The sequence below is a fragment of the Melospiza georgiana genome, chromosome 5 (genome assembly GCF_028018845.1).
Source record: "Melospiza georgiana isolate bMelGeo1 chromosome 5, bMelGeo1.pri, whole genome shotgun sequence".
NCBI classification, from domain to species: domain Eukaryota; kingdom Metazoa; phylum Chordata; class Aves; order Passeriformes; family Passerellidae; genus Melospiza; species Melospiza georgiana.
In genome coordinates, this window is record NC_080434.1 from 14,605,318 (window position 1) to 14,748,440 (window position 143,123).

The window sequence follows — 143,123 nt, forward strand, 5'->3', positions numbered from 1 at the left end:
TAAAACTGAGGGCACAAAAAGAACATGATAACCGTGGTCTAGCGCCACACGTATTGTACTGAACAAAAGGCCTGTCACAGGAGCCACGGGATGTGGAAAAATAAACCCTCGCTGCCCGTGGAAAGGAAGGGCCCGGCCACATCTGTTGTTGCTTGAAGCAGTTGTTCCTTGCGATGACTGTTGTAGCAACTTTAATTACTGACGGCTTGCTTTAATTATTATTCGTGTTGTAAATCACTTTGCTTCAGCTGCAGCAAGTTGTGAGAAATTGCTTTGCAACAGCAGTGGCTTCATATCTGCCATACTAAGTCAAGAGTTTAAATGCAAGCAAATGAAAATGTGCAAGGTGAGATGTTAAGGCAGTTCCTGTGAATATTTTCAATGCCTTTTGCAAGGTGACCCCTTCCCTGAAACCTGACGTTCTCTTCCAATGATCCCATTCCTCATTGTATGCACCAGTGTGTTACTAAAAATGAAAAGCAAATTAAAAGAGACATTTTTAATACAAAGCTTTTTGTTCTTTCTCATGTGCATCACATTTTCAGCTTGCTAACTCAGGATGAAATCTATTGGTACACCCCCTCATCTGCTGTTGAAGGCTCCTATTCTGTCTCCCTGCCTTTCATTTCCTTTGGCCAGCCCTTAAAGTGACTATATCCCCACGCTCCCTGTGACAGTTCTTTTCCTCCTGTCACCCTCACCACTGCAGTCCAAGGGTCTGGGCCCTTTCCTGCTCCTTCACAGCCTGAAACAAAATTGAGCTCTGCTGTTTTTTCTGCTGCTGCTACCAAGCAAATGATTGCTGCAACATTTGCAAAGCCCCCATTGCAGTGTAGGTTTTCTCTGACAACACATATGAGTGTCAGGGTGGGTGTCAGAGCTGAGCACGCTGTCTGCAGTAGAGCAAGAGGAGAGGAAGGAAGGGTTTTCAGAGGGGCATTCAGTCTTGATGTGGGCCTGAAGCAAGTACCTCGTGTCTTCTGTTCAATACTCATAAGGCAGCAGTGCTCCCTTCTCCCCATTACTTGTGAAAGTAGACTGCCAGCAAACACCCAGGTGTCACCCCTAGACCAAGCCTGCACCCGGCTGGAGCACACACCTGGAACCACAGCTGGAATGCATTCCCTGTTTCAGAGGTTGAATGTGATCACAGCAACCCATCCACCTCCAAAACATGCTCTTGAGGAATATTGGGGCAAGTGGCTCTGCAGGTTTTCTCTGCCCATGGTCCCTGGGTGATGCCTTAAGACTTAGCTTTCACATTTTCCAGATTCTGTACTGCATTAGTAGATAATTCTGAACTTCATATCAAGTGTTAGAAAGTTCTCTTCACGTTAGTTGGACAAAACAATCCTTTTCCAGCCTGAGAACCAAGGACACCACTGCAGCTTCAGGCCCAAAAGGTATAAACAGCGGCAAATTGAGGAGAGCAGCCTGGGAGGATGGGACTTCATAACCTGAAGCTGTAATTGGACAATTGACCCCAATATGTGAATGGACCAAAACTTATAAAAGTGTGAGAACTCGTGACTTGGTGTCCATCTTGGGAGGAGCCATGGCCGGGCTCTTGTAGTGCCCAAGGTGTATCCTTTGAAGGCCTTTTAATAAATACCTACTTTATTCCTTTAACACTGTCTAGCCTCTGCTCTAGGTATCCTCTCTAGGCATCAGGGGGACAGCCAGGCTCAGCTGCCCCAAGTGCCCTGGCAGCCCTGAAGCCTTTAAAAGTGTCAGGAAAATCCACAAACACCAGAGGTTTATGTCCAAAAAGGAGATAGAGAAATCCTGCAACGTCATTCAAATAAAGGGAGAGAGTCCACTGGGGCACACACCTGCAGAGGTTTCTCTCTGGAGGTTTCAGAGGGCACAGCCTCCTTTTATCCCAAACTCCCGGCCTCATGTTGCCTCTTCCTTTCCCCACTGGCTGATGTACTTGGAAGGTACAGCCTTCCTGAACTGCCTATCACATATTCCCCCTGGTACCTACTATTTTACACCAAAGTTCAGAAACTCTGGCTTGGGCAGACCCACTTGTTTGTTTCAGGAGCCAAGCTGTCTGGGCTCTGCAACAAACCTGCTGCCCAAAGTTAGTACAGACATTAAGACCCATTTCAAACACGTTAACCCCATACCTTCACCCAGCAAATTTGTTGTAAAGACATGAGCTTTCCTCTCAATGGCCACATCACCAGGTTCAATTGGCTCTGTAATAGGAGGTTCCCTAAAACCTCCCACATTTTGTAGCACCTGGTCAAAACTAGTTGAAAGACCACTGGGTGAAAGAGGTCCCAAACAAAAGCGTGTATCTCAATGCTTTGTCATTTGAGGGGGGTTTTCCTTTACTGCAAGAAGTGGAATGAATGACTCCTAAAATACATATAGGCCTGGCATTTTTAATGGGCTTCAGAATGTCTAAAGGTGGTATTTCACAAAACTGCTAGTCTTATGATTCTAGAAAGAAGACAATGGATGGAAATACAGTGTAATGGAGACTTATAACTGTGTCTTTCTGTTAGAATATTGTTCTCATGTTCCTGTGATTTTCTTAAGCTTTAACAATTTGGGCTACATTTTCTATTCTAGGAGTCTGACTGAGATCTTTAAGTACTGGTCAAAATAGTTTTCCACTGTTCCCGAGTTAGAGAAAATACAGTGCTTTGTCACTGTAATTATGCTTGGATGAGACAAAATTTCTACTCTCCTTAATTTTGCTCTTACAATTGACTGTAGCTGAATTACAATCAGAAATTCTGTTTTGAAGGGACAATAAAGCGACGATGGCAGAAAGCTTAGCCAATAGAGAATGAAAATTGTCCTGGTTTAATTTTGTTCCTTTCATACATATATGCCATAGCACAGTCTTAATTACATGAGCTATTTTTTCAGAAGGGAAGAGGTCAAGTTGAATATGTCAGGAAATGTAATCCACCAACACCAGAGGTTTATGACCAAAAAGGAGACAGAGGAGTCCTGCAACTTAATTCAAATAAAGGGAGAAGCCATGGGACATTTCTCATGGGTTCTCTCAAATTCTTAGGGGATGCAGCCTTCTTTTTATCCTAATTTCCCAGACATGTTTCCCTCTCTCTTTCCCCACTGGCTGAGGAACTTGAGAGGTACAGACTCCCTGAAACACCTAATACCTAATACCCCTTCTAATGTATAACCCCCCTCCCATTTTTCTTTTTCTTTGTGTCTCTGGTTTTTTTTCTCTAAATCCAGAGATTTAGCGGAGTCTTGAGTGAGTAACAGTTTGTGTCAATTAGTGGAATTCCTATGGAATTTATGGTTTTTCCCATTGCTTCTTTCACCTTGCTGTATCTGGCCTTACTTATGTATCAGGCCCACAGTTTGTTTGTCAGGACACCTTCTTCTCATTCCTTTCCAATAGCAGATCACTTTATTTCTAGAAGGGTAAGAGCAAGCCTTTTGAGTCCTGTGGCTGCCTCCCACAGCACCTGTGTGGCTGAGAGCAGTAGAGCTTGCAGGACAAGGAGATGCTCACCCCTGGGGGGTGATACCAACCTCTCTGGGGTCCAAGCAGTCTGTCATGGGCTATGGCCACACATCCAGAAGCAATATGATCCATGAGTATCCCATACCGGCCAGTCTGCAGCATCTGCTGCCTCATTTCATCCTTGAATGAGCTTTTGGACTGTAAGCAGATGTTCTCCCTACAAACATTTAACCCTTGAGTGAAAAACCCTTGGTGAGAAATGCTAGCTGGCCCTCCCCCAAAAGTTGCTGCTCCCACAACTTTGCCAGGCAGAAGTGAGCGTTACGGTTATCCTCGAGGCGAGTAGCTCAAACAATAGGATTTTGGTCACGAGGCATGTCTCTGAAGGAACAAGGCATTCATGTGCCTAGCTCAGAACAAAACTGAGGGCAGCAGCCTTCAACTGCATGTAGCAATGAGCAGCAAGTGCTGGGTATCTCCTCTACCAGCACATCCTCCCTAGGGTCTGCCTAGGGAGAACATCTGTCCACAGAAATGACATTGACTGTTCCACTCCACTGAGATAGTTCAGTCTGGTCCAAATTAGGGAGCATTCACATGAACTATCAGTAAAACTGTGGGGAGAGTTAAATGCAGAGCAGCACAGCTGGAGGTGAGAGAATGTCAGGCTAAGGAACAAGGAAACGTTTTTGAATGTGCAGTGGTATGTTAAGGGGTACCACTCTAAAGAGAGAAAGCCTGACTAAGGGTGGCTGCCCAAAGTACCTGCTCCTTTAGCTACTTTGGCCCTGTTCTCCCTGACATTGTTACTCGTTGGTGAGACTGGATTCTCTAGTCCTATTTACAGAACTCCTGAAAGATTCTTCTGCCTCATGTAGGTATTTTAATAAGTACCACAAGAGGGTCAAAGAGGAAGTTGGTCATTTACTGCAGATATTTTCTGGTAAACAAAAGTGTTCTCTGGTATTAGTGTTCAGCCTGTCTGTCTGATTTTGCTCAGTGATGAATAGCCTCTGCTGCAGTAATCCAGGGAACAGAAAACATTTCTAGCCTATCAATAAGAAAAGATTTGGAATGTAACAAGCATCTTACCTACTAAGCCCACTGGTTTCAGGAAATCCTGTGCTATTGCTTCTCTTCTTCATAATCTTTTTTTACATGGGAAGGAACAGTGCTCTGCAACTCTGAATGTCAATCCAACACTGCTTGGCTTCAAGATGTGATGTTCTTTTAGCTGGCAGACAAATAAAGCCTTTGGTAATCATCTGAATTTCAGGGCAGATAACAAGTACATTCAGCACCAAGAGTCTATGAGCCTGTGTTCATCTGGAGACTGACAGAAAACCAAAACTGATCCATTACATTGTACTAAGTTTGTCTTTAGGAGAAAAATGAGGCCTCAAAACATGGCTGCTGACACTCCCTGTGACTTGCAAGAAAGAATAAAACACATATTCCTCTAGAGGGTTTGGGGGAAAGACCCACAGAAATGGACAGCTGCTCAGTATTTCAGCTGTCTCATTTCTGACTGTCCTGCCACTGAGCAAACACTCATCACCGGGGCTTTCACCGACCCTGCTAGTCCCCTCCATTGAGGCTGCATCCAAGCCAAATGATGCATCTGAAGATTCTGTCTTACTTCGTGAGCAAGTTCCCAGTCACACTGAGTTCTCAAATTATTCCAGTTTGGAGAGTTCACCAGTGACCAAGAAGACATAGGTACTATGTGAAATTGAAGTTAATACAAGCTGGAAATTTGTTCTTACAGGAACAGAGTAAGACTGAACTCCTAAGGCAAATTTTCTGTTCTCCACAATAATTTATTTTGGTTTTCTGCAACAGACTGTTGAAAGATTATGTCACACCTCAGCTAAAAGATACTGTGTACTTCTGTGATGCAAGCAGAAAAGCTCTTAATCTTACTGCCACCAATGAAAATCTTAATTTTGATTTCTGTACTGAAGAAGGAAGAGAGGAACAAGGAAGTTCCAACTCTGCACCTTCTTCTCAAGAACAACTCAAGTCCGTCTTTCCTCTGCGTCAATATAAAAAATTTAACACCCATGAAAAAATCAGTTTCCTTAGCTTGTGACCTGTGGTGTCAGGGAAGAAAACTGGAAAAAATTACCTGTCTTCCTGCATTATGGGGTTACTTTTAGAGACAAGTGAGCATGAGACATATGAAAAATAAATCATCAACCATGAAAATAACAGAGGAAACAAGCTTTATTTTTATTATTTGAAATTTTTGTGCGTGGTAAAGGTACACATTTGACTCTGGTTTTCCTACATTTTCAAGACAGAGTAATTTTTTTTGTCAGCTAAAGCATTATGAATACCATGGCACACAGGAAGCTAAAACTACACACACACACACGCAGGCACGCACGCACGCACAAACACTTTGATGTGCATCTTTCATCCTTGACCTTAAGGAGAAAAAGTCTGTATTTAGCGTCATAGGGATTAAAAAAAAAAACACAAACAAAAACATCATCATCGACAACAAAAAAACATGTGAGAAGAATATTTCATTATGAGTGTCAAGAGAGTACAAGGCTGACATATACACAAAACATATATTACAAAGATGGAATGTACAAAAACGTTTTAAAAAAACATGGAAAAAAGAACTGGAAAAACTCCTAGAACTGGAAAGCTGCAGCATATCAGCTGGTAGAGATTTCTATCAGGGGCTGCTGCCACACACCACACAACTTAGGGAACATTCCCGTGTCATAAAGCCAAAGAAAAAGTGTCAGGGTTAAGGCTGTGTTGCTCACAAACATTGACTGAAGTGCTGTACATTCGTCAGAAATACAATGACCTGTTAGGAACCTTGCCACTCCCTAGTACAAATGCCTTTTGTACACTTTCTACAAACAGGTCAGACAATCGCTGCTTGAATTCTTGAAGAAAAGTTTGACTTTACATCATGATTTCATAACAAGCTGTCTCCCACAACTGAAGGTCATTTCTTTATAACAAACACAACTTATTGGGCACTTATAGTTCTCATTATGGCAACACTAGATCCTTATTATAAAAAATATTGACATAAAATCAAAAACCCTCTAGCTTTTACAGAACAGATGAGCATTTACTAATAAGTAGCACTCCATCTTCATGAGGCAATTGCTTGCCTACACCATTTTCCTTTTATTTTTCAGTACATTGGTGCTGGTTTAGCCTATGCAAAACTCTCCTATTGTTTATGTTGGATTTATCTGAACAGATCTTTTTATTCTGTTCACTGAACAATGAAAATACAGTTGGCTAGTTTGTCCTAAAATGCTCTATATGACACAAGATCTAATAACCTTTTGAGATTACTTTTGAGTTGAAGATTTGTTAAATGAAGCACATACTTTCACCATTCATGCTGTGCTGCTACTTAATTAGCATTCCAGGGAAGTCAAGGGGACATTTGGTTATACCTCAAATCTGGCAGCAGCATGCCTGTAAAGCCTTTAATAAATGCTAACAACTCAGCAAATCACGTAGTGCAATTCTGACCTTCCCTTAATTGGATGAGAAAAAAAGTCTGCCAGCTTTTAAGTGCAGAATTTCTGCATTGGTTGGTCTTTGTAAGGTTTGTAAGTCAAGCATTTTAGCGAAATTGGCTTAGAAGCACCGTAAAAGCAATGTGTTTCTCAGTTTCCCAGTGCCAGGCAGATAAGGTCAGACCTTAGAAGGGAATGTCCTATGCCACTAAATTTGAAGTTGACAGCATTTGCTATCAGAAATAACTTCAAATTCATGACATTCTTTAGGTGCTGCTCTGCTAAAAATGTCTGAAAATCCAAAAAACTACTCAATTTTAAGAAAAAATCCACAAAACTCCTAATAGCTTTGAGCTGGGTTGTGAGAAGGGTTATGTGCAGAATTCACTTATTTCATCAGGATGCACTGGGTTCACAAGGGTTATCTAAAATCCTGCTTAGCAATGCTGGACCAAAGGACTGAAAAGCTTTTGAAGGAAAGTGTATACATGAAATAGCACAGTCTTAAGTATCTATTTTGCTATATGGGTTAGGATCTGATTGTCATGCTTCTCAAAGTACCTGACAACAGAGGATTTGGCAATGTTTTCTGAGGGGTAAACATGTAAGCTTAGTAAAATTGTATTCTAAAAATCCATATGCGGAACTAAGTGTGATAACTGACAGCCACAGCACATTTTTAAAAGTTTTTACCTCAATCCCTTTATCGCAAACCCTTCTCTTTATTACTAAATACAGTTCAAATGCCTTTTCTTCACTGATGTGCTATTTAAGGGTCTTCCAATGTCAGAAAGTGTTATAAGGACACTTAGAATAAAATTTTGATCTACAGCTTTTTTAAATTTTGATAGGACAGTTTATTTGTAATGACCGAGATACCATCTTCAGAATTTTAGGACAAACTCAGTTCAAGCAGAGGATATTTTGTTCTCTTAGTAAAAACAAATGTGAGTTTTAATATTAATAAATGTTACCACCAGTTTCTTAGCTTCGTTATACAGTCCTTAAGCTTCATGCACAAAATATTTATTCCAATGAAATAAAGAAACTTGTATTTGCACGAGAAATTTTAAATTGATTCTATGTGCAAAAAATAAGCAAAGGAAAGAAGAGGAAATATCTTCAGGAAACAGTAATTAAAAACCAGACAAACCCCCATTTAAGAACCTTGGGGTCTGCATTTTTACAAGTCAAATGCAAGTTTATAAAAAAAACCATTCGTTTTTCTCAAATTTATCGAAACAACCACCTTACGTTTTAGAAATAAGACAAATATTTATAACAAGAAATTTTATCAAAGATTTCTTTCCATTTTGCAAACATGCTTAAAATACTCCCTTGTTTCTGACCCAATGCCCTTTAGTTTCAAGGCCCTAAAAATGAGAAAGGAAAGACAGCACTTCCCAGGCTATTGTAGGCATTGGCAGCAAGCTCACAGCTCCTCAGGCAACACCTGAAAGGGAGCACCACTCTATCTATATCAGGCTACAGTAGCAATTCAACCTTTGACCACTGGATATAGAAATAAGAATAAAGCCAATGCTACTTTAGAAAGGACAAGGTCATACTTTAAAAACCCCCAACAAACCAAACATTAAAAACAGAACCATGCCTGTAAGCATTTCCAGTTAAATTAATACTTCAACAAAGAACACAGTAGAGAGATCTGGCAGAGGAAGAAAGGTCATTTTTCGGAGTACTGCCATTGTCAAATATCATACATACGTTCCAGTTTGCTGAAATAACCCACATTTACTTTTTTTTAATTTTTACGTCAATCAGTCATACATACATACACACATACAAACAAATTGGAACAAATCTCACAGTCCTTGTTTTGTCCTCTAACAAAATTCCCTTTGATGAAGGACTTCAGGAATTGATTCAAATTCATTTTTATTTGTAACGTATTTTTTCTCACATAAAAACAAATAGCTTTGGTAACCCTTGGCTTTCCTATACAACCTCTGTTTACCACAGTTCCTTTGGTTGTATAACGTAGGTCCTCCACAGGGTACTTCTCTGGCTTTCTGTCCTGTGTGAAGCTGCATCTTATTTTAGAGGTTAATACAATGACTTGCCGTAAGGAAACATGGCAATGAACGCGTACGAAAGAGTGGCACACATTAGGTTAATTGACTTGACATTGTAATAACCCTGATCCTAATGAACTAGTTTGGTGTCAGAAGGTCTGTGGCTATACAGAAAATTCCTCTCCCACTAATGTATCGCTACAATTAAGTTTTTCCAGAGCTTTAGAAATGTCAGGTCTCTGCAAAGTCCTTCCTGCACATTGAGCAAGAGGAAGAGTGAACAACGGCCGCACGAAACAATCCTTCATTAATTCCACATGAGTAGGGAATTTGCATTGATTCTCATAGTGCTAAACACTGAGCTGTGTTGACGGTTAGAGCTAGACGGATTTTGTGAGACTTAACCTTATACTAAAAGGACCTACTTGTTCTACACAGTAAGACTGAAGAATGTTAGAAGTGTAATACCTACCATGATAATGAGATCTAGAAGATTCCCAGAGTCACTCCCGGGTTAAATAACGTGTAAGAATGATACTTCTTTAAATTTGGAAGCTCTGAGCAGGAGCTATCCTTTGCAGTCATCAAAAAGCTTTGGGGACTTTTCCCAAACTTCTCATTTTTGCCTTATTAGTTAATTCCAGTTTCATAGGATGCAGTTTGTGTTTAATTTCACATTGTCTTTATGAATTCAGTTACAGAGGATTTTTTTTATTAACACAAGAAAAAGTTCAGTGAGAAACATAAGAGGTGCAAGTCCTATGTAAACAAGGTAAGATTGGAAATAATCACAAGAAGTCCGTAAGAGACTCCTTTGTTATTAAAAATAAACACAAAATAGGAGATATCCGGCACTGGATCTCTAGGACAAGTCTTTTCTTAAGGGTGGGTGATTATCCAGCTCCAGAGCTCGTTGCTACTGTAAGTATCGGTAGACCTTGAAGCAGTGATTTCCAGAGTCTGCAACTACAACGTGACCATCCGAAGTAAGAGCCAGACCTTGGGGACCATAAAGGGGGTCAGCAGAGGTGTTAATGTAGGATAAAAATGATCCACTTCCATCAAAAACCTTTGAGGGTGAGAAAGCACAGAATAAATGTTATGAATAGAAAAGGAAAGTAGAGGACACAAAGTAGTCTGCTCTCTTTTAAGTCTCTCTTATACTGTTATACTTCTAATTTCTGAAACAGTGGACATACAATAGAATAAACAAGGGCAAAATCTGTTCTGTTATCTCATAATATGCAAGTTTATATACAAATGTATGTTCTTATTAAAAAGAACTAATTATAGCCACCAGGATCTTTGGCAAGATTTAACACACAATAAAAGAATAGTAATAAAAAATAAGAACCTCAGCTGTTCCTGTTCTAAAAATAGTCAACTATAATAAATCAAACTTAATTGGGTACTCAACCAACACCTTGTTTTCCTAACATATATCACTGTTGCGGCTAGCCTGATTCTTAGGTTCCCACACAGAGAAAACCAGGAATTTGTTTACCCTGTTGAGAGTGCTTCCTGAGAACAACTCATAAGCAGCTCCCTCAGTTTTATATTCAGTGGAAATAATACATACACTGATTTATTAGGTATTCTTTGGCAAACAGGAAGACCTTATGATTAGCACTTAAAAGATAAAAAGACTGCAACTCTCATAACTTGAAAGCAGAATAATTTCTCAACATTTAAAAAAGATGATAAAGATCTGCTGCATTCAGCTCATTTGCTTTTTCATATTTTCCACTATGTCTCTGATCTTCTGTTATGGTGATTATAAATTACTATAATCTCAGCAATGCTTGCAAGTCTCCTAAGTCATCAAGAAACTTTTGGGGAACTACTTGGCACCAAAATCCTTGGTCACCATGGCCATCAGAGCTGCCAGCAACCACACTGAAAAGCTCACAATGTAACACCACCAGGTCTGAAAGTGGAGAATGAGGCATATAAAGGATGGTGTGAGAAACCACATCACTTCTAATGCTGATGGTGTTTCTTGGGCAGTCTGAAGGCCAGAGTTAGCAACCCATTAGTTTTTTTAATCAAGCACCTTTGAAGTACAGAAATTTTACCTGTATTCGGCTGTTTCCCCAATCTGCTACGATGATATTTCCATTAGAATCTACTGCTACTCCAGTTGGTGCATTAAATTGCCCATTTCCTTCTCCATTTGATCCAAACTTCAGCATGAACTCTCCCTCCTGGTTAAAGACCTGTATGGGTTAAAACAACAACCTAAATATGGCATGGCATCAAGAATTATAAGATCTGATTCATCTCAGACATGGAGGCAAAGGGCCCCAGAATTCTTCTGCAGCTTGTGCATCTTGAACTGAAAAGAGCTGAATGCAGATGCAGCACTGGGTGCTTTGTTTCTTTGGAACTAAAACACAATGGAGCAGATGCTCTCTTCTCTGCTTCCATAATCTAACACACATTGCAAATGATGGCATGCTGCTCTCTGCAGACAGGTCAGCAACTGAATTCTCTGTGATGGTAACAGGTTTAGACAGCAGAAAGATGGAGCTGATCAATGACTATTCTGTCAGTGACCTGGATGCACCAATGGGACCAAACAAGATACAAAATGTGTCATTTATACCATCCACAGCCATCTCTAAAATATTTTCATCCATTTTGGATCCAGGCCCAGCTATAGCACAAGGCCCAGCTGAGTTCTTAGACACTGACTGCGGCTTGCACAAGAAAATGCAAAGACCTGACAAGTGCCAAGCGCACACTGAAGTGCTGATAAGGTGGAAGATGTCAGGGAATTATTGTGTTCTCAAACACCCACAGTGAACAGAGAAAAAAACATTTTGGGGGAGGAAATTAATGAAGTACCAAGTTAGTGCCTCAGAGGATTAAAGAAAATAATAATAAAAAAAAGCCAACTAATGAAAAAATAGACAAAGATATATTGCTCTCTCCCTGGGCTAAAGTGACCAAATGAGAGAGAAGCCTACATTGCACAGGATTTTCCATAAAAGATGCCTGAGGGAAGGAACATCCTTGAAGGTTAATGGGGACAAGAGAAAAATGTTGCTGAGTGAGCTTGTTTAATTCAATACACTGGTGGCAGAAAGCAGCTTTTGGGACTCATAAGAGTGAAATTAATTTATTTAGTTATTTATAATTTATTATTTAAAAGAAGATGTACTCTCTGCTCTCAGCTTATAAACTCTCCAGAGTGTCAACAGTTATATGTACCAATCTAGAGAACACTACAGAAACAAGAATCTTTTCTGGTTAGTACCAAATTGTAACAAGTAACATTTGTATCCCATTGAGTCACACCAGAGACAGATGGGACACTCTGTTCTCATTAGAAATGTAATAATTATAAATCCTCTAGGATGCCACGCTTCTTACATTTCTTCACTTTCTTTTTTTCATTTCAGTTTGCCCCTTGCTGTTAAGCCTCTCCAGGCATTCTTGTTACCAGGCAAACCTTGCTTGTGGAGAGGTAATTTATGAAGTCACAGGCCTCCTGCTGCTTTAGGGCTCCTGCAGCAGTCTTGGTTTTTGTGTTGTAATCCAAACCACGAGCTGCTGCTTCCTCACCAATTGCAAAAGGATGCGCAAGCAAGGCTGCTATTCCAGACCTCGGTGATTCCGCACTGCTCAGGACACAAAGGTGTCTATGCTCAGGCAGCAACCTCCAGTTTCAGGTGAATACATAACATTTATTTTTTCAATTAGAAATAGTGAAGAACTAGACTGAGGGTTCAACTTTATGTTCAGTCAAAATAGGCATTAGATGAAATGCCAGGGACTTAATTTTGTTGGTGTGTGGGACTGACACACATGTCCTGAGAGCCCAGGTAGAACAGCATCCTGCCTCTGTCCTCCTGCTGCTCTCTCCTGTAGAGGGAGGGCACAAGAGCACACGCAGGAAGTGAGGGAAAGGGAATGCCTGAGAACAATCACACACAGGTGAGGCATTTCTGAAGTGGCCTGTGTCTCCTTCATAGACATTTGCCAACACAACTCAGCATGTTTCCTTGGTCTGGTTTACTACTGGGACAAACAAATAAACTTCCTATCATACCATGACTTCAACAGGCTGAGAGTCAGGAATTGCCATGGGTGTACAGACTAGTGGCCAGTTTTGCCCAGTGCAGGAGGCACTGAATGAAGATCAATAGGAACATGGGTTTTAAGAGAATCAGGTTGTAAAATGGGTCCAGTAATCTTAAAGCTGATAGGTATGGAATTTAAAGACTGTAATGTATCTTTACTTTGCTATAATTTTACAACTAGAACTGTGGAAAGCTTTCACTGGGAAATTCAAAAGCCAGACTTTCAAAAGACAGAACACAGGGTCATTAACACGTTTGGCAGAGGGCTACTAAAATTAAGTAAAGTTGAAATTATTCATTTCAGATACAACCTATGTTTAAGCAATTGTGTTAGACACCATTATAGTGACCCCTAAGGCAATGGACTATATCTTCACTAAGTGATGCACTGCATGCAGAGTTCTCTGAAAATGCTGTCCCTATAGCAGAGCTATATCACACTCCTTATATGGAATGTGATCTCTTTGGTTTTAACAATACGTTCTTTCCCCCAAAAATATCATAATAAAATTAAAGTGGCAACTTTCCAAGTTGCCATTGACAGTACCTTGACAGAATGGTTATGAAAATCTGTAATGATAATTTCATTGTTGCTGTTAACAGCTGCAAAATGAGGACCTGCAATGCAGAAAAAGAAGAAAAAAATAGTAATACCATTAAAATTAAAAGTATGGGTAAAAAATTTTTAAAAAAATCAGCCTGCCAGCATATTATGTTTGGCCTCTGAGCAACAGTAGTACAAGTGGGAATACCAATTTCAAATTAAGAGTAATTTTACTTCATGGTTTCTTTAAAAGCTCAGCATGCTTTTTGTAAACAGAAATAATTTCTTTTTCAACCAGTTGTCAGTTGTTATTGTTCCCAATAAGCATTGTTGATTTCTCCCTCTCTTGTATACATATGACTATGCAGAGATTTATGGGCTTATTAACAAGACAAAACATGAAGTGCTTAAGCGTAAAGTTGTGCATACACTAAAAATTGTTATCAGAAATGTTCCTTTAAATTATTAATTGAAGTATTTTATGCTCTGTGTGCTCACATCTTGCAAGCATTTGAGCTAACAAGTTTTAGGATAAATAAAAAAGTTACTTAGAAGACCACTGTCAGGGAAAAAAGGGCATTTTTTGCTTTAGATTGTGTATTGAAATATATGTGCAAATTTGAATAAAAAACAAATGGTAGTTTGAAAACAGGCAAGTACCCAAATTACCCAAACTTGGTGCTATTTTGAGTTATTAAGGAGAACAAAACTCAGTTTCAGTTTTCACAGTATATCAGGGTAAACTATAACAGAAGTGAAAAATTTTGCAATGAAAACATTAAATTATTGACAACTTACCTGTTTTCTGTAGCCTATCAGCAAGAAGAGGTGATATATTTCTCAAATGCACTGTTAGAAAGTATTTGCCTACTTATTTTCAGGACATGTTTTTGCAAATTTTCGAATGAAAAGAAATTGAGATACACAAAAAATTTAGCTGTGTTAGAGCACAAGCTCTCATAAATTATATATATTATGCCATAACACATTGCAAGAGATCTTAGGATAAAAACACATTGATGTTATTCCTGCCTTTCACTGTGAACCAGTCAAAACATCAGACCAATGAACCTACATACTAAAAATGACCCAACATCCGTAAAACGACCTGCATACTTAATTTGGCACCTTCATTTCAAATTTTGAAAGAATGCCTATTCACTTAAAATATATCAATGGGGTTGTTCTGTTTTTTAAACTTAAATGCATGTTCTACTTGAAAGACAGCATGTGCAAGCAGTCAGTTGAGTATAAATGGCAATTTCCCCAAACTTACACTGGCTGTTCCATAACTCTGCCTTCCTGATCTCAATCTTAACACTACCCCATTACACTCATTTTCTAAGAGACACCACTTAGGGCATTGGGGTTTGTGTGTCTGAAGATTGGAAACACAAAGCACAGCATCTGAGTTGATTGTGCTGAACAGCTTAGTGTGGCAATTACAAAGCACTTAAAAATGCTAGTTAAGATCAGTCTTTCTTGGGTCACTGATCTGAAATGTTTCCAGGCATAGGGAGGTAGATGAAACAATCTGGTTACAGTTGCATTAGCAGAACAGATGTTGCAGTCTGCCTGAGCAATCAAGCAAATAGGAGCTGTATGTCTAGCAGAACCTCTCCCCTGGAGGATAAAGGGGTAGGATACAGCATCTTCAACATGCTCAAACATCATGCAAATGTGAGCAGAAGAGGCAAGAAAAGGGGATTTACATATTACCATCAAGTGTACCTGCAAACTGCTTGTCACCATTTCCTCGACTTCCAAACCTGGTGACTATTTTGCCATTTGGCTGGAAGATGAAGACACAGCATGCTTTATTGTCCACTACAATGATGTGTCCATTACGATCCACCGAAACACCTTTGGGGCCCATGAGCTTTCCAGACCCAATTTTGGCCTAAATGGGAAAACAAAAAACAGGAAAATATGTTGGCACAATAGAAATTAGTTAGTACTGTTTAAAGCTTGTATTACAGGCACAGAGTAGAACAGAGAGGCTTTTCTTCATCAGAAGTTGGAAGCAATAGCTATTATCAGCTCTTACCATGTACTTCATGATTTTTTTCTTCAGTTGAAGATAGTGTGCTTTCTGTATGTCTTTTCTATTCTGAAAAATCTGCCACCTCAGCAACTGAGTCCAAATATATAACTCATAAGAAACACAGTCATCAGATTTGTGTGACTTGATAAACCTGTCAGAAATGTCTGTATATCCAGCATTAGGGTAGCAGCAGGATAGGCAGACAAGCAGAAAGGACTTCTGTCTCCCATTGTGTGCTGTTTCTGAGTCCAACAACTGTCTTGATGGACAGGAGACGTCTTTATCACTGCCTGCATCAAAGAAGTCAGAGTTCTTGGAGCATCAGGGCTGGGTTGGATGTAGGCTATGATGTCCTCTGTTGCCTTTCTTGGGTTAGTAAGACAACAGCACCTTCTGAGTGCTCTCAGAAAGAATCTGAGCAGAGCTAAAGCTCAGGCTAACCTCTCTATCTTCCACCAGATTCCACATGAGGTTGCTTCACTTGCTGCTTAGACTCATGAAGTGTCGGCTGAAAACTGCAAAGGGGAGAGGATCATGTTGCCAAACAGCAAATGAAGCAATCTTTGAAACACTAAACAAATCAAAGCTTATTCCTGTCCTGTCTTAGGTAAATAAAATGATTTCCATAATTTTAAATAGGCCTCGTGACTACCAAAACCATCTGCCGGCATAATCAGCAACAGGAGGGGAATTGTATATGCTATTTCACTGGAAAAACGTTCAGTGGAGATGAGATGGATCTCATAACAGTAAATTACTTGGAAAGGCTAGAGAGCTGTCAAATCCAAAAATGCCAGAAGCATGCTTTGGTAGGTTTAAAATGAAGGGATTCTTAAAAGAGGATCTAAGCAACAGAGCAAGCAGAAATCTAAGCAACAGAGCAAGCAGAGCAAGCAGAGACCAAGCCTTCAAAGAATCCATGAGCTACCTGGGCATATACAAGAAGACTCAGGATTACCTCACAATCCATTCTGCATTCTTCACCATTCAGCTTTTTCTTAGGCTGGGATTTTAGAAACTGTTTTAATCTACATAAAATCAGTTGGGTTTTGACCTTTCAGTTTAAAAAGGTTGTAAATACTCAATTGTTTGCGTTGGAATGGAGCAACTTGCATCCTGCTTACAAACTTTTTTTTAATTGATGGACAGATTTGAAAGCACTTATTCAGGCTGGTTTCAAAAGTCTGTACTGGACAGAGAGTCCACCAGAGAGGCTTTGTTGAAATGATGAGTTCCAGAACTTTCAGATTCTATAGTAATTTGTGACAGACACATCCTGCAAACTGAAATTCATATCTTGGTGAAGAACATACTTTTCTGTTTGCATTGGAATTTAAATGAAATATATACTAAGATGTTCATCTTATTTATGAAACAAGGCCATCTTTCACCTCACTGCCTTTGCAGAGTAAGACAGATCATCCCCTAGACCCAGCAATGCTGGGAGTCATAGAATCATTTCGGTTGGAAAAGACTTCTAGGCTTGAGTCCCAGCATTAACCTAACACTGTCATATTTACCATTAAACCATGTTCACAACTACCACATCTACTTCTGACTTCTCTGCCGCTCTCCCCTCCCTCCTGCAATTGGTGAGTAGCTGTGGGACAGATTACAAGGCATTGAGAAAATCCATTGCCTAACTAATTTTTCTCATGTCCCTGATGTTTTCAAAGCAAACAGAAGGAGCTCTCCTATCCTTAGTAAGTCCCATGCTCCTATTGCATGGTACATTCTTAGGTAGGATTGGGGTTGCAGGTAAAAAATAGGAATGATCTTAAAATAAAGCCACCTAGGGACCCTGAGGATGGCTGCTACTAAGCCACTACACAATTTTTTTCAGTCTCCAGTGAAGAAAATTCCAGGGAGCAAATCTTGCAGCTGCAAGACTATGCTTAGCCAACATGCAATAATCTTGTGTCAGTTTTATGTTCATGTACATATACTGTTAGAAACTGCAAAATATTTAGGCAAAATCTATCTAATTGAATCATGCTAAAATATCCCCAGGAAAAACTATTAAAATTTATTTTGTGTTCACCAGGGGAAAGATATCAGCAGACCTACAAATTGTATTCAGTTTGCATAACAACAAAGCAGCAAAATCATAAATCAAATGCAAATCTGTAGAAGTATTTCCTTGGGGGTGACTAAATCATATTCCCCTCCTTCCTTTGGGATGGCCATGCGGTTGTCCGCTTGAGCATTGCACCACTCCTTACCATCTTTCCAGGATTCCTAGGAAAATGACTCAGACTCATAAGTACAGTGTCCTAATGCCCATATAAACACATATGGAAAAAATATAACAAATAAATCACATACTACATTAATGGGCACTCAGTGCTGAGAAGAGTAATAAAAATCACTACTCTTGGGCCCGGTTTAAAATATAATTTGCAAGCAGCAATAAAGTATGCCCAGCTAGAGTTTGCAATGCTTTTTACTAAAAATCTGTTCCCAGTTTAGATCAAAATATGCTGATGACACATTATTGGATCTGGTTGAACATATTCTTTGTATATTTTTATTTCAGAAAATTTCTTAGAATTATAGGTTTGATTATTTAGAGCAGAACATTATGAAACTCAGTCACTCTCATTAAGTGTATGAATGGAAATACTTTCAGGCTTTTTTTCCATTAGAAATGAATACAGTATAATGAATCATGTAAACCCTTAATACAAATAATGTGTTTAATTTAATTCAGTCAGGGACATTATGTCCCTTATTTTATAGGCTCTAAGGAATTAAGGAATTTAGACTGGTTTTCAAACATGTGTTTATAAAGTCACCCTACCAGGTTGGAAAATATTCTACTGGGGGATATTCCTAGAGGTAAAAAAAAAAAAAAAACAACAACAACAAAAAAAACCAAACCCAAAAAACCCCGATTAGCCTACATAAAAATTTATGAATACTTTTCCACTGTAGAAGTAAGCGTGTTAGGGCTAAGTTTAACTTTAACATGCTTGTTGCTGTCTGAAAGGTTCAAGATTGTCAGAGATTAATTAAAAACTTTCAACAAACCATCTTTTGCTGTTTGAGAACTTCTCTATTAAGGAGATACAACTTTGTCACACTTTGCAATATCACACAATAAGTGGATTTATCATTCATCTGACTGTCAAAATTCAACTGTGACCATTTAACCATACTACCCATTCCCATTGGTACATAGAACCAGCTTCAGACAGCTCTTTCCTTAATTTTACTGGTGAGACAAGGAAGAAGTCTAACATATAAAATACTTCCTATAATATTTTCCCATTTATCTAAACTTGATCTTAACTTGACTTGAAGAGCCCTGTTTGGTTGATAACAACAAGCTTGTCATCATATATACAGCTCTTCAAGACTAGAAAGAAAACAATCCTCAGAGGAACAGGAATCATTGTCTTGACTCTGTTGTCCAGTTCCTTCATTAGGTTTGAACACCACTTGGTGAGGAGCTGGTACAGCTGCTTCACCATGCTTTCTCTCCTTAGCCTAGTGCTGTATCTGCTGCAACAGCTTTCTTAGCAATTTCAGAGTACTTGACAGAGGAAGCCAGCACTGTTATCCACCTCTTACAGTAGAAGAAAATAAAGCACTGGGAAGTGAAATGGAAGATCACTAGTCACCCATGAGATCTGTGGCATAGCCAGAAATAGAAACCCCAAATCCTAAGACCCGATCTGAGTCTTTATCACATCCAGGACAGTACAGTTCTTCATGTGAAGAAGCTCATATTTTGGTGCAACCTTAGATTAGAGTTTGCCCACCTCTGCATTTATGTAAGTTACAGCCTTGAGAAAACAGAACTCTGTCTTTGTTGCTGCCAGAACTAAGGAAGGTGACACTTTTCTGCCTGGCAGTGGAGGTTGCCAAGGGGAGTCAGTCCAGTGCTGTAATCAGGGACATGCCTGGGCCTGGCTCCAGGGAAATTTGCCTTATGGCTCACATGACTATTAAAATTCTGCTAAGGGAGAGGGAGGGTAAGTAAACACAGAAGGAAGGGGACAACATAAAAAATAGTTATATTAAGCTCAAAACAGCCCCCTGAGAGCGCTGAGTTAACAGCTAGCAGGCCACCTGCATCAGAGGAATTGCACAATGACTTGCAGGCACAGTCCTTTGAAGGCAAACGCCGTTATCCCTTTCTCTCTCTCTGTTATTTTAGCAAGTGCTGCCCAATTTAATCTGACAAGGCCCCTGTAAGAATTACCACTGCCAACACACAAAAAATTACAAGGCTTTGCCCAGATTCCCACAGGCTAGATCTGTTACATCTATGTTCTGTGCTTCCATTATATTTTATTTAACCCCATCACAGAATAATATCCTGAGTTGGAAGGATCATCAAGTCCAACTCCCAGTCCTACACCATCATGCCCAATACAAGTCCCACCCCTTCATGGCACTGACCGTCCCCATATCACAGCCTCACCCTCGGTGGGCATGACCTCCCAACCCCATGTGTGTCCCCCCACAGTTCCCCCAGGCCCTGTGCTCACCCCACCTGCACTCCTCCTCCCAGCCCAGCTCTCCAGCTACACTGTGCAGTACAGGATCCCCTGAAGCAGTGCTGCACCAATACAGGACCCCCTACTCCCATTAGAGCTCCTCAGTGTGGCCCTGTGCCCAGTGCCCATCCATGTCTCCATCCCAGTGTTCCCACTGCCTCACTCCTGCTGTCCCCATGCACGTGCTCTGCCACCTGCCCTCCACCCAGCTCCTGCACTTATGTGCTTATGCCTACCCTCTGTATAAAAAAAATACTTCTACAAACATTTATTTTTCCTCTCATAAATATGGCTTATTGCATTCAATCTAAAAATAGTATTTTATACAATTGATGTTGCATCTCTCATTTAATCATTCTAGCCCCAAGAGCTATGAAGTCTGATGCATTAATTTGTATTAACCACGCAAACACTGCCAACATCACACAGCTTTTGCATTTTTTGCAATCCAATGAAAACATTGACAGAAAACAAATCTAGGCTTTGCATCAGAGGAACTACATTAATAATTATTTTTTTCCAATACCTGCCTCCCTGCTGGTAGTATATCACATAGAGCATTCTGGCTTCTCCAGAGCTTTTTCCTCCAGAGCTGGCACCATCCAAAATGCTGGACTTACAGCATATCATAAGAAGGCAGGAAAACAAGCCCTCCATGTTCTTTGTCCAGTTCACATTAAGGATATTAACAATTATTTAAAACATACCTAGGATGATCAGAATATTTGGATTCTTAACTAAATTACATTTTTCTTTGGGTTTGTTTTGGTGCTTTCATTTAATTTAAGAACTTCAGCCAAAAGTAAGGTTTTCCTGTGTAGCTATACATTTTCAAAATTATTTGACAACTAAAATCACATCCTCTCTGCAAATGCAAACAATTTGTATTTTTTTTTAACACTTGCATTATATTTTAGTATTGTTTTACTTTAGCTTGAAGTCTATACATGATCTGGATACTTCTAGAAGCATACACACTGGTTTCTCAGATGGAGGTCACTGAGGACTATGCAAGTACAATTACCTATTTGCATTTGACACTTTGCAAAGACTATTTGGAGGAAGGCCATTTCTTGCTGCACACATGAGCGGCTCAGAACCTGAGCTTTTTGGCCACTAGGCTGCCAGAAGATTAGCCAAACAGGCCATATCTACCCAGTGCAGGACTCCAGAACTAAGTAAGTATGGTAGAAATTTCCCTCCAGGTCTATTATCCCTATGACCAGTGAGTACAGCTAACCTCTGCCAGAGGTGGCTCTCTCTAATGCATCACCAGACTTGGTATCATGCATTCAGAGAACAGCACCAAATCAAGGAAATCTTTAATTCTCTCTAGAACTGCACCTGAACCCAAGTGAAATAAATGTTGCAGGTTGGAAATCATCAATGTAATGTAGTAGCTGCTGTCTTATTTTATTCCCATTAAAGGGATCAGAGTTGCTATGAAAATATGAAGTTGTTTCCTTAGAATTTCTGATTTCTGAAACCTACAACATCATTACTATCTTTCAGTTTTTTCAGTACACAACACACCAGGTAGAACACTCCTGTTTATGCGGTAGCACTGAAACAACACCCTGGGTTACTCTTCCTTGCTTATATTGCCAACAAGATCATATATAAATTATACACTATATTTGCTGATAAGTATGGAATAAAAGAGAAAGTCATCATCAGTCTGCTACCTTCTTTTTCTCCTCCTTATGTCACTGAAGAGCTTCATGTACTCCTTGTAAGATTTTGTGTTTGTCTGTGTGCACACATGTATCTGCACACACCCTTCTGTACAATCAGAGTACTAATGATATGAAGGTTGTTGAGCTAGTCCAACTAGCCGTGCTGGCACTTGCTGTGCTCGACCATAAGTTACAGAAAGACATCTATGCACGCAGTATGGAACATGCTGTCTCTGCTTGGTGTAACATTAGCATTGCTGCTGTGATCTCCTCCTATTAATTATACCATGTGGCTGGGTCAGGTCACATCACAACAATGGAATTTAGACTAAGCTACAGCCAAACTATGTAGTTTCTTGAAAAATAATGTTACTTTGCATTCCTTTGAAAGACAGAGAAAGCTCAGGAGAGTTCACATAGTAACTCGTACCTTAAATTTTCCATCTGATGAGAATATGCTAACCCATTTGTTATCATAGTCTGCAATAATGATGTCACCACTGGGATGCACAGCCACTCCTGTTGGCCGCTGCAGCTGGCCAGGAGACCTTCCTCGTATGCCAAAACGGCTTTTGAACTGACCATCATTGGAAAATATCTGTAATAGAAAACAGGGATTTTAAAATTATGTCCACATATGACCATCACCTATTTCTTGGAGCTTAGATTTTAGCAAGTCACTAATCAACACTATAATCAGGAAGAGAGCTGGGAACGTGAACCACTTTTACACAGTCCATATTTGAAAGTAATATATCTAATTTTAGAAGACCCTAATTTCAAAAAAAAGAAATTCTCATTGCATTGTTTTTTCAGTGAACTCAAAGTACTTCACAAACATTAATTAGCTTCACAATATCTCTCTCAGAAGGGAGGGAATGGTATTATTTCCTTAATAGAAATGAGGAAACTGAGGCACCGAGTGCTAAGTCTGTAGAAAACATAGGAATATGTCCTTGTGTCCCCAAGCCAGGTAACTAAACACTGAAGTTCCTCTGAAGAGGCTGCATATTACAAAGCATGAGGGTGCTGATGAATATTTGATTCTGTCTCTTTGAAAAAGCCTGGAAATGAGTTCTTATGGCATGTGGCTTGCTGGTGCTCCCACACAAGAACAAGCGACACACTGCTGCTGCTGCTGCTGCCGTGTTCATTGCTACCACATGGGCAGCCTGGAGAGTGATGACAAATTTGGTAATGGTAAAAAGGACACATGGCAAGCAAAAGAAAAAATATAGCTTGATTTTCACAATTCTTTACAGAAGAATGGGTGCCAGGGTGCTACCACAGAAAAGATTTGATTATATCAGAAAGAGAAATCAGTTAAATAGACAAAAAGCCACTTGAAAATGATATCTATATGCTTTTTTTCTATTTGTACTTCCTAAAAATTATATTTGTGGCACCATGCTCTAGATTTACATTTGAAAACATGAGAGTGATAAAATTTACAATGTAAAGTTATATTTACAGAAGGCCATTTTTCCAGATTATTGCACAACTTTTTTTTTTCATTCATTGCCAAACATCATAAGGAAGGGAAATAAACCCTGATGATATACTAGATATAGTATAGATCTGAAAAAGATAGCTGCAGGTCAAGAAGATGGAAAGTAAATGGATAATAAATTACATTTCCCTTGTATTTTCTACATCAACTGAATTGTACAAAATGTGTCTTTCTGAGGCTACAAAAAAGGGAGAGGTGTGGGGGTAAGGAGAAAAACACTGAAATATTCTCATACCTGCACACACTGGTTGTTACTGTCTGCTATTAATATTTTTCCATTTGTAGATGCAGCTACACCTTGAAGATTTGTAAATTCCCCTTTGTTTCTTCCTTTGGTGCCTAAAATTGAACACAAAGCACATAAGAAATCAGGTTAGACAGGACTAATCAGTTAGGACCCAAATGCCAACACATGCAATTATTACATTTCTGATCAAAGGATTTCTATTTTGAAGAGTTCTTCTCACTTCTACAACTTCAAAGAACCCTCTCAGTAACAGACAGACAATTCTACTGACAAGACAGGATTGTTTAAGGGACTGTTCTCACTCTTCATCATGTGTCACCCAAGCCCCCATCAACATTAATTGCCTCTTCAGCCTTCCTAAATCAGTGCTCACAAATTGCCTCTTGCATGAGGGAAGCAGTAAAAGGTTTTTATATAAGTAATGGACTTTTTTAAACTGCAGATTTTTATTCTGCTGAAAGGTTGAGTACGTGGGAACACACAGAGAGGGGCTAAGAAAAGAACCTGGACAGATGACACGGTTTTAGCTAAGTCTCCTCAGTGATATCACGAAGGTGGGATAGAACATATCACTTTGGATGGAGCTGTTTCAAGACAGGGAAGTTTCCTATTCCCTTATATATAGTTTGTAGTCATAGGCTTCAAAGATTCCTTTAGCAGGGAGATTCAGATGAAGAACTAGCTTTGAATGAATTGGACTTGTGAGCCAATGAAGACCAACACCTGGAGACTGAATGCTTCTGGAAAGACCTTGGATTGTTCTAATAAAGCAGTGTCCCCACACACACAAGTCTCATTTTAACCCATAAATGCAGTTGTGTGTTACACAGAACTGTAAGTCTTTTGCCCAGTGGCTTAAGGAGATAAGGAGTTGTAAAATGTCAATTTTTCCACTAAAGTTCATTAAGTTTAGGTGGTTCATTAGATGTTTGTTCTGAGACATTCCAAGGGGAATCATAGAGCAAATTGTGATTTCTGAAACCTACAACATCATTACTATCTTTCAGTAAAGATCAGCTCCAAAGTGGCTGGTCCAAATTACACCTGGAACACAGGAACAGGAAGCAAATTCCTGATTTGTTTGTCCTGGAGGCTCAGGGGTCCTTAGAAAATACTTCAGCTATGATCTTGGACTCCAAGGTTATTAATAATAAATGAAGCAAAAAAAAAAAAAAAAGCCCAGCAAACAACTACCAACTCTATAAGCTGTCCTTTCCAAGACACGGATGCAGTGCTCTTTTTCCTGGTGAAATACTTTTACAAGCATTCACTGGCTGTGTATCTGGCATTAATTGGTTCCAATATATGGTTTTAACTGAAAAACTTGTATTTAATTTTAGTCAGTCGAAAATATTCTGGAGCACAGTGATTAAACTGTTCTGACTGTGACGCTTAATTTAAGACATATATATCAGCTCTAATTTGTATTTAGCTTTCATCAGGGATGTGAATGCTTGTAACAACCCTTCTTCTGATGGCTGTGGGATGCATATTTCCTGTCACTAGCTAACAAGTAACATTTAATTTCTCTGCACTCAGTGCTGCAGGAATGTTCCTTTGTTTCAAGACTTATTTTCTTCAACTCCACCCGCTTCATCCTCTAAACAAGGCAAATGCTTCTCAGTTTTTGTACTGCAAGGGAAAAGTACATATTCAGGGAATAGTGAGTTACATACCAATTACATTATTCATACTTGAGCCATTTCTGTTTATTCTTTTAATAAGCAGTGCCTGAGGGATGCATGCAGCAATTTTTTTCCACCATATGCTAATGATAAGTTTCCTTCTTGCTTTTTAGCCAAAGAGAATGGATGAAAAGAGAGAAACATTCCCTTTACTACTGAGAGTAAAGGGAAAACATTTGTTAGAAAAGAGGAGGCATAAGCTAGAACATCTGGAACTAACTAACACGAACTTTATGGAATGTATGCTCTTTAGCCATAGAAAAATGTTCTTGAAAGTCGAGGAATTTTGTTGTTAAAGACAAGAGACACCTATATAAAAAGTTATTCAGAGCATTCTTCAGTGGAACTTTGTAAATATACATCAAAGGAAAAACTGAAAAAATTACCCAGGAATGTCATAGTCACGTTTCACAGTAAGTATAAGAAATAGCAATGTATTAGCACAGTGTGTAGATGAAATTCAGCTCCATGCAATGTCCTTGTAACTAGCACTTTGCAGCTATTAAACCTATTACCTAGCTCCTAATCTGCATACAGGCCCTTAGACAGTCCCCTCTGCAATGGCAGAAATTCCCCTGCAGAAGAAAGCTTACTTCCTCATATATGTTCAAGAGGAAATCAGATAGCTTTGAACTTTCCATTTTGAATAATTCACTATGCCAGCAGAGATCTGAAGCCAAGCACAAACATTTCAGATGATGAGAGGAAAGCCTGTAGGAAAGCATGTCAGCCTCTGGAAAAGCAGGCTTTTGCTACTGACTCTGCAATACCAAAGGATGATAGCTCCCCTCTGTAAGCAGAAATTCCTTCCTTATGAACAGACCTGCCTAAGAGAGAGTCTTCAGCAAATCTCTTCCTGCAAGATACCACCCTTCTGTATCAAGGCATTTCATATTTTGTCTCCTCTCCATCATGGGCAGTCACTCATCTCTCCTTAGCTTAGGGAGGCATCAACATTTCCATTGCACAAGGCTGGAACCAGTAGGAGCCTCATTCCAGACTTTCCCAAGCAGCCTGGTTAATAGATGAGAGGCAGCACCTTTTGTGCCCATCATTTCCCAGCTTTATCTCCCTGCTGTTCTGAGCTATTGCAGGGCACAAAGGAGGAAAAGACAGAGATTTTACTGCAAGCTGCTGGGGACTGGAAAAAACAGGAGACATTTCAAAAGGAGACTGAACCCAGTTATTGGGAAGGAGATCTGTGGCCTGTGCAATATCTCCTGTTATACCATTTTTGTATACAGGTAATGATCAGATTTGTTTTAACCCTATCTAATTCCTTCTGGAATTACTGAGCATAGACTGCACAAACCAATTAATTTAGCTTTCAACAAAGAAAGTGTGCATTTTCTGCTCAAGATGATTCTAGTACACATAAAATGCTTAATAACTCCAATCTTTTACTCTTGAGCAATAGATGTTATACTGAGTCTCACCAAAAAGAAGAAAAAAATAATCTAAAAGCCCATCAACACTGACAGGAGATGTTAAAATAACATCATGTAACTGTAATAAGAATCTGCTCTTTAAGTCCTGGGAATCTGAACAAACTTGTATAATGTATATTTTTGATGCTCATAGTAAGAGAAGGAGTGTTTTTTGCTTTCCAAGTTTTACTAATATGAACAACAACCTCCCTGCTTGCTAACCTAGATTCCCCAGCTTCCTAAAACACAAAGAAAAACATGTCAGTGCCTCCAGCAGGAAGGGAACAGATTCAGAGAGACAAAATCAAACTGCAGAAATATTACAGATTATTGGGAAGACTTAACAGGTTGTGAGTGGCCATAACCTGTTGTGTAGGTACCATTTCTTTCCTGCCTACAGCACTTCAAGTAATTCTTCTGGTACTCCTTCCTATGTGGTACAGAAAAAAAAAAGGGCAAAACTAAACAGCATGGAAAGGTCTACATACATACTGCATAGACAAGTATCAAGGAGCTTTCTTTTTTCCCATCTGCCTTTCTTTTTTTCCTCAGAGTGCCAAAAGAAATTTAGTCAAATCTTACACATTATGAGCTGTGATGTCTCCTCTCATAATAGATGCAGCTGAAGCACAGAAGTCTCTGTAGTAAAACTGCACTGAATTGTTAACCCTATGTGTTTGCTGTACAATGAATGTCAGTCTTTCTAATTGAAGTTCCCAAATAACCTTAAGGTTTAAAATCAGTCAGTCTGTTGTTGAAGGCACATTGTTTATAACCTTTAAAGAGGAACGAGTAATTCAGTAGGAACTCTGGCAGATACGCCCACACGCTGTTGGTAGTGAAGATGGACTGGTTTGTGTTAATTTGCTTTACACAGCATCTGCTCTAAAAGCTTGGCCAAGACCCCCTCCAAGCCCTGCTCAGGCAGCAGAGACTCTGTCACCACAGACAGGTGTGCACAAACCTAGGGGTAAGCACAAATCAGAAATTCTTTGCTGCCACAGCAGCCAAACCTCAAATAACAAGAGCCAAATCCAGGCCAGGTGTCTGTTGTCAGCACATCAGAACTACACTGGGGGCTTTGCCAGCAATGTGGCACCGAGAGCTCTGCCCACCCTGTCCAGTACAGGTACGACTGCAGTGCAATGCAATGGAGGCCTGGCAAAATTCCACACTGACCATCACACCCCCATAGAGCTCACAATGAGCATCAGAGGGATTGAAGCTAATAAATGGGAAAAGGAAAGTCTACTTTCCCATTACTAGGTATTCCTATTTCTACAGCAGGAAGGCTGGACCAGGTGACCCAATGTGGGCCCTTCCAACCTTATTTCTTTGGTGATCCTGTGAAACGCCCGATCAAGAATCCCTTTGCTACCTCTAAGCCTGCTTTTAAACTGCACTAAAGCTATGATTACACAGAGCTTGTTTGTGATTTTTTTTATGTGGAATAAATTCACAGTAAGGCTTCTATTTGCTTTCAGCATTTATAACAGACCAGAAGATGACATTCACACCTAGTAAGGATGCTGACAGAAGTTCTGTTAAAGGCAATTTTTTTACACGCTAATGTACCAGCTAAACTTAGATGCTCAGTTACATGACTGAACAGACAACTAAACAGTCTAAGGATAAGGAAAATTGGAAAATTGAACTTTCTAGCAGAGGGCCAACTCTCCATCTGGCTGTATCTGATGCCAATTCCAAATATAAGTAAATGAAGAGGAAAAAGCAGTTAAAGTGGGAAATAGCACCACTACTGCTAAATGGTGTCAAAGAACCCAATAATGAAAAGTGTCAGAAGGCAAAAAATACTAAGGCACACAGCACAGCATGGCAGAGCTAGAACACAAGATGGGGTCCTGGACAGAGCAGCTGATGACAACCATGCCTCTCAACCCTTCTTTGAAGGACGGAAGAGATTTACCAGGGAAGGTGGAAGTGGCACTGGTGGAATGACACTGTGAACATCCCTCACCTCTGCTCAGTATGAGTGTAAGGCACAAAAGCAGGGTAATGAAAGAAAGACTTCCCTCTCACTTTAGTGCTTCCTACCAGTTGTAGTTGTAGAGGTAGCAAAACCATTGGGCAGCAATTATTTTCTAGATTATCATAAGAACGTCATTCTTGTTTGCATTTGTATAGACTAAGGACATTCTATGCAGATCTGCATGGACACACTCTTAGAGATTACACCTGTTTAAAAAGAATAGTAAGTTCAGGATATAAATTATTGAGAGAGAAAAAGAGAATGCAGAAAATACTCTGCTCTTGTAAATAATAAATTACATGAATGTATGAATGTGTAGTCAGTAATTTGACCTTGGAATGTCTGACATGCCATTTTAAAAGCCACACGCTTTTAAATTGCATTGGCAGATGCAATTGGCAGCATTGGCAGATGATACTGTGCACACATCCCCACGAACAAAATGCACTAATGTTGCATTAATGCTGTCTCTTGTTAGTACTAGCAGGAGAACAATCCCCTGCTAGAAGCTGATCAATTTACTTGTGCATAAAAGCCCATACATCAGCATACATACAACAGCACACTGCACAGACTTGGATGCCCAGAGGAATATTACAGTATGATTCTCCAACACAGCTGTATGAGCTTCTGGCAGGCCAAACAGAAGATTTATCTTAGCCAGCTAGAAATTCAGATCCAGATTCGGCAAGAGCCATTGGAGGAATTCAACAATGGGTTCAAAACAGAGATACACAGTAGTGTTGGAGAACAGTGATAAGCTCTTTACATTGCCTCATCAACAAATGAACCAAACCTTAACTTTTTAAAGTGAGCTGAAACTGGAAGTAAATTAACTCCATGAAAGCAATCCTTGTGAAAACATCAGAAGTTTTACCTGTCTCAATAATTTTGCATAACTTGGAAGAATGTAAAACCCTAGAGCATTACACCTGTGACCTTTTGACAAAGCATACAGGAGCCTAGAGGAATATATCTATGTAGGGTCATTCTGTGAAATGAGTGGCTGAAAACTGAACACAAAATATTACTCTCAGCTCTGTTTTTTTCTATAAAATAGTGATCCATTTATCCCAAATGTGGACATTCCAAGAGATTTCATGGAAAAAAAGCCATGCATAGCTGAGCCATGCATAGCTCTTGTTCTAATGAAATACATCTTCCTGTTTTGAGTGGAGAAGAAGGGGAGAAGGTAGAACTCAAAAATAAAGCACATGGTCATGGTTGCATCACAACAGAACTAAAAGGCTCTGCACTTCTGGGAAAACATTTAAGACTTCTAGAGTTTATGGTGTGTTAGAGAGAGTAGTTTAAAAAAAAGCAAAAAGCACCTAACAAACAGCACCACTACCAACAAAACTATGCCACTATTTGGTAGTCAAGCCAGAAATGCTCACTAGAAGCAAGGGATACAGAAGCTGAAATTAAAAGCTGAAATTACTTTAGTCCATACCAAAAGCTTTGCAATATGAATATTAACAATTTTTAAAATATCCCAAATCAAATGTATGCATTTCTCAACTGATAACCCAATTAAATATTTGCTGCAAACTATTTTTGGAAGTGTGTACTTCCAAAATGTACATATAAACAAAAGTCAGGAGGTCTAATGGTATTATCAGGTTGCTCTACTCACAGCTTTAGTTTTACAATAACTAAACTTTTTCATTCAGTTTCCCTGAACTATTTTTAAGTATGTCAACAGGCAGCCGAGTCACCTACCTATTCTGAAGATCAAATCATCTTCAATGGGATTCTCTTTTCTTTTGCCAGTGCTGTACATGCTCGCAGGTCTTTTCACAGCTTTCTGCTTCACATGACCACTGCCTGGAGATTTAACACGTCTCTTAACCCCTTCAGTGGTAGGAGACACATCTGCTGACCTGACCACTTTAAGTTTGAACGGGCTGCCCTTGATATGTTGATCGTAAAGTCTCAGTGACAAAGTGAAGTCCCCTTCCTTCTGAACAGTATACAAAAATTCATAAGTGCCGTTTTTGTTGTCAAGTATTTCTCCATCTGCTACGCTCCCATCAGGCGTGCTCAGTTCAGCAGTGAGGTAAGCATTCCCAGATTTACAGAGCTCCCCATCCTTGTCCTTGGTTGTGATGGTGACGGACATGGGCTGTCCGATCACCGTCTGCCTCAGTCCCTCACCGGTGGCAACTGTTTCAGAGGCAACAGCGTTGGTGGTTAAAATAGTGCCCAGGTTGTGAATGGACTTCTTCAGGCCTTCTGTTTCCACTATGAAGTCCAACTGATCGTTTTCTCGGGGCTGCAGCGGGAAGTCCCTCTCGGCCAGTTCGTTCAGCTTGTCACTCATCTGCTTCTTCACCAACAGCACTTCGGTTTCAGTGCCATGGTTGAGGGCTTGGGCTGTAAAGTTGCTGCAGCTTTTAATGCTTTCCTGTCCTTCTAGTAAGGTATCCAGCTGTGCCTGGAGGACCTGTGTGCATTACCAAACACCAGATTAGCATCATGTTACTAGCTATCCCAGGAAGATGTAGCATCTAAAGGTCATTGTAGACACCAAATTTATAATGTCTTATTTTACAGTTTAATTTAAACATTCATTTTAGAAGAAGTAGCACACTGACCGCCAACCTGTATTTGGAATACAATGCTGCAACACAAAACAATACCCTGGTTTGGAGATTCAAGACTTTACAGACCCACTGTCACTAGATTGAATTATTGCCCCACATATCTTGTCTTGTTTGGTTTTGGGTTTTTTGGTTTTGTTCAGATTTTTTTTTTTTCTGTCTTGTTTTGGGTTTTTTGTTGTTGTTGTTCAGTTTTGGTATTTTTTGAGCAAAAACCCAGCAACAAATGTAGAAGTCTGAACCCTACCCCATCTAACTCTCAGCAGTCACAGTTAATGAGATAATTACTGGAACTGAGTTATGTTCACAGAAGCAGAGATATTTTGGAATCATGAGGTCCATTAACAAGAGAGGCTGCAAGAAACTTCTTGATACTGTTTCTTCAGAGACAAGGGAATTTGGGGGTTAATTCTCTATGGAGATGGACAAGAAGGCCTCAAGACCTAGATGCTCATCCATCCTGAGGAAAAGTGGGATTCCTGAACTAAATGAGTGAGGAAAGGGAAAATCTCCCCAGCAGAAGGTAAATTGATTCCTCACTTTCAGCAGGCAGGAAAGCAAAATCAACAGAATGGGTTGTGGATAGTGGAAAGAGTTGGATTGAGTAGCCAGAAATATTGGTGGGCAGCAAGTGGCCACTCAGTATTTAAGACTATGAAAGAGCTTCTATTATAGGGTCAGTTCTGGCCCTCAGCCTAAAATCCTTAGAACAGTATTGGCCTCAAAATTGCTAGGTGTGGGCTGGGAACAGGGCTAACAATTAAAAAAAAAAAACAAAACAATTTTGCAATTAATTGGAAATAGATCCCTGAATTACGACAACCTAGCAGAGACATTCATGATAGTTAAGATAACATTGCAGCTGCCCATCACAATCTACACTGATAAAATCCCTAAATGAAGGTATCTAGTCACACAGTTGCTATGTTTTTCCTACATAGAAGAACTATGGCACAGACATGACTGTGAATTAGAGAAGTTATTTTGTTGACCATCATTGTAAAGTAAATATTTTTGAAACGTTTCAATTGATGTAAAGTAAACTTTAAGACTGGATGCTACGAAATAGTCTTCCCTTGCTGAGACATTCTATGTAATGACACTGAATTCTAAAGGTATTTTTTTCTGAATTTTCCAAAGCTTTGAACTTTGGAAAGTTCACTGGAGAAAATCCAGGCTCATGTGTTACTGATATAGGAAAGTAATAGCAACACAAAATCTTTTAGAATGAACAAATTTCAAGACAACTCTGAAATTTCAAGTCATCTGCTTTTCTAGGCACATAGAAACTTCTCAGGATGCAATACAAGGCATTTCTAATCTGTTTGGTCTTCATTCAAAGACATAAGAAGTTAAAAGAGAGCATAGCCAACAAGGTCCCAGGATGACAAACCCCATGTGCTTCAGCTAACAGATCACAAACTTAAAAGAAAGACCATTTCCAGCTATTTTTTAAAATACTTTCTCAAGACAGTTTTCTTTCATTACAAAAATGAAAGATATTAAATCCTAACATAAATACCATTTTAAACACACATAGAGTATTTTACATTTTACACTCTTTCAGTCCATTGGACAACAAACTGAACTGCCAACTTTTTCTTTGTAAAATGTAGCCACTGCATTTTTTTCATTTTTTAAAAGTATATGATCAGAATGGTTGTATTTTGCAGGACTACTAGTCATTCAAAAGTAAAATCCAATTTCAGTTGGGTTTTTTTTATACAAACAGGGTAGATGCCTCTTTTACTGCTTATGTACAATTTCATAAAAATTTGATTATCTAATGCTCACAGTTATTAAATTATTTTAAATCTCTTTGAACAATAATAAGATAATTTAACATCATATTCTGTTTTGTGTAGACTCTGTACACATACAGAATATATTTGCTTGCCATGGAAGTAAGTGTGACATCTTGAATACATTTAGATGAACCTGGGATCTAAGTTAACATTATTGATGCTCAAACTTCTGTGAGCTGCTGCTTAGCTCTGGAGATGACTACAGTCTGTGCCCCAATGGTTTTGGGCTCCCCATGTTCCTAAAAGTATGTATCTTGTGCATATGTTAGCAGTCCTCCATTTCTACAGACTCAGCAGTTTGGCACCTTTCTAATGATGTTTTCAAGCCAATTCTACATCCAAAAACACAGCATTCCTCCACTTCAGACATCTGGAGATGCTCAAGCTGCTCATTAATGGCACTCTTGAAACTCCAGTTATCAATGATATTTTCTCTTAACGGTAATTTTCAGGGAGAAATCTTTCTTTATACAGCTGAGAACTGATGCACAGGAAAATAAGGACTAAATTCTTTAATTATCCTGATTCAGACCTAATAATCCTCAACAAAATCTCTACCCACCATGTTACAGGCTTTGCTTTGTAAAAGTACAGGTTTTTTTCTTCCTCTGAAGCTTGGTCTACAATATAGGGGGAAAACCCCCAGAATCAATCATCCAGATAGGAAGTAAAAGAATGAATGCAGCTCTGCAACCTGTTACTCTCCTCATTCCCCTAAGAAAGTGAGATGTTCCTCTAATCTTTTTGTATTCCAACAGGTGGCATCTGACATGAAATAGGTTACCAAGCACTGGAAAGGAAAACAGTGCTTTGAGGCAATACAGGCAGCCTTAATCAGTTCTTCAGAATAAATTGTTTGGCCTGTATCTTCATGGTCATCTTATAAGGCTGAGCACCCACAAGCAAGGCTCTGCAGCATCTGATTTTGGGAAAACAAAGTTCTCTGGATCTCAGACACAATTTGTCAGACTGGCGTCCTGCATCATTTGTAAAAACTGGCTGATAAAAGTAACAGCTTTTCACTGAAACAAAAAATACCTCTTACTTTGTGTTTAAGGCCATAATTCACTTCCAGCTCCATGAGCAGCACACTCTTTCGCACATTTAAAGTCTTCTGGAGTTCATCAAAAGTGGAATGAATGTCATCTACGATGCTAGCCTTTTGGTTGGTTAACTGGTGTATGATTTCAGATATAAAATGAAGTGCTGAGTCAATCTCCGGAAGCCTGAGGGAAAAATTAAATTACAAAGATTGCTGTTTCAAAAGTCATTAAACATTGGCCCTTGCCCTGGTATCTTTTGATTAAACCCTCTCATCAGCAGGCTGTCTTTAAATTTGGTCATTTCCCAGAATTAAGTTCATTCCTTTTATAACCACACAGTAGGTCTGGTCTGATAAAATAAGGCTAAGCCACAGTCCTCCCCAGTGCAAATCCATTAGACTTTAAGCATTGCCAACAATGAGGCCTTGGATCCTGTCCTTTATGCTGTATATCTACTCGAGAAGATATAACTAGATTTATCCCACTTTTTTTTTTTTTAAGCCATTTTGCCACCGTGGTGTTTGTACCTGTCTTTTTAACAACCAGCATTATTTAGTTAGCTATCATTAAATTCATGACTGGACAGCAGTTTCCTCCTTAGCATTTTATGCCCCTTCTTTGCACGACACTTGCATTTCTAATGGCCTCTGTTATGTAAAAGACAAACAGGAATCTTTTGCTCTTTTTGCTAACCCCTCAGTACATTCCACTCAATGGATTTTTTGTCCTTATGCTACCCTCATTATCCCCATTTCCTAGGTAAATACCCATGGAACCAGCACATTAAAACATCTACCTCAGCACAGGAAGCCAGTGATAAAACTGAAAATGGAAAACAGTCAGTGGAGTCTCCATACCTTTTGTTGACAGCATCCAACTGGACTTGGAGGGAAGCCTTGTGTTGCTCCACCACATCCTTGAGTGGTACCGTGGGATGCTCTGCATGCTCTCCCTCGGTGCACTCCCGGCACATGGCTGTCTCACAGGACTGGCAGTAAAACTCCATCACCTGGAAAAGTGCACAACTCTGCACTCAAACATGGCAGCAGGAACATAACTCAAAGCACATCTTACTGAGTCTTGAACTCGTTTATTAGCCAAGCTCTGAGACAAAGTTTCTGTTTTCTTATGCACAAATAATTTACTGCCTAAAAGATGGCTGTTATTCTTACATATTTTATATTAAAATGCTAATTTAAAAGCACTTAATTCTATCATAAAGTGTCAGAATAGCAGCCTGTGAACAACACTGAACATCATTGCTTTGTACTATGTAATAGTAAGTTTTGGGGTTTCTCTTACGGACTCCATGAAACAACTCAAAAAAAAACCAGGCATTCAACTGCCCTCATTAACTCAATCCTTAGTCTTCTCATAGGGTTTGCTAAAGAAAGTGCAAACTTAGGCTGTTTTTCATAACAGGGTCACTCTTGAAACACAAACTCAGTGGAAATCACCAAACAACAAGTTTATTTGCTGGAGGAAAGCACCCTAAATGAATCTACATGCTGCAAGGAAAAATCTCCATATCCCATTACTAATCCCTTAAAACCATTAAAACCTCATATCTGAGATTGTAATTGGAATGCTGATCTACACTTGAAAGAGGAGGAGATTGTTTCAACCTCTTAAGTACCCAGCAAGATGCTCTTTAGAGATAAAAATAGATCTTTACATGTAATAGATAACCCAAATTCTGAATACATTCATGAAGGGAAAGAAACAGAGAAGTCCTGTGCCCAAAATCACATGTTAGTCAAAATAATGCACATATATGCAAATTTGGCATGAGACTTTCTTTCACAGCTAGTAAGTCCTTGGGCACAAAGCCTTTTAGGCTTATTAAAAAGGATATGAGGAAGTTTGTAGTACATGCTTCAAAGCAAGACATTGGCAGCTCCTTTGCATTCAGAGCATATCATCAGAATCTTGAATAATTCAGCTGATGCTTCTGGCACTCACACATCTTGCACAAAAATGGTTGTGCTGGATTTGTTGGTTGATGAGATGGTTGTGTAGAACCAGCTGTTTTCAGGTGAGCAGAGGGATTTGTAACAGCACCGTGCAAAATACCAGGCTGCTCCAAGGCATCTTGAGAATTAAGGAGGGGGATGCAATGACCATGTTTTGCATGTGGCTGTTAGCATTAACAGGATTTTCCTCTGATAAGCTCCTTTCTGTCCTATTCCCATTCTTCCCTCTTATCTCAATTCACAAGATATGGGATTCACGTGCAGTGAGGGTTTAGTCATTTGTCAGCCACTCATGTAAGCTCAGAAAATTTAAAAGTTGATCCAAATAACCTGTGTAACATCAAATAGATCAGCAACAGGAAAAAAAAGTAGACCTTCAAAACAATGTCAACTCCCATGAACACTACTCCAGTCACTGTGAATTTAGCAGTCTCATTGTAGTAGATCTCCGAGGCCTGATAGTTACTTTGGTAGGCACTGTGATGTGATGCATTCTTACAGTGCATAGAGGAAATCAGTTAAACAGAGTTTAGGATTTAAGTTCTTTTCAAAGGCTTCAAAAGTCTGCAATCAGAAGCAGTCAAAAGGAATAATATTTTACTAGGAAACTCTGAAATCTTCTTATATGGCCAAAAAAATGAATTCATTTCTTTTGCATGAGTGTCCTAAATTCAACTTTCTGCCTCTCAAAAATTTAATGCTTAGGTTCAAGATATTTCAACACGCCCTTTATTTATTCAGTATTTTAATCTTTGGATACAGTGATTAGAATAATTTAGTATTTCTGTTTTCTACTAACCACCCCATAATAAACATCATTATATTTGCAGCCACATATAGAAGAAAGGAAGCATCTCATTGGCATTAAGGTTGTTCAGCCTAAACAACTTTCCTCCTCTTTATTTAAGCATCAGGGAAACACAGAAGTTCAAATAACAAACAAATAACAAAGACCTAATGTGTATCTCTATATAGAAGAAGGTGTCTTTGACTCAAATTCAAAATGTCTCGAGAGAAGCAGCTTTCATTTCCCACTATAATTTTTGTATTGTACATAGATGAAGGAGAAGGAAAACCTCATAATACAATTCAACCTTCAACTGTCTAGATAAGCTAATTTCCTAATTTTTTCTTAGCATCTCTTAATCAGGCAAGACTGAATTCTAACTACAGACAGACAAGTATCACTGACTTTTCATTTCTCCCCTCCATGCCCAATGTGAGCATCACATTTTGTGAATCTCCAAAAAAAAATTTTCATTATGACAGGTTTGCCCTACAAAATATCTCAGAAAAGGATATTTGCCTCTACTTTCCAAATTCTAGAGAACTCTAGGACAGGATATACTATAGCATGCAGCACTGGCTTCAGCTGTATTTCCACAAATTCAACGAGAACATTCTCATTAGCTGTAATGAAATGTGAATTAATATCCACCAGTTCTGAAATCCCATCCAGTAATTCCTACCTTAAACCAGACCAGCATATTTCAGCACAATGATGTAACTAGAGACCCATGCACATCTTCACTACTATACTTCAACTGAATTTACAGAAACTTTTAAAATTGCATAATCAAGGATCCAAGTACTGAACTAGATTTCACAAAGCCAAGACACACTAATTCCAGCCCTTCAAAGTTCAGGTCTTGAGGAAAAAGCTCTCACCAATCACAAGCCCCTCTTCTCTAAAATCACATTTGTAAAATCACATTGCTCAGCCTCTGCTTTCTATATGTTTGAATTAAAAGAGCAGTCTACAGCAAAAGTATGAGTCAGCTCTTTGCCACCCACCTTCCTCATGTCACACACACATGCTTAATTCCTCTGTCCCAGGGCTAAAGTGTACCTTAGCTTTGTGTGCTTTGGCTTTCTAAAGAATGTAAGTTTGAATTACCTGAGGGCACCTCTGAGCTACCTGATAAAATTTAGAATGTGTGTTTCTCTCCCTCTCTAGTCACAGCTTTTGCCCTACCCACAGATTACACTTTAATGGGATACATGAGTAAGTGACATGGTGGGAAGTACAGAGGTGAGGAGAAAAAGCAAGGGTTTAAAAGGTAAGATATGAAGTCACTTCATCAGAATATCAAGGATAGGTGATTTTTTATTTTTCTAAGAGAAGCATACAGGAAGTAAGCAACAGCTCCACAAGTTCAGGAAGTGTTTTTGAAGGAAAGATCTTATGCCTGTCAAGTTGCCAAGCTATGCTATGATCTTTTGAGAAAAAGCTAGTCAGAGATAAGGCATTCTCTCTTGTTAAAAGTGTTTAATTTAATACTGTGTATCCTCTCTTGTTACACTCCAGAGGCAGAAAATACATTGCCCCACCTTCTACATTGTAAAAACATGGATCCTTCACTCTGAGCTGGTTTTCAGTTCAAATTCAAACAAAACCCAAGTATAGACATTTCAGAGGCTACATAACTCATTACATACAATGGAGTTAGAATTTCACAGCTTGCCCGGCCCTGGCTTTTGTACTGCCCCTAAATGATTGTAGATCAAGGTTTCAAATCCAGAATGCTTTCATACACTAGAGCTGCAGGTGTTTCACACCTGAGAATAAAGTCAATCTTATTTCAATGTGTAGGCAGAAGATAAGAATCTTCTACTGGTTCAAAAGTTCCATATGTGCCCTATAACCTTGATTTAACAGGAACATACACTTGTGCTCCATGGTGGGTCAAAATGAGGAAGCGTTTTTTTATAGTTCAGTCACAGGTAATACAAAAGATCTTAATACAAAAGTTGGTTAAGATACTACAAACTAAGTTTCATTCTTCATAAGAAGACAAAGAACAAAGCTGCCACAAGAGAGGATGGGAGAATGTGCACAGAAGGTATAAAGTAAACATACGCATATGGAAAATATGAGTGATGGGAATAGGGGACCAACTGGGAAGGGAAAGTATCTAATCTGCATGGCCTGAGGAAGGCTAAGTTCCAAGCAGACAGGCAAGCAAATGAGAAAGTATCTCTGCATCAGTTTCTATCTTAATCAGAGAGGTTTAAGTCCAGGATGGCTGAAATTATAGAAAAAAAAAACAAACTTGTTTAATCAGAAACTTATTTCCAAGCTAATATGACGAAAAACTGGTAATATTTAAAAGAAATATATTTGATGCAAATAGTAAAAATACAATGGGTCTGACCCTACCCGAAACAATATGTAAAAATTAATGGTAACTGGATTTAGTGCAGAATAACTGCTGGTTCTGTAAAGGCATTCTCCTCCAGCTGCCAGCTCAATCTTTTTTCACTTCCTGAAGCCCCCAGTAAAGTTACTAGCAGCCAGGCACTTAGAATCATAGAATACCCTGAGCTGGAAGGGACCTACAAGGGTCACTGAAATCAAACTCCTGGCCCTGCCAAGGACCACCCCAAGAGTCACACCATGGGCCTGAGAGCATTGTCCAAATGCTTCTTGAACTCTGGCAGGCTTGGTGCTGTGACCACTGCCCAGGAATCACATTCCAGGGAAGACATTCTGGATGAAGATGTTTTAGATATTTCCTAGTATCTAACCTATTTGCCACACAGTGCTCTTGTGTCCTGAACCTATAAAGCCAGCAGAATCCCATTTCCTCAGTGAGGCTTAAGGTGCCCAGCACCTTGCCCTGTGCACCCTTGCAGCCCAACCCACATGGCCAGCCTCAAGCAGCTCTCCCCAAATCTTACCTCAGCTCCTCCCATCTCAAGGACTAATGTGTGCACTTAGCTTTTCATTTCTTAGCTTCACAAAGCTTTAAATTGGAGTCACCCTCAGGCTATCCCCAACCCTCCCAGATGCCTACTGAAGCGAGAGGATGTTCCCATCACACACTACTCAGCATCCTAAATGGCATGCTGTGTTTCAAGGCAAGCCAAGTTGGTTTAGAGGACTTACAAATGCACCTTTCCTTAGAAAGGAGTTCTCAGAGAGGTATAAGGTGGCATGTTTTTGATTGTAGACAAGCCAGGTTTTTTTAAACATACCCAAAGAATAATCAGCTGATAATTTAAAACACAAAACAAATAATACCTTAATTTTGACCTTTTTCTGCAATTCTCAATCAAATGGCTCCTATCAAAATGGCTATGTCAGAAAACAGCTATGATTCATTCTAAAGAGGGCAAATAAAATGCAAACAAAAACTAGGAATATATTAATCAGTAACCACTACACACACATTAGTATAGTACACATTTTTAAAAGTTTCACCAGTTATTCATTAATCAGAGAGTCCAACATCAGTTCTACAAGTCCACCTAATTCCAAGAGAGAAGGAACTGAGCTATTCCTCTATTACAGTAATCATTACCTATCAGCTGAATTACTCCTACACAACCAATGTACCTACACTGAGTATCAAATAAAACAGCCCCCAGAAAGTTGTCTTAAACTACTGGCATGTTTCTTAGCTTGCATAGAAGCACAACATTCAGTTTACAATACAGCATTGCTGAGTTTTGCAGTCTCTATTTACAAATTTGCATAAGTTAACCTATGAGTCAGGAGCTCATATGCCTATCATGAAGTTACACAGGTTAACAGTGAAAATTGTGAAGTAAGCAGAGTTAACTCAGTTGGAGGCACTTGCCAATGAATATACTGATATGATTTGAGGATGTGGGTGAGGACATGCTAGGTAAAAAGAGTAGGCAAAGGGAAAAAACAAAGCAGCGTCCAAGAACTGATATGAGAGATCCACAAAACACTGCAGATAAACAGAAGTGCTCTGTTTCTAGCCTGTGCTGATGCAAAGCATCCTAAGCTAGGAATCGCTTTTATTTGAGCTAGGAATCACTTTTATTTGGTTCTATGTTAATATGTTCACATATCTTTTGGTACTGCCCTAGCGTGCAGATCAGTAAAACTCATAAGGTCCTTGTCACATATTGCCAGACAAACACACAGCTACCCACAGCAACAGCTGATGCTACAAGGGCTAAGGAAAGCCAGCCCAAAGAAGTAAAGGCACAAGGTTCAGTACTTGCAGGACAATAATTTTGACCAAATGTGCCAAAAGACATCATCATCCCAGATGACTGGCAAGATAAAATAACATCCTGACTACTTCAAGATGCTCCACTGAAAACATTTGAGTTAATTTGAAGAATCAATTGTGTTTTGCTGATATATTATAAAATCAAAGAAATAGTATGATTCCACTTCCCCTGCTTTCTCTTTAGAAAAAGACACCCATGAAACCCAGACAAGTCAGCACATATCAATACCTGCACACAGCACAGGGGGCTGTCTCACTTACATTTCCATCGTGATTGGGGCAGGAGAGTGGTTTGCCTGCAGCAACAGCAGTGACAGTCTCCAGGATGGAGGACTCCTCAATGCTGTTGTCCGGCGTTCGCTGCAGGACATCCATCAGGTTGGTGATAAAGAAGTTGTTCTGGAGTGCAGAAACCCCTTTCTCTGGCAGAATGGACGTCTGGCGGCACACGGGGCAGGAAAGGGTTAAGCTATGGGCTGGAATGTAATTCTGTAAACACCTATGGGGAAGGAAGGTGGAAGGAGAAAGAAAGGGAAAGTATCATCAAAGAAGGAAAAAAGCCCTTTCATCAGTTAAAGAGCTGGTTTGAAATAGTGCTACCCCTACTTATAAAAGTACATCAAACAGGCTTCTGAAGCAAAAGTGATTATGGGGAATAATTTTTCATTTAAACCTTTTTTTACTCTGCCACATGAAAAAGAAGGTTCAATAAGCAGACATCATTAAAAGAGCTACATGCCTTTTTTGGGATATTCATGCAGTTGATCATGCTTTCAGATGCCTACTGCATGCTGCTCACAGGATGTTTTATGCAGTAAAAATTTTGAATTTATCTGATAAAGTCTGACAGACATGAAGTTGCATCAAGTATTTGAGCCTGTGCCTTTAACTGACTAATTGGTGCTTGACCCTCGTCTTTCCAACAGAATCTCCTTTAATAACATGTGTTTGTGGGTTTAGTGTTTCAGAGGTAAAACATGGTCCCAGTAAAATCAAAGGAAATTTTTTCATGTATTTCAATTTGGAAAGTTATTTGGCAGCTACCCAAAATCAACAGAGCTTTCTTTATGACATGGGGAACTACCTGCTATGATATCACAGTTTATGTAAAGGGGAGTTTTGGAGGAAATTTTTGTTTGTGTTTGATTGGGAGGGCAATGTTGGTGTTTTTCAGAAAAAATAAATTTCACAGAGTATAAACCTGACACAAAAGTTCAGCAATCAACAATATGACAATATGCACCAGGCTGGCCCAGGTGAGACTTAAAGCCACTTTTGGCCTTGGAAATGAAGTTAACACCTGCCTGGGCATGCAATATACAGTTGCATGCAATATCCTATATTCAGTATGGTCCTGTAAGCACAAGAAGCTTTGCAGAATGCAGTTCTTAAGGGGAGCAGTGCTACACCAAATTCCTCATGGGATGCCAACTGAGAAAGTGTGACCTCACACAGCTCCACAAGCCTTTTACAAGGGTTTTGGTTGCACCACTCTTCATCTTCCCCTGGCAGCCCTCCTCCTGACCCCCCAGTAAGGGCTCCATGAAAGGAGAGCTTAGACTTTGCACATCAGCACTTCACTGGAAGAGTTCTTCCAGCATCTCTCCATAACCAGATCAGCCTAAGAGGATTACAGTGAAAACCAGAAGCTAACCTTGGGTTTTACACATGAACAGAAGTCAGGAAACTTAACACATCATGGTGAAAATCTTGTCTCACTGACTTCAGCAAGAGTTTCAGTGCAGCCTTTTTTAATGCTGGGATTTCCTTTTGTTCTACAAAACATTGGTTCATCTGACACAGGCAGAGATCCACAATTTTTCTTTCACCCTGTGCAAAATTAGGGATTCACACCACAATTCTTCCTAAAAGGTGGAAATCTCCTGAATTAAATGTGTTCACACCGCTATATACCGTTTATAAACATTCTACTGCCATTCAATATACAATCCAGAGTTGCATCTCATCATCAGATTAAGAACTAACCATTAATTCTTCACCTAACTTTTCTGCAGGCCTGTATTTTTCACAATTTGATGGATAATGCAACATTAAAGTATCATTATGCATATGCAGTTCATTCAGCCAAAGACAGTAAAAGGCAGGTTGGTTTATCACATCTCTTTCCAGAGAGTTTTCCCACTTCAGTCAACCAAACTGCAGAATAATGAAGACATTTAATCTCGGGTTATTAATAATGTATATATCATGTAAAACTCTTGGACATTAAAAGGATGGGATAATTACTTATTGACTTAGTAAATCAACAGATATTTTTTCTTGCTTCTAATTACACGATAATCAGAATAAATTTGAGACCATTAACTTGAGGTCCAAATTCTGGCTATCATCACCATTCACACTGTAGTAACCATATTCATTAGTTTAATTGGATTTACTTTTTGTTTACTCTTGCATAAAGGGAATGTATTCCAAATATGCCACTGCTGTCTCTTCTTCCTGCATGACACAAATATGTTTTCCTACATCTCTGCCTCTCCAGCCTTCCCAGACTTTATCATGCCTTAACAGGACATTTACAAGTAAAGGGGAAAGTCCTGTTCCACTAAAGGATGCCTTGTCCTGTGCTTGCAGCATGACACAAATCCTGAGTTACCAGCATGAGGAAAGGACTTACCTCTCACAGAAAGTGTGCAGGCAGGGAAGTACTTTGGGGTTCTTGTAACGGTCCAGGCATATGCTGCAAATCAGAAACTGCTTGTCAATCTGACGGACCACAGGACTTGGGATGTTGGAGCCTTCACTGGCCATCCTAGACCACTGACATATGGGTCCTGTTCCCTTCTACCCTGCACACTGCTGGAGCAGGGTGGGAAAAAGAAGAAAAGAAAAAAAAGAAGAAAAATGGCTTATAAACTAAATGAAATAACAAAATCATTGACGATTCCACTCATGTTTTATCCTTATGCAGGAATTCATACTTCCAAAACCAAAACAAGAAAGAATTAAACTTCTAAAATGGTTTATCACTGATGACAGCCAGGGAAACAGTCAGCAACATCTACAACACCTCTGCCTCAGCATTCTGGAAAGGCATGCTGCCTCTGGACTGAAAGAGTTACAGGACTGTCTGGTTTTAAAGAAAACCCATGATGAAAACATTCTTGTGCCAATAGGTTCAGCCAGTGCTAACAAACATCGGATTTCTTACATCTACAGTACTGCTGGCAAAATGCTCAAACTGGAACTGCACCAGCCAGTCAAATGGCTGCATCACAGACAGAGTTTGAAAATTGTTCACCTAACATTTTTTTCCCCTTGTCGGTGCTGGTATTGCCAAAAATATCGTAGATTCTGACTTCAGGAAGCCCCCGAACCAGACAGCCCCTGGGAAGGAATGCTCAAATTCTGCATCACCAGTAGGGATGAGGTAGACACAATGAAAATCCTCATGATAAAAGAAACAGAGCAAAGAAGAGGCAACTGATAGCCACTGAGAATCAGCAATGGCAGGGTGAAGGATATGTGAAGCACATCCAAATAATAAATGCAATAAAAATGTCATTCTAGGCAGAACTAGTAGTAAGAATCATGTTTCTAGGACTGAGGATTCTTCATAATCTGGCACACAAAGCATGAAATAAAAGGCTAAGAAAAAAGTCTACTAACTGTTAGAATTAAAATCGCAGGTTAAAGAGATGGCAGCAGGCTTGGAACGCCTCCTGTCCTGGAACAAGGCACAGGGAGAGAAAAACGTAGGTTCTTTTCAGCTGGAGATACAGATTATAGCCAATAATAGAATAAATTGTGAAAACAGAAAACAGGACGAAAAGGATGGAAGCAACCACAGAAAAAAGTAAACTGCCTGCTAAAATAGTTTAGGGAAACCTGGCAAGCAGCATCCCTGGCAGGGTGGCCCAGCAGGAACTACTGTCCATCAGCATTTCCAGCAGGCTGAAGTGCCAGGAGGTGCAGGCGCGAGTGCCGCAGCACCGAGCTCTGCCAGACCTCCCGCACCCACAGCAGAACTGGCTCCTCTTCTCTCTGAGCTGCAGCCCGGCCGGCCTTCTTCTCTGCAGGTACACTCCTGAGGGGTCTAACTGCTTCCTGAACAGTTTCTACCCCTTTTTACTCACCCATTTCAGACAATTTGAGATCTAGCTTGAGGGCAGTTCAGGCTTTCCAAGACAGAAACAACAAGCCCTCTGCTGATCATGCTCAAAGGTCATGCAAAGCAGAATGCTTTGCATGACCTGTGTAGCATTTTATTGTTAGTGTTACATTAGGTCTTCTTCCTGTGCTTGAACGAACAGCACACTAGACTGTCAGTTGAACCCATGCTGCTCTTCCTGAGCTGTGTACTTAGCCATACTGCTATGTTTTACTTACTACACTGAGCAAGGGGCTATTTCTAGGATAATGACAGTGATTATGGATCATAAGTCAGCTCTGCTGGCTTCCCTGATAACAGGTTCCTGGGGCATCGCCTCGGTGTTAGCAAATTCAGCAGCATAAAGTTATTCACAGTTCAAATACCCAACAGCAGTAACTGACATTTCATTCAATGGAAAACACTTATGGCAGGTCCTTTTGTTTCCTTTTATACCGGGGAAGGGGAAACTGCAATTATAAAAATTGCTCTAGTACTCATAAAATATCATGTTTGCTCATGACCCAAAAATGCATGATTTCAGGATTGATAATATTTGCATGTCTTTTTCGTATTTTTTAATATTAAAAAAAATTCTTTCCCCACAGTAAGATAAAATGTATTATGTAAACACAAATTATTTTTTCCTATTTAAATGCCAAAAATCACAGAGAATTAACCTTAGGAGATCAATTAGCAAACCACATTACTTTTAAAAAGCTTGAGTTAAAGGTGGCTTTACAAGAAATGGAACCAAAATATCTGGCTTTTACAAAACAGAGTAGAAAGACCAGACAATCAAATTCCCATTAATGTATTCATACATTTGGCAGCTTAACATGCAGAACATCAGCAACATGTTTCAAAAGGAAAATTCATTCTACCACTCACACAGCTGTGTTTGCCTCCCACCCTCCCTCCCCAAATGTTAGAGGCAGGGACTCAAATAAAACAGGCAAGATAATCAGAAGCAGGAGGATTTCTTATCAAAAGCATGGTTTCCAAATTGGACACACCAACAGTATAATTTTTTTGTTATAGACTGAACATAAACTACTGGAAAAAGCTGTACTTAAGATATGAAAGAATAGGTCTCCAGTGAATGCTGCCTGTCATTTAACAGAAGAAAGTTCTCAAGCAGCCAGGTATTTTCTGTACTTCATCTTTCCCTTATCAAGTAAAGCTACAACAGCACATAGTGGTTACACAAGAAAATCTGCTGCTGGCTGAAAAAAAATAATATTGATTTAACCTGTTTTTCATCTTAGTTTTTCACATTCCTCCAATGTCACCACAAAATCAAGTAATTCTTAGCATTTCGTAGACAAATCTCATGCCAGCTACTTTATTTTTCAAATGCTCATCCTTTAAGCTTTGTCAACGAAAGAAACAGAAATAAGTGCTTTTAATACTCTGTATTTTATCTGAAATTCAGCAGGCTATGACTGTCATTTATCCCCTGTGTTCACATAAATCAGATTTAAAATATGCACCTGGAAATAGAATTTCACCTGTACATTTCAAGCTTCAGCCACTACCTGGTACAACTTCTCACACTAACAGTCCCTTTAAAAATGAGAATGGGATTTGAGTATGGCATTTGCAGGATTCTGCAGCCTCTCTAAGGCAATTCCACCTTTGATGTAATCTTGATGAATGCGATGTAGCTATGAGAAGGATGATTTTGCTCATTCACTCAATGAAAGCAACTGTACAATCAAAGAGTCTTTGAAGAAAATCTGAAGATTTTAGACAATGTTTTTGAATTTCACCCAACAGTATTTTTTCTGATTTACTGCTATGCTTGCAGCAATGTAAGCTTTCAATGTATTAGCAGTGTGAGATTTTGCAAAGTAACACTACTTTTACATGAAAAATGTTTTTTTTTTTTAAAGTAGCATCTTCTGAGCTCAAAAAATGCCAGAGTGCTTTTCAGAGGTTCATTATGTCTTACAATCAAAATAGAGCAGCTAAAGCATGAGCTTCGAAAACGGGGCTCTTACTTCTCCATGTAGTTACACTTCGTAATTTAAATATGCAAAGCTAAAGCACTAGGAAACATTGCACCAAACAAGACATAAGCCCCCACCCAATTATCTGTCACACACACACACACACACTCAAAACCAAATTCAGGTTCGCTAAACCAAGTGCAGTAAAGGGTTCTGAAATTTACTCCCTTTGTCGCCCTTTTGAGGCTCAAGGATCGCTATCTTTCCAGCACCCCCCAAAAACAGCATCACTCTTTTTCTTTCTGCTTGGAGATACGATTTTCATTTAAAATATACTGAACAGCAAAGAAAGGAGAAAACAATGGCTCTCTAAGCTAGCGGAAAGCTTTGCCCCGCTATGCATGCATGCCTTCAGGAAAGCCAGGGTGCGGCCCCACCCATATGAAAGGAACTTCCTATAGCACTGGAAAAGGAGGAAAAGAAAAAAAAAATCACGTTCGGTAGAGCAAATGACAGTTCCAGAAGAGTTGTTTCAGATAAATAGAGACATGTAACAGAAAAATGCATCCTTTCTACAGGTATCCTCAAATGAGCTCTGGAACTCCTGAAAATTCTCTGTTAGTTTCCCAGCCGAGAAAAGACATTGAGGAATCAAATAACTGTTCACTTCACAGGATTTTATTCCTAAAAGAGCAGAATTTTGTGTTACAATACACTGCTGTCTCTGAAATCCACCCAGCCAGAGCTGCAACTAGCTTGAAAGTACAGCCTGAGGAGAACAAATTGCTTACAGCTTATTCATCCTCTTCTTATCAATGGTATTCACAACCTACAGGGTCTATTCATGCACTATGAATGAATAGGTTTCCAATGGCAACGTTTCCAAAGGAACAGTTAGGCCTCCAGAGCCATAAGAAAGGGTGGGGAACCTCAATAATGTTGCTTCAAGGACTAGGAGAGCGGAGGCTTTAAAGTCCTTAAAACAGATAGATCACCTGTCCACAGTCTGTAGGAATAAAGAACAGATTCAAGCCATTTCTAGCAGCAGCCCCCAGATTAGCCAATACAGAACACACTGAGCAAATTAATAATCAGAACCGCCACACAGTCCACTTGTGTAAAAGTCTTGATAAGCTAAATTTGCATTCCTTTCTCTCCCACTCTTGCAATCAGCTTAGTGCCTTGTTTAAAACACAGCAACTCTCTTCATTCTTACAGCATGCAGAAATGTAATGAACAATCAGGGGCTAAAACAGGAGCAACCCAGCAGCAGCCACCAGGAATAACACTGAGCAAACTTGAGCATTTCAAACCTACCCATCTTTGTAGAAAAATAGCTTTATCAGTGCAGTGCTGAGGATAAAATCCTTGCAGGGACGGAGCTGCAGTTCCGCAGTAATCCAAACGAACAAACCATCATCTGTTAATATTTCAAGCCTCACGCTTAAGACTGCTAAGGAGTCCCTATCACAGCACAATTATTAAATGCACAAGAGATTTTGTGCTCTAAGGAATGACGCTCCATTCCATGAAGAGGACAGGTGGAAAGAAAAATGGAAGAATAAGAGGAGGCCCAGTGAAGTCGTCATGAATTTTTTTTTTCTCCCTGGGTCATTTACAAGTGGGAGACCCCTTCAGGATTCAAACCAATCAATCTTTATTTAGCACATCTTTTTCTCACTCAGCCTGTGTAGAAAGACTGCAGCAAATGGTGCAAGGCATTGTGGGATGGGGATGCAGCAGAGAGCTGCAACCAGATTCGCTGGGCTCTTTTTTTTTCCTCCCTACTCAGCAATCAGCTGTTCCGAGGCTCCGCGCACGGCCATTGAATTTGGTCACCAGAATGTTATTACAGGATTAGCAGGCGGAGACAGCTACCACTGTGCATCTGGCATGTCAATGCAGCTAAGAAATACATATGCAAATACTACTCACAAATCGGAAAAAGGATTTAACTCCGAAGAAGAGAGTAAGTATTACATAACACCCATTACCAGGACAGCTGCCAGAGAAAAAACGAAAGCACTTTCGTTTATAAAGAAGATAAAGTTTAATATTTAATGATTCCACTCCGATTTTTCCAGGATTCTGGGTATTTCTTGGAACCTAATTCTTCCCTGCTCCAACTTTAAGAAGCAACAAAAGACCCCAAAAACGCTCTTAGTCTCTCTCCAGATGTTTAAAGCAGAAGCAAAGAGCCTCTCTGGAAAACTGTGCTATTGACACACAAACCAGCAGCAGCTTCTATTACAGAGCCATATATTTGACCTGACTCAGTCTCAAGTCAAATATTCAAGGCAGCAAGTAGTAAACTCATATTCAAGGAATTTGAGAATCAAAGCTAACAGACTGTTCAACTTTTCTATAAACATTAATGAAAATGTATATTATTATTATCATAGTTAATCTATTTACTTGCTTACATTTTTTAAAATTTCACAGATCAACTCTGATTTTACTAGGCTGTTACCAAAGAAATAAAAAAAAATGGTGCCTGCCATTTTTCAGCTAAGCAGAGAAGGTTGTTAAAAAGCTGCGTGTGAATATGCAGACACTACTGAAGTAAAGCAACATACAATTAGCTTTGTCTTCCAGTATAACAGCTGGTGGGTTTTGCAGACAAGGTAGTATTAGCATCTCTAAATACAGTGTATCTTTTCTTTTGAAAAAACCAAATCATATGCAAGTATTTCAGCTAACTGAGGCTAACAAAGCTTCCCACAAATAAAAGAACACAAAGCACCATTTGCATCAATAAGAAAACACGTGGGGCTTAAATACTCTCTCTGCCACCCCGACTTAATTAGGACAGATACAGCTATTTTACAAGTTTAAAATGTTGTCCCAAGCTCTTTAAGCACAGTTTCCATTTTATTCCACTCTTGAATTGATGAGTTAAGTAGTATTAAAAATCATTTAGTGTGACTGAAATGTAATCTAAATTCCTGTTGAAAATACAAATTCTGCACACATTCTTTACTTTCCACTTAATGATCATTTAGCCAGATCATTTTATGCATCAGACAGATCCAGCCTGGTTTCCCTGGACAATATGCCCACAGGGTGAAGGCATGTTGTAATCCAGTTTATAAACTGAAATGAAACATCAGGCAGTGTGTGTGCATGTATCATGGTTTGGGATGCCTGTGCCAAAATACTGCCCCTCTAACTGCCTTAACATGTGCTGAACTCAATCAAAGAGAGAGCACAAGGTATGTTTCATTTTAGCTCCAACATTTAAGAGCAGCAGGCATCTGGACAGCAGGATTCACAGTTTAAAAGAAGGCCAGAGATTTCAGGCATGTTTTTGGAGACATAGTTTTTTTATTCTTTGGTTCAGGGAGGTTTTTGGTTTTCTTTTTAAACTGTCTGAGGAATCCATATAGCAAAGAACAAGCAAAAGGTTTCACTCCCACAACAAGAAGATCCAAGGCCTTTTTTATTTCTGCCAGTGGAACAAGACACTTATAACAAAAATCAAGTGATAAAGTTCAGGAGCGGCACCCCCAGAACTGAAGACTGTCAGACAAAAGCGTGCAGGCACAATTTAGTTGCTTGCTCATTTCTAACACTGCATTTACATATGCTAAAACAGAATGACCAATATCACTCAAATTACTATTTCCATTTATGGTCAGCAGTAAGGACTACGTACCCCTCTGAACAGATCCCATAACATACCTCATGGCCAAAGGAGACTGCTGGAGCCACAGCTGCAGCCACTCTGATAGGGAAATACACTTCCAAAAGAGAGATTCCTTCAAAGTGCTGTTCTCTTAAAATTAACTCTGAAAAGTTGCCTGCTGACAATAAGCTGATACTCCACAAATTATCCTGCTTCTTCAACAGAACAAAAATGTGCTACTGTGGCAAGGAAGTTGAGACAAAAGGCATAGCATTTCTCTGAGATTTTTCTTGTTATGTGTTGATACGTGGGTTCCTTCTCCTTAGTGAAGAGGAAATCGATTCAATCTTGCACTTTACCCCCATAGCAGTTACAACCAGACTCATTCAAATAGGTTTATTGTATGTGCATGTCTTTTGTGCTGGGAGATGGGGGTGGGGGTGGTCATTATATGCTTTGTTTTGTTTGTTGTTTTTCTGTTTTTATTTTAAAAAGAATAGGCTACTTTTCCTCACAAAATTGCTGCATTTCATTGTTGCTGTTGACTTATCTGTGTCACTGCTGACCACTGAAGAAAGTTCTGGAGAAGAAAATACATAGTACATGCCATCTTTGTAGTGCCGTGGAAGAGTGATCTAGCTTCTCTTGTCATCCCCTGTAAATGTCCTGGGTTTTGAATAACTTATTGTTTCTCCTGTTACAAACAGAACCTGAATTCATATTCTTAGGGAGGCCATGATTATTAAGCTACAAAAAAACCCTCAAAGTTAACTACAGGTCATAGGTAGATATTGATAATATTAAATAAGTCATCCAAACACTCCAAGTTAAGACTAATGGTCTGCACTGAAGCCTATACTATAAACTGACTGAATGAGAGTAGTCTAGCTCACCCTGCTGTACAAGAGATTTTAAGGTCAGCAGAAAAAAAAAAATATTGGGTTAGTTCAAACTAAATGACCAGCTAATACAGTCCTGGCAATTAAGGCTGACTGAAAAGTAAGAGATGTGAGAGACCAGAAATCAATTACCCAAAGCCAACATGCTGGAAATGAGGATTAGATTAGGAACACAAATATAGCATAGGATGTGCTGTTACAGCCATCACACAGTTCCACACATCCCTAATTTGACCCTGGTGCCAGGAGAGCAAGTGGGGTGAAACAGCAAAGTTTTGCCATTGTGGAGCCATGCCCGCAACCAGGAATCAAGGGGCCTAAGCCTTCCTTATGAGCCGGTGGCCTTTACCTTTCACTGCTGCAGTTGTGAACCCATGCAGAACCAGCAGCTTCCAGAGAGCAAGAGCAACTTCCAGTCCTCACTCCACATCCTCCAGCAGTCCTGGCTGTAGCTCACACCCTCTGAGAACAGCAAGAGCTTCCTCCCACTGTGGGTTTGTAGCCAGAGAGCATGTCTGCCCCAAAAGAAGCTCTGCTAGGTCCTGGTTCTTCCCCACCAGCCACAGCCGTGAGCCATGGTCACTCCCTCATCTTATGATCCAGCAGAGCAGATGCTTTTTCCCAAAGCTTGTGATACAACACAAGGGATTTGTCAAAGCCTGGGAGGCAAACAACTTGAAAGGTTTGCCTGGGATGTAATGCTGGAAACTTTCCCAGCAGCCCAGCACCCATCCTCCTATGACTTTGCCACCTTCTTTTATTTCCTTCTACCTTCTGCTTATGCCTGGTTCAGCTTGCCAAGGTTGCGGCTTTTGCAGCACAACTGCAGCACGGCTGGGACAGCCTGGCCTCCCTGCTCAGCCAGCCTGAGCCTTCCTGGCAGGACTGCACTTCCTGCCTCTCTCCACCACCGAAGTTGCAAGTCAGGCAGCACCAGACACAATCTGCTTTTCTCCCCTCCGAATTAGTCTTTCTTTTCCTCCTGTTGCCATTGAGGTAGCACTGCAGTCACCAGAAACAATCTCTGTATTCTGGCATTCCTTCTGCACAGCAATGGGCTGACCTTCAGTATCACTGTCAGATGCAGATGTCACGAATTAGATTTTTTAAAAACAGTTTTCAGCTGCTGAAGGCACAGGAATAACAGGAATAGAACCCACTGCTACAAATTAAAGCCTTGCTTAATAGTGTTACATGTTTAATGATTTATACTTTTTTCTTCCTCCTTTCCCCATCCTGTAATCAAAGCTCACAAAAGGGCGAGCCCCTGAAATGTGGGTGGACCTCTTAAGACATCACCATACTAATGCTTTACACTCCAGTTTGTGCAGGGAAGGTAAGGGCTGGCATCTAATACCCACATTTATTCTCTCCTCATCCCCACAACTTGTGCCTCTGCAGTAGCCCTTCTCCACCCCACTTTGGAGGTGAATAGTCCTGCTTCCATCCCCAGAGACCCTATCTCCCAGCTCTCCTGTCTTTGGACGGAGAGGGGACCTACTGGTGGCTGCATGGCACACACCAAGGGACAAGTCTGGCAGGTTAGAGCTTGTGTGATCACACAGTCATCACCAACTGAGAGGTTATTTGTCTGAGGTGTTCATTATCTCTTTTTGAGTCAGGGTCTTGCACAATACATTCCAAAACAGCTGGAACACACTAAATTTACTGCACATGAGACAACAATGCATGGATGGGCATCCATGAATCCTCAACCAAATACCCCAAATTCTCAAAAAGGAGATTTCAAAGAGAAGGGGTAGGAAATTAATAGGAAGGACACATCAAGGGAAAGAAAAGGATAAAAGTATCAGATTAAATTATAGCATCAGAATTGTAACTTAGGGCCCTTTCCATGTTTAAGAAAATGTCATACTCTCAGGTGAGCTCTAAAAAAATCTGCAGTAAGGTATGTCAAAGTAATTATTTCAGGAACTAGATGTTATGCAGTCATAAGTAAAAGAAGTTTAAATTTTATACTTGCCATCCAAAGCAGTAAGAGCATCTCTACTGAAAAAAACTCTTCCCTGACTACCAGTACTGTTACCATCACCCTTATATTTACACATTTTTGACTCTCTAGGTCTACCTATTCTCTGAACACTGACAGGTCTCTGTTCAGCCTTTATAGGTACACAGGCACAAATAAAACCAAGCTGAACTGACAAATAATTAAAAGTGCACATGAAAACACTGCTGCTTCCATAAACATCTGCTGGGAAATGTTACTTGAAATAAAAGTGCTCCATGAAGACTCCACACTAATTACTGTTAACACTTCCAGGAGCAGGAAAACACGCAATAGAGCAAAAAGAAGGAAGCTGATCAGGAATCTATTTGAAAAGAGGTCCTTGGTCTTTTCTACGTACTATTAGATATAAGATATGTTGAAAAATGCTCTAGGCATTTTCTTCAGAGTTGCTGAGCAACAAGAAAAAAACAATAAATGCAAGCAGAAAATGTTCAATGCTTTCGGTACTGAGCTGTACAGTGAAAATTGTAGAGACCATCCCCTCCACTCCCTCCTGAGACGGCATCTGTGCCACACTGCATGTCCACTGCAGCTCTCACTTTAGGGGAGATGACACACTTCAGGCGCTGGAGTTTAGTCACATATTCTCTGATGACCACCAAAAAGTTACTCTGTTGTTTCCATTTAATTCAGTAGGATTTTGGTGAACTACCATGAAGTTCAAATCAGCAAGGGAGAAGGCTGCACTCAGCAATCATTACAAGCCACGTAACCTCTTCACAAAATTAACTTAAGAGAGTACCAATCCTTTAGATTGTTTTTCTTGCAGCCTTCAAAACTCCCACTTCCCATGAAATATAACACATGAAACACAACCTAGGAGGTAAAGGAACCCATACCACCTTAGGTGTCTCACAGCAAGAAACAGGAGATAGAATCTAAGTATTAAAAAAAGCAAAAATGGAGGCAGAAAGGGAAGGAATTATCATCTTAGCACAAAAGCACATATTGGAATAAGGACTAAGAAGGAGGGAGAAAAAAGAGCTCCTCTCCAGCATGTGAGCAGCCTGAAATCAGGTTCACATGCTCTGTAACATTTATACTGTTTAAACATAAAATATTGGTTGCTGCACCTCCATATTTACCTTAGCTGTTGAACAGTACCCACCTCATTTTCTTGTCCACAGCCCAGCAACAATGTTAACTTTTATATCTGCCAAGTCTTCTTCTGAACCAAAATATCTTTCAAAAACACAGCAAAAAGTCTAAACATGTATGTGGCCGTTGGGTTCAGAGAAAACCTTGCTCAAGCGTTAGGTGGCAGGCAGAAGTTTACCCAGGCAGGCTCTTTATGTTGGCAAAAGTGCAATGCTGAGCTTTCACAGCAAGTAGGTAAACACATAGCTATGTGCAGCAGGTAGTCTGGCAGCACAGGCAGTAGTGAGAAACAATGTCAGGACAACCTTGGCAAAAGGAGCTCTGTGGGTTTGAACAATGGTTGTGGGCACAGGAGCTGAACAGCCCAAACAACCACAGCAAAAAGCCATCTACAGCTCGGTGGGAGCTCAAAGTGCTCAGAGCTCGAGCGTGCCAGCTCTGACGCTGTGTCCTCCACCTCCACACTCACAGGGACACTCTATTTGACTTTCCAGCAGTCAGTTCCAGCAGTTCAAAACCTGGAAACACCCAATGGCTGAACTTCACCCAGTAAACATGTCCTTCCAGTCCTCAGCAAGGACACTCATTTGCTGATTGCCCGCCAGCGCTCCTATTTAAAGAACTGTTGTTATTGGAAATAGCTGAAACCTTTCCACAGCAGGGATTAAGTGCTCCCTGCACCTTGTGCCTTGCCTGCAGGAATGCATCAATTCCCAGCATGTGCTTCCACAGCAGAGTTCTACCACAGCCACAGTAACACGTGTTATCTGCCTGCAAAGTCCATCAAACCGCTGGGTGGGCAGGACCCCCAGACGGTCCGACCAAGCAGCCACTCTGGCTCAGCCCAGGCTTTCCCCAAGCCTTCTCCCTGAAGTGAAAGGTTTTATACATGACACGAAGCTGTCTACCTTTACCCTTCATCTCCAAAAACAACTCTCCTAAGCTTCCTCTTAGACATCTCTTGCAGGTTCAGGCCAGATGCCCAGAGGCCCTTATGGGGCATTGCCAGGCTGCTCATAAGCAAAGGCTCAGCACTGATGTAGGTTAGATTTCTGCAAAAATGACATTCTCAGGAGACCTTGTACATACACTCCTGCATGAATGTCAGTCTTTTCAACTGGCATCACAACTTAAGAAGCAACAACTAATGAAAGAGGAATAAAGCAGAACCACTCATATGCACAATTTTAAGACTCTCCCAAGCTGAACTGGGAAATACAGGACATTCATTTCTACATGAAAACACATCCATTTTACATTATAGGAAGCCAACTACATTTTTGTGTATGCAAACAGCAAATTAGGAGACAGTATCAGAAACTATAATATAATAACCATGTGAATGCATCTGTCTGTTAAACAAAAAAAAAGCCCTTGGAAAAAAATCTGGCATCAGGAGAGATAAGAACAATATTGTCTTAAATCAACCACATTATCACTTGGATTGTGATAGCTCCTGGAATATCTTTCAAGTACCAGAATCCTGCTGTGATAGGCACCTGCTACACAGCATACAAGCTCCCTTGCAAACATAGGTAACCCGTATCTTAAGGCCAAACACAGTTAGACTGTTGCTATGTGACTGTATCTGTGACATTTCTAAACTAGGATGTAAGTTTGCATAGCCAGCCATCAATTTAGATTTAGATAAGGAGTGTCTTTGTAAAGAAAGAGGTGCAAGACAGTGGCTCATATAGTATGAAACTCTTGCAGTCAGGAACAGCGGCAGATCTTAGCATCCTCTTTCCTTTGCAAACTCTATAAGTGGATATAAGAACTGGCTGAGATTTTAGAAACAGTCCTTGTGATAACTGTGACAAGATGCACCATGTTGTTACTGAAACAGATTATACACCTAAGTGATAAAACCCATGAGAGGTGTATGCAGACTAACCAGATGTAAGCACTGATAGTACAAGGAATTGAGAAATCCTAGTGGAAAGCCAGTTACAAACAGGACATGGAGACAGCCCTGCCTCAGGTACATAACTTCTCTAACTCAGATTCCACAGTATGCAGCTCTTAGGATGTATTCCAAATAACTTAAATGCTTTTGGAAAGTTGATGAAACAGTAGTCATTAGGTTTTTGGCAGGTGGAGTCCACTTGAGTTAAATTTTATTCACAATGTATTGTTTTTTCAATATTTGTATCTATTGCTTCTTACTATTCCTTTTTACAGTCCACAGAAGAGAAGCCTCTTTTGCAGATACCAGTAATGTGCTGGATAATTCACCCTGTGAGCTGTGAAACCCATTGTCCAGGGTACTACAGTTGTTAATATTTTACAGGCATTCCATCCAAATTATAAGGCAAGGCTAGATTTACTTTTGATTTGACCCAGACAAACCTTCAAATTACTCAGAGCAGACATCACAGAAGCCTCATAGTTGCCACTCCTTTTTGGCATAGTTAATTGCCACGAATGGCTTTACAGGGCTGCTTCTTTGCAAAAAGAGGGCCACTTTGCAAAGCTGGGCCATTTAGGGACGTCAGGTGAAAAGAATCCCTCAGACATCTGCCTTGTTACACCACTGTTGCATGAGCAATGCCACTCAGGGCCTTTAGCATTTCATTTACCCATTACAAGTCACACAAACAAGACTCCCAACAATGGTGAATGACTAAGCATCACCCCAAGTAGAGAACCTTTTATAGTGAATACAATAATAACCTAGCACTCCTTTTCCCTCTTCCTCTTACCTTTTCAAATTTCCTTCATCCTTAAGAAAACAAAAAAAAAAAAGAGACTTCCAGTGATTTTTCTGGTTTCTCTGCATAGGTACTCTGTATTATTAATGTATTAAGCAATGTCATAGAGCTTGGGGAAACGATGCCTTGATCACTGTCCTGGTTCTTCTCATTTAAAAGCTGCACACCTTCATCATCAGAGGTCCCTTCAGACTGTGCACATCTTCAGAGCAGGCTGTTCAGAGGATAAAGGCCACCATTCAGGAGCACAGATTAAAACCCATCCCAAAAGTTAAATATGGGAAGAAATCTTCCTGCTTTTACAATTAACTGTATTCAAGACTGTGTAATATGTCAGCTTCTGATAAGACAAACAAAAATTTTAAACTGTGCCAACAGAGGAAATGGAACTACTCTTTTTTCTTTTTTTTGCAAATTCACCTTACTATACAAACATTTTTGCATGCTCTAATCTAATTTGGTTTTTACTAAGTTTTATAGGATGGAATAGTAAAACCTAATTAAAATGAGGAAGCTAAGGGATGAGGGGATTCTCTGCCTACACAGAACATATAGTGCAATTCTTATAGAACGATCCTCCAATAATTAATGTCTTCCTTTTCTGTGTAATAAAGGGTTGCATTTATCTCCACTGAGAGATTTTAAGTAAAGGATTACTTCTGTAAACTTATGAAAAATTATTTGTCTTTAATTAGGAACTAAGCATCTCAGAACACATCTGTATTTTACAATCAAAATTTATTTCCAGCTGTTTTAGATGCAAGACAAAAAGTTATTACTGCTTATTTGATAAAGAGAATGAAATATTCACGGTGCAACACTTAATTTTATCTTTCTTATATTTTCTGAGCTGAGATGCACAAAGATCTGCTGCTCCCAAAACTACTCAGAGCAGACTAAGAATTATGTAATAAGAGAAGAACCAGTTCTTTGAAAAGGATCCAGTAAAACTTAGAAGCACTTTGGAAAGACCACATATTAACCCATATTGTAGTACTGTGCCAGAGTAACACTCAGGAGAAAAAACCACCATCAGAGGCTATGAAATAATCTGTGGCTCTACTTGACATGTTGGCCCTAGGTTTCCTAACTTCAGCACAGTGCAATTACTTGAGTTCTAGATATCAAATTAAATCTACTTTCAAGATAAAAACAAAAACAACAAAGCAACAAAAAAAACCAAAAAAACCAAAAAAAACCAAAAAAAAAAAAAAAAACCAAAAAAACAAAAAAAACCCCAAAAAAACCAAAAGAAACCCCAACAAAATAACCTAGAAACAGTACAAACCAGCACCTGCAGAGGTTTGTCTTGTGGGAGTTAATCCCTGAAGGTTTACATTAACACTTCCACCAACAGAGGGATTACAGGAGAGAAAGTTGCAGAAGGGAATTTCATGAATACTGTTTGCTTACTGGAAAAGGAACAGAAAAAGCAAAACCAAATCAAAAAACCTGTGTGAATGCAGAGAAACATGGCAGCTTTTCCTCTTCATGAGTTTTATGTATGTTGTAAATGGCTTGCTCCTCAGTCCTGCATTTTCATTCCTGGGGGTCATTTTAGTTCCTGAAGAATTTTTAAGTAGAGGGATTTACAGTATTTGCAATTTACAGCTGTTCACAGAAGACATCATTGAAACTGCTGACACCTGCTCATTTGGAAGTCCCATTTCTCACAAAATATGCAATTTCTCAAATAGTACAGATCATGGGCCTAATATATGGTTGGGGCTAAATATGGGACACTTACTGTCTCTCCAAGGACCACTACAGAGATGAATGCATTCAGAGGCACACAAAACCCATAATTGTTGGGATCTTTTCAAGAACATTTCCAAGTTCAGCACAATCTTTTGATGCAATCTGTTGTTGTTCTGTAAGTAATTGTAAGAAAAGCATATTTTCTCAAGATTCCATCACTACTTCAGAGGGCTTTTGCTCTGCAAAAGGTGCAGGAGCATTTTGCACTTTTATGTTTTCATACTATTCAGAGTTATGTAGTTCAAAATAATATGGGCACTGTTCTTCCCTTGCTAAATTAACTCCTGAGCACTTCACAAAACACACTGGTAGATATCACACACCTTCAGGCTCACAGATAACCAGGTTCTGCTGAACTTTGATGTAGAATGAGGCAGACACAGTACACATCATCATAGGGACTATAGCTCTTTTTAAGCCATCAGTCCAGACATGACAAATTTCCAAATTACACATTTGCTGAAGAAGGATCCTCAAAACTAGCATTCCAAACACATTTTATAAAAAAAAAGAAAAAGAAAAAGAAAAAAAAAAGAAAAGAAAAAAGAAAAAAAAAGAAAAAGAAAAAAGAAAAAAAGAAAAAAAAAGAAGTGGGATTGTCATTCTTTGTTTCGAGAACTACAAGAAAAAAAATCAAGAACAGAAGCTCATGGCAGCACAAAACAAATAGCTTTCCATGACAAAAGAACAGAAAGTCACCCATAAATAAACTGATCATACACATGTTTAGGCAGACTAATAACACTTAGACAAATAAATCCATACTGGATTAGGAGCAAGCAAATTGCTGAACAGTCATCTCAAGCATTTAAAATCTGATCAAATGTAATTGCATCTACTTCAATCCTTATGTCTCTTTCACAAAGAGCATCCACCTTGGCATAAGGACTGAAAATCACCATCCATGTAATTAACCACTCCTACAATGTATGTAAAATTGATAATATTCAGATGGCTTTAAAGTGAGACAGAATGAATAATACTTTTACACATGAGCAAAAGCACTGACCACAAAAAGCAGAGTTGTTTGGAGTTCTTCCAGGGGAATATTAAGTATATACACGATTACAGTAAATTTTTTAAGTCATTTCTCTTCTCCTAGTGGCAGGGCATATTCTTATGTTATTATCACCTAGGTTTACTATTTAGCAATAAACCATCACGGCCATTTCAGCATGAGTTTCTTTTGATGCTTGTGTTAGCAGGGTCACCGCGTAATGTAAGAAGTGCCAGAATACAAGCTGCTAACATTTTTCATGTGTCTATGATTAGTCTCTTCTTAATTTAGCTGTGCCTCTTTTAACCCTACTGCAACTAGACAGATGGATAGAGCCAGCCAACATCTACCTGCTGCATCTACCGGTTCAGTACCTCAAGAACTACATGTCATTTGCATTTCCAATTTCAATTTTTCCTTTTGAATGGGATTTGCCTCTGAGTTTTTGCCCTAAAGTCCAGCTAGCAAGTAGGAAGGCTGCCTGGTTGCCAGCAGACTTCTCAGCTGACTAGATCCTTGGCAGTCCCCACACAGAACATTAGTGACATGTTACATCATTTGTTTCATGGTATGGTATTCCAATTATAAACTGTTATCAAGCTAAATTACTGACTTCCTGCTAAAATTACCTTTCAAAATAAGTGATGCCCAATCCAAATATAACCCGGCACCCCAATTATTAGAAGGAATGACATGCAATATGTCTACAGATTGGGGACAGAAAATGTTTAGACAGCCTGTGGTAGAAAACCAAGGCAAATACCTTTAACGTTACAATTCATACAATAAATATTTATCTGTTTAAACCACAGAAATAAAATGTGGTCTTGACAGAAATAAAACCATTCAGAAAGTTTGACATGAAATGCCATTTTCATTTCTCCAGAGGTCAGCCTGAGCTTTGTTTAGTGGAAGGCATTCTTTATTTCAGTTGATCAAAAAAAAAAAGGAAGAAAAAAGATCTAGTGCACAAAACAGGAATTCTTCCAAATTTCATTTGTTAAGTGTTTGCAACCAAGCAGCTCTTTCCTTTACAGATCTGTTAACACAAACCTTACAGCACACCAAGGGACTGCCTGCAATCCATTCATGTCACATAACAAACAGAAAAGCAAGTCCAACTCTAACAGAAGGATCATATCTTAAAAAGTAACTTAACAAAAATTGAGATATAGAGAGGTGAAGTACATTTATGTGACTGCTAAGCCCTGCTTGTGTCCCTTCAGTACTTTAAAAACCTCTAAATAGTCATTATTTTCTTTCCTATATTGATTTCTTCCAACAAATATTGATTCTTGTTTTCAGTCTAGATTTTTTTTTAACAGCCCATGCCACGCATTTCACATGGCTAGCTCTCTCCACCTTTTGTTATTTTTACCAGGAAACATTACAGAAAACAAAAGAAACCCCTGCAGTCTCTGGAAATAGCATATAATTATAGAGAATTATAATTTTGGTTGAAGGTGTCAGCCAAGTGTAGCATTTGCTACAGTGGATTGCAATGTGGCAGTCACTGGAGTTCTTCAATAACTGAAAAAGGAGCATTTATATATGTTACCCTGCAAAATATGGATGGGCAGAATTCCAGGAGAAATTTTTTAGGGCTTTGGAATTAGTGGCATTTTATAATACAGAATACTACATTGTCTGTAAACAACTAATTAAATCTAAAGTGTTATTCCCTTATATAATGCCATTGTGTTATGAACATTATAAACTGATTTTACTATTTGCAGTAATATATGCTTGCTGCTGTGTATAAAAAAAACAGTAGAAACTAGCTACACTTGTATCTTCAGACACATTTAATTCTGATGAGACAATGTGCTTGCCAGCAGATCAAATCAAATGCTTTTACATGTGGCTCAAGGATTTATCCCAACCTACTACCAAGGATTTATCCTAACCTACTATACATTGTGCCTTTGTTTTTATAAAAATAGTTCATATGTCTAGACACAGTACTACATGTTTCTGCAAAACTGTGTATGTTTAATACTTCATGCAAATGATTAAATTTCAGCTTCAGTATAGTAATGTACAACACTTTGTTCTCTGGATTAGAACACCCAGTACCTTTCCAGTTAATTGAATTCCTCTGTTTTCCTCAAAGGAATCAGGAGCATCACTGTGTTTGCATAAGCTGTCCAAATTCTAGTTTTGTTATGAATTAATGAAATTCCATTATCAGGCAAAAACAGGCCCAGAATGCTTTCATGATGGCTTCAAGCACCAATTATCTGGGATTTTCCAGTAAACAACTTGAGCTTCAAGGTAAAACCAGGACTGTCAGAGAAAGAATAGTATCATGGGCTGGGGAAATCCCTCAGTAGAATTACCATCTTGGTCCAGGCATGGTCTAATGTTCCAAACATTGTGCATGCTGCTGGACATAGCAGAATTCAGACAGAACTTGCATGTGCCACCAGACATGGACACTGCTTGTCTCAAATCTAGCCACAAACACAAGATTTCATCAAATATCAATGCCGTGAAAAGGATGAACTTTTAAGACACACATACCTCCACCACTTCTCCAAAGCCTTAAATGTATACATACTTCTAATTTTTATTCTGTGTTGAGAAGGATGCATTCCCTGTCTCCCTTTGCAAATTACATAAAGAAATCAAAAGATATTTCCCTGAAATATCTTGACTGAAATAATTGTTTGCATGGTTTTAATCCTTCCCTCTTCCCAGAAACCTTATAATCAAATCTAGAATTGGTTCTGTCATAAAACCTAATTAAAATTTCCTTCTGGCCCTCAAGCAGTGTTACAGATGCTCCTTGAACCAAAGCTCTCTTTAGCCTTCTCCCTGAAGAAAGATGTAATTATTAAAGGCCTATCAAAGCCATTTCTCATGAAAAAGGATGAATCTCAAGAACTGAAATGAACCCTCCACGAAGAAAACACAAACCTGTTCTTTATAACCAAACTGTGGGCACTGCAGGTCCAGGTCAGACATGGGAGTGTCTTCACCACTCAAGTCTGTAAAATGTTTTGCTGAGATGTTTGAGGAAACCTTTGGTTTATGGTAAGCAGTTCTGGATGAGGGCCAAAGCACAGAAGCTTTATTTCATTTTGTTAGCAGCTAACAGACGGATTCCTCCCCCAAACTCTCTGGAAACAGGGAACAACCTCCTCTTTCTGCTGCCTGTATTTTTGAGCAGGATGATGCAATCCCAAAACCAGGTACAGCAGCTTTCCAGTACCTTCTCTCTAGAACCACGCTTTAGCTATCATCCATAAAATTACGCGACTAACTTGAAAATAAACACATTCATACAGATTTTAACAAAACAAACCTTTTAATATGCTTTTCAAACCTACAGTTTATATTTCCAAGTTTATTAAAAATATTCACATGGTCTAGAAGTTCTCATTAGTATTTCTAGTCAATGTCATTTGTTTTCACACAAGCAGGAATGTGGAATTTTGCGGAAAAAAACTTCTGACTATTAGATCACAATAGATGGCCATAGACTATTATCTAGATAATAAATTCTTTACCCACAAAAACAAAAAACCGAAGGCTGGAACAGAAAGCAACTTTTCTTAAGCTACATCCTTATCTAAGTAATATTTATTTAGTCACTGCACTTTCACAACAATTTTCTTATTTGTCCCCCTGTAAATTAACATTTATGTCATTGCTTTGGCCTGATAAATATTTGAGTTCAGGATGATTTTCTTGGTCTGTTTCTTGCTTCATTCTTAGTATACTACCTAGTATGTCATCTATAATTATACCCCCTTTTTTTTTTACTTAAACCTATCAATCTGCCTGACAGTCTGCCTAGACTGCATTTTGAAAATAGCAAAATGAACTAAGGGGAGAGTAATCAACCTACATCACTAACCTATGGAGAGCTATGAATCAGGTAATGGCTCAAGTTACACTTCACAAAAGCACCACAGAATATGGCAACATAAATGCCAACTTCCAGCTTCAAAAAATGAACCACTGGGAAAAGTAAACTGTCTCTCCTAATTAGACCTTGGCATGGTCCTCTCAGATTTACAGAGTCATTATTTTTCTTTGAATAAACATCACTATTTCTTTCCTAGGCAAACTCCTTGGCTCTGTTTCAATTATTTCTTTTAAATATTAAAGAACAGGAAACATTTGTTTTCCCTTGTCACATCCTGTCTTCTTTACATAGCATCACACAGTCCCCTTTGAAACGCCTGCTCTTACGGCAAGCCTGACATGCACAGTTCAATCAAAACATTTGCTATTGTCTTTTGCCAGCTACAAACAAATTTCTGCACAAACACTGAAAAGGTTTAAAGGTTCCGACAGCCGAGCTAAAGCCGAGTTAACACGACTGTCAAAGAAAGGCGGTGTCAAACTGCTCGGCTTCCCCGCTACCACCCTGACTTAAGAAAGAAAAAGAAAGACAAAACAATTCACTCACTCACACAGCAGAGCTCCTGGCAAGAGCTCACTGGCTGTAAAACCACTGCTCTCACAAAATACTCGAAAGCAGAAACAGCACACAAACATTTAGAGATGAGCGTGAAAGGGTAACTTACATTATCTAGAAAGACAGTGGGAAAGTGCTGCTGCAGTTTCTTCGTTATTTTACACTGCTCTCGGCAGAGCAGACAACCGAAAAAGTTCATCTAAAGAAATCCCTCCTTTTAATTCTCTCTCTCCCAGTTCATTTACTCTGGAGTCCCTCAGCCTGAAGAGATCCGACAGTCAAAAGTTTATCCCCTTGTATTTCCGAATGATATGGCCGACTTTCCTTGGACACATACCAATGATGCAGTAAAAATAGACAAAACTGGGGGGGGGGGGGGGGGAAGAAGCAATCTAGCTTGAGCCTGAATCTTCTTAACTCAATGTTTTCTGTAAAAGCTGCTCTTATGTCAGAAGTTCCCATTCCTACCCTAACTCGCGGAGCGCTCAGTCATCCATCTGGTTCTCATAAACTGCAAATTACAGGCAAACCAGGGAACGTACACGGTCCAGCTTAGCAGAACTCCCCAAGCATCGGCCTTAAAGTAACCTGAGGTGCAAAGGCTTTGAAAGCAAACAGCCGGCCCCGTGCCGGGATGGGGTCCCGTCCGCAGCCGCCTGAGGGCTCCCCCGGCAGCCCGGAGCGCCACCCACGCTCGGGGCACGGCCCCGGACCCCGCGCTGCCCGCGGCGGAGACACAGCGGCCCTGCGGCCCTGCCCGGCTCCCGGCGCAAACAGCCTGCTGGAAAGGGCAGGGAAATCCAGTGCGGCGCGTGAAACCGGCAACAGTTCAGCAAGCCATTTACAACAACCTGCTTTTTATAGCAGATACGCGAAGCCTCACCCCCTTACATCCTCTCTAATGTGTTGCAAAGTTTTGTTTTGGTTTTCTTGTTTGTTTGTTTGTTTTGGGGGGTTTTTTTGTGTTTTTTTTCCTACTGAGGCAACTCAGAGCCAGTGGACAGTAGCTGAACAGGGACCTTCTAGGGTGGCTCAAGCCATTCCTTACCAGAATGAACATTTCACCAAAAGTAACAGAAGCAAAGTTTTGATATGCACCCCATGAAAATCCATGCCTCAAAGCCCCCAAGTCACCTTCAGCCCCTATTTTCATCTATTTAAAGGTCTAGTGCCCTGATTACATTCAAGTACCAAAGGCTTGAGGAGTCACCTATATTTTTGGATACTTCATGGCTTTTGCGTCAGGACAGAATAAGATTCTTTTCCCAATAAAAAAAATCAAGCAAAAAAAATGGTGGATAAAAAAAGTTTTGCTATTGCTTAAAATTAAAGTTTTATCCGTATGTTCTTAAAAATAACAAGTTTTATTTAGTTGTTAGTTTAAGCAGAGGACTTTTTCAAGCTTTTCTACTGGGAACAATTTACTCTGCTTGAACAATGAGACTCTGAACAAGGCAGCTTTCACTAAAGCATCGGTGAATCAGTACAGTGAGTCATTAACAAAATAAAAACACCATTGTAAACGCTCTGACTAAAAGTCCTGAGCCTTGTCACTTGCTCAGTTTTTCATCTTAGCACAATCAGGACTGTGCTGATTGTCTACTCATTTGTACCTGGATCCAGGACTGACACAACTGGACTGTTAAAGCCAAAAGCAGGTGAATGATTAAAAAAATCCTCAAAACAAACAAGCAAACAACAACAACACCAAAAACAAGGCTGTGTAATCAGTAGAAGCAAAGGAGGAAATTATGAATTAATTTTTTGTGTTTTGCCTGTGCCGTCACAATTCCTTCCAGTAGTTGTGTAACTCATTGAATAATTTCAGTCACATCAGGTAGAGATCCCAAAGGTATTATATTCCTACAGCTTTTGTGGAAAAAAAAGGCAGCTGTCCAGATGAGTGAAATACAATCCAGTGATCCAAGAGGCCACACATGAACTCAGCTGTACTATTAGACACCAGGGCACCCCACACAAACAAGAAGCCTATGAGAATAGATTTCACGTGCCCTACGGCTCTGCTGCTACCAAAGTTGGACAACTTTGGCTATATTCTAGCATTTTTCCTCTCTTCTGTTCTCTTGTCAAGGTAGAAAGCAGCAAAACACACAAAATGCACAGATGTCAGCTGAAGCAAAATATAGTATTTTTTGAAACAGCAATAAGCAGGGTTTGGTAACAGTTGAGTTATTCTCCCATTTAGTAATAAACAAGTGGGGTGAACTGACTACCTCATGTTCTTACTGATATTTCCCATGATACCAAAGAACCTGATCCTTGTAGAGCAGACTTACAGGTTTGGGGCAGAAATTATTTCATGGGCCACAGCAGAGTAGTCTTTGTGTGGTTTTCTGAGCACGTAGGTCTCTCCCCACTGTACAAGGACAAGCTGAATGACTGTTATCTTTGGAGTAAGAACACAAGCTGAATGACTGTTATCTTTGGAGTAAGAACACTTTTTTCTGGTGAGACATGGTAATAAAGAGAAGAGTAAGTGGAAATAACCACTTTCAGTTTGTGGTGCTTTTGCTGACTGAATGTTTTTTATCCCAAAGGAGCAAATATATTAATTCACACTGATCTCTCAGGTGGTCTTCAAGATATCTGTTCTCTCAAAAAAAACCAGTTCATTTGCATCAAAGGTAGCTTTCACAAATAGCAATTCCTCAAGAAAACCTCAAGAAAATTCAAGATTCAAAAACAGTAGATCAATTTTAAATTGATCTTCATTTTTCAGGCTCTGAGGATCATCCTTACTCACTAACTTTATCTCCTTTTTTTTTTTTGCATTTTTCATTTCGTCTTTTACCTCATCCTTATGAGGTACCAATATCCTACTGTCCATACACAGCTCCTGCCTCCAGGCAGGCCAGCTGTATGTCCCCCCACTATTGCCTGGATCTAAGGCATTGTTTGATGCTCACATTTTCATCTCTCACTCTTTGTCTCTGTGAATTTTGGGGCAGTCAAGCCCCATGTTCCTACTGAGCACAGGGATCTTGGCTTTCTGGAGAAATGGAGATGGAAAATATTCATCACTTTGATGGTGAGAAAATTTTCTCTAGAAAGCTTCATCTAGGAAAGATTGCAACAAAGAACAGATCAGATAGGAAAAACAACTTTCTAGGAGCAATTTGTCTTCTCAGAAAAATGGCAGCTTCCATTTAGGATATTTTCAAATGCCTATACAAAACTACCCTGTTATTTTCACCAAGATCAACTATGTTACCAATATTAGTAGGACAAGAGTGGAATAGGATGCAGCTTAGATACTGATTATGCTGATTGTGTATCTTTATATGTAGATGCTTGAAAGGTTTTTTCAAACCCTTAAAGCAAGGGAAAGGTGTCCCTCCTAAGTCAGTGACAGACAGGTTGTGACACACAGGAGATGGCAGAATATGTATCTCTCTTGATCTGAACTCTGCTCCCATCTAGTCTAATGTGGATATATTGGAAACACTGCATTGCAAAGGTATAGTTGAAACCAATCTGGTTTCCAACTAGTTTTTTCCAGCTTAAATATTGAGAAAGTGACAAGTGAAAGGTCTTGGTTTGGTAGAGGATGCACTTTCCATTTAATTTGAATCTGTGAAATTATCTAAATGATAGAAGCTCAGAATGGTAGATTAACAAGCCTGGGTCTCACCAAAGGTATATGTCCACCTTTGGTTTTAACACTAGACCACTTGGTGTAGGACCTCAAATATATTTATGCAGATTTCTAGTCAGTCACAACTGAAGTTCTAGATGAGTCTTCTGATGCAAACAAGCTGGCAGGCATTGTACTGATTGAAAAACCACAGGTCTGATAAACTGAAACAAAACTATCCCTGGAAGAGTTCAAGGTGAAGTTTCAGTTCACTTAATGAAATAAAATAACATAGATTTTGGCACTGACAGTAACTAATTTTTAAAAGACAAATTAGCTGTGACATTATAAATCATTTATCACCAGCATTTTAAAGCCAGCACATGGAACAGCTGCCTTGGGTCTGGGTTCAAATGCTAAACTTCTATTCAGTAGGTCTGGCCTCACGTATTTTATCATAGCACTCCAGCTTGGTGGCCAGTGACTTGAGTTTGGCAAAAGCCTGCCTCCCTCCAGAAAGACACATAATTGTCAGCTGGTCTTCCAAACAGACACCATGTGATAATCCTTTGCTGCCTGCTGCAACTCTTAGATGAGAATGGGGCTGTTTCAGTGCTTTTGGTATTGTTTTCATGATGTATGTGTTTTGCTTTATAATGTATCACTTCTCTTCCACAGAAAGAAAAATGCAGCTCAGCCAAACCCCAATGCATGATAACCTTGATGTCATCATTGGAGAAGCCCCATGGCTGCTTCTGTTTTCACTACTGCCTGCAGTAGCCCCTGACTGTCCCCAGGAAAGAAAAAGGGAGAATAAGCACAACTAAGCCACTTTTCCCATCAAGTCTCACATCTGTCACGGCAGGGATCTGGGCTTGCCTGGGGCACATGAACTTACTTGGAGCACATCGGTTATGGAGACATACACAGCCTGTTCCCTTCTAAGTGAGATGAAATGATGATTCCTTTTTCCCACCTGGAAATCCACAGAACAGGAGTTAATGGCTGGATACTTCATATTCTTTAACAACTATGCAGTGCATATGCCCCAGTTGTTTTCATCAGTTGTTTCAATCAAATATTAGAAGAACATAATTTCAAAAGACAAACATTAGCCTGTTTTCAAAGGCCCCTGTTCGCCTCTGAGTGCACCCTCACACTTTTTACCTCACACTGAGGCACTTGCTGAACTCCCAGTGAACAGACACAGTTCATTGCCTGACTCAAAGCTGCCCTGTGAAAAAATGCATCTATTTGCTGCAACCCGAGAGAGGTGAATTAACTCCTCAGTGTCCACTGAGTGCTGCAGACATTATGGACTGGAGCAGGGGAAGAAAGACAACTACAACCAAATGCTCAAGGCTTCTTATAAAAATACACCATGGAAACAGCAGGTAAGCCACACACTCCTCCTGACTGTAGTCCTACTTCAAGGTCTTCAGCCACACTTTTGTGGCAATTACATCCCTTAAATATGGGCATACACTCAGTTTGTGCCCAGTTCACGCTTCTGCTCTGCACCATAGTTTGCTACTCTGAGGCTCCTGTAAAATTGTACTGTCTCAGTATTACTGTTTTTCACAAACTTCCATTCATGTAAACTTCCTTTCAAAAGGAAGTATCCTGGAAACACTGGTGTAAAACATTTTCATATGTCTGCATTCATGAAAAGTTCTGAACCAAAAGTAATGTGCCCAAATCCCTCTTTTTGTTTGAAAACATCATTCATCCAAGAATCAGAAATGTTACCATGTGACTGGTAACACAAAGAAATGAGCACATGAAGAATCACAGCAAACAGTTCAAAAGCAGCTCTGGGCCTGAAGTTGGTTCACAAGATATTTGTTGAACACTGGACACTTTGTTTGCCAAGAAAAATAGAAAAGGCTGTATTTTCTAAAAAATACCCCCATGCTTATATATTTCTTGGCTTAGTCTTTCTCTGACCTTGCCTGGAGCTATCCCCCTTCACAGCACACAAAAACTAGTATGTGCCTGGTTCACCCCTGGACCTGTCCTACTTTCCTGCCTTCAAGTACAATAAAGAGAAAAAAGAAAGCATGTTGAGACCTTTGCACTGAAGAACCTGAGACTCCAGGGGAGAACAAAGAGCCCCCTGTCTCTCAGACAGCAAGCACTGGGCTGTAGTGAGAAACACAGAGAGTAGGAAGAGAATACAGCAGGAGCAAAGCGCTCTGGGGAAGCTCTTAAGGACTGAGAGGCAGGGAGAACAAGCATCTTAAATGGCATGGAACACAGAGGTTCAGGAGGATGGGACATGAGAGGCCAGGAAAAGAGGTGCCTCTAGGATAGGAAAAGAGTTGTGGCAGAAATCTGATGAGCCTGTGAATTTTGTGAGTGAGGCAAGGGGCACGGACAACAGGGAAAAGCTACATGCCCTCCCTACACAGGCATGAGCTGGACACTTGGACTAAGGATGAGGGGCCAGAAGACACTACAAGCCAGAGTGAAAGGCTGACAGGCTTGAAGCTGAGCAGAGCTTTGGGCAGGAAGGGAACAAGACTTTCTCCACTGAAACTACCCTTGTCTACATACCTGCATGCATATAAAAGATGCTGTCTCTGCTCCATCCACATGAACACCTCTTCCCACTCCTGCATCCTCTCTTTTGCAGCCAGAGCCACATCAGTCCTGGCCCACATTTTCCCATCTATGTATTGGAGTGTGACAGTGTAACATTTTCTATAGCCAGTATGATCCAAGGAAATGTTTTGCTGTAGCTCTGGATCCCAAACTGTATATAAGTGTTAAGCATAGATTTCAAAGTGAAAGAGAGGAATGGGTATCAGGAGAAAATTACAGGGAAAATAGAGAGGAAGAGACATCTCTTCAGACAGACGGTCTCAAGAAGACAATGTCTGAAAAGTGCTGAAGGTTCAGTCACTGCAATGCTGGAGTTGACATTAACCTCATCAAATACTTATCAACTTTCTCTTACACATTTGAAAACTAATTGAAAAGAAGGCCAAAGGTATCATGCTAAAGTTAAACATCCCAGTCAGAAACAGAAATTAAATCACACATATGAGAAAAGATTCTAATTCTCACAGTCCCATTTCAGTCTTTAAGTAACCAGCCTCTCTATCACCTTCAGCAAGAGTTTTGCCAGAATAAGACCTGCAGAATTCCATGCCAGGATATCAGTATTAAAAATGTTAACTTTTGACAGCACATTAAGGGATTACATTAGGGAGCATTAGGTAAAGTGTCAACTGAAGATGCTGCATAAGATGAAAGATGTCAAGAAGAAAACAAGCCACAGTATGATTTCATTTAGTGAGAGAAACTGCAGTGCACTCCCTGAATTTTAACGGATACAATGCTTCTCAGTTTCACATGCTGTGAACGAGCCATGATAAGAGGAAAAGGCTGATGACAGCCGTGATAATTTCTTTAGACAGAAGCAACGAAGAAGAACACAGCAAGCTACCCCCTTAATTAAGAACATTTTATGCTACAAACTAAAATTGCTGCTTTATTAGACCTTTGGGCAACTACACAGGCTGAAAGAAGGAAACTGAAATCCTTAAAAGCTTCTTCATGGTAGAAGAAACCATGGCGTCTATTATATTTCCTGCCTACTTGAACACATACAGGGATACAATTTGCTTTCTGGGCCAGAGGGAGGTGAGCTAGAGAGAGAAATGAGCCATCTGGAGGCTACAATTAATATACCAGTCCTGTATGTACCCTAAAAGAAGGTAGTTTGCACAAATGTGCCTTTTACACACTATCAAAGCAAAGCAGCAATGCAGAGAGCCTGTTCTGTAAGCCAGTAATTCCAGTAAGAAGAAAGTTTAGGGCTTGCCAATGGAGTCCAAGGAAACATCTTCCCAGCATGAGAGCAGAGCATAGCCAGTGCAAGGGCTGGAATGCCACTGAAGGTTGTTTCTTTCAGCATTGCTGGCTAGCACAGAGGCCAGATATGTCAGACAGGAGGGAGAGGAGTCAAAGAACCAGTGGAAACTGGCAGATACTGGTGATTTAAAGGCAGCACAGCCTTTCACTGCCATTCACTCTCTGTCACAGGCAAAGAAGGTAGGAACTAATCCCTTTTTTCTCTCTTGACCCAAATTTTCCGTTATATTTCAGGCAGGCCACCCTACAGAATGAGATCTGTTGCAAATACCTGGCTGAGAGACTTCCTCTATTCTCCTGGGGTGAATTTTGCACATGAACTTGCCTAGCAATCCTTTTCTTTCCTAAGAGCAGGTAACTTCTCCAGGTAACACCACCAAATTAAAATGCACACACTAGAGGAAGATCCTCTGCTCCTAATGCATGAGTGAGATCTGGGTACTACAGCCCTGCTGCTTTTGCAACAGAAAAGGCTGCATGCTTAGAGTTTTTCATTTTTTCAGAACCAACCAGTATGTTCCACTTTAGTGGCAACAACATCCCTTACCTAGCATCTAATACCTAGCAAAAGGGATCTGGGGATAAAAAAAAAAAGGCCACAATGAAAGATTTCAAGAGCTTTTATAGGCATAGGTAAAATCTGAGGATATTAGTCAGATGGTTCAGATTTAAGAGAGAAGGCAACTTACGCAAGGAGGCTAAGGAGGCAAATTTCAGCATTTATCGCATGGAGACCTGAGTTCTGATAGCGAGTGATTTTACAAGGAAATCTATCCAAACCTGACAGAAGGCTGCCATTGCTTCTTTCACATCCTCAGACTGTTTCCTATTACCTGACAGTTCAGTTTCCTGGTCAGACTCAAACAGCTGATGGGAGGGAGACATGCAATATTTCACTTACAGGCTGTTCCTTATCATAACCTTAATTGATGTGTGTCAAGCATATAAGGCATATTAGCAGAGCAGCTGCTAATAATAAAACCTGAGGCAAAAAGTACCCTTAAACTCTTCTGTTTTCACTAAAAATCCAAATGCCCAGTGTCATGAATTAGAGCTCCAATAACTCAAAATCCTTCGTAGTTTAGAGAGTTGTTCCTTCCCAAGATATTGATCCATTCTGGGAGCTGGTCTGACATTCCCAAGGGCAGTGTAGGGGAAGTACAGTGGATCTAATAATCTCGTTACCATGAGTATATTCGGGAAATACTGGTAAGAAGTCAGGGTTTCAGTCAACTCCAAATGAACACCTTTCATTAAGTTCTGAACAACTGAACAATAGCTATATTACAAGTGTGCCTGCAGACCAAATACTCAGCCACAGGAAATTGCTGGCAAATGCACCTACAGAAGCAGAGGAAGAAAATGAGCCACAGTAAGCAGTTCTATTTCCAGCTTCCTTGCAGATTTTATCTCCTTTTGTAGATTGAGCATGATATGCTTCTCTGCTTGCCAGGCCATCTGAAAGCTTTGTTAATGAGTATTAGTAAATAACTCTGTTTTCACAAACTGCCTACTAGCTCAGAATCAAAAAGTGCAATTATAGCTTATTCAGTTCAGAGCAGTTCTTTTATGAAGGATGTTGATTCAGCACCTTGTTTTAGCAAGCCCTGTAAATACATCTTCAAAATTATCTTTCTGGGAGGAAAAAAAAAATCAATTTTAATTTTCTGCCTGTTTACCCCAATGCAAATCAAACAGGCACAGTCTGCCCCTTCAGAGCCAGCCATGTTGTGCTGAGCTCGTGATGCACAAGGGATCTCTTTCTTTAGTCAAGAGACAGACAATGTGGCGAGCATATTGATTCCTCCTAATTACGTACTACAAGGGCACAGCAACAATTCCTAGGTGTGTGGTGTATCTCATGGCTTTCATTTAAGTCCTGAGATCCTGCTTTCTTAATCTATAGACAAAAACCATCTTTACTAATCAAGGCTTAGTATCTATCTGCTGCTTAGTGTAACTGACTGAAACACTCAGGCTTGTATTCACAGCCTGGCACAGAAGCAGCTTATTGCAGTAATTAGCTTTAATTCATACACTACCACACATGCACACATGCTGCAGAGAAGGCTCAGACTCAGAGCTGAAAAACCATCAGCATCAAGACCCACCTAAAAGTACTAAGTACAACAGCTGCCTATCATTTGATCTGTGTTATTAGAAAGTTTCTGTCCACCTGTCTCTTAGCCACTGCTTCCTAAATATAATATTGCTTGAGTGGCACTCTGCAATCCACAGCTCACTGAATGATGCAATCATTAAGATCCTATAGGTGAGTAGGATTGTTGAGCCAAAAGTTTCCAGGCTACACCAGGGCTGTCTGTGGAAGCTGTGCACTGCCTAAAACACAAGCAGCACAGCAGAGACCAAGGCACAACCCCAGAGATTCCCCTACTGAGTACATCCACAGGGGGCAAGCTAAACAAGCTGAAAGGAACATGGCATCAGGCCTTGCTTTGGACTTGCTTTTAATTTTTTTTTTTTTTGGCATGAGCCAAAGCTAATGAAGATCTGATTGTAACTTATTTCCTGTGATTTTAAACAGAGGAATAATGAACATGCTTATTTACAATGACAGGCACCTTTCTCCCCCTGAGGTATCTTGAACTCACTGAGCCCCAGTTATCACATGAAACCTACACACAGACTTGCCTAAACTTCAGCAGCAGACTACTTCTGAGATTCTGTATGGTGGCCAGCTCTGACACGGACATTAAAACTTAATTTGCTGGTGTAAATGGTAAAAGAGAAAGTCTAAAAAGTCCATAAATATATGCAGTGCAGGTATAAGTTGAAGAATACTGCCCAAAAAGACAATATTTGAGTTCAAATCCTGAAAATTAGAAAGGGTATACTAAATATGCAAGAAGTCATGCTCATTCCATCTCTACAATCTTTTGCTCTGTGGAGCTGTGAACAATTCCCAATAACAATTCCCAGTAAACAAAGAGTACTGAAATCTGTGACCATGACTTTCTTTTTCTACTGCTAGGTATATATCTTCAAACATGACAGCACCTATCAGCATTCTGGGAAGCATTCATTTTATAGTATCTCATTTCCAGCCATTTCACACTTTTCCAAACCACACTACTCATGACCTTGCAAAAATTGCTGGTGTTTAAAGTGAGACTGGATGATCAAATATTGTAAATGCATCTAAAAATATGAACCAGATGCAGATTAATTTAAGTTGTGTGTATATATATGTGTGTGTGTACAAAAAAACCTCAACAACTTAGTAAGTTTAAATGGATTATGTCCTTATTAACTTCTTCCCTTTTGTCTTCCAGGAAGGTCTCATTTGGCATTGAAATCGTGTGGTCCTTGCAGTCATGACACAGCATACAAAGTAGCTGCTCTTTTACTTCAGACAGAGGAAAATGCTTTAATAGCTGCCTCTCTGAATGACAGCACCTACCTGCCTTGCTAAAACATGCCCTTAGTCTTACAAGAAAAGCCCCAACAAGACAGAAGGCTACTTACTAATGTTCCATAGAGTCCAGGCGGGAGAGTCGGAGGCTGAAATTCACTGTGCCTCTGATGAGAAGATTTAGCTGCCTGCAGCATTCAGACAGTTGGTCCCATTAGGGCCATCGGGCGGCTGAGTTAAAGGGTGGCCGTGCACAAACATAAACAGCTTGTCAGCACAAGCCAAAGAGGCGGGCCAGCCCTGCCAGCCACAATGCGAGCCAATGATTAGCTCCTTCTTCGCATTCTGGGTGTTCAAGATATTGGGTTTCATTCTTAAGCAGGGGAACAAGAGGGACTGACTGGGAAGGGCTAAGGCTTGACGGTTTACTGCTAGGCATTAAAATGGTTAAGGTAGGAGGAAAAACAAAAATCAATAGATCACTTTGGGAAAAGCACATTATTTGCTGTGTATTCATATAAACACTTCTAGGGAGCCTGCAGGCATCTCCAAGGCACACTTTCTTTTAGGTCAATCAAACATACAAGCAAACAAAAGACCTCTAAATTACATTTAGTTCATATTCACTGTATAGAAGTTTCACTTGCAAAGTCTCTAATTTTAATTCTCTCCATCCTTTTTCTTATTCTCATCCTTCCTAACATGCTTTATCTGCTTTATTTGCTGACAGTGGCATTTCTCACTTCTCTGTCACAAATGTCTTACCCTGACCTTCTTGACCTGACCCCCCAACCTTTATTGATCCCCCTATGATTGCTTCTCTTCACCTCCATCTTAACTGTTTGTTCTTTGGGTCCTGATCTCCTGGAAAGAGCAGGGTCACAACAAAGGCACCTTACAGTAAGGTTCTGTGAGACAACCAAATTGATCTAGCAAATTATTGCTATCAAAACGGGAGGTGCTACGTCTGCCTTCTCTTCAGCACCACACTGTGCCCTTCTTGTCTGTCCCCCCATCATTCAAGAAAGGCAGTGTGGCACAGAAGCAAATGCTTCTCAGTCAGTTTACTAATCTTAACACAGAGACAAAAGAGGTATTGCATGGAGTAAATACTCCCTGAAATATAAGCTCCTTCTGATCTTGTCTGAGTCATCTATGTTCCCACCTGTCTGCCCAGGTTCCTCTCTCCCTTTGTTGTTTGAATTGAATTGTTCCTAGTTAATTGAATACCCTGCTTACAGCTGCTGATCCCATTTCATCCCAGCTCTGTCCTACTTTCTTATGCCTCTAGTTTGGCTGTGAGGCCTGTCTGCCACCAAAATCTGTCTCATTAAGTGTTCTATAATGACTCCCTGCATAAATATCATGCTTTGTGCTTCAAGCCTCAGGCTCTTTGAGCTCTTTTTTGCTATCCTCCTCAAAAACCATGCCATCTTTTTGGCTTTCACTGTTTTTTTCTCTGACTTTTCTGATTAATTCTTCTCTCAGCATCTACTCCTCCCTCTCTCACACTCCCAAAGGCACCCTACTTCTTGTTATATTCTATCCAGCTTTTACTATTTCCTTGTGCAGGCTCCTGTACCACTGACTCATGTCAGTGATTTACGAGCATCCATTTGTATTGTTTAGTTTTATGCTTTTCTCCAGTCTTATATTTCACCCTGTGTTTTAGGCATATTGTATTAAGTGCCCTGACAGCTTTTAATTTTAAGATCCTTTTTCTGGGGTCGAATTAAAGCGGTGCAATCACACTACATTCCTGCAGTCTTGGCACAAGTCATTTCTCTCCCTCCCTGCTTTGCTAAAGGAGCTGAACTCGCTGCAGCAGCAGATGCTGGAGTTAGCACCTCGCTCAGACAGGCGGGGTGTCGTAGCTGAGCTCTCTGGCTTCTGCTGACAGGCTGCACGAGAGCTCTGGCACCAAGCTCTGCATCACAATGTGCTCAGGTCACGTTTGCAAGTTTTTCTTCACAGTGAGACATGCTAGACACGTTCTTCAATGACATCTCAGATTCTGACACAATTGCACAGCTCCATCAGCTGCCACCCAGGGACGTAACATACATTGCCTCTACTCTTGCTGGATTTCTCACTCAGTCTGTGCTATCCACACCAATATCATTATTTTACCATAGCTCTTTTCCAGTATTTTTAACCCGTAAATCTCTGCCCAGGTCCACCATGTGATCACAGTATATGATTCATTATTTTGATTCTTGAGCCTAGAACTTATTCCCAATGCACCTGCATTGCTTTCCACAAAAAATTCAGCAGCTGAGGTAATCTTTTGTTCCATACCACAGCCACATTGCCTGCACCTCCATGAAAGCTGTGCTTTCATGTCCTGAGCTTCAAGGCCTTTTCAGAATTTCTTCTTTCTTAGGGATCCACTCCCACATCTCTCTTCATCACAAAGCCTGGCTTTTCAGCTTTCTCTCTTCCTTACAAAGCTCTCTTTTCTTACCTTTTCTTCTATGCAGAGAATGCCCTGCTTCATCAAATCAAATTACCTACTTTTCTTTTTCTTCTACAATCTACGTCACAAACTATAGAAATAATGTATCAGAGTGAGAGTAGGTGAAAAGTCACTCCAGAAAGAGAGATGTTTCATCAGAGTATATAAAATATATGTGCTATAAATCTTCTACCATCAACTATATACTGCATGTTACTGCGCTTACACTGTTAGATTTTTTTATGGAACAGGATAGGCATGAAAAGCTCTTGATGGATATGGATCAAGTGCCCAAACACTGTACATGAGATTGTGAAAAGACTGCTATGAAAAGACTGTTTGTAGATGCACAAGAGAAAGCAAGCTAGCTATTGCATCTCTGATTCCCATGGAAATTTATTTAAGATGCTAATTCAGTGTAGCCACAAATAAAGAAACAAAAGAAAGAGCAAGAATGAGCTGATTTAGTGGACTTTGTTGAAAAGGCACACTTTAGACAAAGTCATCCTGGGTACAACTCCTGTGACTTCAATCATAGCATTATGCCAAGGATGAAGCTGCCTCTTTGTCCTTAAGCCTGGCATGACACAGGAGAAGTGTTACCAGCACTGCCAACAATACTAACCCGGCACCAGCTAATAGTGATGGCCAAGCTGATTTAATAATTTACTTTTATCAAAAAGGTTATCCCTGTCTCTTTACTGCCATTCCCAGTTGCACAGGCCTGTATCTCTCTCACACACTGTTGCAGGAACAGTGTGAAAGCTCACAGCCCAAATTTGTCTTGCTGGATATGTCTTTCAGACAGGTTAATGGTCTGACTCAATACCCCTGCCATGTTAGGCACCCGAAGTGCCAGTGGAGGGAAACAGTAATCATGTTTTAGATAGAGAGGGCAAAAGGTGGAAACCAGAATCACCATCTTATTTTTCATATGCAAAAGATGGCTGTCATCCCCAAGAAGCTACCATCTATCCTGGGGTGAAACTTAAATCCATGACCCCCAAACCCACACCATTCACCAAACACAAGATCCCAAAAGCTGATGAGTTCCTTCCAGCTCAGCATATTCTATGATTCTATGATATGATTCAGCAGAACTTTGCCCACTCCCTCAGCTGCAGACTCCATGGGTGACATTTTGATTCTGTCCCTTTCATTTTACCATCCATGCATCTGGTTCCTATTATTCATTGTTTGCTTTCCAAAACTGGGGGTTTTTTTACTATTTTGCAGCCTCAGCCCACCCTCACTCTGCCCTTTCTTCTCAAAACATGCTCAGCTGGATGCTATTTTGCCTGTTCTTTGCATCTCCCTTTGGGGCCAACAAGGAACCTCAGGCCCCCTGAGGCTCAGGCTGTCCACTTTCTGTCTACATTGCTGCTGGGAGGAGACCTGCCCTGATTCTCCAGCAGAAGCCACAGATGCTGCAGAATGGAGTGATGTTTTTGTCATGTTTTACTGGCCTGCTTTCAGTTATAAAAGGAGTTACAAGTTATTCCCAGAAAACACACCAGCTTAAGCAATGGAAGACTTCAGATAGTGACAAAAGAAGTGAAACTGTGTAGCTGAAATGTCTCTTTCCTGTTAAAAACGAAAGCAAAAGGCAGAAATGGGAAGGGGAAGAGATCGTGCCCAGATGCACCACACTAACATATGAATCTGCAATCAGTGGGAACTTGGGTTTAGTCCCAGCTCAGACCATGTGCATTTTGAACTTTGAGTTCTTGGACCACTTCCTAATTAGAGAGCAAGTGACACACTGTGGAATGATTTAACCCTTTGGTAGTGCCTCCTGAGGTGTAGCAAAAGCCAGAAGAGACTCTGGGGAGTGTCTAACCCCTGGAAGCCACAAAGACTACAGGATCTATGCCTATGCTCCAAACAGACTAAGTGAAACAACTGCTGTCAGCACCTCTTTTCATGGCTCCCTACACAGAAAGGTCAGGCTTACAACTACTCCTTCCTGTGCTGCTGAATGATTGCTGGAATCTCCCCCTAATGTGCCAGCTTTCCATCCAGAATCTGCCTGTCTTCAAGACAGAATAGTTCCTTCAACCTCATCAGTAATGCCACACCAAGGATCAGATCAAACAGATACCTGCAGCAACTTAATAGTGTAAATAACACCACATTGAACCAAGAGACCTCTTCTCTGCTTAACAGGAGTGGAAAAGCAGCAGAGTAACTGTAACTAAAAACACAATTCTAGCATTAGGAGATGTGTGGAAAGAAACTAAGGTTATACAGCTGATGTACATCAACAGCTGTCATGATTATCACTGGTGTTCTAGTTAGCTCTGCACCTGTGATTTCATTTTTTTATATCTCCTTGTAATGTGGTAATAGTATGTCTTACCTATTTCACAGAAGTTCTGTGTGCATACAGTTACAGTTCTTTGAGGCTCTCACTGAAGACATTTCAGACATACAAACTTTTTATTTTCACAGCTGACTTAAGAAATATATCCTTTGAAAGCAAATAAACAGGATAACTACTTTGGCAAGATAAGTGTTTTTTAAAATTTCCTACCACCTCAAAGATCACTCATTCAAAACACAACACAAATGCACTAATAAAAGGAGATATACCTCCAAAAATCCATGCACTATGGGTAAAGATTAACTTTGGCACTGTAGAGCACAGTAAACCTACAAGTTTAAAGTCCATCTAAGCAAGTTTTCTGCCTAGCTTCTTTGTGTCCCATTTCCTAGTGAGAGATGTTTCACAGGCCTCAGTTGTCACAGAGTTCAGAGGAGGCCTTTCAAGTACAAACTACTCTTTGCACACGCCCTCTGTTTCCCATTCAGTTGTGCTCTACCTTATTTGCAGACCAATGGCCTCAGTTCTCATCTCACCTGGAATTTGGGTAGTCAGAGTTTTTGAGCCTTAAGGTTTTTATAGGCGGATCTGTGACAGCAAGGTAGCAAGAAGTGTCAAAGCTACTTCTGAAATATCTGTCTAATGTACATGCTGGTAAAGCAGGAGAAAACTCAGTCAAGAAGCAAAGCAAATTAGCCTGTCTTGGGCACCATGCTGCCATAACTGGCTTATATATTCAAGCTGGCTATAAGCTACCTTAAGCGTTGCTATACTACACTGCAGGCATTTCTCAGTTAAATTCTGTGAATTAGTCTAGACTCAACATTTAAATTTCACTGTTGTTATGGGGCGATTCATGCACTTCTAGAAGGGTTTTGCAAATCATGCTGAAACATTCCTTATCTCTGATTAGGTTTAGAGTAAAAAAAATATTTCAGATGGACAGATGCTTTGGCTTTGGAGCAGATCTATGTTCAGAGTGTCAGGTATGCTGACAAAGAGCCAAAAAATAGGCACAGACCCAGCAGCACACACATCTATCCTAATTTCAAATTACAAGATAACTTGTCTCCAAGGAATGCTTTCCTATATAACAGTATAAACATTTCCAGTGGTATTTTTGGAACTGACAAATTCCTTATTATGAATGGCCTTTGTCACAAGAAAAATATCACCTCTCCAGTTTCTCACCCCTCTGTGGGCTGTGTTCTTGCTCAGACAGAAGAACACAAGGGAAGTTTCCAAAAGAACTCTTTTGTAAAGACCTTGCTGTTATACAACAAACAGACAGCATTAATTAGAAGACTGCCTTCAAGATAGCTGTGGTTCCTGCTCCCATAAGAAACCCTATTCATCGTGAACTCAGCAGTAAATATTCCACTTGCTTCTTTGGCACAGAACCAAATTCCTGCATCAACTAGAGCAAAGGATGCTCAGAGACCAAGAGGGATTTGCCCATCACAGGAAAAATGCTCAGATTAGCGATGCAGTGACCTTGGTTCAAAGAAAGCACTTTAATACATGCCTTTCTGTCAAGCATATGAGAACTCCTGCTGATTTCACTGTCACATCAATGAGGTCAGCCACAGATTTATTCAGGAACTAAAAGGAATTAACTCCCTTCACACATACACACCCCCTGAATAATGGCTAGAGTGGTCTGTGCCCAGTGGTGCAGATGTGACTTGTCCCTCCCCTCTCCCAGTGTGGATCAGGAGTTTACCTCTCCTTGAATGACACTACTGATGCATTTTATGCCTTCTTGTGAATAAGAGTGACTGGGGTACCAAAAAACTGCTATACCTAACTTACTTCTATTTCTCTTTCTACCCAGCAAGCCGAGACAAAGCGTGCCAGTTACCAAGCAGGTGGAAACACTGAAATAATTTAACTGCTTGAAACTGCAGAGGCACAACAAAGGTCAGAATCATTCATTTGGACACAGAAATCCAGAGAGAAAGTGGTGTGTCCTATATAAGCCTGCAAGCAAACACAACAGGCCAAGTTTTCAGTATTCTCATATAACAAGCTAGTAAGAGGAATTTTAATGAATTCCAGGTGCTCTCAAGTCAAGTTCCTTGTGACAACCCATCCCCCCCAAAAAACAGGGACATACTAGATCTCAAGCAAAGCTCTGTTATAAAGGTATTCTGAGCAGCAGGAGAGGAAAAGAAGACTTTAATTTTAAAGATACTACAAACCTCAGCCATGCAGGAGAACTCAATTAAAAGCTAAAACTTTTATCTTTTACCCCTTGATCCAAGTAGTAAAAAGGCTAAAACTATCATGTAATCAGAACCAAACCCCACCCACGTCTGGATTTAATTATGCTGTGCCATTTTACAGCAGCCTAAGAAAATGGAACTGGGGGTCAAATAATCCTAGAATAATTCTTCAGTCAGTCACACATATAAGAACCTGAGTAAGAATGGATAAAAGACAACATCAGCAGACTGAGCATACAAAGATTCTAATTAAAGGTAAGAACAACTACAAAGAAGTTCATAGACAAATGGCTCTCTTCAGAGTGACAGCACCTACCAAAAAAAATTCTGTATGGTCTACAAAATTCAAGCAAACTTACAAAATTAATGCATACTGAAAGGATGGAGCTCTGGTCAATAGCTGCTCACTGATTTGAAAAGAAATTGAATTAATAGAATTCTAAAACTCTTCAGAAATACATATTTTTGTATGAGTTCTACACATTTTTAAAACAGATTCTCCATAAGAAAGTATTTATATGAGATTGTATGCTTATATAGCAATTGTAAATTACAGAGAGAAATCTACATAAGAACATGCTTTTAATTAATTAATATGAAAGTAGAAAGGACATATCATTTAATTATTTAGTATTATGAGTATACAATGTGAGTATAAAATCAACCAAAATACATAATTTTTAATTGAAAGCAAAACATTCTAGATACGTTACTTGCAAATGTTAACTGGGGAGAAGAAAGTCTTTTGAAATATTACCTAGCCAGCAAAGAAGCTTGGAGATACTGTATATTCTAGCTCAAGCAAATAAATAAAAGTGTATATGCAAAAGCAATGCAAATGCTACCCAAATTAGTAAGGGTTTCCTGAAGATACATAGCATGAAATTAAATTATAATTTCTATAACCTGCATCCAGTATCACTATGGTACTTTTATTGTATTATGAAATCAGTTCCATGTCAGTCTGGGTTTTTTTTCCTATTCAACAGAGCTTTTTATGAAAAAAAAAAAAGGGCCACTTCTTCCAGCATGTATTCTTCTTATTGCTCTATTCTGCCTCATTCCTTTAGCAAGGATCCCCTGATCCTATTAAAACAGCCAGAGCTGCCCAACTGCACCACAGTGCTCCACCACGGCCTCTGTGTTCACCCAGGCTGCAACATGGATTAAATTATAGCTCACACACTGTGATTCGATTTTGCATGCAAGGAACAAAATCTGTGTGAGGTAATACTGCACAGGACCCAGGGTCTGGATGAACAGCAGGCCTTGAAACTTTGTGTGCATTCACTTGTGCTTTTCTGCCTGCTTGTCAAGGTCAGCAACATGGCACATTTAAAGGAGGCTTCTTGCATTGAAAAGACTTTGTTTGCTCTTGGTTGCTTTCTGACTCAAGCTCAAGCTGAGAGACCTCACAGAAGGAGGCAATGATTATTGCATTGTAATTGCTAAAATTCAGCAATTGCTCACATTCATGCAGTTATTTTAAAGCTCTATTTCTTGGTCATTTTAAGGTCAGGTCAAAGACATAAAAAACTACAAGTCAGCCAGAATCTTATCTTGAATTCATCCCACTGGCATCCATAGATATGATGACATCTAAAACCCCTTGATATTCCAGAGGATTCAAGAACACTGGTGTCTACAATACAGGTCACATGCATTCTGAAAAGCAAATATTCTGCAGAGTCAAAACTCTGTTTAACTTGTGAATGAGGAAAAAAGTTAAACCTTCTCAGCAGCATTTCAACTGAAGATGGTCCAGTCTTTTTTCCTTTCCCTTCTTTCCTCCTCCATAGCAATTTCAGACTCCACAATAAGTTCCAATGTCACTTTTGAGAAGGGGAAGAACCCACAGAGATATTTAATATCATCCTCAACAGAACAAATTACCATTAGGGGTGTTTTTCTAAGAAGTCTTGCTACAGCTATACTTAGGAACTTCCTTGGTACACAGAGGTACTGAATACCATGATGTTTGCCCAGAGCAGAACTTTTTGTTGATTGTGCATTTTAATACTATAATCTATAAACATGGTAATTTTATATTTCTCCATTAAGTGACCCTATTTCAGCTTTTAAGAGACTGACAGCCTTTACTGGCTAGCATGAAATTTTTCATGCTAGACGTCTGCCTCATTAAAAAAAGAAAAATCAGCCAAAATTGAATTGTTTCTGAGAATAAGATTAAGAAAAATCAGGTCACTTTGTGTGACAAAAATTCAGGTGTCTTTATTTGAGAACTATGAAAATCCTCAGCTTTTCAGTAGGATACTAAACAATAGGGAGAGGCTTTAACCCAGACAATGAATTTTTTTAACATCACATGAATATGGACATTAACCTCACTGTGACCCAATGCATACTCACTTGGGAAATGAATTTTTTGGTGATACTGGCAGCCTGCTTTCTGTCCTTTCCTAGTGCTTGTGTAGCATCTCTTAAATACAAACCTTGCAATAGAGGACGATATTAAACCACATACATCCAATCCACTTCAATGAAAGACTAAATTCACAAGGCACTGAAGGGAACTCTGGTAAGAGAAGTATTCCCATGGGCAGCATTCTCAGAAGACATACTGTCTTACAGAAACTCCCCAGTATGAAATCCTGTTGGTTTTATTGCATACTGTACTATTTCCTCACTGTTCCTTCCTAATTTCAACTATGGTAGCCAGCTCAAGACCTCACTGTGGTCAAGCAGCATGCTTTGCAGGTGAGCAATAGAAGAAGGTCTTGGTCCAGATAAAGCCAGTGGAATCTATTCAGTGAATGATGCCAAGTGAACGGAACAAAGAGACTGCCCTGTCACTGTATTTCCCCAAGCTGGCTCTTAGTGGGATCATACTTTGGCTATAGCAAATAAAAATGACCAACAATTGTTAGCAGCAACAATTAAGCCATTCATTGTGACTCTTGGGGAATGATGGATGGAGTTTCTTGTACCATCCTCACCCCAGCTGCACTCTTTGTCAATTCCTCCTTCATGGAAGTTGTGTGATTTGAGCATCTGTTCTGAATCAGATAAACAAAGTGCTATGGACTATGGTATTACACATACCCACTGACAAACAGTCCTGTGAAGAGAGTGACCCACTGGCCTAGGGAATTGCCCTGACAGTGACAGGCAGTCCTATACCTACTTTTAATCCCCATATCTGATAAAAGCAATCAGCTGAAGGGATCTCTTTATAAAGGCACTATATAAACACCTTTATTTAGATAGTTCATCAGAATCCCAAATGACATAGTGATGTTGTACCACTTGTCGCTCTGAAAACACTCAAACTTTCCTCAGTGACAGGGGGAAGAATACTGATAGGAAAATGCTTTCTATATGATAGGATCAGAGTAATATGATAGGATCAGAGTGGGGGGGGGTCTCTGTTGCTCAAGGATCTAAGCTATTTTTTCCCAGCTCCATAAATCATAACATCAGCTCTGGTTTCTGCTAGAGTTAGCTGGCTGAGCATCAAGGAACATCAAATAGAGATTTTTGCTTTCTGCTCTCCATAGCAGTTGCACTCAGATGTGTTTATCTGCCCTCACATCTTCAAGAATAAAGCAAAAAAAAAACCTTTCAGAAAACATTTCAAGCACAGAACTATTTTAAAAAGCATTACTGTAAGCCAGTGGTGAGGCCTTTTGTTTTCCCAAAAGGACAAACTCACACTTCCCAAAAAACAGAAGTGTTTTACATGGTGGTCCTCTCCTACCTACAATCTCTGATGCTGAACAAGCTATGAACATTTCTGGAAAAGAAGTAATTAACTGCAAATATGATTTCAGTGCATGAACAATCAAGGTCAGAACCAAAGCAAATCATCACGCGTCTCCTGATAATTACAGTGAAAATAATTACTTATTTCCTCATCAATAATTATTGATTCCTAGAAGACCTCTGATGTCATAGCAGGTTATTCATTATAAGCATTATACAGTGGCATCTATGTTACAAGCTTCACTATGTTTACTCTCAGCATGTTCTCGAAAACAAAAGAAAAGCTGAACAAATTCTCAATTTCTCATTTTAAAGCATACACTACTAATTTCATAGAGAAAAAGAGTACTTTGGCCAATCCACCTAGTAGGGACACTGATGGCTGGAAGCCCATTTGGGGTAAAATTTTGCCATGGGAATATGCAGTATGAGTTACATTCACTTTTAGGATGGCTATATCTTGGCCCAAGGTTAGTAAGCATATTGTCCTGGGAACTGCAAACATACTAAAATAATTTGGCTGTTAGTTATATAACTCTTTAATCAATTTTCAGCCTCATTGCTTTACTTTTACATAGCAATTACTACTGACTAATTAAAAATCTGAGGGCCACACATACTGTAACAAAGCTATGGCAACCTATGGATTTCAGGTATGTCAGTAGGGCAACACTCAGAATGCCAAGGGAGTTGATGTCAACTTCCTCTTTCAGAAATGTAGCCATGACATCCCGCAGGATCTACTCTGCATTCTGCTAAAATCACTTATTTCAGTGAACCTATTTCCAAATAACAACAGAAGCTGGTTGATTACAAAGTATTAAACAGAGGTAGCTCAAGATCAGTCTGCAAACTCTCTACTTTCTTAAAAAGGGCGCTTCAATTCCCACTGAATTGAAGAGTGGGGGTAAACAGAATAGCAAAAAAACAGAAAAAACAGAAAAAACCCATTTTTCAATTGCTCCTCTAGATAGGTAAAGGAGACTCAAAAGTACTGAAGCCTTTAAATTAAGACAACCCATGTTTCAAAAAGACAAACAAGCTTCAGTGTTTTGGTTATTTCTGATTTACTATCTTTAAAATTAGGTCATTACTTTTAGGAATGCTTTGAAATAAATGAATGGCAGGAGAGGATTTCAGAATGTTCTTAACAGTAATCCATACCATTCCTGGGGTTAAACTGTTTTGTCTTTGACCTTCTAGTTTATCCCTTTGGGAATCACATTATTGTCTCATAAGAAAAGAGGTACCCATCTTAATATTCCTAGCCTAATGACTTCTGCAAAATCCTTTTAAAATACTAACCAGATCGAAATACTACTGTTTTATCCATCCAGATCAAGCTGGATTTATGATTAATTGCATGCTTGCAAATAATCTTTCAGACTTTTATTCATCATTCCCTGTATGAAAAAAGAAAAAGTCAGTTGAGCAGTACAACATCCCTTCATGTTTGTTAGCTTGCATTTGTGTAAATCCTTTCAACTGCTTTATGGAAGGAACAACAGTGACACTGTCAGAATAAATTTAAATTTCATTTTTAATATGTCACTAAAGTGGTACAAATTGTGGTGTCAATGCAAAAAGAGATATCATGAATTATAATTTCAAAATTAAATATAAAAATCCTAGGAAATTCAAAGTAGAATATCTTTTCAACTGTGATTGGGCCCTCTGGGATCCTTCAGATTTTTTATTCCTGCATATACAACTAGGTTTATCACCTCAAAATAAAAATGGCTCTTAGAAATCATAGTGGTTTATGTGATGCACATTTCCAGAAAGAATAAATTTGCCTTTGGGCTCAGATATGTTGATTACATTACTCAGTTAAGTTACAGCTTGTATTCACACGCTACAGTCTTGCTTTGTGAAAGATGATCTGAAGAGTGTACAAATTGAACACATAAAGTACCTTCAGCATGAAATAGTGTGTTTTAATGGGGCTTTGTGAACTACAGAGTTGTCCTGACTGATTTCAGATGGCAGTTTAGTCCTAGTTTATGAGTATCAAAACTAGTGTGTACCTTACACCATATCATCCAAACAAAAGGTAGTAGAAAAGGTGATGTTAACAGATGTGTAATGGCTCCTGAAATCTACTTGTAAGCTGGATAAGGAGCAGAGTGATGGGAGATTTAGTCTTACAGAAAATGCAAATGAATATTCTCATCTGTGAGACTCTCATCTCACCCATATTGTGAACCATACTGTCCACCCCAAATCACAGTACATCTTCCATGAGTCAATTAGTGTGTGATGGTCATGTGTCATGCTGCTGCCATTTCATGTGAATAATCAACATTGAAATTTAGATTCTGTAAATAATCAAAAGTAAACATACTTCATTAAACTTAATAATGAATATTATTACCTTAGTAATTAAGTTTATAATGAATCTTATTAACTTAGTAATTGGCAATAGCATCTTAATTTTAAGGAAAATCTTTGTTGGTGGTCCAGAAATATTTTGTAATTATAACCATGTTTTGGTCAGTTGAGTTAATTTCAATTAATATAATTCATTAACTTAATACCTAAATAATAACAGCCTAAAGGGAGATACTTTCAGTGAACCAGTATGACAGCTTTAAAATAAGGTCACAGTAGGTGTATGTCATTCCCTAATTTTAATTACTTGTAATTTCAAGCCTTTGTCTAAGCAAATTCTGGTATCTTAAAGACCAGTTCAGATAACACAGTACCAACATCTGTGTTCTGAATGCAGATAAAGAGTCAAACAAGAAAGGTAGTAAGTGAGTGCAAAGAAGGTTTCAATTTATTTGCAATAGAGCTTGTAAGCAGTCTGGGGGCAAGGATTACCTTCTGTTTCTGTACAATACCTAGCTCAGTAACAAAAACCAGTATCCCTAGATGCTGCAGAAATAGGAAAGAGTAATAATAAAATAAATGCAGAATGAAATGATAATGCCATTGATGCAAGTCAGAATTTCATATGAGGTATACTGACAGATGTTTAATGAACTGCACTGAATCAATCTGACACTGCACAGTTCTTGGGAAACAACCAAGTCCTGAATAATTTGATTTAAAAGAAATTATGGCTGCTGCAGTTATTTTTCTCAGATTTTTTTCTTCAAGCAAAGCTCACAGAAAATAGCAGCATCCCTATTTATTTTTTTCTTTAACATTATCAGATGATTAAATAGATTGGGCTTATGTGTGGCTTCTCATTTGAAAATCAAAATCCAAAACTCAGCCTAGGTATCTGAGCTATGTTAAGTTACATTAACTGATGCCTTAGCTTCTTTTTTATTCCTCAACTAAATGAGCATAATGTTGTTCTTCCTAACAGATTTTTATATCTTAGTAATTCTCAAATAACAGCAATGTTTGTATGAAAGCAGGTAAAATTTGGAAGAAAAGGGAAAGGAGAAAGGAAGGGAAGGAGGAGTTAACTACTGTAAGATGTTTATGGAAATTTGTCCTTACCTAGTTCATTTGCCTCAGAATTCTTCTTGTAGGGAATTAGGAGAAAGGAGAGGGGATCACAGAATACTAACTGGAAAGAAAAGACCAACACAGATACATAGCCTTTCCTATACTACAGTAGAGAGAAGGTGATCATGGAATGCAGTGTTCCCAGTTTTAAAGAGTAGAGGGGGGAGGAAACACATCCTCTATGAATAGAAGGGAAGAACAATAAAACAAAATTTTAAAAAACTGCTTGCTTGTAGTAAGACAAAAAACTTGGAGTGACATAGAACTCCTACCTTGAAACAGGAGGAAAAAAGGAAAGAAATACTGGAAAAAACTATTTTCCTTTTCGGTGTCTTGGTAAGTAGCAATGGATTTGGCGCTATTAAATCTAAATATTTAATGCTTTGCAGGGGTTATCTGGGTTGGCAGCTCACCCTGTGCTTTGCAAGGAGAATATTGAAAATTCTCTTGAACTGTGGCCAGTTGCAAACCGGCTGGACAAGACTGGCCTGGAGCAGTTACTGGTGTTCCCCTTCCTACTCTCCAAGAGAGGTCAAGCACAAGGTGAACAGGTTTGTTCCCTGATCAGCCATGCACTCTGCCTGCCTTTCCTACAAGCCAAGGTTTCACACCTCCCAGAAATATTTATGCAGCAGGGCTGAAACCACTGAGGTACCCTATCAGTGTCACTGATCTGTTACCAGGGGTAAAGGTATCTGAGAATCTGACACACCAGTGAGCACGGGAGCGCTCACACCTCAGTGCCTTTAGACAAAGTTACAAAGCATTGATGCATGTAGTAGCAAATGAGATTTCAGCTCAGGGCTGCAGCACCAAAAACTGCAGGGGATTGCTTAATATTTGGTGAACATATGCCTAAAAAGTCAGTGCACGTGCTATCAGAATTTCAGCATCCTGTGCACATCAATGAACTTTGCTTAAGCTTCATCAGGATCCATTTACATTCTGGATAAGAGATTGGGGAGCAAAACTGGCGTATGATGCAAAGAGCAAAGTTAAAGGCCAAAACCTTCTTTTCAGGATATCTGTCAGGAAGATGCCTGAATAGATTTTAAATAAAACAGCTCTGAAATTTTCCATCCATGTCTCAGATCTTCCCAGAAGGACTTCTGAAAGTATTCAGGACACATATGAATAATTTCTCTATATTTGAGAGACTTAGGCAGGGGCTTTCAATGTATAATCCAAACAAGCAGTGGATTAACTGTCTTCAGCTGAAAGCCTGCCAGATGACTGCCCTTCTCCACACACATGGCATTTGATGTCTGCCACTTTAATATTTTGACATTTTTGTGAGAGACATTGTCCTGAAAGGTCACCACTTGTCTCAGCAGCTGGCTGGCTGCCACTGAGGCTCGGGAAGCTGAGCTCCGCAGCTGTCATTAAAAATGACCATCTTCACAACTAAGTTTCAGGGAAGCTATGAATTTATGTCTATGAGGGGAAAAGGAGACAAGAGGAAGGAAAAGGAAGCTTCAAAATCAGCTTTTACTTGCTACAGTGAAGACAGGCATTTATACATATACATCTGTAAGATGAGGCAGAAATATTTCAAAAGCAGCTAATAAACACAACAGTCACCAAATATCTGTGTTACAGCATCATTATAGGTTATACCATGAATATGTTTAGTCCTCTATTGCAGCAAACTACACACATATTCTCTCCCTATTCACTTAATGGCAGTCACCTGTTAACTGTGCAAGTGCCATTCTCACATGGCTCATGAAAAACTGACAGTACCACTGGTCCCCAGGAAATAACAAAACTGTAAATAAAGCAAGAAACATGACATAGCAATTGAAACAAATTTGCTACAGCCTGCATTTCTTGTCTAGTTATCTGACTACTATTTATAATTGGCAATGATCACAGGCTTGTTTTCAAGAAGCAGATTTCGTGCACAGCGCAGTAAGAATTCATTAGCCATAAACTCGATAGGACAATGGCAATACAGAAGCTTTGAATTACAAAGGAGAATAAAAACCAACATACTACTTCTTCATCGCTATGAGACCAAAAATAAACTGACAAGTATCAATTTTCTTCCTTACAATATCACCACAACACTGAGAAACCTTCAGCTCCACTGATTCCTAACCAACTTACTATCCTGTCTTGATGCCACTGTGGCAGATAAAGATCGTTTCATGGACAGACAGAATGAGATGGGTGAAAAACATGCATTGCTCACCGTGCTATGTTCATTGTTCTTATCAGGTCAGATGCAGACTTACTGGTGCCCCTTATGATGACTATTTGTTTGTGCTTCTGAAAATAAGGTACTGTCGAGTTCCTTAATGAGAAGTCCGGGTCTGCATTTATGGATTTTTTTTTAAAAGATTCCAGGTAAAAAATACCGTGGAAAATTTTTCTTCTATGTACTCCCAAACTATCTATTCCTGCTAAAGTATCTTTCTTGCTGTATATCTAATCTAAGCAGAAAAACATCTCTCTATAAGTACCAGCATTTACTGGACTTCTCCCCTCGCAGAAAAAATAGCAAGCAGACATCCCCAAAATCAACAAACACAACTGCAAACTATTTGTTCTGGAAAGCTTTCAAGCATCCCTTTCCCTCAGCAGCTCTTCCACTGAAAGCCAGAACAATACTGCAGAGAAGCTTCCCCTGTCAGGATGTTTTCAGCTTTCATCTCTCTGCTTTTTCAAGCAGAAGACTAAGGTAGAAACCTTAATTAGCAATCTGAAAGCACCACACAGGCAAGGAATACTTACATTTGCAACTGTATTTGTGATATTTGCGCACTGATCCAGCGACTGGTGATTACAAAGAAGAGAAAGAGCTTTTTAGGCTGCCTTTCAAGTCTTGCAGCAGTGAAATGAAGGCTGCTATCTGAAAGCTACTCATTTTCTATATGCTGTGCTCTACTTGCTTCCCATGTGCATACAACACAGCTGCCAGATTTAATAACCATGTCAGCCTGCTTTCCCCAGAAAGCAGCAGAGAGATGACAGGATGAAGTAGCCAGAGCGTTAATCTGTAGTTATGGCTGCACTAAGCCTTGAATGAATGTCACAGTTTTATTGCCTTTGAAGAAAAAAAGCCAAAACAAATCAACGCTGTTCGTGAAAAGAATAAGAGCAAAAAGATTTCAGAAATGTTAATCCATACTTGCCCCAGTGATATTAAAGTACATTAAAGACATTTCACCATTTTTTTCCCCATCAGTTAACAAATCCTAGGACTTGAGTTTTTTTATTCCTTTCAGAATACATTTTTCCTAGCAGTGTATGCTTGTACCCCAAAAGAACAAAACCATTAACTGACAAATTAGTTGAGCTTCCCTTCTCTCCTGTTTCTCTCTAGAAGGAAGCATTTCCATACCTGTTTGTCTTTGCTGACTTCTTTCAGGCAAAAAAAAAAGTTAATAAAAAAGAGGGGAAATTCTCTTTTACCATTTAAATTCTCCCATGCACAGTGGTTCCTAGAGCACTGGACTTTAGTATCTGCTGTGGTCAGTTCACTGCCAAGGTGGAGCATCGCCGTACCTCCAGCTGTAAAACCAGTTCCGCGCCAGGGAAGGGCAGCCAGACTTTACATGACAAGAGAAGGTGCCACTCATGCAGTCAAAAACAACAAACTGAAAACAAACCCAGAAACGCTGGGTTGGATCTGCAACAGTGCAGGGATGCCGCAGAGGTCATATGACATCTGTGCGCGTCTTTTTCTCTCTCTCTCATTTATATTCCTTTCACTTCCCTTGGAGGCACCTTCTCAGCAGGGAGTGGTTTCTGTGGAAACTACGGACAGTCGGTTTTCCCCTCGGAGAAACTGTTACTATGGTAACCTTACATAATGTATATGGCCTAGATTCTTTTAAAAAATATTCTAACCCTGAAATTCTCATTATAAAATTAGAGCTGATTTGTCTGGGGGGCAGGAAATACAGTTATTTAAAAATTGCATCAGAAATGTAGGATAAAAAAATCCAAATGGTGTTACAAATTAAATGAGAATATAGGGGGCATGTCATTGCATCATTCAAAAAGGCAAAATAATTTGCAAATGCCAGTAAACAAGTCTATTATTTAGCACTTGTGGGAAGCAAGGAGGAAGGGAAGCATAGACTTGACATCATGGCTCACTGCAGCAATCAATATTGCATCTTGCAGAGTCGAAATTTTCTCTCTATGTTTATTCTTCCAGCAACCAGGACCTCATTTAATGATGTAAGCCCAAATACTGCTTACATCCACCCCACTCAAAACTGAAATATCAGCTTCAAAGTCACTTACCCTGCACTATGAAATCATACTACGTCAAAACTCGAGGAAGTGCCTGAAAGGAGCTGTGTGAGTCAGTGAGGCGTAGCGAGCAGTACAGCAGAAAAGAGAAGGCACACTGCTGTTTATATGACTTTCTTCTCAGCTCAGAGACACTCAGCCCTGGGGGGGAGGGCAGGGCAGGTCTGTCAGATGATGTTAGGGACAGGGGGATGTTAGGGCCCCAGCAATGGGGCTGGGCAGGGTGAGCCTCCTAAGTCAGCAAGTAAAGATCTGCCTGGTTGGGGGGCACATCAATGTTTTGTGACCCTGGTGAAACAGGTAGGTAGGTGCCTCCCATCCCTCCTCTACCTGCAGCAACCCTTGCAGATAACCCTTATCCTGGTTACACTAATCAAAAGTCAAATGGTTAAGAAGGCAAAGCTACCAGATCAATATGACATAAAACTGGTGATTTCAGCTTGAACAACACTGTTGGGGAAACTTTGCTAGAATCCTACCTTGGAAATATCTGTGTAGTGACTCAGTGGATTGGTATCTCTCCTGACCTGTCAGCCTAGCAACTGTTATTAGCATGAACCACATTAATATACACAGAAGATTGATTTTTCTTCCCTCCTTCTATTAAGAAGATGAACAAGAGAGAGCACCTGGCCTACAGAACATTTTCCCAAAACTTAAGCAAGGTCCTCCTTCCTACATTCTGCAGTGCAAAGGAGGCTCTCCAGGTGGGACAAAGCAGCCATGAAGCATTGCTTCAAAGCCCACAGCCTTTATCTTTCTTGTGTGGTGGACATACTTTTACAAAAGAGACTCATACTGCCTGAAGGTGAAGTGTTGTTTGGGATGTGGCTTCTCCAAACAGGTGTTCAAGGCCAGGATTTCACAAAAAACTTGCTGGTGCCACAGCAAGATCAGACATATTGTAATACAAAATCCCTCAAAGAGGTTTCACTGTAATGGGCAAAAGACACTAGACTTCTAAATTAAAGAAGAAAACTATTCCAAAAATTGCACTGAACACCCAAATTGACCTATACAGCAGATTTACTCTGACAATCACACAGAGCAGTATTTTACCAGAGGCTGTGCACACAAACACATTTTTGTCTGTGAAACTTGAGGGTTGTATGAAGATGCAAAACCATTAAACATTCTCTCTCCTTTACACAGAAAAATGAAGATTTGATGCATTGTGTTAACTTCAATTGTGTTTGAGGAAGTTCAGCATCAGCAGGATACAGTCTAAAACTTAGATGACTGAAAATTCTATGATTTATCAAGTATCACATTCCTAGACAAACATTACACAGGAGTCAGGCCTCTCTGGCATTTCACTTTTAAACTCCAGGGCTCTCATGTTCTATCCACAGGACATACAACCACAAAGCATTACAATCAATCTCTTCCTTTTTAAAATTAAAAAAAAAATTGGAAAATATTTGCAACAAAATGTCTGCACCAATTTCTGAATTAATCTTATATACAAAATTAAAGAATAATTAGACAAATGTCGAGTGAAACATATATTTAGTGGCTCTAGGAAAGTCAATATATTCAAAAAGAAAAGCAACAAAATGAAAAGATTCCTTAAGCAGATTAGAAAGAGCTAAGCTGTCACTTAAACTCATGTAGTTCTGACATTTTGCTATGTAAAACCTTGAACTTCAAAGAGTACATTGCACAAAGACAGCAACAGGGACAAATGAATATTACAACAAGGTAAAGCAATGAACCTAATAGCTTATTTTTTAAAAAGCAGAAAACATCTGACATAGAATGAGAAGGCTCAACTGTGTTTTATAGCTGTGCCAAGTCTTCCAACACAAAAAAACCACAGCACAGCGCCAACATGGTTACATGACTTCTGGATTGAGCTAAGCAACATCTACCCAACTTCCAGTGTGGAAGCAACATGAACTTGGAGTCCTCTCCTTTATCTATGTAGACAGTGTGAGTATCCAACTTGTGGACACCTGTGGCTTCCTCAGGCAAAGGACAGGGCACACAGCTCAGAAGTGGACATTTCACTAGTGCCACTGTGCTTCCAGTAAGTTAACATACAGCACTTACACTTCTTAGCTCAAACTCCAATCATGCTGTAAGGGACCTGGCTGAGATACTGCTGAGAAGGCAGTTAGACTAACAAAAAGAAAGATCTGCATTCATAGCAGGACTCAGGCACACAAAGATGCAGCTGTAACCTGTGAACTTGCTGTTAGTTTCCTTCCATCAGGGAGTTAGATCACTCTAGGAGCTCAAGCTTCTCTTGACAGTCTAAAATCTGCAAAAATGGCCTCTCAGCAAATAGAATCAGAAAAAAAACTGTAATTGAGCTGTTATGATCTACACATTGTTTGGCACACCTCATGGAACATGATAGCAGCTCTACAGTCTACCATAGAGCTGAGAAAGGCAGACTTTCAGTGGTTATTTAAAATGTTATTTTAAATGTCTTTCATCAATTCCATCAGTATTTATTATGTTTTCCACATCTTTGCCCACACCATTACATTAGGTCTATGGAAAAATATATTAACAACACAATATTATATATGACTTTGGTCAGAGATAGAAGTTTCAATAGAAACCCTTTGTACAATATTACATCACTCATTCCAAAGGAAATCTCTGGTTGTCACACCACCTCAGTTAACTCCATACCAGGCTTTCACACAGACAGGTTACTTCTATTTCTAGGGCACTGACTGCTCATCAGATTTGCGCTGCTTTTCATACTACAGTCTCCTCTCTCTCATGGTCCTATTATAGTGAAAAAGTCCCACTCCCCATCTACTCCAATTGACATGCTTTGGATGAAGAAAAGAAATCTTAGCAGTAAACAAAGGAAGAGACAGATTCACAAAGAGGCACGGGCAGGGGTGTCAGCTCCTAACCACAAGGTGCCTTGCAGTCTGCAGATCCTCCTGCCAAGATTTCTGTGCTTAAGCAATCCACAGGAATGACACCCACAAAAGCCAGCACATTAGCACAGAGCTGTCTAACTTGGCTACTGTGAATGGCAAGATATTAAATTCTCTCCATGAACTCGGTATCCTCATCTGGACTGCAGGAAAATGCCCATCTCCAACTGGGATTCACACATTCATACTCATTCTCTTAAGTTCCCTTTCTTAAAAAAGCTGACTGGGGAAGAGATGAGAGCCAGTTACTGAACTCAAGGGATGACAGATTTGGGCTCAAATCTCCTAGCAGCCAGATAAAAGCATAACCAACATTCCCTTATTTAATTCTATCTTTTTAGGTTATTGTAACTTTGGATTCCTCCTAAAGCTGCTGTCTTGCTATTAGCAAATAGCAAAGGGAATGTGGGAGGGAACAAAGACCACTGCATAGCCTGTAGTCAGGCTGTTGTTTAAGGCACTAACCTGGAAAGTCCAATCTCTGCCTCGGTAATTGGCTGCTCATTAGGCGTAGAATCAGGTTTCTGTGTCCCCGACGGCAGGAGCTGTTTTGCTGGGGTTCAACAGGTGCTTTCTGAGCTCTGTCAGACTGAATGCTTCAGAGAGGACAGGCACAGTGTCTTCTGTGCCTAAGTATGATGGAGATGCCCAGCTGCACAGCCCTTGCTGCTGCTTAGCATCTCCAGACACCTGGGTTACGTGGCAGGTTTTGAAGGCTGACATTCCTGCCTGAAGTATTTAAGGTGGCCATTAGGCATTTAAGGCCATGTCTATAAATGTGGGTGCAGGGCCACCTGAGCTGGCAGAGATCTGCATAATGACTCATAAAACAGAAATGCCAGGGAGCTCAGTGCACAAACACACAATCTGGCTCTGTGCATGGCCACTAACAAGCCTTTGTGCTGTGCACAAGCCTGCACTCCATTGTAACTGTTCCAGATTGAGGGTTCCTGAACTCTAGTCTACCCCAGAGAGTAAGCAGGCCCTACATCTGGCCTCAGTCCCTACATCTGGCCTCAGTCCCTGCATGGATCTTGCCTGAGTTCAGCCAAGGAATACTCATCATGGGGATTAAAACCAAACTGATTTCATCTAACCTAGAACACACAGGAAACACATCAAAGGTGGATTTCTGCCTGGGTTTCTCATGGATTTCAATTTTAGTTAACGCTTACAACTGCAAGCCTTCCTATTTCTTTTCTTGTTTTAGAAGCACAAATCATTGCCAAGGCTTTGGCAGCCAGACCAGAAAATAGTGACAAATAGTGTAAGCTGATCTGGCAGGCTTCATTAAGGGCAGATTAAACACTGACAGTCCCCAAGGTTTTTGTGATATGATTGCATGACATGGCCAATGAACTAGTCACTCCCTAGGGTGAGAAGCAGAGATGATGTTCAACTGCCTGGAGAGTGGAACAGAGACTACGCTGTGAAATTACATGGTACAACAGTGTAAGATACAAAGCACCATCTCTGAACAAGGTGCTTCACCTCAAGTAAACCTTGTGACTAGCTAAATAAAAGCCTGTCTATTGCAAAGATGGCTAAGCAATGTAGAAAAAGAATCAACAGAGCTGCAAAAGGCCAACACAGGAATTTAACAGTCTATCCCAGTCAGGATATCTTGCCTTTTTTCCTATGCAAACACCACAGCTCTCATAATTTAAGATTTTATTTTTTTCAAGAAATATTTGAGAATGATCCCTCATTTACTGGATCAAACATTATTATATCAGAATGTCAAGAAGTCTCTGAGTTGTCTGTGCTTATGGCAAGGTTGTCTTGAATCTAAAATAGTCTCCTAGTTCTACTGTCTTCTAGTAACCTCATGATTTTTCTTGCTCTACCAGGATGGTGGGTTTGGAAGCTTCTAATGACAAAATTGCATGACTGCATTTCCCTTTTCAATCCATAATATTCCAAACACTTTCAGATTTTTTTTTTTTTGCATCACCAAATAAATTGTTCCTACTAGAAAAGTTACCACTTAACATCAAAATGATGTTATCCATCAATCTTTCTTTGTAGGTGCAGAGTAGGTAGAGTAGAAAGAAGATTCACTGGTTCTATACACAGGACAGGAGGCTACATTAAGATAATGATACCCAGAAGAGTCAAATTTGTCACTGAGCATCTGAAATTAGAATTCTAGCAGTATAGAAATCATAGAATCACAAAGGCTGGAAAAGATCTTCAAGGCCCCAAGTCCAACCTTTGACCAAATAGCACCATGACCACTAAACCAACAGCACTAAGTCTACCTGTTTTTTAATTATTTCTAGAGATAGTGACTCTACCACTTCCCTGGGGAGCCTGTTCCAATGCTTAAACCCTTTCAGTGAAGAAATTTTTTCTAATACCCAACCAAGCCTCTCATGGCAAAACTTGAGGCTATTTCCTCTTTTCCTGTCACTGGTTGCCTGAGAGAAAAGATCAACCCCCACCTCTCTACAGCCTCCTTTCAAGCAGTTGTAGAGACTGATATTTCCCCTTAAGTCTCCTTTTCTCCAGGCTAAACACCCTCACCTCCCCCAGCTGCTCCTCACAGGACCTGCGCTCCAGACCCTTTATCAACCTCATTTCCCTTCTCTGGACACGCTCCAGCCCCTCAATGTCCTCCCTGTAGTGAGGGGCCCAGAACTGAACACAGGATTTGAGGTGCAGCCTCACCAGCAATGAGCACAGAGGGACAATCCCTGCCCTGGTCCTGCTGGCCACACTATTGCTGACACAGACCAGGATGTCACTGAACTTCTTAGCCACCTGGGAATACATCTGACCAGGGACCAGCACCTCCAGGTCATTCACCATCAGGCAGCTTTCCAGCCACATGGCCATAACCTGTAGCACTGCCTCAGGTTGCTGTGACTGAAGAGCAGTTTGCACAACTGAAACTCATACAGATGGCCTTGACCCATTGAAATGAAAAGTAATAACCTCATCTGTGCCTCACTACTTTATCCAGAAAGGCAGGAAATTCAGATACATAATCACCAGCATTATAATCAAAAAGTTGAAACAATTCTGCAAGCTCCCATAGAACAGACAGTTTCTAATTCCAGCAGAAAATTATATGAATTTCCATGTTTCTCTGCTAAGACCTGAATTGTATCTACTGACATAATTTTGGAAGAGTGAAAAATGTGTCTCATGGCCAGAGAGCACTGCAACCAAGAGGCACAGCATGGCTTCTAAGCTGTCTCATGGAAGACCTGTTTTTCAGTGCTGCAGGTTCTGCCTATAACATCCATTAGTGACTTCAACCACATCTGGAAAAGCCATTATATCTAGCAAGAGCCTCTTTAACACAGTACATGCAATGTCCTGTTTGAAGAGGTCTATCCTGCCTTTATTATTAAATAAAATAGTTTGGTTTGCTACAGTTACAGCAGGACGTAGTAAGACACAGCAGGTGAAACTGAGCTGCTGCTATACACAGGGAAAGGTGGACCTGTACAAGGGAAGTCAGAGCTGTCCACTGTCCCCATTCTCTCTGCATTTACTTTATCACCATAACCAGCATTCACAACTTCTCCACTTAACCCTTTCAGACCAGGGAGCCCAAAAAAGAACAAGAAATAGTTACCTTTAGGTCTCCTGCTTCATCAACTCAGCATGGAGACAGCTTGTCACTTGCTCTGACACCATTTGTGCCCTAGAAGTTCTGAACTGAAATGGATGTCTCCAGACTCCAGGGACACCCAGAGGGAACTCCTACAGCACTGCTTACTTGGAATGTCTTTATAATTGTTAAATACAAGGAAACAAAACACACAAGCCAAAACTATCTAGCAAGACAATTATATTCCAATTCAAACAACACATCCAGCTAGTTACACTTTTTTATGGCTTTACTTCCAATTTAGAATGAGTTGAGCAACTTTCTGGGCACGTAGGGGTTCCAAGGGTAATGGAATTCATAAAAGCACTCATTCAAAACACTCATCAGCAATCTTTTCCAGCAGTCCAGTCCAAATCAGCTATTTCAGTGGATTACTTATAATTTAGGAACCACACACTATGTCATGCCTAAAAAAATAAATTCCTAGAGATAACTAGAATGCTTCAGAAACCACTGAATTAAGACAAAGATTGTTGCAAGAGGGAGGAAAGAGCTGCAAGACATATGCTAGCTGTATCTTTTATCTCTTTCAGGCTTTGAAGAAGTCATTCTCCATGCACCTTGATTTCTAGAGGTAAATGGGCTCTAGCTTGGTGGGAATGAACCAAAAATGTCAGTCTGCTTCTACAATAATTTCCTAGAGATAATACAGAGAATTGAGATAATTATTTAGACACATCTCAGATAACTCCAATGCCTGAAACTAAAATTTCAGTTCTTGGACACATCTCAGATAACCCCTGTGCCTGAAACTAAAATTTCAATTCTTAAAAGTCACAAACTTCCTCTTGTTCCCAGGTTGAGCCTGAAATCAGGAAACAGAAAGCAAATCCTTGGTTTTGCAGCATAATGCTCTCATATCCACTCCAGAGACAGGATTCTGCCTTATCTGCAAGCTTTTTCTTTTTTTTTTTTCTTTATTTTTTTTTTTTTTTTGGCAATAGGTCTCATTGTATTCTTCAATCTGAAGCCAGAGAATTGAAAAGTACCACTACTTGTTTTGTACTTCTCCAAATACAGTCCTACTGAAGTGGATGACATCCATAAGGGAGTCCTTGGTAGAAAAATGTGATAATGTGTGGCTTTCAACTGTACCTTGGTTCCTAAAAGCAAGAAAATTTTGACAAGCTCCTGTACTCACTGTTTTCTTTTGGCTTCTTCTATGTTGAGCCTGAAGGCACTTTACTGACCCCATACAGTGCCTGATACTGGTGCCTGAACTTAACTTGTTAGGACCAAGCACAATTTGTACAGGCACTGGCAGAACTGGAATTCCTGAAACAGATATTACACACCTAAAAGCAGAGCACTTGTATTGATACTTGAGCACTTGTCTCAAATTATTAGTCTTACCTCTAAGCAGATTCACAGCAGCATTTCAGTGTATACAGAAACACTGTATATTTATATCCTTACTCAAGGATATAAATTTTCCATGTACAATCTTTGCACATGCCACATGCAGAAATGTTTCTGCTTTCTCAGCTCAGATGTAGCACCATATGCATCTAAATATCTGTATCCTAGGAATATTAGATCCTTACTGATCCTACTTTGCTGAAGAACATCGTGTATCCTCTGTGTAAAATTAGTTTCCCTGATTCTACTACAATCAGCAGTCTGCCCAAGCAAGCAACTGCTCTAACAGGATTCATTACAGACAAAATGAGATTGAAATTCCATTGTTGATTAGTGGAAAAAAACAAACTCCATTTTATTCAGCATGAGCATCTTATTTGCTTTGTATTCCTAGAAAATTAAATGTGCTGGGAAGAATACACATTTGTCAGGTAACAGCCCATCTTAAATCTCTGGTTTTTTTGAACAGTTAGCGGCAACTTCTCTCCTTTTTAAATTAAGGAAACTCTAGTTCTATTTTCCAGAGAAGCATCATTTTCTTGCTATGAACTATCTGCACCTCAGCATAAAATACTTTGAGATTTACACTGAACTAATCAATAGTTAGGTCTAATTAAACTTTCTACTTTAATTACATAAGTTGTTGCTTTTAGAGACTTTATGAAAACATCAGAGATTATAAGGACACTTTCATTTCATGCTCTCTCAACCCTCTAAGCCTTTCAATAATCCCTTCAGTACAGATGTCCATTCTGGCACCAGGAGGCTTGATGGCTGTACTAAAGTCAATTAAACCTGGCCATCTTGGCCACATTCAGGATTACTGACTGCCAGAGAAAGTCATGGTAGTAACCAATGCCTGACAAACAACTGGCTGCTAGGATCTCATCTACAGAGCCCCACCTTTCTTTTCTTGCCCCATCTCTTCTTATAAGTGCAAACAATGCATACATAGCTATTACTCTGTATTGCTGGGCCGCTTGGAACAGAAACTGTACCACCATCTTTTGACTGTAAGGAGAACTACACCTTTAGGAAACCTCTCTTCTATATTAAGTCCCTGCAGGAAGTAATCTTTAATCCAGTGAATGAAACATCAAGATCCATTTTAATGTGAAGACACAAAGTGAACAGTGTAGTGTGTGAGCAAAGTCCTTTACAAAAAGCAATCTGGTTTTAATATATTCTTAAGAAGGCCCCTAATTTTGGGCAATCTACATATACCCAAGAAAAAACACATTAACAGTCTTAAATGTGTCGGCTCTGGTGCATCTATGTCTATGTCACATGTCCTAGCAAACTGCTTGGAAGCAGCCCATTATGACAGCTCCATGTTTCCTTTGGCACTTCCAGCCTGTGACTACAATGTGCTCACTTCTTGGGCAGATCAGTACAGACTGAAGTTGGTATTAAATACAGACTTGATGGTCATTGAGCAGTTTATATCTACAGCCATTCAGAAGTGACAGACAGTACCACTTATGGAAATGTACAGTGATCTATGCAAAATTATTACAGTTCCTAGGGAGGTTTCGTACCAAAACAGTTAACTGTCCTTACTGAAAGTCTTAGAACCAAGGATTCTTACATTTCTATGCCTAGACAAAGTTCTTCTGGAACAAATCAAAAACACTTTGGAGATGCTCATAAGAGGTATTCAGAGGTTGGTTATCCTACTCAGTGCTTGTACACAAAATTGGGATATTTTGAAGCAAAGTTAAAAGACAACACTGATATTTATGTGCAATTGCAGATTCATTTCATGTATTTATAAAAGGTAAATTCCAAAGCACTGCAAATAAGCAAACATATTTAAAATCCAAAGCAATAAGTTAAAAGGTACACCTTCCTTTTGACATTAAGAACAGTTTGGGGAGTGGAGTGTTTAATAACATTCCTCTGCATAGCAACAATGGTTCTGCTGGATATCTGACAACAGAAACACTGGTTTAATACCCTGTGATCTAACAACAGCATTTTTGCCAGTCTCTGAAAAGAAACCACTGGCATTTTGGGTGTGCATTATGGCATGTGTGGCTTAGTAGTGCTTAACCATTTTATAAATTCAGGAAAAAATTTGGTTTCAGAGAAGCCAATGGGATATTTGCTAAAGGGCTCCACGGATTTGGGCTTTCATACCTAATATTTAAGAAGAGGGGCTGTGGTCTGAGGAAGAGGAAAGGAGAAAGTAGAAAAGTTTGGGGTTTTTTTCCATTGCAAACAAAAAGGTCACAATTAACACTAATGGGTAAAATCCAAGGTTTTGGTAAGATTTTTCCCCCCTATCAATTATGCCATGCTATACACAGTTTTTAAGCAACTCTCAATCAATTTATCTATGTACATATGCAAAGAAATTGGAAAACAGTACATACATGTACATAGGCTAAAAAGCCAAGAGAGGTGCTGTTTTTCATTCCCTTCTCTCACTAGCGTAGATCCACTAATACTCATTCCCATGTGGGTTGCTAGAATTACATAGGGTAATAAAGAACAGAGTACAGGTACTAATTCAAAGACCTCTTTTTGTTCTCACATGTAATATTATTGAACTTAGAAAATAGTGGTGAGGGGTCTCACAGTGACTTTTCATTCTGATCTTTGATCTGGACCCTCTGTAGGAGATCATATACCACAGTCCTGAAGTACCCAGCTCCCTCACACTGGAAAACCAGGGCACAGACTCAGCATTTATTCCTGCTGGATGGAGGGAATGCATCACTGCTAAATAATTCAACAACATCACCTTTTATCCAAAAGCATCTTGTATATTCCATACTCCTCAGTAGCAATGAAAGCATTCCTTCCCTCCCCCATGACTCCCTTAAATTACACAGAATCTACTTTTATCCTGTGTATTTATAAATAGAGCATGAAAAATAGTTTTTCTGTAACTAGAAACAATGTTTCTTTAGTTGTACACAGCACCTAAAAAGTTGATCAATGTAGTAAATCCTTTCCATTTGCTGGTTCAGAAAATAACTTGTCACTGGATCTCTCAAGGTCTGGGAACCCTTGATCTTAAATCTACTGTTTTACCAAAGGTGCTGGTTATTGACATGATGAGCCTCAAGAATAGGAAATGCACCTAATTTTTGATCTCTCTTACATGCCTGTACCTGGCAGTACTGCTGGTGTAAGGATATGGCTTTGTGAAAAGCCACATACTGAGGTTTGTGCATCATCAGTCAGATGAAAGAATGCTTATCTCGTAATGGGATAATGATTCCTTAGAGCCCAGTGAAGGAACCAGCCTGAATGTCATCTGGAAAGGAAAATACTGTCTAGCTAACATCTGAAATACATCAACATTTCTACAATAAGGTGAATGGTTACATGTCCTGTATGAGAATATTTAAACTGACCCCAAAGAAAGTGATGAATTACAGGAAAACATTAAGGAAAAGAGACAGAATGCTTGAATCTGAACAGAATTCCAAGAAAAGTTTGGCCACTTACCACATGCCTGTAACCCATAAATATAGGGGTTTTTCAGTGACACTGAAATGCAAAGTAGTGGGCTTTGTCCAAGAATTAGATCCCAGCCATAAAGCACCAAAGTATTCTGACTGCTTGCTAGTTGAAGATGAGCTTAAGTAAAGGTGGATATTAAGAATTGCTTTTATTTCTTCTGGTTTGCTGATGCACCTACTAAGTTTGCTGTCCATATTTGGCTTATGTAAATATATTATCCTTTGATTTATCTTAGGAGGGATTTAGGTTAACTGGCAATAAATACAACATTCTGCTCTGATGGGTGTGGATGATCATTAAGACATGGGTATTGGAGCCATTTTCAAAGTGCCCAGTCCCCACCACTATTAATCATACTGAGTCAAGAAAAAGTTAGGAGGATTTCCTCTTTCTAAGCTGTCTGCCTGCTGGGAAGCTGGCAATCCAGTGTTAGTGTGGAGAAAATGTCATCCCCAAAGATTAGCACTCGCTGGAGATATCCCAGCATGCAAGAGACCTGTAGGGAGAATGCCAGGACCATGAATCAAACCTCATCAATGATTCATGACAAATTACTCTATCTGGGCCAGGCAGCACTAAGCAAGAACCTGATATGTACATGTACACTCCTAAACTGCATCAGAAATGTTTGGCACATCCCCTGAGACTGAATGTTCCTGTTCCTTGCTCACCAATGACAAGAGATACTTCTCTCTCTGAAAGAGTAGTTATCAATCCTAACTCCAAAGTAGGACAAGACTGCAAAGCAGGCAACAATTTCCCATGCATCACTTCTTTAGGGGCATTATTAGCTTGCTTATCATCACTGTTCTTTCCTAAGATTTTTTTCAATACAATACAAGCATTCAGACAAAAATAAAGTTTTGTAAAGTTATATGTTGTAGGCTTCATGAGTTGCAGCTGTATACTCTGTCTCATGTTTGATTAGAGAAGTCTTTTCTAACAGTTTTGGACTTTCCATTTACATTACTCAGCAGAAATATTTGTGGTGACATTTGAAAGTGCTCAAAATGAGTATTCCTTCCTATTTCAATAAGAACTCTACATTAGACCCCTGTTGAAAAGACCAATACAAGCAAAATAAAAATCATTTGCATAGAAAAGTGATCCACAAAATACCAGTGTTCACTGCACGGACAGCAATATTTCATGATTTTTCATTTTCACAGAAACACTTTTTGCATGCTCCATTACCAGCTACAAGTGAATTCTGAGATTTCTCTACATGCCACAGCATGAAAGATGATCTACATTTGATCCTAAATGCCCGGCAGGTCTACGCTCTGATATGCCTTTGTCTCTCATCCCATTTTTCTTCAAAAACTCAAACTTCTTTTTGAAATGTGCCCACCTTATGCATATGCTTTCAAGCTCTTATTCTATACCAAAAATACCTGGAAAACAAGATGACAGCATAAGGGAAGAAAGCTACAGTTATTTTAAAACATCAGGGTTGGCACCATATTCTGGAAAATGCCAAAGGGTTTGTGGAATAAATTCCATTTGGCAAGTTTAGAGAGAAAATAATCCAGCTGCTTTCAAACACCAAATGCACCACTAAAAAGTGGTCTCTGAAATTCCCGAAACATCTTAAATCAACAAAACATACCATCCTCCTACACAAAACAAAAACAACAGCAACAAAGAACCTCAAAACACTCCTATTTACATAGACTTCAATACTAGCTGAAGTATGTCTGTTCCAGGCAGTCTGTCAAAGAATACACTTATATGTAACAAAGGGCATAGAGTTGAGGGATTTTCTGATGCTTCAGGCTATTGCAAAGCTAGGCAAAAAGATGAAAGCAGCCATGCTGATGAGGGACCCGGGATAAGAAGTCAGGCTGAGCCATGAGATTATCGGTATCTACTTGATTACAGTCCTGCAGTGGCCGTATCGTTGAACAGGAGTTACTGGCTCAGTGTTCACTGAAGTTGGCCATGACCTTCTACTACATTTAAAAGGTCTTTGAATCAGATGCTAAAAGAACAAGCACCATCGATTTATGCATCCTCTTCCAAATTTAAGTACAACCTGTTCAACTCCTTCAGGACACACAGGGCACATAGAACACACTCTTAGTAAAACTGGAACTTAGTCCCTTTTTTATGTAATTTTATCTCCTTTAATATAATCAGAGAAAAAAACACACAGAGGACCCTCTGCAGAAATGGCAAGAATACTATCCTTTTAATTCTAAAGAGAATCTGTATTTCCAGGCAGTTGCCCCTTGTCATTGCTCCTTTAACAGAATATCCACTGGCACAGGTTCCTAGCTCTGCCTCTCACAGCCACATCCACATGGCAGAGGTTTATACCCTGCACAATCCAGCAACTCATGAAACTGCACTCCAAAATGGATATGCAAAAAGGGTTGGCCCTAGTGGAGCGTGAACATATTTTATTTCATTTTTAAATTCAATGTTTCCCAGAAGGTTTCAAATCAGCCATACAAGTGAAGGTAAGGTAGTTTGCAGTAAATATAAGACAAGTAAGCCACTGGAAATTACTGACAGAATACTACTCAGGGACAACAGTCTGGATATCCAAAATGCTAGCATAGTGTCCTATAGAAAGAGTCCTCCTTGTAGGTAACTAATAATCAAAGGTAAGAAGCAAAATGAATAAACACTCGATTGAAAGTTCCTTTCATCTCTCCTTATCTCCTGATAACTCTCCAGTTTGTGAGCACCTTTGAAACTCACATTTCAAGGTGGTAATTTCCAGCTAGTCTCTAAAAAGATAAGTATCAAATCTAAGCAAAAGCAGTTCAGTAACTCTGCAGTATGAAAAATAAACACAATCTTTTCCATTACTAAACATACACACAAAGAACATTAAAGAGACTTGTGCTGAAGTGGCTGGAGATAGAAGGCACATATTTGGCCAGCAATGACTAAATAAGAATAAATGGCTCTACATTTTCCAGTTAAAATGGGATTTACTTTGACTGATCTGCTGCAAACTAGTCTTTTTGTCTTTTATCAAGTGTTTTCTCTCAGCTCGAAAGGAAGCAGCTAGGGAAGATCATGCTGTACTTGTGTACAATTAACTTAGCCAAGCAATGAAACATTCAAAGAAGAAACAGAACAGCCCTGTCTGGGATATGCAAATTTTTGTTCCATGCTTACACTGTGGTGAACATCCCGTATGGTGAAAGCACTCTAGCTTCCAATATCTGTCTATTTGTTATATCCTATTAACATGTCACTTCCACAGTCTCTATTAAAAAAACCTGAGTGAATTACAAAAATCATAACATCATGGAAAGTTCTATTTGGTAATGAATATTGGCACTGGGGTTTCAATACCCAAAGTGATACTTATGAGTGCCTATGGATAAAGTTGTTTATAATTTAAGAAACATCCCACTATAAAGGGTCTGTGTAATTTCTTACACATTATCTCAGCCCTATTATTTCACATATCTGGAGTGCTCCAGCATGCTCTATTGGATATTTCACCTTACACCTTCTCCCTGAACATGTCTTTTTCCCATACTCTACTTGGCTTTTAATCTGCCAGCAGCTGCATTGTTAGGAATTGAGCAAACAAGCAGAAATCATCTTACTTTTATCACTTTTCATGTCCAGAGAAGGGCAATGGAGATGGAGAAGGGTCTAGAGAATAAGTCCCATGAGCAGCTGAGGAAGCTGGGGTTGCTTAGTCTGGAGAAAAGGAGGCTCAAAGATGACCTTACTTCCCACTGCAACTGCCTGAAAGGAGGTCACTACCAGTTTGAATTGATAGGGTTTATTTTCTTGCATGAGGACAAGATACTCTAAGAAAGTTACTTTAAAAATTTGACACACCACTTAACATCCTCATGAAGGACTAAACTGGAGTTTTGCCTTTTTACTTAAAACAATATTGTTATATTGGAAGTCTTGTTCTGAAAAGGTCTTTTTATAACCATTTATGCTAAGACGTATGAGTAAAAGAAATCTTTTGGTCTCAATGAAAACTTAGCTGAAAAAGCAACTCCTCTTCTAAAGAAATTTCATTTTTCAGCTAGAAACAGAGGAAGCCATTTCCAAAACCATTCTTTCTATGGCCTTCACTGTGCTGAAGAATAGGATTATCATCTAACTGTAACCTTGTTCCTGCCAGCAAAAATTAGAGCACCCATTTAAACTGAGTGAAGGCTTTCAGTAGCCAGCCCTGCTAAAATGGCGTGTTTGCCTCTGGCATGTAATTTCTTAGCAGTAATCAGGACTAGTGAGACAGAAAGCTGTGTCAGTGGGCAGAAAAGCAGAAGCCAGTACATAGAACATTGAATGTTTTTCATTACTAATTAATGCATTTCTGTAAGTGTTGACATTGTTCTGACATCTCTGAGGTCCAATCCTGACATATCTGCACCACAGTTCTGCACCTGACGGCCGTGATGTATGCATGAAAGAAGAGCAATGACAACAGCAGAGGTTTCAACTCTGACATTACTCAGGCACATGCAGAACAGAGTCTTGTGTTGCTTCAACCACAACACCTACATTCAGCCTGCCTCAGGTTGTCTGGGGCATCTTCCCTTTATAATGCAGGCATATCCATATTGAGGAAAATACAAATCCTTGGGTGTCAGGCTCTCTGGATCATTCACCATACCATCCAGTAGTGATAATGAAAACATCAGACCTTTGTAGAAAAAGCTATTAAAAAATTACAGCAAGCTTCTCCATGATTTTGCTTCCCAGGAGAATTAAATATAAGTATTTTAGTATAATATCTGATCAACCAACTTTCAATAGAATAACACTCGAAATTAACTCCAAATCTATGTCAGTTCTATTCTATTTGAAAATCTACTTTTTTCTTCTTCTAAAGAATTTCATTTCCCTCGTTGCCAAAACTTGTGCTTTGCCTTAAGCTAGTCAAAATACCTAATTCTTTAGAGTTTTGCATTCTTGTCCTCCAGGGACATTCTTCTGTCAGCTCAGCAAGGCCTTTTTCATTATATATTCTCTTTTTTTGCTTTCTTTTCCTCCCAAGCCCTCTTGCTTCTGTGCTTATATTTACTAGAGCAGTACAGATGTAAAATACAAGCATATTTTACATCTCCTCACTATTACTTTCCTTGGGTTTCTTTAATCCCTTCTATCCCATTTCATAAGGAATATACTCATATTGCTTACTTCTCATCTCCATGCTGTCGTCAACTTCCATCATTCCATTTCTGGTTTTTTCCAGTCCTTTTCCTCCTCAGCCTTATATCACCTGCCTCTGTTCCTAACACTGTCAAACTGAAAATTTGTTTGTTGTGTCCACAGGTTGTAGACAATTGGGCAGTACTCACTTCTTCAAAGTTAGCATCCATTCAGGAAATGGGGTATTTGTAACTCAAATTAAAGCCAAGAATTGCTGTCTCACAGCTGTTTGAGACCAACAAGATGCCATTGTGGATACAACCTGCTCTTAGAAGACTTAAAAAATTAAGGATTACAACATTTCATCAATATTAACGCTGTACTGATCTTTAGAACAACTGCAGTTAAAACTTTGCATTCTGATTGACATAACTTAAGTGACTATGAATTACATTTGTTTCAAAAGCCTAACCTCAGTCCTGTGAGGAGTCATTGGCTATAGCAGTATGATAGTAGTCGTATCCATACTCATTTCTAGACAGGTAAGGGAGCAGCAAGTGTAAAATCCAATGGGATTCACTTGGCACAACAAAATTGAGAGGTCAGTAATCATAAGGAGAAAAACTGCAAAATCATCATCTTCACCTAGAGCTTGCTTAAGTATTCATGGAACATAAGATATCCATTAGTCCCATAACATTTCAAGAATTAGAAGGAACCATAAATAAATTGTAACAAGCAACCCTAATGAGAGGCATACATATGTTTTCCTCTACCTATGTTTATCCAACCAAACCAGCACAAAAGCACACATTAGATGGGAAATTATCTCAAGAGCATGAAAGAAGGTTTACAAATTCTGACCTGCCAGACCAGGACAGGTGCAGAGGGCAGAGTCACCATTAGGTGAAAGCTACTGGTCTCAGCTTGGCTGGGCAGGAGAGAGAAAAGAGATGCTATCAAGAACAGGCAGAGCAGTTTCAGACAACAGTAACCTGTAGAAGAGGTGGTTTTGAAAAGACAGTTTAGAATCTGGCTGTGGTCTTAACACTTGGTCTTAATGAGCTGGACTGAACTTGCTCCAGCAGAGTTGTGCTTAAAGCTGCTTTTCTGGACAGAGGGCTGCTATCCTGGTCTAACTGAAATAATTCCCTGGCCTCCTGTAATTAACTTGGGTTTGGGGTTTTGCTGTGAAGACCGCTATTAAAAAGCAAGCTGCTTAGTGGTAGCAGTACTGTTTGTATTACACCAGCACCTCTAAAACCTAGTCATGGCTCATGATTCCAGTGTCCTGAGGCTGTACTGACAATGAAGAAAAATCAAGCACACCACAAGATGGAAGCACTGTGTCTTTCTCCAGCTTGGCAATATGGCTCAGCATTTCAAGTTTGTCTCTTTGTGGACACATGATTTCCTGTTGCCTACTGAATACTGGCCTGGGAACCCACAATGTTGAAATATTATTCATCATCTATCCAAATATGAAGCCACCTTCCTCAAGGTAGGGTCTGCTGCAGGGAGAGCAGGTGACTACTGTAGGTACTTAGATGGTTCCCATGAGAGCAGCACTGATGCAGCTCACTGTCCCTCATGTGTTCATCATTACAATGCCTCCTCTGTAAAGAGGTTGTCTAGGCCATGACAGACCTTATTGACAAAGCACATTGCCCAAGATGATTTTAAAAACCCAAAAAAGTAGGAACTAAATAAATTTTCCTGGTGGCCAATGAGCTCAGAGTGTACTATTCTCTGAATGACCTTTCCTTGCATCACGCTAGGTTTGCATACCATATCAAGTTTAGACACAAATGTTTTACCCAGCACATCTAATTTCTTTCTTTTAAACAAAAAAAGTGTAAGGTAGTGGTATGCTACCAAAAGACCCTGAACACTACAGGGTTTCATAACTTTAAAGGACTGAAAATTATCTTAAGACCTATTTTGTTAATCATGTTTCATTTATAACAGTCACATCATTTCACAAACAGCTGCTGTATAGTCGTATTTGCACTTGCACTGCATTTCCTCCACATATTTTATACAGCAAGCAAAAATTTATTACCCTATTTGAGGAGATGCTGAAACACAAAGAGAATAAAACAAACAAAACAAAAAATAAAACAAATAATAAAATTTCACATAGTAAGTTAGTAAGTCTCCTGAGTCTGCAAGAAAGCAACCCAGCATTAGAGAAATGTCATGTGAGTCCTCTGGCTCCTTCATCATGTTTTGTGTGTGGCATGACAACAGTGGGGACCACATGCATGGTCTGCTGGGCTGGAGCTCCAACAGTCATAGGCAGCAAGTCTGTCACTGAACACACCATGAAGCAGAGCTTTAAGCAGCCAGAAAAACATTTCTTAAATAGCAGAAAGGTAAGAGGGGGTTTGAAAGCCAGCAAAATACTCCAAGCACAATGATGAGCCCATAACCTGAATTTTCAATGCAATCTTGTGAGCTGAGACTGTCCACAGAGGAATAAGTAGTAGGTGAGGGTGGAGGACTAAATGGTAGCAAGTTGGTCCATTTAGGTCTTAATTTAAGGAAGTTCTTGGTAAGAACCAAAGTTTGTTTTCAGTCTGGGTGCCTCCCAGCTTTTGTTTTCCACATGATTGCTCTCCCTACACATAGAAAAAATATTTGAGCTGACTTGAAAAGCTTTCTCTTACTTTTCAATTCAATGCTCAAACACTTAACTGCTCTTTCTTGTCCAGTTGCATTGGTCTTTGCTTTCTCACATTAATCCCCACCCACACTTCCTTGTCCACCAGTTTTTGTTTGCAGTTTCTAGAAAAGAAACACTATGAGCTAAAATTGAGGTGAATCGAGGAAATAACAGTTCTGAATTAAACAGTCTAACACGTTAAGTGTGAGACACAGTGAGCCCTGATCTGAATGCTAGCCCATTCCTTTATCTAACAATTCACCCCAGAAGATAACTATGCTGATTACATTAGAAAGCAGTGCTGCAAACATACTGTGGCTAGGTATTTACTGGGAGGCACTTGAAGAAGTTACTTGCACAATCATGCATCATTGGGTTCAAGGTAAACTTTAAGCACTGCTTATACCTTTCAGTTCATATCCTGTTATCTTTGTCTGCATACTAAGAAGATTTTAAATCTCCAGACCTTCCTTCATGTCTAGTAACAGGTTAGCAAAAAAGCCTACAAGGCTATGAGAAAAATATTTTACAGATACATTAACATCAATCTTCCATGCAGCAAAACATAATAAAACTGCAAGAATATTCATTACTATTCAAAATATTTTAGTACCTATATATTTCAGGTTTCAAACTCAAACATTTTAAAAATAACTGCACCTTAAAAATGAAGCACATGGTAACCTAAGTGTAATTTTACTTTTTGAAACTTTTTTTGCATATAAAATACTCCAATGCTTCTGTAAATGAATCCCAGCAATAATGAAACAAATGCCAGGAAAACAAACACAAAGTAACTTAGGAGGCAAAATAAGGAGTCACTGCTGAGTTAAGCCATTTCATTGGTGAGCATCTCAAAACATGCAAAAAAAGTGTTGTACTATTTGATATGTCCAACATGCAATTTTAAGTAACTCTCCTATGAAACTGTAGACAAGGAGAACTCAAAGACCATGAATTAATTCTCTCATCAATTTATGACCTGTCTCCAGTGCTGTTTCTCTGCTTTCATACCAAGAGGAAGAGGCAGGTTTACACACTCAGCTGCAGACAAGAGGTAAATAAGCTTAATTAATCAGAAAGAATTTGTTAAGTACCTACCTCCTCATAATTTTCTTCAGCTCCTCTGCAGTCTTCAGCCTTGCAAAACTCTCCCATTCTGTATGACCCCACAACAGACTCTTGAGTGATTCATTGTGGCAAACTTCCTTCTGCTCAGCTTCAGATTAGCTGAGGTGGAAAAAAAAATTAAACAAAGGAAAAAAATAAAAAATGAAGGCACTGACAAGAGAATCTAAATTCTTACGAATCAGTGGATCTGGTTAAGGCAGTCTGTTCTTCCACCATGACAAAGAGCTAGCTTAGTGATTATTGACTTTGGCTGTAGGTCACTAGGGTGCTAATGCCAGGAAGGCAAAAGGAATCTTGTCCCTTGATAGGATTTAAAGGTAATCTTCAGGAGAAAGAGTGAGAGCAGCTAGTAACGTTTGGGAGTGTGATTGCTAATCCAGTAATAATGCATGACTGATTTATTAACTATTTCACTTGCAGAAACAAATGGAAAAAGATTCTGCCAACAATCTGCCATTCTTTGGTGGAGACCACATGGTCTGAATCCCTTTCTTAGAGCAAAGCTGTGGCAAATGCTGAGCCTGTGCACTTCAAAATGAGGGATTAATTTCATCTTAATGCATAATCCTATATGCTTACAGAGGAGTGAGAGCTGCAGAGAATTTTTTAAAAGCATGCAGAAATATATCTAGTGTGTTATATATGTTTATAGACAAAGAGGAAGAAATATTTCTTCATGCATTTTTTTCTCTTGTTTATCACACCAGCAGTAGCTAAAGCAGGTCACACATACAAAGTCAGCCACTGTTTCCCCGACTTCCTCTCCACCACCAAATCCTAGTTCCATGTGTGACATTGCCACAAAAGCAGCCAAACTGCATGTTGTAGGTGACACATTGTAGGCTACTCTTCAACTGGACTATGGGGCCTTCAAGAACACTGGAGCCTCTTATACAAGAAAACATTATTTGTTTCAAAAGGCTTACAGTCCAACCAGATACCCCAGTGAAAGAGCTGCATTAGCAGCTCAGACAAAAATCATTCATTCACAGCATTCTGTAAATTCCCATCCTATAGGCACCTATTTGTATGTTGCAATGATACATGCAGGGAAGAGACTTGCTGAGTTCCACAGCGGCCCAAGCACAAGTGTTAGAGGCAGAAATGTTCACCCTGAAGGGCCAGGTGTGCAACGCTCAGCTGTCACATACCCATTGAGCCTTTTAAATTGAATTCACGTCTCACTTTCAGGATTCTTTCCTAGTCAGGTATCCCAATCACATTTATTCCCTGTTATGGCTTTTTAAGAGAGCACTGCTTTTGAAAGAAAAGCTATTAACATTTGCATTATGTCTTCATGCCAGGAGAACTTCTCCGAGTTGTCAGTTTAATTGTCAATTACTTTATGTACCAGATACCTCATAAAATGAGTCAATATGCGGGTCTTGGTTCAAACAATCTGCATTCAGTATTACAAAGTAAGTGAGATTTGTAAATAAAAGAGACTAAAACAGAAAGAATGAGGTAGAACAGCCTATAAAAAAGCCAAAATTTCTCTAGGCCCTTACTCATACAGATCCATACAGCCAGAGCTCTTCGCCTGTATGAATTCTGCAGCAGAATCTCAAAAACATTGCTGGGCCTTCTGCCACATTTTTAGCTCTTCAACTTCTGCCTTCATCATTCAATAAAACATGTTATTAACACTCAAATACAACCCACTGCTCTTCACAGAGCAAAACCCCCTCCATTCAGCAGTCCATTTCCTGGATAATATGAACAAAGTTGGCTTGAAAGTAGGTAGAGCATCTGGCCTCAGGCCATGGGCTGCACAAGGTGCGCAGCCAGTGTGACACTATAAGAGATGGTGCTTTCTCAGCAAGTGCTCTCACTTGCACCGTGGGCAGTTTCACTGCTGATGTAAGAGCCCTGCCTAACTCTGCACCTTGCTGTGCTTTGGCTTGTATGGTGCAATATCATATTGTGCTTCATCTTCACAATTAATCTCAATTACTTTTTCAGACATATTTGGACCCATCCTCTGGTAGTTTATGAATCCTGGAAGCTGATCTGGGTGTCAGAACATCTACTCAATTAATGCAATTGCTTACCTTGGTTAAGTAGTGACCTTAAAAATCAGTACAGAAATAACAAATTGTCTCAGGATGGCTGTGTGTCATTAAAAACTGGGACAATGGCATAACATCAGGAAGCTTTCCCTCCACTTCACAAGCCTGATTTTGTCTAAGGAAGGGAAAGGACTGCAAATAAATAGCCATGGGTTATCTTAGCAAAGGGAGGTACAAGAGCAGGGCACATTTCAGGTGGAACAAAGATTTCAAGTCAGTGAGACGGTCTGGCCTGTCACAGTCTAAAGACAGGAACCTCACATGGTAACAGGTTAAGTCAAGTTGAAAAATTATCCTAATAATCTGGTTTCCCACAAAGTATAGTGCCCCCAAACCCAATTACAATCCCACTATATTTTCTTTAATACAACATTATCTGTCAAGAATTGAAATGATTTAGTAGGTATGTAACTATTTTGTAAAAATTGACTGAAGTCTAAATTTGATTAAATTTTAAATAAGGACTTGCTTACTTTTCTTCTCCAGTACAGATAATATCTTTTTCCTTACTTAGCTGGTACATATTCAGCACCACATTAATTTAAAACACTGAGACTGTATCAACTGTGTCTCTGTCCAATATACTAAAAATACCACACTCTTCTTCCCTTTCCCCCCCATGCTGATAGAAAGTAAAATAGCCTTTTATTGTACTACCTTTTACTTGCAGCCTCCACACAAATTGTTCCCTCAAGGCCTTTAATGCCTTCAGAGGAGGAAAGTCATAAATATCCCTTGGCTGTAGTGCCTGATATTTGACAGCTCATGCTGGCTATTCTAGGTCAGTACCAGAGTCCCTGGCAGTGCCACCAATCTCAAACACATAGACACAAAACATTAAATTAACCAACATAAACACTGTAATATCTCAACACCAAAATATTTAAATGTTCTATTCCAGGAATATATATTACATTATATATATTCTATGTTTATAAAATATAGAATATATATTGTATTCTATTCCAGGACACTGTATATGTGTACATGGTAACTTGATCTTTCTGTATCAGTCCAGTCACAGACTTGGACATGCTATTTCTATCCAAAAAATCACACAGAAGGAAAAGCCTAGTCCATTGCAGTGAGTACTGTACCACCCAAGAACTGCAGGTGGGTAATTTGCAGTTCACTCTCACGTCTGAAGGATGACAGTGGCAGGAAGAGAAACTGAAAAGGTTGTCTCTCACAGGCCTGTCAGTTTCTTCTTTACAGAAAACACTGCATCTTCAGGGTTGAACAGTCTTCACACATAAATCTTAACAGTTCTGAAAACATCTGCATGATGGCTCATCAATTACCCTGCCTTACCTTCTGTCACCAGCAAAGTTTGGGAAGACCTTCTTTCTCTCACTGGAGAGTGACTTTTTCTGGAATAAAAGTCATGTCATCTCTTTGTTCCCCATCTAGAAAGAGAATGAAAGAAACATGGCTAATTGTTAATCTTATTAATTGCCTTATCAGAGACTTTTTTACCTCCTTTTTTGATGCACTTTGCTGAATTTCACTAGCTCCCTGAAGTCTTTCACATTTGTCATTGCTCAGTGCTTTGAAGCTGTAGCACAATGCAAGACAGGGCAGAGACACTGATGCCACCTCAGTTTGAACTGATTCCACAACCAGCCATCCCAGGATGGCTTTTTGAAGCAGCTGTGTATACATCATGCCCTAGGGACAAACCTTACTTTTTTTTTCCAAAGGGCAGCTTTGAGTCTGATTGTCACCTTAAGACTGTCCATGTAAATGAGAAATTATTAGCACTGAAGAACAACTGGAGGCTGGGTTTAGTGAGATTCACACAAATCACTCATCACCCTTTTAGGCAGGACCTTTTTTATCCTTATTCTGTACAGCAGGTAAGCAGCTAGCTCACATCACCCTGACCTGCAGCAGGGGTTTCCAGGCATAAGAAAAGAGGTGGGGGAAGGAGGGAGAGAAACAGAATTATGCACAGAGAACCCTATCTGCAAGTCAGGAAGAAAAGACAAATCAAACTAAAAAGATCCATGACCCAGAGGAGGTTCTCACATTACCAATTACAAAATGCTACAGCTTTGATCTCTAATCCCCATTCTCTTATTCCTCCTCCTCTTTTTACATCTCTGAGCAATTATTATGCCTTATCTTACTTGGAGCTAGAACTGTGAGTCTGGGGAGACCAGATCTTTGTAAAGTGCTTTATCCTTTTGTGGCAACATTAAAAAGACAGATTTCCATAGCTGCATTTTTCTCTGGGAGCAGGATTCCTTTCCTGATGCAGCAGGTAGTGCTAGCTCTCTAGCATAATGGAGCACTTGGAGACTCTGGACTGGAAACAAGTGCAGAGTATCAATACATATATTTTAAAACCCAAGAGAGCCTCTTCCCTTATTTTAATGTAACTGATAGAGTTTCCCAGGATCTTCAAGGATAATTCAAGAACCCAATCAGTACATTCTGCTTTAAACTCCCCAAAACTTAAAAAAAAAAAAAAACCAAAACCTTAACCAATCAACCAACTAAACACAGTCCTCTCATATCTGCAACTGAAATGTCAACCAAAAATTAACCTCTTTTTCTTTAGGACTTACAGGGCCAAATTCTGCTCAACAAGGCAACCCAGGCAAACCCAAAGAATCAGTGAGTTTGACCCCTGGCATTTTATTCTCTGCAACAAACCAGCTAAAGGTCACACTTACAAAGATGTGCCTATTTCATCTGTGTTATGGGTGCACAAACAAGCATGGGAGAGAGAACAGGAAAATGTCAAGAGAAGAAAATTCTCTGAGCGTTGACAAAATTCAGGAAAAAAATATAGTAAGGATAGAGGATAGATTTTATCTGAAGAGGAGCTAAACAGCCCTCATTTCAAATAAGAAGTTGTAAGATATTTGATTTTCCTGCTGATTCCTTAATGTTGTGACTTTGAAAGCAAGAGGAAGGGTGTACAATGGAAGGGGACAATGTTTCCTCTCCTATTACACAAGGAAGGAGAGAAAGTGAGCTCAAATCTATGCTTCACTGCTCACAGCATCTGCTGACTGGCAGAGCTGAAAAGGTTTAGGGGTATGACATCCATGGGCAAGGAGGCAGCTCATCATCTGCCTCCCTTGCAGCAGCTGATACTCAGCCAACACACTCCTGCTCTGATGTCAGTGGCCTAAATGAGGGCCATACTCTGATAGTTTAATCTCAGGAAATCTCTGCTGAATTATTAGCGAGGCTCTGGCTCCCACAGCAACTGCACACAGCTCCTCAAGCACAGAGGAGATTCACCAGCTTCTGATTCAGGCAGGGAAGAGTCTGCCGCTATTGAACACTGCTGCAAACTTACTTTCAAGACAGATCTGCTTACATCTGTTCTGCTTACCATGAACCCTCACTGAACAGAAGAATATTTTCCAGTCCCTCAAGAAATTCCAGCTGGGCTATGTCAGTAATAATCACTAAGTGAACAAAATGCCACACTGAATAAAAATACTCAGAATAAATGAAAATACTGTAACAGCATTTCATCTTCCCTTTTTCTGTCTGAAAAGCTGAAATCTCTTCAGCTTTCAGAGTCTCTTGTGGATATAATAATTTTATATATAACTGGAAGACTTGTTCATGACTCATTTGCCTGTATTACCAAGTGGATTTTTTAGTCCAAAAGCCAGACATCCATTATGCGGGCTGCTAAATGATTTACACTGATTGAGCACGCACGGTATGCAGCTCTTGCAAATTTTATACGCTGGCTGTATGGAGAATTAATGCTTGCTGATTATGCTCCAAATAGCAATGAACCCAATTACCTAAGCCACTAACTCCCAGCAAGGAAGCCAGAAATGCAGCTATTGCTTCAGTACCTTAAAGTGATATTTATTGTTTGGATCTTAACTACTGTAATTTGAAGTAAATGGGAGATTCACATTAGTGAAGAACATATCTGTTAGTTCAAAATCACCTCTTTTAATGACCATCGTTAATTCCTTATGCTCTAGAGTTTGTATTCCAGCCTAAGGCTTTAACCCACACCTGGGAAAGTAGACAAGAATCCAGCTACTCTGGGAATCTGTGCAACTTCCCAGGTGTAGCCACCAAGATAAGAAGCCTGAATAAAAAGGCAATTTTCAGAGAGAAATGTAAGGACACTTAATCATCTTGTGGTGAAAAAATTACTTCTATCATCCAGAGAGCCAGAATGAACTTTGGCATGAGGAACAGATACTAATGACTGCAGCAGAATCACCCAAAAAGATAAAATCGTGGCTGAAAATAGTATGCAGAGGTTACCTATACAAAATGTTTTTCACATAGAGCCAAGTCCATGGTAGATATTGAGATTCTGGGCCTTGTCCACTTGAGGGTCAATGGGGATTGAGCGATCACATCTCTGGCTCTGCCTCCCCCATGGGAATTACTTTTTTTCCCGTGTCATAATGGAACTTTCCTCGTGGCAACATTTCAGTGTTGTCCATTATCCCCTCATTGTGCACAGCTGGGCACAGCAGCTGTGTTACCCTGTGACAGAGCAGAGCCATCACCACAGGCACCCCATGCAGAGCAGTGACAGCAGTGGGCCTGGGGTATGGGTGCAGGACCAAAGGGACATCACCACCAGAGGAAGCAGCTGCAGTTCCACGGATCAGGAGCAGCTACAGATTTAGCCAGGAGCTTCACTTAATAGCTCATATTGCATTTCAGAGCTCTGACGCACACGCAATTGACTGACATCACCACACAGCCCTGCATCCAGCATGCTGCTGAGCTTCAGGGAAGGACTTACAGCTAGGACTGGAATAACAGGAAAATCAGGGGAGGATGCAGAACAAGCTTATCCTTTTAAGTTCATAAAGCACCTGTCACACAAAACACTTCTCTTTTTCATGAGCACAGAAGTCACACATTGTATCACAGAATTACATGAAAAAGCCAAAAATTACCAATGTGATGGAAATCACACCCCCCTCCTCTTGTTCAACAACCACATTATGAAGACCAATGGCTAAGTGACCTTCCATTTCAGTCAATAATGAAATGCTGTCTACAGTCAGTAAGGTTTTGGCTCCTGTTCCAAACTTCTAGGTACACCCACAACTACAGTCACTATGCAAACCATCCTGGTGCACACCTCAGGGGACTAAGCACCAATGTAACCTCCTAAATTTAGCACTATAATTCCAAAATTTAAAAAAATAAAATTTAAAGAAAAGATTTTTTATAATTTAGATTAAAAAAAAAAAAACCTAATTAAAAACCAAACAACCCCAAACCCCCCTCTCTAACTAACACTCTATTTTGCATGTGTGTATCTTTGACCTTCCAAAACTCTCCAAATATTTTTACAGATATTAATGGATAGGGCTAAGCCATACTGTGAAATCTAAGATGGCTGCCTGCATCTATCTGTAGGGTTTGGTAATGGCAAACAGTGCTCACCACTGAAACAGAAATTTCCCAGTGAGCAAAAGGTACAGCTCCAATTGCAGAGATTCAGGCAAAGCAGAAGGAAATTAATTATGAAACTCCTCTTTACAAATGTGATTTGAGGATTCATTTCATATCCCTTTCTCCTGGAAAGAAAGATAAGATTCTTTGGAGGATCATTCTGGAGACCAGTTTATCTGCCCATTCTCTTTCCTGCCCTACATCTTTCAGAGTACTTTGTGCAGTGGCTAAAAGGGAGGATATGAACAGATGGCTGTTTGCTCTGATAACTGTGTCTGTTCCTAGTCAGATTAATTGGTTGCAACCCAGTTAAAGATTAGAGTCTGGTAAAATGATACAGACAGTCCCTCAGTTACTCTTTACTGTCCATATGAAGAAGATAAAATACACCCATAAGAATGAAAATGGAGTTTCAATACCTGCTAGGGATTATGCAAAACACATTGCCATAGAAAAAGTACAGTATTTACCCTTCCAGACTACAGTTTCAAAGAGTATAAAATTTACAGGAACGTGAAGGTCAAATAGAGGTTTGAAGGCACAAGATGTTCTTGTGGATCAACAAATCAGAGCAGTATCAGTGTCATGATTACTTTTCATTTATCCAGGCCTTTGGCATCAAGCTGCTCATGAGACTTAGGGGCTGCAGCAGTATCTAATTTCATACCTCTTCTGATTACATTGAGAAGAGATTCCCCTTCAAACAACTGGGAACATGCCAGGAGACAGAAGCATTGTACTGATACTCACTGAAGAGGAGATTGGGTTGACATCAGTAATTATAACCCTCAGTGCATGGCAAGATAATGGCAAAGCCCATGCAAGGCAATCAATAAAGAATGAAAGGATGAGAACATAAGTAGGGCTGGCCTGTCCGATTAGAGAGGAAATAGAGACCGGCTCACAAACTTGATAGCATGCTCTGAGACCGTGGGATTGATTGCCAATGGTTATCAGGGAAGTGCAACCACTTCCACAGAACACTCGACACAGAGCCGCAGGGCACTGCACTGTAAAAGGCAGCACTCACCCTGCAACAATGCAAGCACAACACATGCACTCAGAAATGGTTAACTTGGCAGGCTCACAAAGATGCTGGGGAAACATTTTCAGCTGAGCCAGTTTCTAGTGGGGGTTCTGCATGGTTTCATTCTGGGTACACAGCCCGTAAAACAATGTATTTTCCTCCCTGTTCTATGAAATAAAACCATACCTAGCATACACATGTATGTTTAACATCCTGAGACTGACAAAGAGTAAAATAACTTGATAATAAGTAAGTTCAGTTCAGTAATACATAGCACACAAGCAAATGCAATACAATAAATGTTAGAATAGCATGCATAAGCCTTGCAGGACAATGGTGTATTCTAGAAAGCACAGAACTTGAAAAGAATTTTAAAGACAAAATTAGGACACTACAGACATAGCTGAATAGGCAAAATGAGTGTGCAGCACAGTCTTTCTTTTTGCACTGTGCTGCAGGGGAAGGCAGCTGTGGAAGAAGAGCTTGTTTCTCAGATCTTTGATTAAGAATTTGGGAGGAGTTATAAAGCACCACAAAGAAAAAATGAGAGCTCAAGAAAATACTTTGCAGGAGAGGCCTATTCGGCTCCAGCTGTTTGGGCTATCAAAAGGAAGACTAAAGAGATTAATCAGTTACAGTATATAAATCCTTCAAAAGGAGAAAATTAAATTAGAGAGATCTTTAACACAGTAAAGAAAGACACACACACACCAGAAAAATTCTGTAGTTCAAGCCAAGAAAACTAATTTGTGAAATCAGACAAAGGTGTAATCTACAAGGTGATTAACCAAAGAAGCAATGTACCCAGGGAGTTTTTTCATCTTTGCTTGGTGCTGCCAAATCAAGACTGGATCTCTTAATGGAGAATAGAAGCTTGAGTCTGACTCTTCAGACTAAGGGGGGAAAACCTCAAAATTCTGCCAAAAGCACCAGTTCTCAGCCTGTGGTGCTCACCTCTAGTTTACTTCAGAAGTTGCAGTCTTGGTCTCGCTCCCAGTGCTGAGATCCAGCTCTGGTATCACTCACCAAGAGGCCGCTAAGATTTATCCTCTCCCACCAGCAAGTCTCAGGTTTCTTTACTTTCCTCACTCCACGTACCTTTAAGCAGCTTGGTGAGCAGGCATGACCATTTTTTAATGCACGTCACGAAAGCCAAAATTTCCTTTCCAAGCCGATACCCAAACCCAGAGGGAAAGGCTCATCACCCACGCGATGAATGGCCCTAACACAGACTTTAAACGTCTCTCAACCCCAGCCTCATCTCTTACTCTGCTACACTGCCTGTGCCATGCCCTACGTGTGCCTCGCACTCCCTTCCTGCCATGTAAAATTCGGGGATTTGCGGGAATTCTCAGGGCACGGCCGCCGGCCAGCAGGGAACGGCCCTGGGCCGCGCTCCCGCCGCGAGGCCTCTGGCGCCACCCAGCGGCGGCCGGGCCGTGAGGGGCGGGCTCGGGGCCGCCAGCCTGCTGCCCCCATGAAACAACATTTCCCTAGGAGCACCTCCCCGCAGATCCGGCAACATCCCTTTGGGGGCCTTTATACCCCAGGAGCAAATCCCCAGAGCCGCCCAGGGCCAGCTGGAACGGAGCTCGACTGCCACACCCCCTCCGCTAATTAACTCTTGGCCAGGCTCTCCTCTCTCCTTAATGAGCAGGAGGGAAAAAACTCCCAAGTGTTCCCTAAAGAGCTCCATCACCGCCATCTGCTAGCGGGGCGGCCGCCTCTGCTGCCTTTTCGTCGCCTTTCTCGTCGCCGAGGCTGCAGGCGCCCATCGGGGCTGGCCAGGGCAGGGCGCAAGCTGCAGAGTTTACATGTTGCTGAGCGTAAAGCAGCCAAAACGAGATTTCTCAGCTTTCCCCTCTGTCAGAAATCCATTGGGGGAAATTTCATCTGTTCATTCTGAACAAAAATTCATTGGGGAAAAATGTTTTTCTTTTAGTCAACCCAAATCTGACCAGAAAAGTCTAAGGCAGCCCCTCCTCTGCCTCCAACTGTGAGAGCTAGGCCTGCAAATTTGATCTATAATTTTTAAAAATTAGATTTTTTTTTTTTCCTAAGAATGGCTGCCAAAGCTTAGTGGTAGGACCACGCTGAAGAGAGTGCAACAAAAAGATGTAATAATATCTTCAGATGTCCTTGGATGCATTGCCTCTTTAAACCACTTAAGTGATATAATGAGTTAAATAAAAGCATGTGTCGGTTTTTTTGTATTACAGAGCTGCTGCTTACAGTAGGTGAACTACCTCAGTGTTTAATGTAATGTGTCAACCTCTTGACTCTCAACACCTGAAAGAACTAAGCTATAAATTCTAATAATGACTAACCTGCAGACTTCAAACTTGGTCTGAATTGGCTCCTCTTCTCTGTCATCTCCACCCAAAAAGCACAGCCCTTGCTCCATCTCTTCCTGGAGTATACTAAGTCCCCGCGTCGCTTCCCCACCCGCAGCACTTGTAAGCCAAACCATTCCTTCCTCCCCTTATTTCTCTCTACCTCTATATACTTCCATCATCTTATGCTACAATATCACTTTGGCATAGTTTTGTTTATGTCTTGTTTTGATAGCAATGAACTGATCATTATTCTCAGGAAAGACAGCATCTCAGCGTTTCACAGTTGCTGTGTTTTCTACATCCTGTAATTTTTATTACAGGGATTTTTTGGTTACTTGCAAAGTGATCTGATAATCTGATTGCATCGTTTTCCTCAGGCCTTCACAAAGCCTTTGGCTTTTTAGAATCCTCTCTCTAAATCCTGAAAATAACACTTTTTTTCTTAGCATTTCTGTTTAATACTTGCCTTTTGGACTCTACAAGTATCTTCCTTCTGAAGAGAGAAACGCAATTACCTGCTCCGGAGCAGCCTGCCCTCATCCATCTGAAGGGACGACACCTGCCGTGGTATCTAAGGAACATTTTTTGAAAAGCTATTTTTCTATTGGCTTACGGTGTCAATGACCCAACAACAACTGGCAAAGGAGCTGTTTATCAGGTCTCTCCCTTGCAAATTGCTGTTAATGGGCACACATACCTTGTACCCACATGAAACCTAGCTTGGTGGGCTGTGTGGGTGGACCTGAACCTGCATTCCTGCAAATACTTGAGGGCACAACCTGGTCACATCCTTACAGTTAAATGTTGTCTTGAGATACATTTGAGAAAAGTGTACATTTCAGCTAATTTTTTGTCTCAGTTTTACACCCCTTAAAAAGTGTTGCCCACCTTGTCATCTCTTGTTTATTCGGTTGCCACTTCAGTGTTGCAGTCTGATGGAAGATCTGCTGGATACTCTCTCAATACACATTAAGCAAGAGCAAGTCATAAATTGAGTCATGGAAACCTCATTGGTAGGATGTCTCTGGAGGTAGGACAAAATATCCTATGTCCTACATCCATAAGAGAAGGGCTCAAAAAGGTGTTTTTTAATTATGATTACTTTAGGGAAAACAAAGATGGGTTTGGGTTTGTATATGTTGGACTCTCAGAGTTGCTAAGCATGTAATAATACCCCCACCATGCAGAGGAAGCTGAGATACCCTACATATCTGCAAACCCATGTGCAAGAGTAGTAGCACTGCATTCCAGCACTGAACTTGTTATTCCTAGTGCTGGTTTAGAGATGGAGATTGGGACCTTGATTTCACTTAATACATGACTGACAGTGCCATTCTAACATCAAAATCCTCCATCCACATGCTTTTAAGGAATGAGGAGCCAGAGCCTGTCAGGTGGATTAGCCATATGTCAACTCCCCAGTGCACTAACACAGAGCCATCGTTGATCTGAAAACTTGATCTCAAGCCAAAGGGAACAATTATATAACCTAGATATCTGAAAGGCGAATAGTACAAAAACAAACAAGAAAGAACAATTATCCTTACTTACACATGTGTACATTTTACTACAACTATTAGGCAATCAAGACTGTCATATAATTGGGTTTTTTTAAATTACAAAAATGATGGAAGGGTTGCAGTAATTAAAAAGTGCAGGCAATATGTTGAAAGGTGATAAATTACATAAAGGCAAAGTGAAGATGAAGCAAAACCTTTACAAGTATTTATTTATTTGCTGTTCCACAATTTAGATAATTTGTGTGTTTACTGTTTGTCCGTTCCTGACTGCCATTATCAAACCAGTGTGAAATTGGTCAGAGGGGCAGAGAGCTGTCACAAGGCAGAGAGCTGTCACAAGAACTTGAGTTACCAGTGTGGAATTTTACTTTAAAAATTGGTGTCAAGGCCCAGAAAAGCCACAGGAATGAAGCTCCTCACCAAGATAGATTGCATGGGCAAGTTCTATGGCACATGCCTGAATTGTCATGAACATCCAAAGCAAACTTTGGAAAACTGTCAACAGAAGATAAAGGTCCACTAGCATTATTCCTCCCACATGGTTAAAGGAGACAAACGTGCAATTAATTCAGCTTATTTATTAGGACAGTGCCTAGGGCCCCTCAAGGTGGGGCCTTATTATGTTAGGCACATTAAAGCAGAACCAGCCTCTGCCCCAGAAAGACGTATACAAGTATATCTCCTTGTGCAGGGCAGGAGAGAGGAGGATGAAACATAAGCTGAATGAAATAGCTGTCAAAGGGATGTTAAGATGATACTCTAAAGCACACTGGAAATTATTCTAGGAGGAAAGTGTCTACCTAGGTAGTTTGAAAGGCCAGCCTTTCCACACTGCCCTCAAGCCATCTTCCAGAGATCTGCTACAGAGCTTGCAGCCACTGTCAAATCCCACAGGAAGGTCTTCAGTCCACAGTAAATTCTTGGGACCCACCTGATCCTCAGGGCTGATTTCCCACATAATTATTCTTGGGAAGCTGAGTTTCAAGGGTCCTGGCATCAAGTCTGCAAACCTACATGCAGTTAAATACTCAACATCTGGACACACACTCTTGTACCTATTGACTCCTGAGGCATTATTTGCAACATATTGCTTGCAACCATTTATTTGTATTTGCTGCTTCCTTGGATTTTCTTTTCTTTTTTTTCCTTTTTTCTTTACCCCAGAGATGCCCTAGGTTGCACAGCCTTCTAGCACTTTACGTGCACATTTCTGAATTTACTTTGGATTCGTGGGACAGCTCCTCACTGGCATGGGCAAATTCTTTATGATAAGTACTGTTAGTAATGATATTTACTATTTTTCTCTTCTTTCATAGTTTCAAAGTATTGAACAAATTAACGATCTGAGCTGCTAGAAAAGCTCTTCTAGCAGCATTTCAGATTTCACAAACCTATACATTTGTTCTGTGGCCAAACTATCGATACACTGCAGTGCAGGTACAGTAGTAACCTCTAGCTGAGAAATGTCAGACTTGACATTGTCTCCACTTCAGCACGCATGTATGCATACACAACCCTGTAAGTTAGACGTGTTAGTTATCCAGCTGAGGTCACAAACAGTGGACACTCTCACTGGGGCAGGGGGCAGTTATATATGGTGTGTCAAGAGTGATTTCAGAAAGAATAAGGCTTGGTTTGGGTTAAGGGATAAGAAGGACCCAAGCAAAAGACTAGTTGAGAGGGTGTTGTAGACAATTTTGGCTGTAAAAGCCTGTTCAAATCTGGAGGTAAAATGGCTGTCAGGCCTTCTTGCCAACTTTGGCATTAACAGGAAGCATGGAAGCCAACGGATTGTGTGCTGGTCTCAAACTCTTAAAGCTCGTGGCCCGCGAGCTGCTGGCTGAGCGATGCAAGGAGTACTTCACTTCCCAGTGCTTCTCTCTCCTTTCCCATCCATTGCTACTCTTTTAGATCATGAGCTCATACACAGAGAAGCTGTTTTCTTATTCTGTCTATGAAGAGCAGAGCCCTGAGCTCAGTTGGGCCTCTAGGCACCAGGTTAATATATATAATAATAGCGTGGTACAAAAAAACAAAGGCATAACAGTTTCATGACAGAACGCATCTCAGATGAGTTAATGTGCGCAAAGCACTTTGAAGTTGAAAGGTTCTGCAGCGTGTAAAAGCTGAGCATTGCTTTCATATGGATTTGTTGATCTTGAGGACTCAGGAAGCCACTCCAAACGTGCCTCTAGTCAGCAGAGTGTGAATCCCTGCTATTCACTCCAATGATCTCCAAATGGAGTAGTATGTCCAAGAAATTCCTATTTAAGGATGTCATTAAGAAAACCCATGTCATTATAAGCAAATACCTTAAGTTTTAGCACCTCTCTATATTAAAAACAAGCATCCCTGGGGGAAAATGCAAATAGTCTTTTCACAATCCTGCTGATTTTGGCATTACCCCTTCTCCACTGCATTGAGTCACTCTCACTTTCTTGTTCTCTTACATTAAGTTGCCATGGGAAATACAAAAAGAAAAAGTGTTACAACCTGCCAACAGATTGACATGAATCTTGTTCATTCTGGCTCCTGAAGCTGGATTGACTTTCCAAGGTTCCCTGAAGCCTAGGTGATCCCTTGCCAGTAATAAATGGCATTTTGTGACTCCATCCAGTCTTGCTTGGCCAAGCTCTTTCTGGGGCTGAAGCTGAGACCCAGCCCAAACATTCCCCAACAGATTTGAGATCCACACTGCTACTTTGGATCATGCTTGCCGTAGTTGCTGTCATATCTCACCACTCCTTTTAGAATATTATATACTGCATTTTAAGGGAGCAGTTTAGCTCAGGACTCCGGACCTGTCTCATGAAGTGACACGCAGGCACACCCAGCAGTGGTCCCAGAGCTCATGTTCTGACTGGATGCAGTAACTAAGCAAAATATCCCCTAAAGAAAGCAGAAGAGTGACAGGAAAACAAGGGACTACACAGAGCAGCTTTGACCCTAATTTTGGTGGTTCTGCATAATTTCAACTCTTCCACCCCTTTGGTGTACGTATTATGGTAGAGATTCACGGTGATATGCACGCTTATGCATGCATCGACCCAAAGGGAGAAGAGCTCTGATTAAACACACCTGACGGACACCCGCCGTCCCCACGGCCGTGTCCCCTCCCGGCCACCGCCGTCCTTCCGAAGCCGGTGCCACTAGATGGAGCTGAGAAACAAAATTCCTCCCAGGCCATGTGCGCGGCTGCATTGCCTAAGTCTCAAGTTGCGACTTGTTTCTTGCTTACTGGGCACTAATGTTGTTTCCCTGGACAGTTGATACAGGGACAAGCTGCGGCGAATTGTCATTAAGAGATTGCAAAACCATACTCCCCAACCACGCTGATTCACCCTTAGCGGAGGATGATGTCAGTCTGGGTAGATTTAGCAGCCAAAAATGAGTTGGAGAAATGAAAGGAGGGGCTACTGCATGGCCCACAGTTTATGGGGCGGAAAAGCAGTCTCTGTCATAACTTATTCTGGTTAACTAGGGAGCAGGGAGGTTGGCAGCCTCTGCCCATTTAGTGAAAACCCTTCTGCTCATCAACAGTCTCCTGAGAGCCTGGGAGACTGGAGGAAAGCATCTCTGCTTTCCCTATGCTTGCCTTTCCAGACTTCCATATGATCTGGCGGCAACAAACAGGACACAAAACTGCCTGTTATCCTTGGAGGGATTCCCTAGGAAAATCAATTGTAAAATAAAACCCTATCCTCATGGTCTGGATGGAGCAAAAATTTCGGGGGAGCAATCAAAATGCAAGCACACCAGATAGCAAAGCACCTGTCACACCCATCCTGCATGGGGAGTGGTGCTGAGAGGCTGAAAACTGGCTCAGTGGAAATACGCCGCCCTGGGACAGCCCACTTGAAAGATGTGGCACTGGCAGCTCTTGTTTACACAGGGCATTGGCTGCTGTACTCTGTCTCCATCTCTTTGGAGGCAGGCAGGCTGAAGTCTGCCCTGCTCTCCACAGTGGAAGGGTTATCCCACTGTAAAGATGTTAAAACCATCCCATTTATTTTGTAAACTACTTTACTCATCAATGCTACCATAACTAAACAATTGTGGTGGTGGAAAATCTGCTTTGTAATTTTTTTAGGATGTTATAAACAGAGGAGATAAATGAATGTGGAAACAAAAGGAGGAAAAGGTGAAAAAAATATATATATTAGCAAATTGGGTAATTGCAACATCTAAAAAAAATTAGGATGCAGATTGCCAGGCTAAATTTTCATTTTATCTGTTGACAAATATAATGGACTGTAGCGAGCTAGGAGCAGAATGCAAACACAACTACAGCTTGTAACATTAAACTTCATTTAGGTTGTGTGTTAAAATGGAATAGGGATAAGCTAAATCTGCATTATAGTGATCCCAATATAAACCAGAGAAACCAATGTGAAAACAGAACTAAATCTTAGAACTTTGAAATACACTTATGAAAATTACATGGCCACGTGAGGAAAAAAAAATTATAGTAAACCACAGGATGAATCAGCAAGTGTAGTGTTTCTGTCCAAGCCTAACTGTATTATCCAAAATAAGCCTATTTTTGCCTTTACTTAATCAAGTGCATCTAACTGCAAAGATAGAGTGTGTCATCTCTTATTTTCATTATTCCACATGTGTGCCATAAGTTCAGTTTAAGATTACTCTAAAATGAATGCTCTCTGCATCCCAGCTCTTTAGATGGCAAATGTCTGCAGGCAGACACCACTGAGATGTTTTAACCTTACATTATGCAGAGTGGGTCGTACAGCAGTAGATTTCTACAATGGTAGCCAAGCAGCTAAGCATTGGAAGACCACATGCTAAGGTGCTTTGCAGTCAAGGTGTGTTAAAACCTGCAGGAAAGGGTGTGGTACGCTCACAAAAGTGTGTCCCTGGCCAAGGTGTTCCCAGGAACGTGGGGTGAGTCACCAATGTCACATTGCTTAGCTGCCTGTGACAGGTGACATTTGGTAGCTGTGTTATTACTAAACAGAGGTATGAGTGAGCCTTGCTACATGCAGGCACTGAAGTGTGATGTGAGCACCTGATGCTTTACAGAAAAACTCAAAGAGCGCACAGGACTAAAGCTGTAGTGTCATAGCCTGACAGAAAAAAATGGGCCCTCTGTGCCTGGTGAGCAGCTGTGATGAGATTAATAAATTTGAAGAGTGTAGCTATATATTACCCCACTGTAAGGAACAGAAATAGCTTTTAAATAATTTTGAAGCTAATTTGATATTTAATTTCAGAAAGCAAATCAGTATCTGCTATAGTTGCAATTTGATGTTGGGAAGCTGTAAAAATAAAACTTTTTTTTTTCTTACCTTATTGGGCTTTAGACAAACTTAGATGTTATCCTTAGTCAAGGGTAATTCATCCTTTGACTTCAGCTGTGCTTTGCTGACACACCAATGGGAGCTGTGGTGTTTCACTGTCACATTAAAGCCTCTTTGGCTGCACAGAGGTGCTCCCTTTCCCAGGTCCCTGGGACATTGCACCATTCCCTGTGCCACCAAGGAGGCTTCCCTCCAGACCTGCCAAGGCTCGTCAGCCACCCAGCACGCTCGCACACTGGCCTCCGGTCAGGACTTCCAGTTCTGCTGCAGCACCTTTTGGAGGGGGAAAACTCAGGGACCTGTGCAAGCCCAGCCCATCACACCTGTGGTGCTGGGGGAGCTGGACACAGCTCAGGAGCTGGTTCTGAGCCCCTGCACCCCGGATGGACAGCCCTGGTGACTCTGCAAGAGCAGGTGGGTGACAGGGCTAAGCATGCCAAAGCCTGCCCCAAGCACTGCTGTGGCCTGAGAGAGTTTGCAAGATTTCCCTCTGCCCTGTAAGAAACATGTGGTCACCTTGCACTTTTGGGGGTCCTCTCTGTCTCCTGAACTCCCCAGTTTTATGGGGCCTTGGAGCAGCTAACACATGGAAGCTCACTGCCCAAAAGCCCAGTCCAACCGTGGCTTATGGTGCATATGGAGAGGACACTCCTTCATCCTCACAGGCACAAGGGGATGGTGGCAGCATGGCACTCACCCAGAGGCATGTGAGTGTCTCATCAGAGCATCCCCAGCTCCTATCCCTCCTATCCTGCACATCCTGGCTGCAGAGGTGACAACAAGCACTTTCAGCCACTGCTGGCCTGCTTGCTTTCCAGAACCATGGACCCCGTGTGACTGACATAAATCCAAGCTGAACACAGCCTCAGGCTTCAAGTCACATTAGTCCTACTACAAGTTCATACAGTGTGGTGCAGCCAAGGAGCTCCATGCAAGAAATGGAAGAAAGTGGAGAGAGAAATAAAAAGGAAGTGTGGGAGGTTGGCATCTGTGCTAGCAACATGGCAGAGACCAGTTGGAGGGTTCCTGACTGCAAGTTTCAGATCACCTTTCGTTTCTAATGCAATCCTCTCCATGAGCTGCAGCACCTTACCCTGAGATGTTGCATAAAAAAAATCATTAATTAGTTTTGCTGTTCCGGGATCTTGCGTCCCTGATGGAGAATGAAAGAGGAGACATGGTGAGCCACAGCATGCAGGGAGAGGTGCAAGAGAACCTAGTGTGTGTTTCCACCCAGAGCCCCTCACAGCACAGCACAGCTGAGTACAAACCTTACTGACAGAGTAAGCTGAATGGAAGGTGCTTTTTTCTCTGAAAGGCAGTGGTTTTTGCTAGGAGCAGAAGGAAGAGGGCCTCTTTCAGCTGGGGAAAAACTTAACACCACCAAATCCCTGTCATATGGCCATAGCTCACAGCACCTTCCAGTTAGTTATGGAATTGGGAAATGAACAGGCTGAACTTGCCCACTAGCTGATGTGAGGAGAAAAAAAACTAACAAAATCCCTTGTCCTCTGACAGGTTTGCACTGGTCCAAACTGATGCCTGGGCTCAGGTAGCATCTCTTGAGTCCACCCACTGATGGGGATAACTGGGGCACAGTGACCCTATAAGCACTGCCTATGCACAGGCAGCTGGGACAGGGAGATGAAAGTCACTGGCCAAAACTGTGAGCCCAGCCAGGCACAGGGCTAGCTGTGTGCCAGTGTGCTGCCATGCCAGTCCTCTCGGATACCAGAGTTCAGCTGGGAAAAGCACTGCTCCCTGGCTGGGAGACAGGAAAATTTGGCTGAAAACTGCTGGCACATGAGAAGGCTCAGCAGGATGAAATGGCAAAGCTTTGCTTTGACTCTGCTGCTGAGCTTACAGGTGACACTGAGGAGAGTTGAACAATCTGGAGACAGAATGACTTTTTAGGTCCGTCAGAAACAACAGTTTTTGTCTCAGTTTTCCTCTTTGTCTGCCAAACTCCAAAATCAATTCTTTGGCCAGGAAACATCCAGCCAGGAACGATGTGAGGTGAGGTGTTTTTTCTCTGCCTGTATATCACCATTGATACTGTTCACCACAGGTTTAGCACTAAACATGGTGGGTTGTTTCATCCCTGTCTCTTCTACTCTGCTTTATAATCCCCACAACCAGTTCCTGCACTTACCAAGGAGGTGTGTGTCCTCCTAGGACAGACAAGAGATTGGTTTTAAGTACAGCATCTGTTAGTTATTGTTTACAGTGAAAGCTTCAGCTTTGACCTCAGACCAATGCAATGGCTCTGAGTGCTGGAGAACGATGAATTAACATAAATCTCTCAGTCATTTCCTTGTGTTCATCTGCTGTACATGCAGGCTCCAGGCCACAAGCTCCAGTAAAGCTTTCAGAGACAGACAGCAAAGGGAGACACGAATGACACACACACCCAGTTATGCCAAGCTGCTAAAATTAAAGCTGGTAAGAACAGTGTGAGATGCCCTGCAGGTAGCAGGATGGTGTCTTTTTCCAAGGACTCTTTCACTGGGTAACAATGAAAGGACAACAACTGTCAGGGAGGCCTCTTGCTGCCCTGCTTTTACATGTGAAAGCCTCATTTGCTTCGCCAAAACAAAGCTGGTGCCTCTCAACAGCAGAAATCCTCATGTCTACAGGAGGCCTGCCTGTCCCAGCACAAGGTATCTGTTGTGTTCACATCCAAAGACCCCACATCAAGATTGGAGTGGGGCTGTGGTATATGCTGCAAAGCAAAACACTGGTGCAGGAAGCCCCACGCCCTGCCACAATTTCCAGGCTGGTGTAGAACAGGACAGGGATACCAATAACTGGCTGCATGTATGGTCACCACTAATGGCAACTCAATTAGCCTGGAAAGCATGTTCTAGGAACAATTCAAAATCACTCATAAAGGAAACCAAACAAACCCTTGTACAACAAATGAAGCCAGTAAGCTTTAAAGCTATCCCAGTCAGCTCTCACTGTCCCTCATGGGCTGACACAGACTGTCACAGCCTTTGTGGCCCCACTCTGTGTGGTCAGAGTGGCACAGACTGCTCTGAGCAGCCAGGAGGGCTGTGAGAGCAGGGCAGGTGACACTGCAGAGCTGCCCCATCCTCTGCCACAGAGCACATGCCTGCTGGTACCTCACACAGGGCTCCTTATGCCTTCAGTAACTCTGCCCCCGCCAAAAATCGGGTGGAGGGAGGCTAACCCAACACAGCTGCAAGGCACTTACAATGGGAATGCAAATTAAAGCCACCCATTTATGTAAACTACCTCAAAGTACTGAATACAAAAGCAGATGCATGGAAACAGAATTGCAATACCAGTTTCAGGCAGGATCCACTGGAGCACAAGATGAATTATATACATATAGGATTTCAAAGGAGAGCATTAGGACAGACTGAGTTCTGCCCACGTCTTAATGACCTGAATAGATTAGCCTCTCCCTCCTCACTACCTTATGCTATCCAGCTGAGGATTGACACTGCAGAGGTTTTCGCCTTCACTTCAGGCCTTAAAGCAGAGCTTTGGGGAGAGGGCAGGGGACAATGATGTCTTGCTGCATCCCAACGAGCTCCCACCATCTTGATGTGTGGCTTGTTTGCAGAGACAAACCCTGGGGACAGTCTCAAAGTAGGAAACAGGCAAAGTGAAAGGAGGGAGAGCCTAGCTGAGTGCACTTGGGGTGGGCAAGCAAGGACAAGGGTGAATAGTGTCTAAAATAAACCTTTCTCTGGTATTTCTCAGGCATCAGTAGAGAAAAGTGAGAGAAAAGAGAATGAACAAAGGAAAGAAACAATAAAGGAAGAAGTTAAATGTTAAATGGATGGAGAGTTCAAACCAAAAGAACACCAAACCATCCAAGGGATTAATGAAGAGCATAGAAGCTGCCTCTGCGCCTTGCAGTTTCTTCCTTACAAGCTTCTCCCAGTCCTGTGAAAGAAGTGCCTGCTGTCAGGTGGGGGAAAGGCTGAGCAGGGCTCCCCACAGCCTGTGCAGGGTTTCCCTGCAGGCACACTGCCCATCCCTGTGCCGAGCAGCTCTGCCCTTCCGGAGCGCAGGTAAATAATCCCACGCGCGCACGCCTTGGGGCCAGTACATTTCTCCTGGGTGAATACAGTTTTTCCAAGTGATTAAGATAGGATAACCAGGAGTAAGGGACCAGATTATACAGTAGAGCTCACAAATTTTCATGGAAGGCCAGGAATGCTGTGCCACAGGTAACCACTGCTGTCACCTCTGTTGTTTTTCAAGACTGGTTTCCAAAGGCAACTTTTGGTTTGCGATAAACAGCCTTGGAGTCACTCCAGATTTGTTCTCTGTAGATCACATCCATTGACTGTCCCCTTGTCAGGGTGGTAGGTGTCCTTATTGCCCCAAGCCTGTAGCCCCTGAGGGAGCCCTCCTGCAGCTACAGCAAACACCCCATCAGGTCTCCTATGTCCTGCATGCAGCACAGAGGGTCTGGATGGCTGCATACAAGGGCCCGCACCAAACCTCCTTGCAAAGCAGCAGAGACTTTTGGGTAGGGCAGACCTAGGGCAATGTTAGCATCACTTAACACAAGCAGGCAGGTTCAGATGAGGCAACCTGACACAATCTGTGTTTTACTTCTCTCTATGCCAAGAAAAAAGTGCAGCTGTTTGGGTTCCCATGGCATTTATTTTATACCCTTTTATCCTAAGCTCTGTGTTCTTTCATGTAATAAACAAATCACAAGTCTTGTTTTACATATCTTCACACATGAAATCTCTTTCCAATTCTTCATATGCTTGTCTGAAAGTGCCTGGCAAACAGCTGCATTAAACAAAAATTAAGTCAAGGTTGGAGCTCCTGTACCTAGAGCCCTGAGGTTTTATAGAGCTTTCTTTGTGCAGCTTCTATTTCTGTCTGATTAAGCTAATTCTCAGAGGTTAAGCTATCTAAACTGACTGGGTACTGAAGCATTTAAAGTGTAAATGCACTGATCTTTAATCATAGTCTGCAGACAACACCTCTTTCTCCATCTCTATGTATTTGGGAGCTGTTTCCCTGCAATATCTTCATGTTACACCTGCATCTAGTAGCATCTCACATGCCACAATTAACCAGAGTGTGCTGGAGTGAAGGACAATGTGTCCAGGGGTATGGAAGTGAAGCTAAATGTGCAGCTACAGCAGCTAAGTTGACCCCGTCTTCTCTCTGTGTCCTGCTTCCCTCACAGCATCTTCTGTGTTGGTACCCACACTGCTAGCTTGGTAAGGAAATACTGCTGCCAGCATGAGAGTCAGGGAGGGGGACAAAGGCAAAGACACAGCTCCCACAGTAATGCATTTCAGACAAGTGAGAGCTGCCAAGCTCTCCTCCCTCCCTCCCAGGATCCCACTGTGATATTCAGAAGTCCTTTGATTTTTACATTTGAGAAAAATCCTTACAGAGGGAGTATTTCCAGTCTGGCATGGTGTGCCCTGGGAAAAGAAGACACACTAGAGCTGTTCTGCAGCTCTGGCCCATAGGGGTTGTCAGGGAAGAGTGCAGTGAGCCTGATGCAACTCTCCAAATCCCAGCACTAGGCAGTCCCGGGACTTCCCAGGCCACAGGCAGCATCTGCAGCAGCAGCTCTAACAGGCCTCCATAGCCTGCTTTCCCATTAATTTGCCTAATTGCTTTTTGAACCAATGTATAGTTTCAGCACCTGAAGCATCCTATGGCAACGAGTTCCACCAATTAATTATGGTTGAGTGAAAAAAGACTTCCTTCACCATGCCTTAAAAAAAATATCTGCTTGATGATTTCATTTAGCATCCCCTGGTTCTTGCCTTACAAGTGACTGCAGCCATTCCTCCTGCTGTTCGTCACGTTGCAGACCTGTCACAGCCCTGAGTCCTCCCTTTTCTAGGCTAAATCTGACATTCAGTCTCTTTTCATACAGATAGCATTGTGCATCTCTGATCATCCCTGTCAGACATCTCTCTGCCTTTTCCCATTCAAGTACAGCCTGATTTTCAAGAGTGCCACACGCCCACAATCCCAAGGTTGCTCAATAGGAACTAAAGGCACTGCGCCCTGCATCCTTTAAAAAAATCATATTTGCTGCTGTAGGTTGTGCTTCAAATCTGACTGCAGCCCTCTCAGCAGATGTCTTGGAGGCATTAATCACTGACTGTGTGTTTGGTGGAAAGGTGGTATGTCCCATTCTCGGCTGTTTCTGATGGCCTGGAAAGGCTCGGGATGGCCTTGGGCAGCCCGCGCTCCAAAGGACGAAAAGAGTCTTCAGGGTTTTTCTTGGTCTTCAGTGTTTATTAGTTTTTTATCTACAAGATTTTCTCTCGGCCCGACAGAGGTCTGCACAGCAGCCAGCCATGAGCACACTGAGAGCCCCCGGGGCGGTCACTTATCTTTATACCCAAAACTACGTATAAGATATTTACCTATTTCCCCAATGCTTTTCACCCTTATTGACAAGTGCACTTTTAGTAAGAACCAATCCCAAAGTGCCACCACAGAAGATGGAGGCCAAGAAGAAGAAGAAGAAGGACAGGACACGCCCCAATTCCTCCATCTTACTTCTCTGGACCCCCCTGTACCGAAATTCTAAACCCTGTGTTTCACACTCTAATTAACTTATCCCTTCACCATTTATCCCTGTGAGATCCTCCCATCCTCATACAGGTGTTGTCTCCTGTGCAGGATCAAAGTCCAGCCACCAGACACTTCTGGCAACATTCCAGGACCTCTGAGCCCCCCAAGGGTGGTCTCGGGGACTCTGCACATCAGTCCTGAGGTGCTGAGATCCCACAGTGGCAGCACCATGCCTGGCTTCCAGGGCTTTTGCAGAGATCAGCTCCAAAGTACCAGCCACGGCCAGCTCTGGCATTTGCTTCTTGGTGCCTCTGTCACTAAGTCTGCAAACAAAAGGTGACTGCCACAACATTTGTATTTGTGATCACAGGGACAATATAGGTAATATGTCCATTGAGCAATTGTGTCACCTCAATGAAACGTTTATGGGCGCTTACAATAGAAATATTGCAGATAGGATGAAGAAATTACCTCAGTCAGGATCAAATATGCAAAGCTAACTGTAGCTGTGGACTTCTCCCACAAGATAAACAAGTGGCTAAGGCCTCGAGGGAAATAGCAGGAAGGGGAATCCCAGCAAGCTATTCTTGTGCCAGGTATTTTTTTGCAGGGCTTTAGTAGGAACTGTGTCTGGGAGTCCCAGGATGGCCTTGCCCCTGCCTGCCTGCAGGAGCTCTTCCTGAGGGCGATGCTGCTGGATCCCCACTTCCCCAGAGCCCCTCTCCCCAAGCCCTGCACGCCACAGGCAGAACAGGCTTGCACTTTGTGTCAGCAGTTGTTGGAAACTGGACAGGACACAAATATAGGCACAGGTTTTGAAAGGAGAGGGGGAATGTTTGCAAGAGCCCGACACTTAAGATGACTTCCTCTTGCTCCTGAGATGCAGAGGTGATTCCAATGTTCCATCTCCTCCAAGACATCCATGAGGAAGAAAGACAAAATGGGGGGCAGAGAAAAAGCTATGATTCAAAGCACTCTGCACACTTCTTTGCATCTCTTGGGGTAACAACCCACCAACCACTTCTCCAGGCACTACAACTCCCAGGGGGCTGCAGTGGGCCAGCTCAGAGATTATCTTTGCCATCTTTTGGCGTTTTACTAGCTCAGTGTATAATCCATTTTTCTTTTATTTAAGTACTCTGTTTTTCTTAAACAGCGTTGCTATTCCCTTCAAAACATAACTCTGTTTATCCAAAACAAACAAGGGCTGGTATCACACCCTGCCAATGGCAACCGTGTTGCTGCTGGGTGGCACTTGACAGCGCTGAGCTACAGGTGACAACTCCTTTTTCCACTCACTGAAACAGGCAAGGATATGCCCATAATAAACCACCACTTATCTGTTGAGGCAGAGATTTTTTTCCTCTGGTTGCCAACATTGATTACAGTCCGAATCTTCCTTTCCTTTATCAAAAAGCATTTACAGACATTTCCACCATTCCTTCTCTGAAGTTATTCTGCAAAAGATGAGTGAAACAATTAAATCATTGGCTTAACAGGAGTAAGACAGCTCTTTTAAACAGGGGATTTTGATTGCACCCTGTTACTTCATCTCTTTAGAATATTCACTAGACAGAGTAATTTTCCTGTCTCTGAACAGTGCTAAGCTGTCAGACTCCTTTTCTCTGAGCAAAAGATAGTGCAGCATCTTCTCCCCACATGAGTGCTTTTTTTGGAGAATAGAAAAGGAAAAGAGAAAGAAAAACACCCCTACTTCCCCAGTGGTCACTTTGAGGTAAGAAAAAAACTCTGTCTGATCATGCAAAGCCCCAGCATACAGGAATCCCTCCTAGTGGGATCACCAGCCCCACCTGTGAGAATAGTATCAGGAGGTTCATTTAGCAACTAAAATAACTCACCCTGCAAATGTTCTTCCATTTAGTCTTAGACAGCAGTGGGGGCTGAAATTCAGCCTCAAACAGGATGGGGGCATGTGGAGGGTGAGGGATTGGGGCAGGGCAAAAAGAGATTACCCAGAGCCCTCCCTTGCAACCAGCACAGACACTGGCCATGTTGTTTGGTCAACTGGGGAAACAATGTCCTCTTTCAGGGGCTGCAGGTGGCTCGGGGCATTGCAGAAAAGGGACATTATAGCTTTCTATGATAGCGTGGTTGAAAGGTTTGGAGCCTATGCACAAAAAAGCCTTTGCTGAGGGTATTGCTGCTGCATCAACTATCAATGAAAGCTGCATCTCTGCTGTTATGAATCCAATCACCACAGCAAATGAATGGGAAGCATTACAAGTAGCAAAATAGTATTTCAAGCTGCAGTGAACAGCACCCAATTCATTAGTGAATAGCAGGCTTGGGTCAGTGAAAGAATAGCTCTGATTGAAAGAAATATGGAAGAGCCTTGAGCAGTCTGCAGGACCAGATGTGTGAAAGAAGTACTAAACTACAGGCACTTGTGAGATCTCATGTACAGCCAGCTCCGAGCCAGGCTGGGCTGCAGCTCCCCACATGAACCAGTTTACAGGGCCTTTAGCATCACCACTCCCTTGTCTTTGGAAATAAGCTTCTCTAGAGAAGAAAAACAACCTGTATGGACAACAGCATTTTATCCCTGCAGTTTACATCCAAATGTCATGGTCAATCTTTCAGAAGCCAAACTGGCAAGAAAAACATGAAGGCATTATGAACATTTTCACAGTTAGGCAAAAGTAAGGGCATGTAGAAAAGCCAGAAGCAGAACTTGGATGTCTCGATTTCCCATCCCTAGTCCTGACCATGGTGCTCCACCAGCCCTTGCTCATTTCTAGGATGTTGCAGTGATGAGGGCTGCAAAACCCAAAAGCAAGCCCTGCTTTTTCCCCACCACTGCAGCAAGACAGCCTGGCCTCAGGCTGTTATTGGTGGGTGCCAGGGACACCCTGTAGGACTGAACACCTGCTTGCCAGCAGCCTCAGCCCGACTTTCCCCCTTGCCAGGGCTCAGTAGGCCCTGTGCAGTCTTTTCCTAGGTGAGTGGCATGAACCTGATGCTGGTGAGACCCTGCTGATGGCATCCTGCCCACACCTACTGCAAACTAAAGGGAGGCCTGAAAGGCCATGTTCTTGGCAGGGTTTTAACAGGGACTTGGGCTCCTGGCCCAATGGCTGCTAGTCCCTGAGCTGCTGCGATGCCGTGGGGCTGAACTAATGCCAGGACATGTGCCTCCAGTTTTGTACTGCTTTGGTGTGCACACTGGACTTTTACACAGAGATTGCTCTGGCTGACCTCTCTGTGGCAGATGCTGTCTTCAAAGAGCAGTGACACAGGCAGAGCAAGACAGCTGATAAGGTTTGATGGCTCTTTATTTAGGGGAAATCCTCCTAATGATTGCCCAGGGCAAGTAAGGCTCAGAGGCTTGAATTCCCAGAGGAGGCATTGATGCACCAGATCAAAGCCTGCTTCCCAGCTGTCACCACAGAGGCATCACCTCCAGCCATAACAGGAGGTTATAAAAACAAGGTCTCTCCCTGACACATCCCAGGCTGCTCAAAGAAACCACCTCCAAAGAGAGGAAGGTGAGAGAGACCCATCTGCAAGTGCTCTGTGGACTTTGAGAGCAAGGGGCAGGCTGCCAGAAACGCTGTGATGGGGGTTCCAGCCCCAGGGAAGCACCAGGGCCATGCAGGAGCTGGGGCAGGGCAGTGTGTGTTGCTGGACTCTGCCTGTTTCTTGCCTTACCTCCTGTAGGCAGGGATGGATCTGTTTGCTTTCATTGGTGCACTCTCACATAAGGGAACTTAAATCCAAAGCACTGGGAGGGCTTTTTCGAGTTTTTAGACGTGCCGGGAGATAGTTTTTAAACCCGTGGGGGCATGGATGATTTCTCTCAGGTGGAGGCTTTCCAAAAAGCCTTGTCACTGCTGATACCTCATAAGGAGCCTGACTCCAAGTGGGCACAGGCTACATCAGCCCACTTGTTGTAACAGACTTCAGGGCACTGCGTGTTTTCAGGATGGTGGCTTCCTCTTGGGGATGGGCTGCCAGTGCTGCTGGCACAGATCATGCCAGCCTGGTGTCAGGAACAGCTGGCAGCCCTGTAGAAAAGTTGCCTAGTGCAGAAAAGGCCAAAGAGTTGTGTTAGTTGACATTGCTTTAACAATTTGTATCACATTTTATAGCTGTTGAAGTTACAGCTCCTTCAAGGTACTTCAACATGAAAGACAGCAAGGTCCCTGCCTGGGAGACCTTACAGTCTAGTACAGACAGGTAAACATAACAAGTAGAAACATTAAACTTTAGGTAGGGAGTGGGGACAGGTTGAGGGAGTATGTACAGAAATTATCTTTGGCACATCAAAGAGCTGGAAGAAGTCCATCAGAGGAACCTTTAGGCTATTTATGTATTTCAGGTAGCAAGATAAAATCATGAATAATTAGTTCCTGCAACCTCTTTGCAGAACCAGGACTGAAGCAAGGCTTACAGAGACACTTCCCTGCAAATGTATGGCTTATGGAAGGGGAACACTGAATCCTCCCCAGATTTGTTTTACATTGCTCTCTTTTAACCAGTAACAAGAAAAGAAGTAACAGGCAGCACAAGCACACCAGCATCCTTCCAGGTGTTAGTCTGTCTGTGGCTATATGATCACAATGGTTATTAGCCCAGCAACATTCTTAGCATCTTTCTTTTTT

The 143,123-nt window shown here is 40.6% G+C and overlaps 1 protein-coding gene across 17 annotated transcripts; it reads right to left on the bottom strand.

Annotated features, from left to right (window-relative positions):
- Nucleotides 1-5,665: 5,665 nt before the first annotated feature.
- On the bottom strand, nucleotides 5,666-93,494 carry TRIM2 (tripartite motif containing 2). Of its 17 annotated transcripts, none has more exons than XM_058023919.1 (13): nucleotides 93,186-93,494; nucleotides 44,752-44,809; nucleotides 43,760-43,938; nucleotides 41,383-41,620; nucleotides 35,015-35,166; nucleotides 34,160-34,340; nucleotides 30,429-31,152; nucleotides 23,593-23,696; nucleotides 22,278-22,445; nucleotides 15,342-15,522; nucleotides 13,626-13,696; nucleotides 11,069-11,209; nucleotides 5,666-10,062 (listed from the first exon to the last, which is right to left on the bottom strand). In XM_058023919.1, exons 3-13 carry the CDS (start codon nucleotides 43,891-43,893, stop codon nucleotides 9,910-9,912), a joined length of 2,247 nt encoding a protein of 748 aa, XP_057879902.1. In that variant the 5' UTR covers nucleotides 43,894-43,938; nucleotides 44,752-44,809; nucleotides 93,186-93,494; the 3' UTR covers nucleotides 5,666-9,909. The 17 variants fall into 17 exon arrangements, with proteins under 17 accessions (XP_057879902.1, XP_057879901.1, XP_057879907.1 ...); XM_058023918.1 differs by having other exon boundaries at nucleotides 43,760-43,941; XM_058023924.1 differs by lacking the exon at nucleotides 93,186-93,494 and adding an exon at nucleotides 48,502-48,869 and having other exon boundaries at nucleotides 43,760-43,941.
- Nucleotides 93,495-143,123: the final 49,629 nt, after the last annotated feature.

Excerpts from the sequence above, each read along its gene's own strand:
- TRIM2 (XM_058023932.1), bottom strand. The coding sequence starts at position 43,893 with ATGGCCAGTGAAGGCTCCAACATCCCAAGTCCTGTGGTCCGTCAGATT. Across the intron at positions 41,621-43,759 it reads CTGCACACTTTCTGTGAGAG|GTGTTTACAGAATTACATTC; the intron begins GTAAGTCCTTTC and ends CCTTCCCCATAG. Across the intron at positions 35,167-41,382 it reads GCCCCAATCACGATGGAAAT|GTGATGGAGTTTTACTGCCA; the intron begins GTAAGTGAGACA and ends GCACTTTTCCAG.